This window comes from Callospermophilus lateralis, chromosome 5 (assembly GCF_048772815.1).
Source record: "Callospermophilus lateralis isolate mCalLat2 chromosome 5, mCalLat2.hap1, whole genome shotgun sequence".
Lineage (NCBI taxonomy): Eukaryota > Metazoa > Chordata > Mammalia > Rodentia > Sciuridae > Callospermophilus > Callospermophilus lateralis.
This window is the reverse complement of record NC_135309.1, coordinates 66121986-66266164: the sequence shown is the minus strand read 5'-3', so window position 1 is coordinate 66266164 and position 144179 is coordinate 66121986. Positions and strand designations below refer to the sequence as shown.

Genomic DNA, 144179 nt, shown 5'->3' with positions numbered 1-144179 from the left:
GAATAATAATAACATCTACCTCAAGGGATCAAAATGAGTATAAAATCTACCAGTGAAAGATTTAGCACAATGCCATGATGTATCTTTTAACACTGTGCTGAATTACATTTACTATGTAATAGAATGGGGGATTCTAGAATTCTAAAGTCAAAGGAGGCTTCTATTAACTTGTGATAAAAGGGGCACAATTCCATTAATCTGTCAGCTCACATGGCCTTTCACTTACTCCCTATGACAGAGGCACGTTGCTTGCCTTCTGGGAGCCTCACTTCACTGCTTCTAAATTGGGTTGAAATATCATCATGGACTGTTATACAGAGTTGCTATTGATAGTGAGAGGAGGTAAGAATGGAGCCAAACTTTTAAAATTGTAAAATGTGCTACATTTGTAAAGTGGTTTATTGAAATACTTGCAAAGTATATTGTGATAAAATGTCAATGTTAATTTTTATGTTCAATTTCATTAACACTGTACCTCACTGGTGATCTCAAGATAAAGATCAAAAGAGGGCAGTATGGTCAAAAGCTCTGCTGTGTATGGAAATTCCTTCCAAAAATTAGGAATGGAACCACCATATTGGCCAACTATCCCACCCTTTGCCACCCCTTGATATTTATCCAAAAGAACTAAAATCAACAAACCATAGTGATATATCCACATCAATGTTCAGAGCAGTGCAATTTACAATGCTTAAGTTATGGAACTAGTCCAGATGTTTATACACACACACACACACACACACACACACACACACACAATGGAATTTTACTCCAGTATAAAAAATAATGAAATTATGGCATTACTGATAAATGGATGGAACAAGAGAACACCATGATAAGTCATTCTCAGAATGTCAATGGGCTAATGTTTCCTCTCATATGTGGAATCTAGAAAGAAATATGGGAAGGAGGGGTGGTCCCATGACAATAGAAGGGACATCCACGGAATAGAAAAAGGGAATTGAGAAGAAAGGAGGAGGAACAGGAGAAGGGAACTGTGGAATTAAATTCATGAAATTATACTATGTGACATATAGGAATATACCTCAGTGAATTGCAGCTTCATGTATAAGATACCAGCTAAAAAACATAATTTAATAGAAGGAAAACCAGTAGAGTGGAGGAGAGAAACCAGGGAGTGTGGGGAGGAGAAGTAAAGGGGAATTATGGAGATTGAAATGGAACAACTTATATTGCATCCATATATAAATATGTCAAAATGAATTCCACTATTATATAACAACTATAATGTACTAATAAAACATGTTTCAAAAAAAATTGGTGGTATGTGTGGCTAGGGATATAATTCAGAGGTTCTCAAGCATGTACAAGACCCTGAGTTCAATCCCCAGAAAAAGCAAAATAAATAAATAGGCAAGATTTGTGTAAAATTTAATTGAGATTAAATTTTACATAAAAAGGAAAGGAAGTAAATAAATACGGAACTCTAGCTAGTCAAATGCTCAACATTTGGATTAAATGAAATGATGTCTACAATTTACTTTGAAGTATATAAATACTGACAGAGATTGGAAGATAAGTAGGAATTGAATGAAGTAAATATAGTAAATTATCAATAGTAAAATCTAAGAGGTGAAATTATGTGAAACCACTCAAATTCATTCAACTTTGTTGTATGTTTGAAAGGTTTCATAATGAAATGTTTGGGGAAAGAAAAAAAAAAAACAAAAAACGACTCTGCTGTGAAATAAAGCAGGGAGTCAACTATAAAAGTCCTAGTTTTCGGTCAAGGTTCTAAAGTGGTAAAGAGTTAATGCTCAGTGATTTTTGCATTCTTTTCTGAAGCTCTGAAGCTTTCCTGGGCTGGTTCTCTTAATGTTTTCTTTCTTAACAGTATGATTTCTGAGAACAGGAAATACATGAATTCAATTTATAGTTTTATAAGCCTTAATTTTAGTGCCAAAGAAATGGTCCCACAGACTGTGGTCTGGTGGTACAGGAAACCCAATACTCCAGTGTGTGCCTGTGAATGTGTATGGTAACAAATTTATTTGAAGTTTACTGATTGTTACAACTTAACATCAGGGTCTTTCATTAAATTTAAATACAATTAGATAATTTACCTATATTTTAAAGTAGAATCTATTATGAAACTCCATTTTTAAAAGTAGCCCCAACTTTTCCTTTTTCTATTTGCATATTTCCACAGAAAAATGTCTTGAATACTGTCTAACAATCGGGATTATTTCTCTGGCATGAGAATAAAGTGAGGGGGGTTCCTATATATTTATATTTTCCTAGATCATTTGAAAGTGTTTTCTTTTTGTTTGAGATTTCTTTCTCCATCCTCCTCCTTCCTGCTTTTCCCTCTACAACTTTGAATTTTAAAACAATTAAATTGTACAGCAATTTGGAAAAAATTATACAAAGTGCCTCATTTGGCTTCTCTCTATGCTTAAAACTTATGTAACTACAGTACAAGAACAAAACCAGGGAATTGAAATTGGTACGACACCAGCTACCAATTTTATTCAGATTTCACCAGGTTCCACATGCACCCTTTGGTGGTGATACTCCATCTTAACTTTTTCCTCAGTGATCACCACTACTGGTGGTTAGGGTGGGTAGGGAGCATTTTGGAATTTATGCGGTAGACACCTATCTCCTTTGCAATGCTATACTATTATCCTTATGGCAACAAATTGTCAGGAAGTAGCTTCATCATTCCAAAACTATTGGTAATATGCTTGGGCAACTTGTACCAGCTCAGCAGCCAATTGTTAAGCATTCAGAAATTCTGTCATTGGTAGTTTGAATCAACCCTGGTGGAATAATTACCTCAGAGAAATCTTCAGTGAGCATAAGTCAAGGTTCCCCCTCCCTTCTAAAAGTCTGTTTAGGGGCTGGGGATGTAGCTCAGAGCGCTTGCCTAACATGTGCAAAGCCCTGGGCTCAATCCTCAGTCCTACAAAAGAAGAAAAGCCTGATTAGCAGCATGCTACTGTCTGTTTATCATTTACAGTTTCCTTGGTTAATCCCAGTTCTCAGTATTCCTCTTCTCATCTGGGATTGTCAAATATACTTTCCCTCTTCCCTAGTAAGAAAGTAAGGTTGGTTATTCATGATATTTCTTTTCCTTCAGCTTATAAAAAAAAAAAAAGACAGCTAAATAATCTAATAAAACAGCAAGATTTTTTGTTAATGAATTCTAATACCTTATTAAATAACCTTTTTGGAAGTAACTCACTTCTATTTTGCCAGGGACTTTCTGGAGCACAGATATATATATATATATTTAACCCCACAAGAAGGATGGAGGGTGTGTATATGTGGAGGTGGGGGAAGGTGGGTTAGGAATTTCCACCCTTCTCAATTCCCACCAAACAGCAGCTGTTGGTCTCATCCACACTGACGTGTCTTTTCTTCTCTTGGTTCCATACATTTTCTCTAAAGCTGTAGGGACTGGTCTTTTCTGTTGAGTCAGATAATGGGAACTGAGAAAATAAGCTTGATTTTAAATTTCCAGGAGTCAAAAGCCACAGGGATTCTTTGTAAATCACTGTGTGAATTCTGCAAGCTTCTAGATAGTGAAGAACAAGATCCTTCATCTTTAGTGAGAAACAGCTATGTTTCCTCTTAAATTCTTAGTATATCAATTACAGAGAGAAAAAGATTAGAACAAAAACAATATTTTCCTATTCTGTGTTCTCCCCTTATTTAAAGGTGTTGCTTCTTTAATAGACATGTATCAATTAATCTAGATAGATAGCCCGTTGCAAGCTCTGGGAGAGCACAAGATGTTCTAACCTCTTATGGACCAAGAAACTGGAGGCCAAGTCACACTGGAACCATAATAGTGGAATGAGTAGAAGCTTTTGAGTTTGATCAGAGTTTGAATTTTGACTTGCTCACTTACTAGTTGAATAAACTTGGGTAAGTTACTAAACTTTTATATGTTCCTTTCCTCATTTAGAAAGTTTTTAAGAGCATGAATAAGAATGATTGAAGCTTTTGGAAGATTTTTATGTTATTTTTACAATGCTTTATTTTATTTTATTTTTTTAAAGAGAGAGAGAGAGAGAGAGAGAGAGAGGGAATTTTAATGTTTATTTTTTTTTTAGTTCTCGGCGGACACAACATCTTTGTATGTGGTGCTGAACTGGGGCTGCACACATTCCAGGCGAGTGGGCTACAGCTTGAGCCATATCATCCCCAGCCCCATAATGCTTTATTTTAATTCATTATAATTTCATTTTCACTAATATAACCTCGGATTGTATTATTTCCATTTTGTGAATGAGACAATTGAGTCTCAGAGGCATTCAGTAGGTTGGCCAATGTTATAGGCTAACAGAGGAGAGAGCTTGGATTTAAACAGGCTTCAAAGTCAGTAAACTTAGATCACTCAGAGGATGTGGAACATATGAAAAAATGCATGAAAATATATACAATAAGGGCTATTGTTGTTACATTGATATTTAATACATAATGAAGCATATCTTTCCTCTAGTGATAATTATTTTAATACATTTACATAAGAGAGTATATAGGATTCTACAGTATATTATAGATTAAGTAAATTGATCTTATCGTTGTTTAGTGAAAAGTTCACTAAATGTGGAATCAGATAATCTGACCCAGGTCTTGGTTCTGTTATTTACTTGTTCTGAGGATAGGCAAAATCACTTACACAAGTAGCCTCATTTATACACAGACATGCCTGCCATATAGTAGCTGTTCAGTGAATATTATTAAAACAATGAATGAATGAATGAATGAACGAATGAATGAATGAATATTAACTTCTTTTCCAGGTCCAAAAAATGATTTTCCTTGTGATGTACATAAATGAAAATTCAAACATTTAATGCTCAAATGAAGTCAGTTATATCTCCATCAGAGATGTCCCAGACCAAAGCATTTCTTCTATAGCGCCTCGAGTGGTGCCATCAGTTACTGCAAGTTATTGCGCATCACTTCCCTTCAGTGTCTGGTTCTTGCATTCAACTTGAGATTTGCTGTGCAACTTGTTTGCTTCTCTTCTACTGCCATTTGAACCTAGTCTGAACAGGAAGATTTTGCTATGTTCTTTTGTTTGTTTGTTTTGGGTGGGGGAGGTGTGTGTCTAGGAATCCAGTCCAGGGTCTTGCACGTGCTATGCGTGCACTCTACCACTAAGCTACAGTTTTTAGTCCTGGCTTGGTTCTTTTTCTTTTTTTTTTTTTTACATTTGGATCAAATGGGGTATAATTTTTCATTTTTCCAAGTGTACAGGTTGCAGAATCACATTGGTTATACAGATACATATATACATACAGCAATACTAATGTCTATTTTTATTTAAATAAATCACTGTCCATTTACTTAACATTGTGATACTCTTGGGTTGATTAGGAAGGATCGTGAAGGCAGAGATGTCTAGAGTGAAAAGCATTCTTTCATATGATCCTTTTATGCTTTATGCTTTTACACTGTCCTTTTATACTATAACCTTCTATGCTAATTAATAAGTTGAAAAACATAACTAATAAAAGTGTGATTTATTGAACCCTTTCTATAGACCAGGCACTGATTAAAACTTTTGTACCAATACTACTGCAAATCTTATTTGATTCCCAGAGCAGACTGACAGGGTAAATAATTACATTATCCTACTTTCCACACAAGGAAAGGGCAGTTTAGAATGATTAAGTTACTCATTCAATGATACATATCCTAGAGGCAGAGATAGGAATGGGACCAAGTCAGTCTGACTCCTGTACATGCATTGCCTCTTGTAACATAGTAGAAAGAATAAAGGTCATAAAAAGAGAAGGCCAAATCAGTGGGTCTGTGCTTTACTTCCATGTGTAATTCAAATAAATCAAAGCACCTGGCTTATTTTGAATTGTACTTTTCTACAGCAGCCCCTCTATGATTCGGGAGATGCCAATACCAAGAAGCCAAAATCCTTCGTCAATTGTAGATGACTTATAAAATGCTATTTATGGTTAGGAATGGTGAACTAATGGAAGAAAAGTTTATGTAACCAATGTTTTGTAAGAACAACAAAAAAAATTATTGCTCTTTTTCATTCTTTTGCTTCTTGGGAGGTAAATTTTTAATGGACCCTGTGTTTTTCCTTTAAAAATCACTTTTCAAGAAACAATATGTTTTGGCAAAGATTTTCGAAACATAACACAGTTATTTAAAAAACAATCAAGGCTATCTACATAGTAAGAGAATCTCTAGACACAATAACACGCCTTCCCTGTCCTCTGGGGGAAACTTGTTTCAGAGGTGGGGAATTAGGGAGTGAATCTGATGAACTGCCTTGACCCCTTTTGTCTGAGTCTGAGCCAGTCTGGAATATTTGGAGACTGTAACTGGTCGCCAAGTTTCCCTAGGCCTTTGTGATTGCAAATGAATTTGCTGCCCAAGTGAAAACAACCCAGCTTCTCTGAAATGAGAGGCTGCAAAAACTCAGATGGTGAAAAATCATGCCAGAGAAGTGGACAAGGCAGTGCTTATATTTAGGTTATTGCTTTCATATGGATGTGGGAAGAGAAAAGCAAACCAGGGAACACAAAGTATCTGTAAAATCAGTTTCAGATTTTCTATGAGCACACACTTTGTCCTAGAGTTTTGGACAAATGCTCCCCTCCTGTGGTCAGAGAGTAGAATACAGAGGAATAGAGAATTACTGTCAAGTGGGCAGGGGATATGTTAGTTTGTCTACGTTTTCGGAACGTCTTTTGGTTTATGGGGAAAAAAAATCCTTCAAAAACCAAAACAAAACAAAAGAATGAAAGGAAGAAATAAATGAAAAAATCCACAAAGAACAGTAAAAGGATTTGCCTTTTTATTCCCTTCTGCAATACTGGAGATGGAATTCAGAAACTTGCGCATGCTAGGCAAGTGCTCTATCACTGAGCTACCTCCCCAGCCCCAACAAAATAACTTTCTATAAAATGGCTCAGTTTAGCAATTTTTACCTTCATGGAATCTTCTCTGATTACTCAAACAAGAAGCAAATCCTTCCTCCACAGTTTAATGTATAAAACAACAGAATTAGAATAATTTAGTAAGGCTCTGCTGAGTACAAGGACCTGTCCTAGATGCTGAAGATTAAAAAACCTAAAAAAAGGTGAATTCTCTGCCCTGAAATAATTCAGGTGTAATTAGGGAATTAAGTGGAGAAATACAGAACAAGCAACTTAATACACATGGTGAATGAGATGGGTATACCAAGAAGGCTTTGTGAGAACAAAGTTTATTTTGTCCATCTCTCTTGAAGATGATGGCTAAACTGAATTTTCAAGTGTAAAATTTATCTAGGTTTGAGGGAAAATAGGAGGATATTCTAGGCTGTGTGTGTGTGTGTGTGTGTGTGTGTGTGTGGGTGTGTGTGTGTGTATTGGGGATGGGGGTATTAGGACACAAAGATTGATGCCCTAGAACGCATAAAGACAGAGTTTGACCTTATTTTCTAGTGCTAGGTTAGACAGTGTTGTGTTCAATTTGTCTGAAATGTCTCAGTTCAGTCCTAAAGCCCATGTTTATGTTAAATTCTGAGTTCCCATAGCTTTTGGGAATTCACTATAGGTAGGTGGTGGGAAACTGAGGAGAAATTTTAAATAGGAGGACAACCTGGTATGATTTACACATTAAATCAAGTTGAAAATGTGTAGTTTATATAAAGGAGACAAACCTAGAATCAATTGATATGACTAGGAAGCTGCTGCGAGAGTTCAGGGGAGACACTCTTAGTAGAAATCATGAAGAATAGAGGATGGATTGGAGAACTAAAATCAATAGAATTTGTGAAGGAGTCGATGCAAAGGTGAGGGAAAGGAAAGAGAATTAAGTTCATGATCCCATCCTAATTTCATCTGGTGCTTCTTGCTGAGTTGGGGAACCCAGGAGGAGGAGCAGGTCTAGACTAAAGTTTAATATGGGATCTGTGGTGCCTTATGCTACCCTTAACCACGTTGGATTGGCTTCTCTTTCATTGTCTCGGCCTTACCTGCTTCATTTAGTATAAGTGCACTAAGAACAAGGACCCAGTCACCATCATCTCAACAAACAATGCCTTTTGAAAAAGCATTTTTATGAAATTGTTGAAAGTGTCATTCTCATAAAAATAAGTGACCAGGTATCCAATGTTTATGTAGCTTATTAATTAAATGAACAAGTATCATGGTTGAGCAGGTTTAAGAAGGTTTTAATGAATGGGGAAAGATCTGATAAAAATGAAAGCAATGTTAGAAACAATAGTGATTAATGTGTTTATAGAACAAAAACTCAAAATTTATTTACTTGGGAATTTCCCCTCTATCAAATTGAAAAAAAATGCATCATATATTATTAATTTTTATAAGTTAATCTCTAACTTTATAGAGTTACATCTGAATTCTGAATTTGTTGCATTTCCCTTTTGACATTTTAGAAATCACTCTGAAGATAAATTATACAGTCATCCTATTGCCTTATTTCCAGGTTTTGAATATTTTATTTTCTGAAGTACCTCTAAGAATATCTATTATAAATTTTTATATTGATTTTATATCCTGTAACTGTTCAAAAAGAGATTTGAGGTGTTATAAATCAAAGGCATATCAACAAATTTAGGCAAAATAGTAAGATCCATTTTAAAAGTAAATAAAATGATGTTATGACTGATTTTTAGATTTGTTATGCATTTCTAAACAGGGCAAAATGAGAATATAGCAAATTATCTCATTATAAGGAAAGAAAATAATTTCCAATAGACAGTCAGAAGTCATTGTGAAAGAATATAACTTGTGATGTCCTAGGGCTGAAGCTATGGCTTATTCTGGTCTGTATTTAGAATTTAGGGAGTTTCCTGGCACATAGGTGGTTCTCTGAAGGAGTGAGACAGCATTGCAGTGAACTGATGAGTGACCCTAGTTTTTTTCTAATACAGATAAAAGAGGGGCTGGGACAGTAGCTCAGTGGTAGAGTACTTGCCTAGCATGTGAAGGGCCTCAAGTCCAAGAACAGAAGAAGGAAGAGGAGGAGGAGCAGGAAGGATTACATTAAAAGAGAGAGAGAGAAATTTTAGTATGAATCTCTTTGAGCCCACCCTCAAGTATTAATGTTATGTTTAATAGTTCTTCATATTGGACCTGGAATGTCTCCCAAAGGTCTATGGGTTAAAGGCTTGAGGGCCTGCCCATGGCACTATTGGGAGATGGTAGAAACTTTAAAAGTGGGGCCTAAGGGGGAGGTTTTAGGTCTTTGGAGGTGGCACCCTTATGTCTTTCTTTCTTTTCACATCCTGATAATGAGGTGAATGAGCCTTTTATTCCCCTCACCATAGGTTTGAAAGCCACAGGGCCAACTGACCATGGACTGAAAGCTCCAAAACTGAGGAAACAATAACAACATTTTTTCCCCCATATAAGTTGATTATCTCAGGTATTTGTTATGGTAATAGAAAACAGTAACACATGGATCTACAAAATTATTCTTCATACTTTGCATTATAGATTCTTTATTTGTTTCATTGCTGCAAGTTTTTTGGGGGTAAGTCCATACATAAGAGGCCTTGGAAATGGAATGCTGTGCTAGCCAACTTTTTGTTGCTATGACCACAAAATGTATCCTAAACAATTTAAAAGAGGAATAATTCATTTTTGGTCATGATTTCAGAGGTTTCAGTCTATGGTCAGCTGGCGCCAAAGCAGAAATGTCATAGCAGAAAGGTGTGGCAAAGCAACATTGCTTATCTCATGGCAGCTGGGAGAGAGGAAGAGGGAGAGGGACCTGGAGGGAGAGGGGGGTGGGGAAAAGAGGGAGGGAGAGAGATAGGGGGAGAAAGGGAGAGAGGGAGAGAGGGAGATTCCCCCATTTTCTCTACCCTACTTACCCTGATTACTCTCACCTCCTACAGTTGCCACCACCTCCCAACAAACCATTTAAGTTGTTGATTCATCAAATAGGTTAATCTGCTGATGCGGTTGGTTAGTGATCCCATGATCCAATAATTTGCTAAAAGTCCACCTCTGAACATTGCTGTGGGGAACAAGCCTTTAACACGTGAGTTTTTGGGGAACAGTCTATACAAAATGTAACAGATGATCACAGTTGTTACATACAGTGGTTCTACAAAGTTGAGAAAAAGTACATGGATAGATGAAGGGAAGTAATACCTAGAACAAGGATGGCAAACAGCCAGCATGTGTCTCTCAAACTACACTTGAAACAGGCACACTTATCTAATGATCATGGTTCTTTCCCTGTGTGTGTAAATCTACCTTGGCCTCCTATCACAGTGAGCTTGCAGGCACAATAAATTATTCAAAGTTTTGGAGGAGAGATAAGAAGAAATCTGTTTGCTATCTAGGATGTAGAGTGTATTTCCTGCCGTTACACTAATGTTTCTGATTTGCCTCATCCTGTTTTCCCTTTTCTTTTAAAAATCTTTTATTAGAGTTACATGGATATACACAGTATTTGGGCTCATCCCAACATGCTCATACATGTATAGAAATCTGATCCCCCATCTTCTCTACCCTTTTTCACTCCCATTCCCCACTCGACCTTCTCCTTCTAGCCCAATAAACTTTCTTTTGCTAATCTATTAATTGGTATTTGATTGGTTCTATATAAATGATGTTATCCTATCATTTCTTCTCCCTTTCCTTTATTTTACTTTAGCTTCTGCATATGAGAGAAAACATTCAACTTCTGAGTTTCTGAGTTTGGCTGATTTCACTTAGCATGATATTCTCTATTTCCATCCATTTATCAGCAAATGCCATAATTTCTTTATTTTTCTTTTCTGTTTCTTGTGTGTGTGTGTGTGTGTGTGTGTGTGTGTGTGTCTGAGTAGAACTCCATTGTGTGTGTGTGTGTATGTGTGTGTGTGTATCACAGTTTCTTAATCCATTCATCTATTGATGGGCATCTGGGTTGCTTTCAAGATTTAGCTATTGTAAATTATGCTGCTATAAACATTGATGTGGCTAAATTGCTGTAGTATGCCAATTTTAGTTATTTTGGGAAAATATCTAGGAGTGGGATAGTTGGGTTATATGGTGGCTTGTCCCTAGTTTTTTGAGGAATCTCCAAATTGCTTTCCAGAGTGGTTGTACTAGTCTGCAGTTCCACCAACAATGTACAATGTTCCTTTCTCCCTACAACTTGGTGAGCGTCTACTATTGTTTGTATTCTTGATTTATTGCCATTCTGTCTGGAGTGAGATGAAATCTTTGTGTAGTTTTTCTTTTTAAAAATATATTTAGTTGTCTATGAACCTTAATTTAATTTATTTATTTATATGTGCTGCTGGGAATCCAACCCAGTGCCTCACACATGCCAGGCAAGCACTCCACCACTGAGCCACCACCCCAGCCCTTAGTGTAGTTTTGACTTGTATTTTGCTGATTGCTAGAGATGTTGAACATTTTTTTCATGTATGTATTGGCCCTTTGTGTTCTTCTGCTTAGTTCTTTTGTTCATTTATTGATTGGGTTATTTTTTGTTGTTGTTGCAAAGTTTCATGAGTTATTTGTATTTTCAGGATATTGATCCGCTATTAGAGAAGTAGCTGGCCAAGATTTCCCCCCATTCTGTAAGCTCTCTTCGCACCCTTCACCATTTCCTTAATTGTACAGAAGCTTCTTTGTTTAATATCATCCCACTTATTATTGGTTTTGTTTTTTTGTTCTTTGGGGGTCTTAAGGAAGTCGGTACCAGCACTTACATTCTGGAGAGTTGAGCCTCTGTTTTCTTCTAGCATTTGTAGAGTTTCGGGTCTAATTGTGAAGTCTGATTCATTTCTGTTTGAGATTTGTGCAGGGTGAAAGATAAGGGTCTAATTTAATTTTTCTACAAATAGATATTCAGTTTTCCCAGCACCATTTATTAGAAAGATTATCTTTTCTCCAAGATATATTTTTGGCATCCTTGTGAAATGTTAGGTTTTCCCCCTGTGTCTTCTGTTCTATTCAATTGGTCTTCATGACTATTTTTCACCCTGTTTTTCCAAAATAGTGTTCGTTAGGAAAAATTAAAACAAAAAAGTCACATCAACCACTTACAAACAATACAAGGTCATGTTTTAAAAAAATGCAGCTTGTTTTATTTTTATAGAAACTAAAACACCAGAGTTCATTGATTCCTATATTAAATACATAAATTATAAAATAACCAATTCATAAAACTTTACATACAATAAATTGTTTCCAATCTCTACGGTAATACATACAGTACATGTACATGTCCAGTGTACTTCACAGGACTGTTCTTGAGAAACTGAGGCAAATTATATCTTTCTTTCATTAATAAACAAGCACTGAAGCAGTATATGGAGTCGTGCTAATGAGATGGAAAGAACCCTAATTGATGCAAACGATTGGGGGGAAGCTTTGGGAAATTGGCCCTCTGGCTACAGTAATACAATAGAAATCTGAGGAATTATGTCTTCAGATTAGCTCAATACTTGAGTCCCCAGAGAACTGAATATTAAAGATTAAATCATGCATAAACCCTGCTTGGAATGGGATTTTTAGTTGAGAAAGATATGGGACCTTTGGCTGATAGTAATACTGAATATTGTGCTGGGTGTTTTGTTGCTATTCCAAAAAAAAAAAAAAAAAAAAAAAAGAATTGCTGGTTTATGGGTCTGGATAATTGAAAATTCAGTGAATAGTCTCTGTTATAGTCAATAATAGGAAATAGTAGAAATGAACAGAAGATGGGGGAACAGAAAGAAGAGGCAGGCAAGGACGGATGAACAGACAGTAGTTGCTAAACAGACATGAATTGCCTCTTCCATCCTAGAACAAAAGCACACACCTGGTAAGTGCTCACTCCATCACACTATGTACAGAATATATATGTGCATATATGTACATCACATATTTATAAAATGCTTAGATTTTGATCTGCCTTGTGGGAAGGTGCTATGGTTAATTTGGGGAATAGGCACATTTTGTGAGATGTCTGTTAAAATAAGTGATTGCATTATTAATGGATACTTCAGTTTGTTTTTTATTTGTTGGGAAATCGCATCATTCACTCTTTAGCAAGTTTGTGGAGTCTTCATTATAGGCAAAATGGGACTCAAACTTGTCTGTCTATGATACTCCCGCCCTATAGAACTTTGCCTATAACAAAGCAGGAAAAATAAGCACAGGTGTAAAGACCTCAGTGCAAATAAGCAAGAACAGGAAACCTCACCAAATTGATTTAGGTTAAATATAGTAAATCATAATCCTATTTTTTGCCACATTTCCCCTTTAAGTCTATCTTCAGTAATTCTGATTAAGCATTGAACTTGGACTCTCAACAATACATTTAGAAGGAAAAACTGTCAAACCAAAGACAGCAAAAAATGTGAGTTTCCCAGTTCTGAAATGGAATCATAGAATTTGGCAGTTGAAGAGGCTTTATAAGGTTCAACACCAACTTTCTGTTGGGCTGAATCCTCTTGCCAGTATGCCTGAAATTCAGTCTCAAGACAGAATATTATACAGAAAAAAAATGAGGCAGTTGGACATAAAGGAAGCTTCCTCTCTTAAGAATTGTGACCTAATGTTTTTCCCTCCAGAATACAGAAGTCCACTTAAAGAGGGACTTGGGCCTGTACTGGAAGCACTCATTCAAGACATAAACAGTCTAAAATTTGCTTTGATTACTGATCTTTCAAAAGTTGTATTGAGCTTTCTAAATATGGTAGATGAATTTAAATTATTAAAGTGACAAATTAAACAAATAAAAGCTATTATTAAACTACCAGAACTTTGTTATGAAAATTTCACAAAGGACAATAAGAAATGTAACCCCCAAACAACATAGCCATTTTTATTCTATTTTGTGTGTGTATATTTGTATATATTCTGCACCACTCTGACAGATCAAAAGGATGCAATTAAATGTTTAAAAACTGAAATGTCTGCGCTGTTCATCTATCTTGATGTAAAATCACACAGATGGTCCAATAATTCAAAGATCAACATACAACCAATAACTATTCTTTTTACAGTTTCCATGAAAACCCACATAGGATATATAGACATGCATCATTTAAAAATAATGAGTTTATGAATTACATTGAAGACAGGAACATACGAATTACATGATGGATTTACAGGAAAAGAAATAGGCAGAAAGGAACAAGTTTGCCAGAGGTTTATTTAAAACCAAAGAAAAAAGAAAAAAATTCAAAATAGTTTGAAATAAAAGACAGTAACAAAAATTCCTTGGCAAACTTTATTTCTTCAATTACAAGTGGAGAACCAATCCTCCTTTCTACCCCAGTGGTGACCCTGCCCTCTCCATGTCTGTCCTTCTGAGTTTGGAAGACCCATACTACCTGTGTGAGCAGTTATTTAGAGACTGAAGAAAAATCAAAGTGAAATTAATTCTTCTGCCCCTAAAACCTAAAGTTTGGCAATAAAATTTGGCAATAATTTTATTTGCAAGACATAAGTTAAAATACATATGATTTTCTCAGCTTATTCGATTGACTCCTAACTTGAAAGTTGGGTAGTATTTAAAAAGAAATGAAAAAAGAACAGTTTAGTGACATGTTTTCTAATGTGGCAGTCACCTAGAGTCTGCCTCTTCATTTCTTCCCTCTCATAGAAATTTTTCTGTCCTGAATAACAGTGCTAAATTGAGTCTTTAATTTATCTCAAACTATTTTAAATACTTATGTTTTTTCCTGAGGGTGCAAATATTTGTTTAAGACAAAGTAAATAAATGAACCCTGATTGTTCAGATTCTTATTAACTCATTGGCCAGATATGTCAGGATAGTACAGATATAAAAATTAAATATCAGAATGGGAATTATCTTTTTTTTTCTTTCCTAAAGAAATGGAACCATGGTAGACCTCTCTATTATTAACAAGGCATTCTGTTTACTATTGCTGAACTTCAAATGTAAAGAGGAACCATGCATTTAGACTTGGTCCATTTCTATGGATCCATGAATGACTGCAACATGAATATACAATTTTCCTGATGCTGTTATAATTGTGGAAATAGATAACAGAGAAATGTATCAATAAAAATATTTAGACTTATCTGATAAGTTAATTTTGAATATCATGAGCATGACTTAACAAAAATATCACCACTTAGCTTACAATCTAGAGAAATTTGCTTGGTGTCCCGGGTCTTAAAAAAAAAAAAAAATCTCTTTTTGCATCTGCCCTAAACCCATCTAAAGCTTCCCAGGTGATCATTGTTACTCTCATATCATTGGAAATACGATACAATCCAATTAATAGCAGACAAGCCGACGGGACATATGAGGAAGCCACACAAGTTTTGCAAACATTTCTAATCATTTAGAGAATAGTTATTGGATATAAATTTCAACCCACAAGTTTCTTGGTGGGGAATGCCAAATAAAGAGAAGAAAGGTATGTTTGGTGGAGCAGATGGACTATGGATTTGTTCAGACAGGCTCTGGAGTGTAAGAGCAGAGCAATTGAAGAGAAAGGTTTGAGATACAGGATAGCCATTTGTCCTCTTCCATATTTTCTGAATGAGGTTTGCTAAGGTTAGATGATAGACATCATAGAAGTACCCTCTTTCACATTTACTGCATTGTGAACCCGAGGTTCACATTTAATTTAGAACCTATCTAGTTGATCAAAGAATCCAGTAGGATGACCTGGACATGAAGCTCAGTTGGTAAAGCACTGGACTGGGTATGCAGGAAGCCCGCGGATTCAATCCCCAGCACCACACACACACACACACACACACACACACACACACGGCAAGGAATCTAGTAGGATAGTTCTGCTTGTACATTCCCAGTTGGACATATCATCTGACCTTCCCCACAAATGAAAGTGATAATCAGGCTTATTGGATGATATTGTCAATTCTTTCCAAGCCTACCTTTCATGATTAGATGCCATGTGAGCAAAGTGAAATTTTATTTGATGCAATCATGAGAGCTGGGAGATGCTTATCATTGAAATGACACACTCTTCTGTCCTGTTCAATAGCATGAGATGACTCTTTGCTATAGGTGGCTAGAGATCCTGATTTGGGATCTCTCAATCTTTATTGCTAATAATGTCTCAGGTAGCTTGATGGCAATGCTTCAGTGCTGCAAAACTTAGACTTAACCAAACTGAAGCACTATTTTATTACACAGGGGAATCTTTTTCTCAACAACACAAGTCAAATACAGCAGTTATAATAATTACAAAGCACTTTGTGCTACTTTAAGCACCTCTTGTTCCAGAATTGCAAATAAAATATTTCATGAAAAAGCATTTCAACCCCATTTTGCAGATGAGGAAACTGAGGCACAGAGAGGTTAAGTGACTGGGTCAAAGATATCTGGGTCAGCAGTACATACAAGGACAAAAAGTGGGTCCCCAGTGTTCTAGATTTTCTTGCAGATTCTTCAGTTATTGTTCTGGCTTTAAAAAGGTTAGCACTAAAACTGAAGGATAAAGATGCTGAACTCACATATGGAAAGATATGTGTAGCATTTTGTCAAAAGAGTTTCTGGCTCCCTACACACATTCTTTATGCGTGGGAATTCTAACCCCACAAATAAAACCTTGACATTTTGAAAAATTGAGGTTATCTTGTTATCTATAGTAAATGAGGTGTAAAATTAACTTTTCAGGAACATGTAGTTACTCTCAGAGTTGAGTCTAAGACTCAGTAATGCATAACTTAGGAAAAATACTGGCCTTCTAATTGTCTCTGGTATAAAATGGCCTTATCAGCAACATAATGTTATCTCTATATAGAAAAGTAGAGCCATCTTGTTGCTGCTAGCTGACCAGGAAGAAAAGTCATCACTCTAAATGACAAGAGGTCAAATTGCTCTAGGTATATCAGGAAATTTTAATATTCACATTTTGGTGGCAAACCCAACTGTTGGTAGAAGTTTACTTATCACCTCTATGTGATGTTTTAACCCAAATCATATAGCATATTCATTGCAGGCAATTTTTAAACTGAAAACCAGCAATTATGGAAATAGAAGGATTCAGAGGTGCTCTCTGGCCCATGTTCCCTATGGATGTTGGTGTTCTAAACAGAACTAAGTCAGGGAGCTTGCAATTTAGAGTATCATCTTCATAAAATGAATGAGATCAGTCTGTTGTTGGTGAAGGAGTGCAGATGTGAGAGAAGAATAAAGAAGCATCAAATCCACATTTACAACTCATGTTACATTCACCGGAGTCCTTTGACTTGGTTGCCAGTTTAGGTAGGGTCACTGTGATCCACTTCTCATCTGTCATCTGTCAATGCATTCCACCAGCTTCACCTTTTGCAGAAAATCAAAATGGAGAGTGCTTTTCTTCCCTTCACACTGCAGATGTCTCTGTTCCTGAGTTTAAAACAATCATAAAGACAGAAAAGCAAATCCCTGTAGTAAGAAACCAGACTTTTCAAATGAAACATTTTATTGTAAATAGGTCCTCATAGGTATTCCTCGTGCTTCATTCCCCACCCCCCTTATTTTTTTGTTGTTGTTGGTTTTGTTTTGATTTTTTAAAATTGTGTTTATTTTGAGGACTGGTATTTCCATGGGGTGTGGTGTTACATTAAAATGACCCCCCCTGCACAGCAGGGGTTGAATGTTTCATTGTAACTTTGGTTCCATGCCCAAGACACATCTTTGCTTGATCTGCTGAAACTGATTTCACTGCTGATTTTTTTCTTTACACAATATATGTTTATAGTTCTTTTCTTCTGGTTTGACATATACATGTTTCATTTAATGCAGCATATATTGTAGATTTTCAACAGGGTCATGTAGGAACTGTCAAGTAAGAAACCTTGAATAATGGCTTTAAAGTACAAGTTGCAGTCTTGGCTACAGGGTACTTCTTAACTTTTGATCTCCTTCGAACTGGTGTAAACAATTTTGCCATCTTTGAAGGTTTAGAAGCATTTGCCTTTCTGGGGTCTGTTCCTTGTTTTCGGTTATTCTGTAAAACAAAGGAAAAATTCTTTAATCATTGTTTTTGTTAATGGCTGAATAAGAAAGAAAAAAACCAAAGTCTAGCACAAGTCAAGTTTGTTTTAATTCCCAGCATCCCCACCCATCCCCACCAAAAAAAAAAAAAAAAAAAAAAAAAGTAAATGTGTAAATGTGTTTTTATAAAAATATTTTCTTTACTATCTCTTTGGGCTGATGCCTTTGTGCAAGTTAGATGACATCTCTAAGCTTAGTTACTTTAATTTTAAATGAGAAAATAAAAGTCTTTATTTCAAAGTTTGTTGCAAAATAATGTATGTAATTAATAGTTCTTGTCTCATAGTAAGTGGCCTGAAATATTAGCTATTATCTTTATTGTCTTTTCCTCTGAAGTCTTCTAGGGAGGTATCTTAAAACTCATTAATTTAAGGTTATTTTAGAAGCAGTTCTCTATATGCCCTTCAGCCACTAGCTTTTTCTTTCTTTCTTTTTTTTTTTCAGAGTGGAAAGCAGAGGTTTTATTAAAGGACAGCAGAAAAGACTTCTCCTGGAGGAAGAAGGGGACCCAAGAGATGGAATCCCAAGCCACTGGCTTTTATGTCATGCTTTCTCCCAATAATTATAGCCATTGACAGGTAGTCTCCACCCTAAGGACTATTTGAAAGACTACCTTGGAATTCTGCCACAGGGTTTTCCCGGGTGACCCACAGATGTCTCTGAAAAGGTGCTTTTCTGGAGCTATACCAATCAAGACTTTTGCCCTGTTCCTCCTTAGGTCCATGTGTCTGGGTTTTCCCTTGGATAGAATATCACCTAGTGCTGTCTCCTCCAATAAAAGCAGGAAATGGCAGAGGATGTGCCATCATGTGCTTGACCAAGGACAAGTTATATAAGCCTCAATTTCTTCATCTATAAAATGAAGATACTAATCAATAGAAAGATTTTATTATTGTCCCTGAAATGTTGACCAAGATCCTAAGGGGGGAAAAGAAGGCACTTAGTACCCAAAGGACACTTTCAGGATACCATAGATTCGCGAATTAAAGATTCATAGAACTTCCCGCTGGGAGGACAAGTCAGAAATATTTGGGATTTTTATTTGTAGAGCCACTCTGCTCCCAAGACTGGGTTAGACTGGGATAAAAGAGTTGAAATTACAGAGAAGGAATCGTGGAAAGAAGTGCAGTGGCTAGGGCCAGCCACCCTGAGGGAGGGGGCATAAGGTGTTGAAAGGCATGATGAGACTTGGGCTGGGTGCAAGAAGAGACTTGCTTTCTTTGGTGCAAACAGACTTGTTTCTCTGAGCGAAGACCTGGAGAGAGATGACAGGGCAAAGATGGAGGAAATAGTGTAGTTGTCTTCTAGTCCATTCTTCAACTAAAGACTGCCTCCCAAGCTGGGAGCTGTGGGTTGTACCGCCCATAATATGGGGGCCAAATGGCAGTGGAAGAGGTTGGGTGGCATAGTGGGACTACTGCAGGGCCATGCCTCCTTCTGAAGAACTCACACATCTCCCAGGATGATCAGCCTTTCTTGCCTCTCAGAGGAAAAGCATCAAGACCTGGTTAACATGGTCAGTGAATGGATCCAGGGGCAGGGTGCCTTTCCCTTTCCTTCCCTGGAAAAGGGCAGAACCTTGAAGGTGGGGCCATGCCTTTTAGAGCAAACCAGGAACCTACTCTCCACAAAGGGGACCCAACTCATAACTCAGGTAGGATAAGGGAGAAAATGAGGCCAAACAAAGGCTGAGACTGAATTTTTAAACTGGGCAAGACTTTTGACTGAAAAGGTAGGGAAGCACCTTGGGATTTAATTAAAGAAAGAGAGAGGGAAATAGGAAAGAACCTAAGAAAACAGACTGAGTTCATATTTGCACACTACTGTAGTGACAGCCTTAAACAACTAATTGCAAATATAATAATCTCTTATTCCCTGGTTAAAAAAAAAGAGAACTGATCTAAACATTCATATAAAAGACCCTTTAAGGGATATATGTTTATTTGTGTATTTATATACATAAAAACTATACAACACAAAAAGGCTTTTACTTGCAAATTTTCAATTTATATTTCAATAGAGATTATACCCTATTTTGTGTCAAAGCTTGTAAAGGTAATTTCTTTTTACAATTGAGGTAAATAAAACCTATCATTTGAGCAAACACATGTTGTTTTTAAAAACCAATGAACGTATAAGAATTCTCCCATAATGTTACATTTCTGTAAATTGACATTGACAGGTAGTCTCCACCCTAAGGACTATTTGGAAGACTGTAAAAAGAACTATTAAATTTATAGTAAAGTCAGATTTGAATAAATCTGAACTTCTGAATAGCTGCAGTTATCCAGATCACAATAGGGGTCATAGGGATTCTTTCACCCAGGTTGCTTAATTGTGCTGAGCTGTACTTTCCTTCTCTGTGAAACAGCAATTGCAGCTATCATTTCTGAAACTTTACAACAGGCCATCAGACGTGAAGTCAATGACTACAGCATGTCACTCTGATTTGGGACTCTAGTATGTGTAAGGGCTCTATTGTTCAATCAGCTACACATTGCAAAACCTAAGAGCCATCGTCACATTTTTCACTACTTCAACACTCATATTCAATTTATCATATTGTATAGTGTTTTCAGTAAATGGAAACTGCTTTCATTACCTACATTTAAAGATGAGGAAATTGACCCTAAGGATTGTTAAGTAATTGTTGGGAAAAGCAAATAATAATGTTGAATGGAGCCTAATTGAAGCCAGGGGATGGAGGCAACCCTGATTGTCCATGGAGATGGGAAGGACAAATGGATGGTGGTTGATGTTGGTGTGGGAAATGTGGTCTAGGTAGATGGAACACACATTTTAAAAGGTATGAGATAAGGTGGAGCATGCCTGTAATCTCAGTGGCTTGGGAGGCTGATGCAGGAGGATGGCGAGTTCGAAGTCAGCCTCAGCAATTTAGCGAGGCCCTAAGCAACTCAGCAAGATCCTGCCTGTAAATAAAATATAAAAATGAACTGGGGATGTGGCTCAGTGGTTAAGCGCCCCTGGGTTCAATTTCCAGTGCCAAAAAACAAAAAACAAAACAAAACAAAAAAAAGGCATGAGTCAAGATAGAGTGCTTGGTCTTAAGAACTTGGCCATTATATAGAAAAATACTGATGCTATTACTTGCTAAATTTGGCAGGGTGTGTGCTGGGTTTTGAGCCCAGGGCCTTGCACATACTAATAACTTGCTGCATCACTGAACTATATACCCCACAGCTGCTTTTTTTTATATCAGGAAATTAATGTTTGGGAAGAACTATGATTTGAATGTTCATGCTCTCTTCAAATCCATGTTGAAACTTAATCCCTAAGAGACAGGGCCTTTAGGAGATGGATGCTCTCATGGATAGTAGTAGTGCCTTGTGAACAGGCTGGAGGAAGCTAGCCAGGCACCTTTGGTCCTCCTGTCCCCTCCACCATGTGAGCACAGCTACAAGGGTTCCACCCTGGAAGCACAGAGTAGGCCCTCAGCAGACCCTGAAGTTACCACTGCTTCCATCTTGGACTGCCCAGCCTTCAGAACTGGGAGAAACAAATTTGTATTATTTATTAATTTATTTTGTTATTTTGTTTTGTTATTTATTTTGTTATTGTGGCACAAACAGAGCAAGACAGTAATGTATAATCTATTTTGCAGGGTTTTATGAATATTAAATAAAGTAGTGGATATTAAATTAATTTAAAACTATAAACCAAGATATCTTCTTCTTTTTCATAATATAATTACTACTATTTTTTTAAAAGCATTTAGTGATTATTGACCATGTGCTAGGCACTGTCTAGGTGTTTGTGATACAAGGGTAAAAACATTTATATACAATGAGGGAGAGAGACATTAAAAATTATATATCCATATTTTCAAATTTATATATATACATACACACATACATATATATGTATACACATACATATGTGTGATGAGAATCCATCCAAATTGTATGTAAAATTTGGCCAGAACAGCCATCAAGAGTGACATTTCTGAGCCAAGATCTGAAGAATGAGTGTGCAAGGTTTACTGGGTGAAGTAGGGGAAAATATTTGTGCACTAGACAGTTTGAGCAAATTCTGATGGAGGCAGGAGAGAGTGCAGCTCATCAAGGAAAAATAGAGCAACAGGAAGCCTGAGAAACTGTCTGTAATAAGATCACTGCTGCACATATTAAGTAACCAGCTCTTGATTCTAACACTGGGGCTTTCCCTGGATGAGTGTAAAATTAGATTTGGGTTTGAAAACCTCACTCTCACTGCTGTGTGAGGAGTATCAATAGAGAAGCAGTGAGCCCAGTTAGGCTATTCCAGCTGTGGCAGAGGGGAAGAATGCATCTAGTTATGTATTTTTTGCTTTGTTTATGAATTCATTAAGTCAGTCTCCCAATGATATATAAAAGACAAATTCATGATGCTATTTTGTTATTTCAGTACTACAATATTGATGGCTCTGCTCTCACATGTCACAAATCTGCTTTCAAATTCATTTACCCAGGTATTTACTCAATCATCCATCTTCTGTTCTGTCAACTTCAATTTTATGCACCACCTATTATATATCAGGCATGTTGTAGCTAATGAAATTACAAAAGCAAATATAGCATAAGTCCTTCTCTATGTCTATTGAGTCCAATTTCTGAGACAGACGTGGATATAATTTTAGTATGGCCAGATGAAAGCCAATGGATATATTTACATAAAGAAAGGAATGATTAACTGGCATATGGTGATTCATCTTATAAATTTTACTAATGTAAAAACAATAAGAAACAAAGTTCTTCTATTTTAAACAACAAATACAGTAGAAATTCTATATGATCGTTTGTTTTCCACAGGCCACTTGTAAATTTGGTGCAAGGGGATTGAAAAATATAAATGTTTTTAAAAAGTGACATTTGCATATTTTAAGGTGATTTGTACCATTTAACTGTAGTGCAGCTATTTTTATAATATAGTATTTAAAGTTTTTTTAACATCAGAAGACTAAGATAGTTATAAGTGTTTTTTATGTGTCAAACTAAGAATATTAATCTGATAAATTCAATAATTTGTGGTTGACACTGAAGAAGTGTCATTAGAAATGAACTAGGCCAGGGTGTGTAGCTAAGACGACATTATCGCCTGTTGTCTGGTCAGGTGTTGTCCTATTCACTAATCCATTCCTGTTCATAAGAGTGGGTTCTCTCTCCATTGGTTCACTGCAACCTGGATATGACTAACTCAGGGACAGCTATCTTTCTACTCCTCTCATTTTTATCTTCCTTTTTCTCCCAGTGTAATTGTCCAACATGGAAAAGTTAGTGATTGCTATGTCTTGAGTGTGTCCCCCCAAATCACGCATTGGAAAATCAACAATGAGGTTGCATTACTTCTCAATGCAATAGTGTTGGGATGTGGGGCCTATGAGAGGTGTGAGGCCATGAGGGTGGAGTGAATGGATTAGACATTAGAACTCTGGATTTCTTTTTTTTTTTTTTTTATTTTTCAATAATATGATATCAACGTTTTTTTTTTCTGAGAAAAATATAAGGGCAAAAATTGTGATTGATTATTGGTAAATACAATATGTAGAACTTAACTACATTAGTTTACAAAGAAAGTGTTGTCTTGGGAGATAACCAAGTGTTGGCGTTGGAGAAGAGGAGGGCTAATCTCAGAAATGTTCAATAGAGTTCATAGGACCCCATGGCTTTGAAACTTCAGAGGTGAATTAATGGCCAGAGAGTGGTTACATCAAATGAACTGTATAATATTTGCAATTTTAACTCAATAATTACTTAGAATAACACATTTCATAAACTGTGTTCCTATGTCCCACAATCAAATACAACAAAAATGGTACATACACTTCCCCAGGGTTGGATAATTTAAAAACCTTTATATGAAAATCTAGTGCTTAAGGAAGTTCTATAGTAAAAGTCGACCCAACTTTGTCTAACCCAGCATTTCAAAGATACTTTACTTTTTACAAAACATGGTAATATTATGCCATTGAGCATCAGTGTAGAACTCTGGATTTCTTAGCCTTCCAATTTGGGAACTTTCACTTGAGGACTTGTAGGACTTTCTGACCTTCGACCTTGGACTGAGATTCATACCATTGGCTTTCTTGGTTCTCTGGCCTTCTGACTTGTGTTGAGCCACACAAATGGCTTCTCTAGTTCACCAGCTAGCAGATGACCCATCATGGGAGTTAGCTTCCATAGTTATATAAGTCAACTCCCTTAATAGAGCCCACTTATCCTATTCTATTCTATTCATTTTTTTTTTGTTGTTGTTTCTGGAAGAATATGACTGATACAATGGTACACTAGCTCTTTGGAATAAAAAGAATGCTTGGACAGATGATACCTCTGGAATGACCTGTTTAAGGTAAAAATTTTCATGTAATCCAGACATCTGAGTTATTCAGTTCTCAGGCACTGAGAGCAGTGCAGGTGCCTCCTGGGGAGATTTTAGTAGCTTCCATATCATCACTGAAAACTTAATGGCTTAGATAATTGCTAAAAGAAAAGAAGTATTGGTCACTTCATTTTAAGGAAGGAATAAATTTACACATAAGTTAGTCTTGGGTTTCTGAGCAGAGGATAAATCATTTATTTATTATTTATTTATTTATTTTTATTAATTAAAACCATTTTATGGTTATTTTCAGTATACTTGTATGACCTGCTAACAATGCAAGCACTTTTCTTCTTTACTTCTTCCTATCTCTTTCTTGCCTGCTTTGGAGACATAAGTAGCATTAATCAGTTTAATCAGTTTTCAGTTATAAAGTCATACTACCTTACATTAATTAAATCCAGATTATTTACCAAAAAAGAGGTGATAAAAAGCAATTTTGTATTTGGATTTAGGCAATATTCTATCTGGAAATACTAGAAATTATTATTTCCAATGTTTGTATTTGCAAATTCAATAAATTTGATAGCTAACTTTCTAATGATAATAGCTGAGAGTTGTTGATTTTTTAACTTTGTCAGGCAATGTGATAAGTGTTTTATATGCATAACCTTATTCAGTTCTCTCAACTCATCATCATGCTACAGACAACATAATCACTTTATGGAAGAGGAAACCTAATAATAAATTGCTTACCATCACATAGCTGATCCATGGCAGAACTCAAACATATTGACTTCAAAGCTGTATATTCTACACTACTGACCCATTTTCTTGCATATATTTTGTATAAATCAGATCCATTATCACATTCATTTACTTTATTATAATAATTATATTACTTGTCATCATAACATCATTTAACAGACAGTTACTGAGTTTTAATTATGTGCTATTTTGGAAGAAAACAAATCAAATTTTGCACATTGTTTAAGGAATTACACAGAACAGAAAAGAGATAGAGAGATAAGCACATCAGAATTTCAAAAGCCAACAGCTAAGTAGTATTAAGGAGACAGTAGACAATGGTTCTGACTGCTGACACATGTGAACATAAATACCCTCTCTTTCCTTTGGAAGTTGAAATTAGACTCTGGAGTGAGGTATCTGGATACAAGTTCTAGTTCTGCCAATTGCAGCTCTATGGTCTTGGGAAAGTTACATGCAACTGTAAAATGGGAATAAAAGCAATACTCACCACCTAGGGGGTTTGGTGAGAATTAAATGCATCTAATGCTCAAAACATCTCCTAGCACATGACAGCATAGCCATTATTGATATCAATATTGAAACTTTGTGGTTTTGTAGCTAGTACTTATCCACTCCTATAGAACCTTGCCCCTTTTTCTATTTAGGTATTATCTTTCACTTTAAGACTCAGACTTCTTCTTTGTGTACTGCAAGACTCTCACCCTTTCACCAGACAAAGGACAGTTGTCAGTCTAAAAAGAAAATCTTTTGGAAGAAGGAATAAAGCCAGAGAAGTGGCTATAAGAGGACATGCTTCGCTCTCCTTGTATCAGGCCATGCTATAAAGCTCTCTTCCTTGTTGCTTCACAAGCAGGTAACAGAATTGATACTTATGGAGGGAGAAAGGGCCTGTCTTCATTTTTCAACTTGTTAGAAAAGAATGCTAAATGACCTGGGTTCTAGGAAGGATTTTTATATAGTAATAACTTCTTAGGATAATCAAAGCTGACATGCACCATGGTAAATGGATTTAGAATAGCAGCTAGAATTTCTTCCTTTTTAACCAGGGTATTAAGATTTATGGCTTCCATACCTGGCTAGACAGCAGAGTCACCTGTTACACTGGTTAAATGCAGATCAATCCTTGCTTTCCACTTTTTACCCTCTTTCTCAACTCCATTTTCAGTAACCTGATTCATTGAGTCTGCAGTAGGGCTTTGGAATCTGTTATTTTTAAGCATTGGAAATCACTGGCTAGGATTACTCATGCATGTGTTCATGAGATATGGACTTGGCAATGGCAAGTCCCATTTTTTCTTCCTAAATTGACATTGAAATGTAATTTATTTAAAAACAAGATCTAATGTCACTTAATAGTCTATTTCATTGAGGTCCCATGAAGAGGACTAGAAAAGGGTTAAAAAAATAGTAGCCATGGGTTGGGGTTGTGGCTCAGTGATAAAGTGTTCACCTAGCATGTGTGAGGCCTTGGGTTTGATCCTCAGCACCACATAAAGATAAATAAAGGTATTGTGTCAATCTAACACACACACACACACACACACACACACATATATATATATATAATACATTTGTACATATATACACATAATATATACATATGTACATATATACACATAATATATACATATGTACATATATACACATATACATACATATATATACACACATATATATATATACATATATATATAAGTAGTCATTATTGGATTGTTAAATTCTCAAAATCAGCATTTTTGTTCTTTCTTTCTCTCTTTCCTTTTTTTTTTTTTTTTTTTTTTTTGCAGGAGTTGGGGGTGGTATTGGGGACTAGGGACTGAACCCAGGGGTTCTTCTTAATCATTGAGCCACACTCTCAGCCTTTAAAAAAAAATTGAGACAGGGTGTTGCTAAGTTGCCTAGAGCCTCACTTAGTTTCTGGGGCTGGGTTTGAACTTGCCATCCTCCTGTCTCAGCCTCCTGAGTTGCTGAGATTACTGGTGTGTATCACCATGGCTGGCAGAATCAGCAGTTTCAAGCTGGAAGAAATATTAAAGCCACAGTCTGATTTCTTCACCCTATAGATAGAGAAGCAACTCTTTCCATTTAATGGGAGATTGCTATGAGAACACCATGATCTAAAGGCACTGTGACTTCTCAAAGTAATATAGATAACTGGAAAAAATTCTTAATTCCCACTATAACCCTTAATTCCCACTTCATAACCCTACTATGTCTTTAATGGTCACCAAAATGGATTGGATATGTTTCTCATTTTTTTTGGCTAAACAAACCAAGGGCATTTGTTCTTAAAAAACACAGCAGAATAACTATTTGCAGCACCGTTCTTATCAGATACCACTTAAAATCACATTTTGAGAATTAAATGGAATCTTACCTTTAAGAGGCACCTTGACATCAAGGCCATAGAATAAAGGCAAGAGAGAAGAACAAGAATAGAAACAGAAACTGCAGAAGAAAAAGAAGACGATTATGTAAATCTGAATTTCTGTAGAGCCATTTAGGTAGTACAAAACCTAAGCATTTCCACATTGCTCAGGTCTTCCCATTTCTCATGTGCACAAGTACCTTTTTGTTTCAAAAATTCACACCTTTCATTTGTCTATTGGCAAAGCAATGCCAAAGTTTAATGCTGATTCATATAATTTAGAATTGCATGAGGTCTTCTAGATATTTGGTCTAAGCCTCCAATTTTATAGATGTGTAAAACAAGTATAATAAATCAATAGCTCAATTTCACACAAATTTGTGCCACAGCGAAGGCTAGAACCTAGATATCCCGAGTCCTACAGTATCTTTATCTTCTATGTATGGGAGAATATTTCAAAAACATAAAATATGATCAGAATATACATGTAATGACACATTAAACTATCATTGTCTGGTTGATGGGATAGGTTTAGAATCAAAGTGCAGCAGAGAGAATATTAATATGTAGGGTAAACAGTGGAATACTTCTAAGAGGGAAATGGGCTGTTATTAGTAATTACATTGGGGGAATAGGGAATTCATGGGTATGTGTGGGTGTATACACCTCCTGTTGGTATGAAATATGCTCCTGAATCAATGGGCATGTCAGATAATGAATGTGTGATGTTCCCACTATTGTGCCTCTCGTATAGACCATTTCTTATTGGATTCATGATTGTTAAATAAAGTCTGACTTATCTCTCTTTACTGAGGACTTTCACTAGAAAAGCAAATAATTGGATGAACAAACATAGACTGTGTGGCACTGGAGTACAACCAACTGTAGGCTAATTATAAAAGGTCATAGGTTAGGTGAGTTTTAAAACATTTTGATTTCCTTGGTAATGTACTTATTACTGAGTCCAAAAGTCTTTTGCTCAATTATCCCATACTGGAAATATCCTGTTGGTTCCAGCATATTTGATTAAGGGTCAGATATGGGCTTCTCATAGTGTACATACTATTTGCATATTCCCTTTACTGTTGTTGCATATAAGGTTCTTGATTCACTGTGACTAAATTGTATAATCAAGTTATAAATATGGTGCTCATGGTCATGTATTAGTGACTATTCCATAATTTTGAAAAGCAGAAATTTTATCCATAAAAAATATTCTGGAAAATACACCCACAGCAGGGAAAGCTAGAGATGGAGAGAAACAGCAGGCTTCCCAAAATTACTATGAGAAGGTCTGACATCAGAGCTACTTCTCTGGTCATAAGCAGATGTCTGCACTTAATCTGTGATGAAATTCTTGGTCCCTGCAGTATGGTGGACAGATCATGGCACTTGGAGTCAGTCACACACCCTGACTTCTGGTCTTGATTTCCCATAGACTAGTTACATAACCTTGGGCAAGTTATTAATCTCTTTGATCCATTGTTTTATTATCTACATAAAAAGGGACCAGAACATCTGCTGTGTCTGTCTCGTAGAGTAATTATGAGGATCATATGAGATGACGACTTTGGAAATGCTTTGGACATAATTTTGTAAGGTGTGCTGCTATCACCTGATTTATACTAACTGTGTGCATGGCAATGGGCCTCAAAGAAGGGATTTCATGTACTCTCAGTGGGTGATCAAAAAGTCCAAGGGAAAGAATGGAGAGTATCTCTGACATAACTGCTGTTTAGCCTTTTGGAGAGTGTGTGAGAGTGAGGCCAACTGAATAGAAGGTTCAATATAAATCTCATCTTTCATTCATCTCTCTAATCAGAAACAACTGGGATGTTTTTGAAGTGGCTTAGCTTACCATCTCATGTGCAGTATGTGGCTTTGATAACTACAGTCCTTATTTTCTGTAAGGAAGTTAATGAATGTTTAGGAAGTTCATAAATAAAGTAAAATGAATTGAGAAAAAGGGTTGGGAACATTTTCACATTATGTTCTTACAATGAACAAAATCTTAATTCATTTTTTCTCCAAGTTTCCATGGGATTTATTTAGAGAGGGGCTAGGGTGGTGACATTGATAGATGTAGCTCCCTTCCCACTTTTCTAAACCTCAGCTAAATGGGGACTGAATGGCATCATCAAGTTTTGGGGGCAGAACTGCCTTAACATCAAGTTTCTCCTTGAGCCATACCCAGCAAGTTTATTAATGAACAAAGCATGGCCAAGGGCTGGCCGCTTGAAAGTGTATGAATGGACAATGTTAGATGTGTCTTTGACCCCAGGGAAGGGGAGTAACACTGCCTTCTGTGGGTCTTACTACCAGTCACTGGGAGATTAGAGATGGTTCTTGGTTTACCTCTGCCTTTACAGAACTATACAGACCACTTCTGAATGGGAATTTGAATTTAAAATTTTATGTGTACTTTAGAAGTAGAAATTTCTTTTTAATTATACTTCTAAATCTGACTGATAATTTTCTTAGTATTTCCTAATTTTCTCATGTGACCTTGTTACTTGTTAACCCATGAGAAGTGAGTAGAAATGTTGGCGTTCCTATTTTCTAGGAATGGCTTAGACATAGGAGTGCAGTCATTCACTCAAGGTCAAAAGAGCTCCTGAAGAAGCTCCTGTTTAAGAATCTGGTGCTTGGTGGCCTGACCACTGCAATCCACTCCTTCCCCCTGACCTCACTAAATAAGGATAGCTATAAAAGCAATTTGAGATTAATCAAATCTTGACAATTATCTCAGGAATAGCTGATGGTTTGCTATTTTACTCTTATGTGTCCATGGAACAGGCTGAAAAATAGCCATATGCTTTTTAAATACAGGGTTTTAGGTAGCCACTTCCATTCAGTAAGACTGGGATGCTAGAGAAAACCTTGTTTCTGTCCTTTTTGTATTTCTCAGGGGGACTTTCCTGGTATTTTGGGGAGGACAGGTCTTTACTATGCAAGACTGTTAAACTCACATCATCCTTCCTGAGCCTCAGCCTTTCTCCCAACACACAACAATTTCCAAGTGACCTCTTTCAGAATCCCTATGTTTTGCTCCCCCCAAACATTGATTGACTTGGAAGAAACATTTTCTTTTTCAGATCTCAGAAAAAGTGATAAGAGGCATAGTTATCATGTGTCAGCCTAAGATTCTGAACTCATGGTTGAAGTAAAACTGTAGCACAAGGATGAAAGGGCTTTTAATGAATAATAATGGGAAAGATTTTTTTAAGGTGCTAAAAATATTTTCAAAAGAAAGAGTGGAGTAACAAAATTCAGAAGAAAGTTTTGGAAAGGAAATGAAAACAAGAAACAAAAACAGAAAACACAGAAAAGAATAAGAACCAACACACAATGCGAAAATGTCAAGGGTGGGTGACTGGTGCCCCAGCCTCTGCTGGAACCCTGGGCCTAAATGCAGGTGAGTCCTACATTTTCTGTACCTGCACCTACCTATGCCAGGTCCACAGTAACTGAGAAGAGAGAGAGAGGACATGGGCAGCAAAATCAATACTACTCTCTCATTAAATAAATAAAGTATAAAACAGATATTGAACTTGACGCATACCTTTTCTTCTAAGTCCTTTATCTGTCTTTTCTGAATGTCTGTTTTATCTTCTAAGTCACGGATTCTCTGAAGAAAGGAAAAAAAATTAAAAGGAAAACATTGGTAGGTGTTAAGTCATACAGAAAAATTGTTCACCAAACAAACCATTCTATCAAAACATTTACATTTGTATTGTAGCTAGAAACATCACATAGAGTTTTTTGTGTACGTACAAAGTTGTTTCCGCCAGGCTTATGGTGAAAAACTGTCATTGGTTATATTAAAAATATTTCCCAACTGTTATGGTTTGGGTCTCCGTTGCTTACCAGAGGCCAGTGCACCAAAGGTGTGGTCCTCAGCCTGTGGCAGTGTTGGGAGGTGGTGCAACATCTATTTAGGAGGTGCGGACTAGTGTAAGGAAAGTCACTGGGGGCATGTCCTCCAAGGCAGTTGCCACTGGGGGTGTGCCCTTACAGGAGATTTTGGGACTCCAGCTCCTTTCTTTTTGTTTGTTTTCAGGCTGCCAGGAAGTGAGCAGATTTGTTCCACCACAGACTCCCCACTGTGATGCACAGATTCACAATGTGTCCAAAAGAAACCAGAGCCAATCACTGAACTGAAACCTCTAAAACATGAGCCAAAATAAACCTTTTCCTTTAAGTTGATTTTCTCAAGTATTTTGTCACAGTGACTGGAAGCTGACTAACACACCAGACCTTTACATTTGGCCTATTCTTGCAGATCCCTTCCCAGGAGAGAGGAATAGATCCAACCCAGCTGACTTTGGGCTTGGCCATGAGAATTGTTTTGACTAGGGCATTGTGAGTTGGTGTGATATTCAGGAATACCACATCCTTGCAGAGCAAGCAATATGTTCTAGAACTAGTGAACATGAAAAAAAAAAGGTGTGTTATAAAACATTTGTATTGAGATTTTTGGAAGTTTGTTAGCACAGTGAAAATGGCAAAAGCTCTTTTGTCCAAATATAAATAATCCCATTGCTTTTTTTTTTTTTTTTTTTTTTTTGTTAAACCTTTCTTTTCAACCTTATTTTAACTGCTTCAGGGTGGAATTTCTTTATAAAACAGGTTTGGTCAATATTCAACAAACATGGATTATGCTTCAAAATAAGTTCTCAGAAAGGTAGTGATAAACTGAGAGATAAATAAATCATAACAAAAATATTACAAGGAACCATAAAGACAAAAAACCTCTGGGACTCTTTGAACTTACCTGTTAACTAGGTAATAAAATCCCTCTAATCTTAATAGCACAGATTAAATATCAACATTACATGCACAACTATTTACAAGTAAAAATGTCTTCACGATTACACCTGGCAACCTGACATGTTCATGCACACGAGTGTACTGTGCAGGCTTATTACTGCATCCTCTGTCTGGAACAACTGGGAAACAAGAGAACTAAAGCCTAAGAAGACGACAGTGGTAGCCAAATGCAGTGACAATATATGAAGAGAGGTTTTTATAATGCAATGTGGGGAGAAAAAAGGGAAGCTAAGGCAAAGGGTACTTGAACTTGGAAATTAGATCTCTATAAAACAGTAGCTCTCAAGTGGGGCTGATTATTTCCCCTACCATGGAGGGACAGTTGACAGTGTCTGGACAGTTTTTTAAAAAGCTAGTATGCTTATTTTAACATGTATAATTCAGTGTTTCATGACTTTATGCACCATCACCACTATCTAACTGTCTGGACATTTTTTATTGTCATAATTGAAGGTGTGTACAACTAGCATCTTGTAGGTAGAGGCCAGGAAGGCTCTAAATAACCTACTAATGTGATACACAGGACAGCCCTACGCCCTCCCCAGTAAGAATTATCTGGTCCAAAATGTCAGTAGTGCTGAGACTGAGAAGCCGTGCTCTACAAGAAAGGCCCTGAGATTTGTGCAGGAGGGGCCGGTGTGTTTGGCTTAGAGTTGAGACCATCAATGGGGGGTCTTGAAATGATGTGGGCAATGAATGCTAGAGAAGGAGATGGGACTGGAATGTTGCTGGTTTGTGCATATGTGTGATGTGTGTGCTGGTGTGCGTCTCATGATGCTGCCTATGCTCCAAAGCCATGCAGTAAAAGAGGACATTTGTTACACATTTCCACCTTGAGTGTGCAAGTAATTCCTTGGCATGTGTCCTGGGTGGGGAGGCAAGTATGATACCGAGAAAATCATGAATATGTGAGATTACTGAAGTACTGGTTCAGCCATCAACTCTGTGCTTGCTGGATACATCTTGCCATGTTTAAGACTGTGCTGGACTTAATGGAGAAGATAGGCAACCATTAGACCCTGATCTCAAAGAGTTATTAGATCCAGATGGTAAGACAAAATTTAAAACACAGGAATTAGCAAAATTATGTAGAAAAGTAAATAGTGGCAAAAATGATGTATGACTCCATCACCAATCTCCAGTTCCTGATACAGTGCTTGGCATGGGGGAGCTTCCTGCATAGTGGTCAAGTGAAACTACTGAGCTACTTTGTCTGACCAAGGCTTCATTTATTTTTGTTCTCATCTCCTTGCCATCTGACCCAACAGGAAACCTTTTTGGACCCAAACAGATCCCTTTTCTACCTTCTTCTTTTACCTCTGCTGCTACCAAGTACACCACCACCTGGTCACTGCTGTCCCCCTCAGGATGGTGTGAGAGCGCACTACCAGCCCTTCCTGCCTGTCTCTCATCCATCAACGGCAGCCACGTGAACTCTGAAAATGTGAAAATGACCAATCAGTCCCCTGAGTTTAAGAAACTAAAGAAAGGGCATAAGAAAAAGTTAGCTGCCTTGTGCTCAGAATAAAATCCAGACGCTGGCAAGGCCCTACAGGATCTGGCCTTTTCTTATCTCTCAAACTTGACCTATAAACCGTCCCCTGACTGTGTGTGTGCTCCGGCCACACTGGCCTTTTCTCAGTTCCTTGAATATTATGAAATGATTCCCACCCCAGAGACCTGGCCCTTGTTGTTCTTATCTCCTGAGACATTTTGTCAACATCTTGGGGTGACAGTTTCCCTGGGTTTTAGATATCTTCTGAGGGGCTTGCTCTGACAGGTGGTCTCAAGCAGCCCATCCTGCTCCCACGCTCTTGTGCACATTCATGTGTACCATACAATCTTCTTCATAGTACTTATCACCACTCTTAGAAATTGCCTTGGTCACTGCTCATTTGTGTGTGGCTTGGTCCCTTTCCAACTGTAAGACAGATGAGAGTATTGACCCTGATGTCTTTGTTCATCATCATATTCCCAGCACCTGCTGCCCTTCAGGTGTATAGCAGGGTAGTTTTATTTGTTTATTTGTTTTGTTTTGTTTATTTGTTTGTTTTTTGTAATGGGGGTAGAACCAAGGGACACTCTGTCACTGAGTTACTTCCCCAGTCCTTTTTATTTTTTATTTAGAGACAGTGTCTGCTAACATGCCCAGACTGGCTTCGAACTTGTGATTCTCTTGCCTCAGCCTCCTGAGTCAATGGAATTACAGGTGTGCCCAGCAATGAAATGTAGATTTTCTTCTGCAATGTGTGGTCCATTTTGTTCATTAGGAATAGGACCCTGAAGGAGGTGGATGATTAAGTGAAACTGGAAAAATGGTAATGACTCGCTAAATGCAGTGACAACAGAAGGATATTATGAGGTCAACAATCATGCAAAGGCTTACAGGTGGAAAATCAAGGTCCAAACGGTACTAGAAAGTATTGCATGAGTAGTGGAAAATATGCCCTGGAAATAGTCTTAAGTCAGGTTTTGGAGAGAAGGGCAGCTGGTTGATAAGGGCCCTGAAGAGATCTGCACAAGACTTGATCATTGGAAAATTGAGACCATGGGGACTTTAGGGTAAGAACGAACCATGAGGAAAGGTAACAAGAACCTGTGGTGGAGCTGGCTGTGGTGGTGCATGCCTGTGACATGGCATGGGGTGGGGTCGGGGAGCCAAGGAGGAGGATTACAAGTTCAAACTCAGCCTCAGCAACTTAGCAAAGGCCTAAGAAACTTAGTAAGACCCTGTCACAAAATAAAAAATAAAAAGGGCTGGGAAGGTGGCTCAGTGGTTAAGAGCCTCTGGGTTCAATCCCTGAGCCAAAAAAGAACCTGTGGTGTTATGCACAGTAGACTGAAAAGAAGACAGCAGGAAGCCTTCCCATAACAAGGTCCCCATGGCACCTGCAGATGCTTTTAAAAATGCCACTTATTAAGTAATGTCATAACTGTCTCCTAAATTTTGTAAAGGCAGGATCTATGGTGAATTCTCTATTATGCACAGTATCTGGCACTAGGAAATACATTTAAATGTTTGAATCAATGCATTGATAATAGAACCGGGTTACTTCAGAAAACATTTGGAACATCTGAAAGCTGTAGCAGTAATTGAAGGTCCTGAACATGCCTATAATAACAGGTGTGAACAAAATGGCCAGCCTCAAAAACATTTGGTGGGGAATGCCAGCTGGATGCAGGGGTTCTTTAATTGTTGGGGGCAAAGGACAGAATGTTTCCAGCAGAGGTGATTTGAGATAAAGTCATTCTGCTGACCAGCAGAGGCATATGGAGAGAAAAGAGGGAACGTCATAAGAACAAGGATGCATATTTGAATTTACTCTGAAACATTTAAGCAGATATGTCTAACAAATGGTTAGTGATATGCTCCACATTTAGACTGTATTACATAATTATATATGACTAATCCTGACCAATATTTTCTGAAGTAACTCCCAGAAATAAGCTACTATTTAAAAGGAAAGAAAAATAAGAAATAACTGGAAAAGGCATGTCCTAATGAACAATTGTTGGGGAGATGGAAAATGTCAATGGAACTCTCTGAAGCTAAGAAATATATTGTCCTATTAGCTTGGACTGGGTCAATTAAATAAATGTTATTCTTTTAGGAGTGAAGTACCTCAGCTAACTGGTTGAGGAGACACTCAAGTGGGAAAATTGTTTTTATTTTTTTAAATCGTAAATTTAGATATCAATTAGTTCATTCAAAAATAAACATTTCTGTGATTCTAAAACATAATTCTCAATTTGCTGAAATCAATTAAATGTCATTTTTGCCTAAGGAATTTGTGCATAGGACACTTTTATCCCTTGATAGAAAAAAAAAAAATGAATGCATGGAATAACGCAAAGGGTGCCACAGAGTCGCATTATTAAAGGCTTTAGAATTTCCATGGGTCAAAATCCAGGCCTTTGTGATGGGCTCTGACAGTAAGTCAATAGAACCACACATGTGTTTGTCTCTGGGACAAAGTACTTCAGACTTCCTTGCTAACTTGGGTAAATAGCTTCTAAAGACCTGCAAAGATCCTGGCTGCTTCTGAAGACTGCCAATTTCAAGTTCCGACCAACTGTTCTTATTGGTGCCATATTATAATCTCAATTCTTTTTTCACTTACCTCCATCACTGATAGCCACATGATTTCAGTTCCTATATATAACTATCTGGCTTTTAGACCAGTTTGTTGTTACAATACTGAATACTACAGCCTGGCATTTTCAATTCTGGAATTCTTATTGAATCTGCTTTTTTGGCCAGGTCCTTATCCCTCATATGTCAAGATAAAACATGAATGAAGAATTGGAGTTAAGAATTTTAGTTGGAAATTAGTCCAGGATGCCTATTTTTGAGTATTGATTGATTGATTGATTGGTCTGGGGATTGAACCCAGGGGCACTTTACCACTAAGTTACATCTTCAGTCCTTTTTGAATTTTTTTTTTTTTTTTTTTTTTACTTTGAGGTAGGATCTTGCTAAATTTCCAAGGCTGGCCTTGAACTTGTGATCCTCCAGCTTCTGCCTCCCACACTGCTGGGATTACAGGTGTGTACCACCACACCAGGTCCTATTTTAAGTCTTGCTGGTTCAGATGAATATGAGCCACAGATGATTTAAACTACATAGTGCAGTACTGAACAATGGCTACACACACCGGTCTTGGGATCAGGCAGACCTGGGTTGTAATCCTAGCTCTGTTACTTACTTTCTGTTTGATCTTGGGCAAATTGCTATCTGTGTGATTTTTGTCTCCAAATTGGGATAATAAGAATACTTACCTTGTGGGCTATTGTGAAGATGAAATAAAATGGTTTAAGTAAATCCTTTAGTTTAGTTCCTGACATACATCAAATGGCAGTTAGTATAGATAGCTTCCAGGTTTTGTTGTTGCTGCTGTTTGTTCTGGGAATAAAGAGAAGCCCTGTTCTTTTTCACCCTGTTCAGATTATTTTTTTAGGCTCAGTTATGGACTAGGATAAGTAATAGGAGAAAAGCAGTATTTCTGCCCTGGAGAGACAGTGTTCTTTCTGCTCCAAGAGATTCAAAGGATATTTCATGACAAAGTAATTCTAAAAACGATAGCAGTATGCAGTGCTTCTGAAATACCAATTTTCTGAAGATAGAAATATTACAAACTGCCATCCTGTATTGAGTGATGGTAGAAAATAATATTTATTTTAGTGTCTAAAAATCTCCTGAGCTTCTCTGTACTTATACTCAACACCATGTGCTTCATACTAAGTCCCACTTGCTTAGTACTGGCCTACATGGATGTAGGGACTCGGTCCTCACCTGGTGGGCTTGTTGTAAGAGTTCCATTCTCTCCTGGAGAATCTGACAGTCATACTCTCTGCTCTTCCTCAGCATTTGCCGCCGTAACTTTTCTACTGCCGTCCTCAGCTCCTCTTGCTGTTTTTCACTTAATAATTCACCGAACTTGATAACAGTTTCTTGCTGCAGAGCATTGTACAAAGTAGCTTCTAGTTCCTGGATTCTCTGGCAAATAGAATTAGAAAGGTCTAACTTTGGAATGGAGCATTTATGTGTGGGGTGGGAATGTACAGGTGTGGGTGGATATGCACATGGAGGAGTGCCTGAGTCTCCCTGGATCCTGGTGATAGAAGACTTTTCAAAGTTTCCCCAGCCCAACTACCCTTCTGGATATTCCTCCTATGAGGGAAGACCACCTGTGAACTGCTCTAGTGGCAGAGATTCATTCATTCTCTGTCTTGGGATCCTGACCATTTCATATACTTTTCATTTTTAGAAAGCCCTTTGTTAAAATAGCCATACCTCCCTCTATTCTCAAGTATAGCTGATAATAGGTTTATTCTCTCATTTAAAAGCCCTTCGGAAATTTGAAAGCATCTATCATTGTGGCCATTCTTTTAGAATTAAGTGATCTAAGTTGGAACAAAATACTTGAAATTGAAGATATGTTTCATCCACAAAATGCTACCTTTCTTCCACACAACAGTTCTCTGTACTTGAAGATGGCTTGATGGTCTCCATTTTTTTTTCCTTGAAATAAAAATTGGGGAATATGACTCAAATATGGCTTAGATTCTTGGAATTCGTCTGTTTGTAATACACTGAGATTTATGGTAGCTCTAGTGCTAACATTTCTCTGTGAATCTTTGCTTTGAGAGATAAAAAGATTCTACTGTCTCTTACAACTCAGGGTTTGTACTTGTATTTTTATACTTTTCAGATACAGTTGCCAAAAGTCTATAATTGTATCTCCTGTGATTTTTGACAGGAGTAACTGAGCATGTCCTGATGGGGATATTTCCTAGCTCTTAGCCTTGACTAAGCATATCTGTCTTTGAAAAGTTAAATATGGTTTTCTAAATGAGGACTCAATACTTTTGGGAATCACACACATACTCAGCTCAATTTTAGTGTGTATAGGTAAAAAGAGACAAAGGTGAAAGAGTAGGAAGGAAGGGGGGAAAATCACTTGCTTCTTTGTTCTCTAAGTAGTAACCAATTGTCATTCTCTTCTTTTCCTTTCAAACAATGCCAGAGTCTCTTATTCATTTTGGAGACGGAAGACTAATTCATCTTTGTTATAATAAGGGGCTAAGTGTATCATTCTTCCCCCAAAGTGACTCAGTCTGCTTCCAGGAAAGCATTATAAAAACCTCTGTTAGCAGCTTCTTGAAATATTCCTCTGGTTTGTTCTTTTTCTTTTGATTTATTACTATGAATTAATGGGGGCAGGGCACGAGGAGAAAGGAAATATGAGTTGGAGTCCAATATTAGCAATCCTGCAATATGAATTGATGGAGAAGAAATCAAACATGAGTCTCTATCAGCATATCTGTGGGGGAGGAGAAGGCAGAGTCCACTTACCGACATAGCCTTATTGCTGTGCCTGGATTAGGGTAGCTAAGACCAGAGCTAAGACCACAGCATCTAAAGCCAGACCTATACAGTACCCACTGACTGGCCTAGGAAAGTTTTGCTTTACTCTCAAGACTTTCCTTATATGTAACATACCACAGCATCTAAAGCCAGACCTATACAATACCCACTGACTGGCCTAGGAAAGTTTTGCTTTACTCTCAAGACTTTCCTTATATGTAACATAGCAATAGTGATATCCATGTCTTACAATGTAATTATAAGAAATAAATTAATTAAAAATATGTATAACAAACATTAAAAACATTATTACTCTACCACTAGATTAGACTCCCAAATGCCTAGGTTGCTTAAATAAAATTTCTTTTTCATCTAAACTGCCATCCAATGTGTCTCAATGTTATTTAACAGCCTAAATTTAATTTTTTAAAAATAAAGTATACTTAGAATTAACATTTTAAGAACACTATAAAAGAAAAGAGTGAGGATGTTCTTGTTCTAAAATTAGAACCAGAAACCAGTAAGTATATGGCCTGTACATTGTGGTGTGCTCAAATACACAGCATGACCAATTAAGCAGGATCCCTGACTCCATAGCGTACAATTGTAAATTCTCTGGATGGCTCCATTGCTTGGTGTACTTACCATATATGCTTGGTCTAGAGCTTGTTTTCTGTAGTCTAGTTCTTCTTCCAGATAGCCTTTTATTTTGCAGAATTGTTCCTATAACCAGGGCCACGTTGATAAAGAAAAGAGTCAGCTTAGTTAAATAGAAAGTGGTATATAAATCACACTGATTAATGTTTTCACAAATTCCAATGAAACAACAAATCACTAGTATTTGTAGAATCAGAGACTTTTGTTAGGCAAAGAGTTTAATGTTCACAGTCTCACACAGGGAATATGAAAATCAATAGACTGAGGTATAAAAGACATAATGAAAAATCCACATGGAATGCTCCAAGATTTTTATTGGAGCATTCCATAAAGCACATAAGCACAGATTTTGACAAGCTATGTGTTAAATAATAAGTCCATTTGTGTAAATATGGTCGGGTCTGCATCCAGATTCAACCAAATGCAGAGTGAAACTACTCGAAAAATTGTACATCTGTACACGTAGAGACTGTTTCTCTTATTATTTCCTATAAAAATACAGTATAAAAACTAATATGCAGCATTTACATTATATTAGGTATAACAGAAAATCTAGACATGAGGTCAAGGATATAAGATGATTTGTGCCAGCTATATGCAAATACTGTGCCATTTTATATAAGCGACTTGTCCATCTGTGAATTTTGTATCAGCAGGGGGTCCTGGAACCAAAGTCCTATGAACACAAAGGGACAACTCTATATGGTGATAGTATATGTTCTTAAGAATATTGTGAAATTTGTATGATAAACAAATTTAACTTACTGAAATTTGTCTTGTGTACAATTAGCAAACTCAGACACAAATAACATTGTGGTGGGGTGGGCAGTTGTGCCTATGTTGCCCCTTGATGAGCAGGTGTCTGCCCTTGCCTCAGACCTGCTGTGGGCTGGAGACAGCACTGATGCTTCCTCCCTTGCTCCCAGTTCCAGTGGGCTTCTCATATCCTGGACATTGTGCCATTAGGATTTAAAACTGCATCTTTGTGTACAGCATAGTCACAAGTGAAAGTCAATTATTTATTTGTGTGCTTAATTGAAGAGATAAGGACCTTTTCCTGTCTTGGGGAAGCCTCAGTGGTGCAGGACTTTGAGACAACATGAAGCAATTTCGCTGTTGACTTTCTTGATCACCCCTGGGTTCCACTGCCTACAGCCGGCTGGTACAGGCTGACTGCTTCATTAGTAACTGTGCATTTCAAGAGCTTTCAAGGGTAATTTTGAACATAGACATTTCTTGTTATATGTTTTGACTATAGAGTCTATTCCTTTTGGTAACTTTACATAGAGCATAAGTAAATTATTTATATGCTATAAAAATACAAGTTGTTTTTATTCTCTGATAGGAATACACTATATGTTTTTTTAATGATAACGAGAATATTTATGAATTCTGTCATAAAATTTTATTAACCTACATTGCTGTAGGTTAATAATAACCAATCCTGATACTTGGGAATTTCATTTTTAAAATCATGCTGTACTACACATAAAATTTACCATTTTAACCATCTTTAAATGTTCAGTTCAGTGTTGAGAAGCATATTCATATTGTTATGCAACTAATGTGCAAACATTTTTCATCTTGCAAAACTGAAACTAGTCTCATTAAATACCTTTCTATTTTTTCTTCCTCTCAATCTTTGGTAACAACAATCTCTCTCTCTCTCTCTCTCTCTCTCTCTCTCTCTCTCTCTCTCTCTCTTTACAAATCAAATAGTGATTTTGTTATTTTTACTTATTTTTTAATTGGTGCACGATGACTAGACATAATAGTAGGATTCATGGTCACATATTTGTACATGCACCTAAAATAATTTGAATTTCATTCTTTCTATGTGTTTGACTACTCTAGTTACTCACATGAGTGGGATTATACAGTACTTGTCTTTTTGTGACTAGTTGATTTCATTGAACACAGTGTCATCAAAGTTCATCTACACTGTAGCTTATGTTAGAGTTTCTTCCCTTTTAAGGATGACTTATACTAGAAATATGACATATTTTGTTATCCAGTAACCCATCAATGGACATTTTGATAACTTCCACCTTTTGACTATTGTTAATAATGTCACCATGACTATGAGTGCACAAATCTCCCAGACCCTACTTTTAATTCATGTGTGTGTGTGTGTGTCCAGAAGTGATATTGCTGGATTGTATGATAATTCTGTTTTGAATTTTTTGGGGTAATCACCATACTGTTTTCCAGAGGGGCTGCACCTTTCCAAATGGTGTATAAGGAATCTGATTTCTCCATATTTTTTTGCCAACACTTGTTTATTTCTATTTTTTTTAATAATAATCATCCAAACAGATGTGAGGTGGCTTGGGAATTTAAGTCACCAGACTTTCAGTCACCATTTCTATAATTTTTACTTGATAATTCTATGCAGCAAAGAAATTAGCCTAAAGAAGAAAACACCTTATTCAATTTTCTGCAGCTTTAGTTTTGTAAATATCACCAAAATACTTAAACTGCTCTTTTTGGAGAATATAACTTGAAATTGTTGAATACTTCTCAAATTTTATTCCATAGTTTGTATACAAACAGGGAAATTACAAACTTCCAACAGTGCTGGATCAAACCAGAGGCAACTTTCATTTTCCATTTGCCTTATAAATGTTTGCTAATTTTCATGGTACTTTGTCTTTGCACTCACCATGTCACTTTCCAATTCCATCATTTTCTGGTGTAGGGCAGCCTCTGCTCCTTCAATCTGCTGGATCCACTAGAGATTAACAAGACAAAACATCTTACATGACTGAGTGATCTGGCATGCACCTTGCAGGCTGTTAATGGGCTCCTCATTCCTCAGTCTCCCCACTTTAGATCTTAGCAGGCTGAGAACTCTAGTGAAAACTTAATGCATTTTCTTTTCTCTTGGTTCAGATACAAGGCTAGAGTCTTCCATGCGTGTTTAATTCAACAGATGCCTTCACTGACATATATCTCTCGTCAGGCACTATGCTAAGTGCTAGGGCTGCAATGGTGAACAAGACCAACCAGGTTTTTGCTCCCACTGAAGGACACCTTGGGAGGCTCTCCTGGAAGTGGCAATTGCACTGAGGTCTAAAGTAAGAGTGAAAGATACCTGGGGGAAATTTGCAAAGGAAATCCCCAGCAGAAAGGACACTATATCCAGGTTGGAGGAAGGATAATAAGTAATAGTGATTTTTTAGTAGGAAAAACTGATTAGAGCAAAGTGATAAAGAATTATTTTTAAGTGGAGGCATTTCTAGTAAATCACATATAAAGGGCTTATCTTCCTAGTGTTCAGAACATATAATCCTGTTATATGGTATTGATGTTAGCATTGAAAAACACCTTGAATGATTTTAAACTATGACTAACACAGTGTGAGTGTACCACGTATATGGTTTATTATAATGGGTCTCTATCAAGTTAACCAACAGCAGGTGTGTTAGAAAGGCAACTGGGCTTAATGGTTAAGTGTGTGGACTCTGCAGGGAGACTACCCTAGCTTTCTAGTTTTTCATGTCTGTGTGGTGTTAAAAGCTAACCTCACCTCTCTGTTTCAAGTTTCTTATCTCTATAGTGGGTTAATAGTAATGTGAAGATTAAAGAAAGAAAATCCACGTGAAGCACTATTCATCAAGTACTGCATTTACTCGTGTTCTTCTCCACCAGGTACATTATGTGGTACACAGAGCACTTCAGCATAGGAGAGCCTTAGTGTTTACATCAGACACCATGTTCAGCTACCCTTATGTGGTGTTTCTTTCCCTTTAGGCTGGAAAGATACTCTCCATGTTCTGTTCTTTGTACATACATGTGTCTTCTTCTTGAAAAAATTTCAAAGCCACAGTTTATTTTGTACTGTTGAGTTTTACTAAAATATTTCTTTTTGCTTATGGTTCATTTGTCATAGAGGAGCAAGTTCTTTTTTTTAAATCAGGTTTTTGAGAGTACTGTGAATCTTTAATTATGAGCTTTAGCATAGTTCCTTTTGTTGGGTCCTGCCCTTTACAATCTGTGCAATCCAGGACAAGTTACTGAATACCCTCAGTCTTGGTTTCCTCATTCATAAAGTTAAAATAGAGACATCTGTAGACTGGTTGTGAGAAACAATGAGATAACATATGTACAGTGTTTACTGCAGTACCTGGTCTGCGTTCTCTCATGTAAACTCATTATTATTATATTTTAATTTTAAAGATAGAACTTCCATATAGTACAATGCTATTCAAATTCATGGTTTCAGAAAACTCAAGGCTGACATTCAGAAATACTTGGGAGTAGAATCTTACCCGTGAGTCCCCCAAAGTAGGAAGTGACTGTGATCTGTGAAATGCAAAGATCTGCTCCAAAAAGCAGTTGCATCGAGTATGAGCACTTTAGGGCAGATTATGTCTTATTCATCTGGTTCCTCAGTTTCTAACCCAGTGCTCAGCTCATACCATCACTCTGTGTTTGTTCAACTGAACCCCACAGACACCTGACTTGCAAAGGAGGTAAGTGGAGGCATGCACCAATTCACCATAGTGCTAATAACTCAGCTCCCATGTGCTCGGCACAGTCTACTGCCTGCTTTTAATATGATGCCTGATGGGGAGTTTGATCAACATTAAGATTATGGAGTTTGGGCCTTGACTCTGACTCTCATCAACTTCTAGCTGTGTGACCTTGTGCAGTCACACAGAAGAAGACCTACCTTCTCTGTGCTTCAGATTCTCTTTGTAAAATTGAGATGATAATAATGCTTAGAGTCAACAGTTAATGCTCAGAAGAGACACAGTGCAAGTTTTCATTGTGTTTGAATGTGCTTTGCACCACACTCACACAGGGAATCAATGGATTTACATTGTTGAATCTAAATAAATATGAAGCATACAAGGTCATTTTTCTTTTCATCTCTCTAGTCTATACCTTTCATAGAATTACCCCCCCAAGGTAGTTTTCAAGGCAGTTTTTCTTGCACTAAAGAATTGCAGTCCATCACAACTCAACTTCATGAGACTCTCTACCATTACTAAATAAATATTTAGAACTGGCAGGATGATTATGTTTTCTCCCTTTGGGTCACAGGAACTGTATCCTGTGAGCATTCACAAATTCATGTGTTTACTTCTTCAGTGAACACTTACTGATCACCTATTCACCTGCTGTTCTGGTTGGAAAGCTTGGAGGGGAAAGGGGAGGGAGAAAGGACACCATCTTTGACCTCACAGGGCTTAGAGTCCAGTGGCAGATGGATGGGGAAGGATAGCAAAAGGAAGAAGCAAATGGGGAGGTGCAATGCAATGGTTAAAAATCCCAGGAGTAAAGCACAGGCCAGTGTGAAAACACTGAGAACATGGTGAGAGCAAAGCCCTGCCTGTGGAAGCCTTCTGCTTAGGATTTAGCCAGGAAGGCACATGCCTGTAATCCCAGGCTGGAGCAGCAGGATGGTAAGTTCAAGGCCAGCCTGGACATCTTAGTGAGAACATATCTCAAATTCTAAAAAAGGGCTGGGGATGTATCTCAGTGGTAGAGTGCCTGTCTAGCATGTGCCAGACCCTGGGTTCAATTCCTAGCATCCCATATACATACAAAAATTTAGCCAGACATAGAGAAAATGGGAAGATGGGAGCATCTTCTAGGTAAGAAGAATGGGGTAAAGGAACTAGGAATAGAGTCAGAGATGGAGGAAGAAAGGGAGCAAGTGAAGAAGAGGTGCTGGAAATGTAAGCAGTAAGTCAAATCCCAGGGGGTCCCCTTGTCAAATTTTGGATTCTGGACCTGGATTTTGGGTTAGGGACAATGTGCTGCTACTAATCTGCTGGGGAAAGGAGAGGGAAGTCATTGGGTTAGTAAGTAAACTGTGAGGGAAGCAGATTTTAAAAGAGCAAAGCACAGCTTTCACATCATTTCACATGTAAGCACTCCAACATGCACTTCTTTCAGATAAAGCCTTAAAAAGACAAAAAAAAAAAAAAAAAAAAAAAAAAAAAAAAAAAAAAAAAAGAAATCACAAGGCCATTTTCATATTTTGCAGAATTAACATTAATTTCTCTCATTATCTGATACCTGGTCCATATTAAAATTTCTCCAGTGGTCAGTGAAATGTCTTTTTTTTTTTTTTTTTTTTTTTTGCTCAGCCACTGAGCCATATTCCCAGCCGTTTTTATATTTTATTTTGAGACATGGTCTCACTAAATTGCTGAGGCTGGCTTTGAACACAATTGTGCTCCTCCTTCCTCAGCCTCCCAAGATGCTGGGATTACAGGCATGTGCCAATCTGCTTAGCCAAAATGAATGTCTTTAAAAACAAAAACAAAAACAACAACAACAAAAAAACAACCCCACAACACTTGGTTTCCCTACATCAGGATTAATAAAGGAGCATTTTAATATTTCTTAAGTATCCTTTTTATTTTGTAAAAAACTTCTTTCTTGTTCTTCCCTTCCCCCACCTACCTTTTCCCTTTTGTGTCACTATTTGGAGTAACATATTTTAAAAAAAAAATTATAACTTTATTTGTTTACTTTTTTTATGTGGTGCTGAAGATTGAACCCAGTGCCTTACCTGTGCTATGCAAGTGCTCTACCAATCAGCTATATAGTCCCAGCCCCCGGAGTAACATATTTTGGCCTGTAGAATTCCCTTATTTCAGATTGGAGAAAGCTGTCTATATGTGCTTGGTTTCATTTAATCTCCAACAGATTTTTCTGCATCTCAGAACTTAAAAAGCATCTCAGTGAATGTATACAGTACAACTCTAATTTTACCCAAAGGTGTGCATGTGACTCTCAAGTATACACTTGTACTGAGGTGCACTGAACACAACCAGTTATCTGGCTTCTCCAATTCTTTCTTTCCTTGCCACTTACCATGGTTGGACACAAGGGGGCAAGAGCACACCAGTGTTGCTTTTCTCCTGACAGTCCCTACACAGGGCTTTCTGAATGGGACTGCAGTGAACCCTCTCCAAGCTACAGAATCAATGGAGAACAATATGTGTGTGTACACCCAAGGAAGAATGTGACAAGAATGGTGCTCCAGGTTATCTCCTCTCAACAAAATCCTTCTTTACTGGCTTCCCAGCTTGGTTAGGATGGATTGAACAATGTAGCCCAGAAGTTCCCCTTTTTAAGAACTATATACATTTTTAAAAATATTATCATTTTTTTAGCTGTAGATGGACACAATACCTTTATTTATTTATTTTTATGTGGTAATGAGAATTGAACCCAGTGCCTTACACATGCTAGTCCAGTGCTCCACCACTGAGCCACCATCCTAGCCCCAAGAATGATATACTTTTTAGGGACTTCAAGGTTAAAATTATCCTAAATCAGTGTGTATACTTAAAATATATATATATATATATATATATATATATATATATATATATATATATACACACACACACACACACACACACACACATACACACACACTCATATTTTATATTCTCATTCAATCTGAGTTGGGTCACATTTATTACATATTCATTAATGCAAAGTCCTGTGCAAAGGGAATGTCCTCCATATTCTACCCTATTCTTTAGATGTTAAACCAGACATGGAGATGATGCGATATGTTAATAGGACTTATTACCTACCTTCTCTGCTAGGGACAGCACAGTACTGGCCTGAATGATGGCCACTTGTTCTTCATTTCTTAAATTCTGTGAAAAAATAAAAGAGAAAGGCAATAAGCTGAATATATTTACACTACAGAAAATAACTGATGCCATAGATGCTACTCTTTATGTATGCACAAAAGCTTAACAAATTCCTATTGCTTAGTAATAATTCCCAGTAGTTAATCCAAAACCTGAAAGAGACATATCAAGTGTGATTTCTTTTTCTTCTTCTTCTTTTTTTTTTTTTTTACATTTCCCTAATTCTGATTTGATTTTGTGTCACTGCAAGGATACTTCATTAATAGCTATTTTATGAGAAAAACAGAAACCAAATAAAATAAAGAACACTCTTCATAGCTGTTTTGATGTGAATCCGTAGATTTTGTTTTCTCCTTTGATAATTTTTCAGAATAAACAGTGACTGCTTGAACTTGCATACATCATTCAGCTAGTCTCACAATGAATGATCCCCCACTGAATTAATATGCCTCGACCCTGTCTAGAAGGAGTTTTTAGAAAGAAAAAGGATTATAGCTTTCTGCTTCGTTTTTATGGAGCTGCCAGCAACCCTAGTATTTAGCAGCATTTGCAAATGCCTGACTGATTAATTTTATACTGGATGCCTCTGAGCAACAGTCAGATGGTAATTAGCTTTAATGACTGCAGATGTGGTCAGCATTCAGATCTGAAACCTGCGCATGAAAAGCACTCTACCAGGTCCCATTTCTGCTACTACCTCCTACAGATCCTAACATCCCCTTTGGCAAAGTTGTTTAATAAATTGTAGAATCTCCCAAGGGAGCGACATCTGTAAGTGAAAATGGTGTCTCACTTGTAATTATTTCACGTACATGATATACTGGTATTTCTTATCTCTTGTTTAGGCACATTCATATCTTTATCATACTTAATCAATTCATTACTTACCCCATTATCGCCCAAGATATCAAGCTGCTTTATGAGATCAGGGATGTTCACATCCTGCAAAATCAAGAAGATGCATTGAAGTCAAAGAGATGCATGTGGCTTCCCAATCTACCAGTGCCAGTCACCAATTCAGTGAAGTCGTTTTAGGGCCATTATGTCTGTGGGCTGTCTTCCATGAGGCATACCTTGTTTTGAGTTTCCACTTTTGCTTCTTAACAGCCGTGTGAACTTGGGAAGTCTACTTAACAGTTCATTCGCAGCTGTCTCAGGTGCAGAACAGAGATAATAAATATCTATCTCATAGGCTGGTGTACAGAATGAGGCTGTGTGAGAGTCTAGCATGAAGTAAGGACTTGGGGTATTAACTTTTTTTCTTATAATTGCCAATTTTTTTTCCAATTATGATATGTTTCAGGCATCAAAAAAGGTAATATAAAGAATCAATTTTGTTCTAATTAAAGGAATCCTGGTTTGGTTAATTTTGACTGTCATTGTAGAAAACTACAAAGCAATTCCTTTTTTTTTATATGGTTATATTAATTTCATCCTTTGGGGAATAGCTCATGGAAGACTCTGGTTCTTGTATTTGTTTGGAGCAGCTAAACTCTGAAACATTTCTCTTGGATATAAGTTACATCCACTAGGTTGTTTAGAATTAGGATTTCTAATCCAATGGAATTAAATTATGATTTATCCAAGAAAAAAATCTGAGGAAAAAAACCCCTGCTTTCATTTAATTAAAATTAAATTAAAATTTGCTTTGATTTACAAATTTTCATGTAACCTAGGAAGAAGGCCAGAAGTTTAAACACTATGAAGTGGTTGAAGTGATGGAAGCCAAGGATGCACAATTTTATTGACTAATTTATATCCCACTTTTTTTTAACCTCATTATACTACTTCCTCCTCCTACTCATGTTCAAACAACAGCACAGCAGAGCCCTGCCATCACAAAAGGCAAAGTATATCTCTATGTGATAGGAAGAGAGAAGGCAACTGAAGCAGGCATGTTTGGTAGCTCAGAGTAGGAGCAGACCGGCCATGCAGGAGGTAAAAGAGAGACCAGGACTAGCAAGAGGCATAACAGCTGCAGCTTGGGAAGAGAAACTCACAGTGCAATTTCATTACAAGGAAGGACAATACATTTTCTGGGAAATGCAGATACTTCAATTTCACCTTATTCCATTAACACTAAGGGTAGATTTTATTTTATTAAATAAGTGACATGTTATAAAACTGAAGCACTTCCAAAGTGGAAATCCTCTCTAAATTAAATATATCAAGCAAACTAGATGATTTCAAAGATGTCTTCTAATTCCAAAATCCCATAATAATGAATTCCACAGCACCTAGAAAGTCACAACAAAGGGACTCATCAGATACATTTTTATCTGCAGACTTGCAATATGCTTCTCTCTCTTTTTTTCTCTCTCTCTCATTTTTAAAATTTTTAATTTTGCAATCCCGGGAATGGAACCCATAACCTTGCACATGCTGAGCAAGTGCTACCACAGAGCTACATTTCAGTCTTGATATATGCTACGTGAAGTATTGACTTACTTTCACATTTCCCCTAATTAATTAAGGCTAATTATCTTAATAAATAAGATATTAGAACAGAACTGCTCTGTTCTAAATAATTATGACTGCCTGTGTCCTTACTGTTCACGTATGTGTGACACATTTATATTCTTATTGATTTTTCCAACAGATGTGACTATTTGCAATTCCTACATGGTTTGTATTCAGTGATTGAAAAACAAAACAATCATGAACAATTTCCCCTTTTCCAATTCTCAGTTTTTCTAATTTCTAAAAACAAAAAATTTCATGTGTGCCTACCTTGACACCTTCTTTCATACAGTAGATCTGTAGAGCGCTCACACCATCTGAGAATGGGTGGATTTGTAGATTAAATGGAGGGGATCGCCTCTCTCTCTCCTTGAAATACAGCAAAGAATATGTGAGCATTTTTAAAATAAGGAGCAACTGATTAAACACTAAACCAGTTGTCTCTTTATGCAATTTCAGCAGTGTATCAATATGTCTATTGCCCTCCCCGCCCCAAAAAAATCAAACTCCAGGAGTTCATGCTTAAATTTAATAGAAAAAAAACTGACCAGTCAGCTAAGTGATATGGGAGAAAAATGGATAGATAGTGACATTCATTATTGCAAATATTTTGATTAGAGAAATGCAGAAAGTGAAGTTCCTGTTTCAACTGTATAAATATTTAGAACTTCCAGATATCAAAGAGTGGCCTTGCAAGGAAGTTTATGGTAGCAAATAGCCTTTTCAATCCACTCAATAATTTTGAGTGAGATCTGTAGGTGTAAAAGATGCCTAACTCTTCTTTCCTGAAGGATAACAACTACTTTTTATCCAGGTCTAATTTGAAATAGCCTCAAGAAGAAATCACTGGTAAAATAACAGAAAAACAATACAGTAATTTTCCTTGCAATTTTACATATTAACATATTCAACTTGTCCATAAGCCAAATTTTGCATGATACAATAAAAACTGATTTGATTTATGTTGTATTTTAAAAAAACCCAAAGTCAAACATCTGAATTTCCCCCACTTAATCAAGTATTTCCTAAAACATGTTACCTTGCTTCTTGTTATACTTTTGCATAAATGTTTTATAGACTAATAAGTTTATTTAGCAATTCAAATTTAACTAAAGTATTTTCTCTAACATATTTTGAAATATAATTCTTGAAGTGACATTTTGGAGTCAAGATTCAATGAAAGATGGACATTATTGAAAAGCAATGAAGTCATAATGAGGTTTAAATTTATTATTTAAATTATTTAAAAATCATCAGACTTCTGTATAAAGGCATAGGTGTTTGAAAAGCACCTGTTTTTGAATGTGAGCACACAGTTCTGATTTGCCTCAAGGTTTTACCACTCACAGCTTGGGGGACTTGGGGGACTTAATTTTAGTTGCCTTGGTGATAAGATCTGGCAAGTGATTGTGAGGACCATGTGAGAGTATGAATTTGAAATGCTTCTTTCAGCCCCTATCCAAGGTGCTCAGTGGGTTTTATCACCATCATCACCATCATCATCATCTCCTTACTTCTAGTTCTAGGTTTCGAAACTCCAGCAGCTCATTCTGGTCTCTGGCGTCCTGTAGTTCCTGTTGTAGCCGGTGATTTTCTGCCTCTTGTTTTTCTATCTAATAAAGTAAATCCTGAAGTTAGGTGAGCATTGCAAAAAGCAACTACAACTTTGCAAAGCAAGCATGGCTAGTGTTAACTCCCTCGGTGAATCAATCATCTAGACCATGAAAAAATTCCCAAAAAGATGTGAATAAAATAGTTTTTGGCTTTCCTTTTAGTTATCCTCCAGCTAAGATGTCTGAGTCATAGAGAAAAATGCTGGAAGAAATCTCTGTTTCTGGGGATAAAGTCTAAGGCTCCTTTGAATAGTACTCATATGCTACTCATATGCTCTTGTGGGACAGACATGGTGGAGCAGAACAAAGTCAAGGATTTCTATAAGGGGTATTGACACCTCTCAGTTCTGGAGATGCCACTTGTCAGGGAAGTATATTTTATTGTAAATGGACAATTTATAATTGTATAGATTTATAGGATAAAAGTGATGCTATAATTTGTGAATAGATGTGGCATAATTAAGTCAAGCCAGTTAATTCATCCATAACCTAAAATACTTGACATTTTTGTGGTGATAATATTTGACATTTATGCTCTTAAGGGTTTTGAAATGTAAAGTAATTTTTTTAAAACAACATTTATCTTATACAAAACTTCACTAAATTCCAATTACCTACAGAATAAGGGCAAACTCCTAATTATAAAATTCAAAAACTTTAGTAATCTGCTCACCATCTAACTTTAAATCCAGTTTTATAATGGTACCAGTATCATTCCTAAAAATCCTCTAGGTACTCATGTGACCAACCGCATACACACTAGAATCTGGCAACCTCAATCTACCCTGATGAAGTGATTCTTCCAGAACTCTGTCTTTTCTTTCTGAAAAACACTTCCCTATCTCCTTTTCTACAGAAAAAAACCCCTACATTTCTTGGGCAACAAGCTCTAAGGTCCATAAGAACTTTCATGGGGTGGGTGGAGTCTACCCATTTGGAAGTGACACCTCTTCTTTCTGTTTTCCTATAGGACTTTCTTACAGGACATTTACACAACATGATGAAGCATAGAATTAAGTTAGCTGTGTACAAATGTGCCTCCTCCTGAAGATAGGCTTCTTGTCTGAGTCATCTATGGATATAAGGGATCAGAAAATCTTTATGAACGACAATAGACTTTGGGCTTCCTTTGACACTAGCTGTGTGGGTGGGCATTATACACAGTAAGTATTTAAAACCTTAGATTTAGAAATACAAACCCAGAGTCCATTTCTTTTTATTACAGAATGAATCTTACTCACCCAAACATATACTTTTAAAGTAAAATATTTACTTTTAAATTTATTCTTAGAAGCCAGAGCTCAAAATTTCTCCTTTTGGACCAAATTAAAAAAAAAAAAAAACAACAACACTAAAGGAAATCAGATATAAGACATACTGGGAATCATTTTTTCATTATAAAAATGAAATAACACTTATTATTAGACATCTCTGAAATTAATAGGAAAGGAAAGGTGGTGAAATTATGGGATATGAATTAATGTAATCAACTCAAGTTTTTTCTTCTTCTCTTCTTGCAGTGCTGGGGATGTAAACCAGGCTTTCATGAATACCAGACAAGTGCTCCAGCACTGAGCTATATCCCAGCCCTTAACTCAAGTTTTTTTTTTTTTTTTTTTTTTTTTTTTTTAACTCTAGATCTCAGTGGTTCAATGAACTTTCAGATGTCTCTAGAAATTGACTCAGATTGTAAAGGAGATTCTACATTCTGAAATCTTGAATTGGGTCAATAATGGGATATTTGCTGGTCCTGGTAGTTAGTGAAACAATTAGATCAGCTGTCCACAGAGTTGAGTTCATGGGCTGGCACTAAGGACAACGAGGTTTCTTATAGGAACACTCCACCTTCCCAAGAGCACCAGTTCTTGATTTTGGATACCTACACACCCTCTATATCTCAGCTCTGTCTTACATCATGCAGGAAATAAGACCTTGCAGGGCTAGGGGCTGGGGGAGAGGAGACGTGCATCTGTTTCTTCCTTCCCATGCTGACCAGGGTATTGTGCTTAGTTTTTATGACTTGTCAAAGGCAGAAAATGCTGATAGGAAACAATCTACAAAATGATTTTTACATAATTCTGGACTAATCCAGTGAATTATTTTCATTACTCAAATAAGCTTTCAAATTCTGTTTCTATCAAGGATAATATAAGTTTTTTTAAAAAAAATTTTTATCCTTGATTAAATTTGTAGAAGGTAAATAGTAAAAAGAAAGTTGTCTTTGAACTTAAATCATTCTCTGTTAATGTAAAATTGCCTCAAATCAAAAGCCAATGTTTGGGCAGCCAAAATTAATTACATATACTGGCTTGAAATCATACTTTTGTATCTCACTTTGTTGACCAATTTTCCTGGACGTGCTGTTTTGCTTTGGATGCATGTTAAAAAAAAAAAAAAAAAAATTCTTAAGAAAAGAAAAAAGAGCCACTCATGATGGCACATGCCTATAATCCCAGGGGCCCAGGAGGCAGGAGAATCTCAAGTTTGCAGCCAGCCTCAGTGATTTAGTGAGGCTCTAAGCAAAAAAAATAAAAAATTAAAAAAAAAAACAGGGCTGGAGAAGTGGCTCAGTGGTTGAGCACTTCTGGGTTCAATTTGAGAAAAGAAAAGAAACAAGAAACAAGAAAAAAAAACAGTCAAGCTTAATGAAAAAGATTAAAAGTGAGAACACAAATCTGCTGAGTTGCCTCATAGTCTTAAGAGTCATATGCTCATTTCCTTGCACGAAACAATATTTATAGTGGGAGCTGCGTTTTTTTTTTTTTTTTTTTTTTTTTGGGTAGGTGGACAACCACATAGGATGTGTATGTGTGTGTACATATATATATCTATGTACAGTATGTGTACAATATATATATATATATATATATATACATGGTTAACAGATCAGCGAGTTGTAGGGATCACACCCTTCAAGTCTGTAGGACGCGCAGCGTGGAGCCATGCACACGTGCCACTTAACTGATGGTGATGGTGGTGACAGGGATGCAGTTGAGCACGCAGCAGAGGATAGAGCAGCGCCGGAAAAGCCTCCCCTTCCCTGGCCCCTGTGCCACTCCTGAGAGCACCCCCTGCTGCTCCTGGATCTCTTGTCATTTTCTCCTCTGCCCCACTAGGGTGTTGCGCCCAACATACCTTTTCTAAAAGCTCCTGGTTTCTCTTAATGAAAAGTTGTTTATCTTCTACCCAGTGTGAATCCTGTTTGACAAAGAATATCGCGCAGTCAGCATTTCAGAGTGGCACGAAAGAGCACGTGTCCGCAAACCACTTGGCCAGAGCTGTCTTCTCTCTACCTGGTGCTTTTGCCTACCAACAGCTGATATGTGACACCCACCCCTGCCAGCTCCTTCTTCAAAGACATCGGGGCCAAAGTTGCCAGGAAGATTTCACCCCCTTTCCCTCTCACTGGCTACCTCTACCTTTTTCAGTCTGAATAATCCAGGACCAGCCTTCTGGGGACTCAGAAGTGACCACACAGGCAAAAAGTGAAAAGGGTCAGAATGCACACAGGCTAGATACATATGAATGGAAACATTAAAATGCAGAACCATAGATGTAGCATAGAGGCAAAGAATGCAGCTGAGGGTCCGGTGGGTCTTAGTCTTAGCAGCTTGTGAAAACTCTAGGCTATTTGTATGGGGTTCCTCTTCCTCTGGCCTCTTCTCTCTCACCCCACCTCTTTCCCAGTTGTGGCTGGTTTCACACTCTGGCCAGCAAAACACCAGGGACAGAAATACAGAGTGAACATTCTGACACAATTTGAGAAAGGTCACTGTGGAGAGCCAAGGTGTGTTCTTGGTTTGGCCCATGCGTGGGGTGAGCTGGAGGAGGGTCAGATTGAATTCCGCATCTGCAGAGGAGGTAGCAACCGCATACCTACCTGCCCTTTCTGAGCCAGCGTTGCTTCCAGATCTTCGATTTTGGCTTTATACCTCAGCACCTCTGCTTGGAGCTGCTCTTGAGCCTGGTGAAAATGAAAATTCCAGAACTCAACAAGCAAAATGGCCAGTACCCCCACCAAAGAGACCCCCTACTATATTTGTAATATATAAGCTTCTCCAAGGACACCCCCCAACACCATAATTAAGGTTCTCTTCTCATCAGAAAGATTTTTACACAGGATATCAGTAATAACTTCTGCAGAGGACATTGTGCTTTGTAGGGTTAGGGTTAGGGTTAGGGTTGCAGGAAAAAAAAATTATAAAACCTGTCTAGCCTAAAAATATGGGACAAAGAGTAACTGTTATATACCCACCTACTAACATGTCACCACCCCACTGAGTATAAATCTAAAAGAATTTCCAGACTCAGGGTCCAGAGATTTTTAGGTGATAGATACTCTGGACTGCTGCAGCTAGATAATTCTGCTTCCTAAAAATTGCTCAGGTATCTAGCCTCTTCTGTCCTACATCAATGTGACATTTTTCTTTCTCTCCTGTTCCTTCATGAGTTACTCAGCAAACAACAAAGATGAGAGAGAAAAAAAGAACTCTGGCCAGGTGTGGTAGCACACACCTGTAACCCCAGCAGCTTGGGTGGCTGAGAAGGGAGTTCAAAGCCTGCCTCAGCAACTTATTGAGGCCCTAAGCAACTCAGTAAGATCCTGTCTCTCAATAAAACGTAAAAAAGGAATGGGCATGTGGCTTTTTTTGTCCTCTAGGACAAAAGTAGGAAACATCTTTCTAAACTGCCTCCATGATTTAAATTCTGCTTAAAACCCTCTGTGGCTGCCTTTATCATCAGGTTAGTGTCCAAGCCCTTTAGCATGGCAATCAAAAAAAGCCCATGTTTTCCTACTCCTCCTCAGCGTGGAGTCTACCCCTTACCTTGGTGACATTCTTGTTTCCTAACTTGCCACTTCTGCATTTGAAAGAGTTCTGTTTCTGGAAAGCCTTGGCCCATTTTGCATGTCCACATCTACCCATTCTTAGAAAGAAAACTTTGTACCTAAATCTAAATCCAAATCCTAATATTTTAACTACCCTTTCCTGTGTCAGTAACAATGCTCAGTAAATACTGATAGTGAAAAACACAAATGTTACAGTTTTGAGGCTAATGCATGATGGCATACAGGTATACCCCTTTCTAATGAAGGATTGCCTGTCTGTTCCAAGCCAAAGTTTCATTAAAAAAAAAAAAATGCTTACTCCCTTATGTATTCAAATGTGTATATGTACGTGTATGCTACCATTTAACATACATAATTGTAATAGCCATCTTTTCTTCTAAACAACTGACAGCAGTTGCTACAGTACTCTCCAGTATATTGGCCAGGCGTGGTAGCGCACACCTGTAACCCCAGCAGCTTGGGTGGCTGAGGAGGGAGTTCAAAGCCCACCTCAGCAACTTAGTGAGGCCCTAAGCAAATCAGTAAGATCCTGTCTCTAAATAAAATGTAAAAAAAGGAATGGGCATGTGGCTCCTTGGTTAAATGCCCCTGAGTACAATACCTGGCACCAAAAAAAAAAAAAAAAAAAAAAAAATCAGTATATTGTAGTCCCTTCAAATACAAAATCACTGGATACAAATGCTCCCTCTTTCCTTGTGAAATCAGTCTATGAGGTAGGAATACTGTGATGACTATAACTTTGAAGTCAGAAGGCTAGGTTCATGTCTTTGTGACCTAAGGTAAATAATTTAGCTTAAACTAGGTACATTTAACTTCTACTAAGTGATTTTTTTCATAGAGTTGTTTAGGATTACATAGATGCATGTAGAGTGCTCCACACAGTGTCTGTAACACAGTCAGCACTCAATAAATGTTAAATATCAGTAGTATGTTTTAATTTTTTTTCCCTTTTTTCCTTACCCCACCCCTCCCTTCCTGTCTGTCTTTCTTCCTTCCTTCAAGATAGGCTTGTACGAGGTACTTATGATATAAGAGAAAGAATATTTGACCCAGGAAGATATGAGGTGGAGAGCTGGGGTTATGGCTCAGAGGCAGAGCACTTGACTAGCATGTGTAAGGCACTGGGTTTGATTCTCAGCACTGCATGTAAGTAAATAAATAAATAAAGGTCCATTGACAACTAAAAGAGAGAGAGAGAGAGAGAGAGAGAGAGAGAGAGAGAGAGATAGATATGAGTGATATCCCAGCTTTGCCATTTACCAGCTGTGTGAACTTGGGCAATTAAGTTAACCTTTCTGAGTCTTAGACTCCCTTTTAATAAAATAACTGCCTCAGGGAGCTGTCACTGGAATTAAGTGAGATAGTGTCTGTGAAAACTCTCGGTGAGCTGTCCAATGTAATATTATGTAATTATTTACTAAGAAAAGAAACTAGCTAGTCAAAAAGATAAAAGTTATTTTTTTTTTCTTTGCAAGAAATTAAAACCAATATTGTCTAGCTTTGAAAATCAAAGTTTTCAGATGGCAAGAATGAGAACTACATACTCAACAAAATCATCAATCTAGGTTGTTTTTAATGTCTTTAGATCCAAGGTGTATTGACAAAAAAATTAAAACAGTTCAAAAGCCTTGGAGGAGAGAAGGGTGCTACTGACTGACATTTTCCTGTTGCTGAGATCCATGCTGCAACCTCTCCAACCTAATTCAGAGCGCTCTGGGCAGTGGAGCACCAACCTTGGCTTCTCGCTCAGCATCGATGATGCCTCCCGTCTGCTCCTGTAGCAGGGCATATGCTCTTTGGAGGGCCTGGTATTCTTTTGTCAATTGTCGAAATCGTAGCTCAGATTCTTCAGCTGCTAAACTCTTGAGGTTAAAATACAAACAAAAAACAAAAAGGCCCAAAGTAATTGTGTTAATTCAGGTTCTGTGTTCCAGGTAAGCAATAACTAACATTCACCCACTGTTTTTAGGGAAGGAAAGTTGTTTGATTTAACATTCTGTTTGATTTCATTTTTAATTCTCAAGTGTCTATGTGGATACAAGTACTGTAATACTCTCAAGACAGACATTGCAGAAATGTGTAAGAAATGAATTTTAAAAAGAAGCATTTACTCACTTGTTCATTTCTGATTATTACCCATTTATGATAGGATATCAGACAATTTAGATCCAAATGCAAATAAGTACATGGATTTTGGATCTAAATCAAAGGAAGATGATATTCAAAATTTTACTTTTTTTCAATAATTCATATCCACGACTTCTTTTACAGATAAATTATATATATATAAAAAAACTGTTTATAGCTCAAGGTCCTAAACTTCAGGACTTACACAATCACTAGGGAGTTTTGTGAAAATTGAAGACTGAGGGATATTTACCCCCAGATCCCAAGTCAAGGGATGTGTGTTTGGGTCCTGTATTCTTCACTGTAATGAAACCACCTAGATTGGTCTGTTGAGGGTGGATCAGAGAGCCTTAGACTCTATATAGAAAACCCCTGAGCTTGTTCGTGGGCTCACAACTTCCCTAGATGAAGGATGTTGGAGAGTAACTTTTATTTTGAAAGAAGTCTTCAACTTATAGAGTTTCTAGAAGTTTCACATGACACAGATGATGTTACTTATCAAGAAGGAATAAGGCAAACTGTGGTCTCAGACTTGGTCACTGTTATGAGATCACTCTGTGTGGGTCATAAAGGAGATGAAAAGTGATTTTTTTTTTCTTTCCCTTAAAGGAAAGATTTGGTGACAACATCACACAAGACTAGAGAAACAGAAGAGCTTACCTCATCGAGGTCATCGTCGGGAGTAGCTGGTGTTCGGTCTGTTCTGAAGGAGGCCATGGAAGATGTCTCTGAATCCATAGAGTCCTCATCATAGCCAATGAATGGGTCCAAAACAGGCCTCTAAGCAGAGGGAAAGCATGTGTTGACTGACACAACTACACATGGGAAAGCAACATGTCAAAACTCCATGCCGACATACATGTAGATGAGCACGGGAGACACCCTGAAATGTTTCTTTGATGAGAGAAAAATATTAGGCAGAAGCACAACAGTAGCAATGAATATTTCTCTCATGTTATATCATTTCTGACTTATTCAAAGAGGATTCACTAATATTATAGCCTCTTTCACATTACATTTTTTATCTTGAAGAGTTAATGTAATATACTCTTTCTAGTATTTAAAATGTGTTCACAGGACTTTGAAAATCCAGGCATCTAAATGCTGACATTATGCAATACTATAATGCCTTCTCTGACCTAATTTTATAGGTAAGAACATACAAAAAACATTTTTTCTTAGGGTCAATAAAATATTCTTTAAAAAGTTAGGCTTTTATGAAGAGGATCATGAGACCTTAAGTCTTGCCATCTAATTCCATATCCAAATCAAATGAGGCACTTAGTAAAAACAGACACTGAAACCAAACAAACTAAATCACAAGACTTCTGTGGGCACTAAGAGGCCATCCTGATACTGGTGGATTGAGAGTGTCATTATCAATAAAATTTATAGTTCAAGTGAATAAAGAAAATATACTGATAGAATGAGCAGAAAACTCTGATATTATCCAGAGGAAGACATCAAAGCATATCTACCTGTTGCGTGTTCTTGGATTGTAACTTTTCAACTTGTTAAACAAGCCTTTCTACATTGAACTTAGTGGCTTCTCTATTCAGAGAAAGTCCTATTAAAGCAAACACGATTATTTTCAGACTCTGAGAAATGTCAAGAGAAGAGATTTCTTTTAGCAAATAAAGCTCCTGGTTTGCTGAGTTCAGGAACATCTGATTTATCACATTTTTTGCAGGAAGATTCCTTGGTAAGCTCACCTCTCTGGCTATTTGTGGCAAATGCCTGATAACCTAGTTTCTCATTACCTTAATTGGCTTGGAACTTCTTCTATGCTTTCTCCTACGGATGAGCTTTTCTCTGTCCTGTAAAACAGATAACGGGTTTTGAGTGCTAGTTGGTATATATATTCATACAGGTTTCTTTTTCATTTTCTTTTTTCCCCCTTTTTTGCAAAAAACAGATTAGTTTTTCCCTTGAGGCCTTACATATTTTTCTTCAAAATAAGATTTTTATTTGGAAAATTTTGGCAACTTTTGGTTTTGAGGCCTCACCATCAGGAAGTGTACTGTGTTCCTAATCAGAATCCTTTGTTTTATTTATACTTAAAAATCAAGCAGTTTTGAAAATCATTACTTATATATCCACAAAGCACAGTTCTTCTATTTTCCCAGACCCCAGATTACTTTAGATTTGTGTTTAGAAAGTAGCATTTCACAATAAAATGAACCTTTATTCTTTTATTTTCTTCATTTGTAAAGTATAGAAAGCTATCTTTTGGCTATTTTGTGGAAACTTGTTTGGATCCTAGTTCACTGGATTTATTCAGTGTTTCTGTTTTGTTTTATTTTTATTTATTTATTTTTAGGGGGAATTATAGTATCTTTTTTTTTAATTTGTTCTTGCTATGAATGGAGATACTGAGGGAATTTGAGGATTACTTATTAAGCACTCTGTGTATTTACTGCACAAGTTTAAAGCAGATGTTCTGATCAACATGCCTAAATAGCCTAGAATTCTATATGAAACTTATAGCTTAATCCAGGATTTTTAAAGTGAGGTAAATTCCTGAACTTGTGAAAATGTGATATTTATGAGTTATTACATTGTGGAAATGAAGTGAGGAACCCAGAGCTTCATATCACATTTGAAAAGTAATGTGTTTTAAGCAAATGGTATTTAGGCTTTTTGATTTTTTGCCTTTACAAGTTAAAACATTTTGATCTTGACACCTCACTGTAGTTGACACTTTTTTTTTTTTTTTTTGGTAATGGGGATTGAATCCGGGGTTGCTTAACTAACCACTCAGCCACATTTCCAGGCTTTTTTTTTTTTTTTTTTTTAATGTTTTATTTTGAGACAGGGTCTCCCTAAGTCCTTAGGCCTTGCTAAGTTGCTGAGGTTGGTCTCAAACTTGCCATCCTCCTGCCTTAGCCTCCTGAGTCACTGGGATTACAGGCATCATCACTGCACCTAGCTGTAGTTGAGACTTTTGAAATGTATTTGCATTAAAATACTTAGATAACCCTCCTAATTAGTGTATGCATTACAGCATATAGTCAACATAGAAATTGTTTCAAAGATAAACAATAAATAATTTACAACCAAAGTCATAAGTTTCCCTCTCTTAATGACAGTGAACTATCTTGCTCAACCACTTGGCAGACTATTGCCTAACCCCTGTCTCTGGTTTCTCAAGTGTGGGGCTTGGTTGGTCCTGAAGTACAAGGAATCAAGGATATCATTCTCAGAATAAAGGCAGAGAGGCAAAGAAGAGAACACAAAGGTTTCCAAAGTCTCAGCCCTTGTTGCAGGTAACACAAACCTCAGCCAGATGTCATCAGTAGCAGTAATTGTTCTACCTATACAGCAGGGACTGAAGCATAGTCAGAAAATTTGGACTGGAATTCCAGTTCTGTCATGTAATTATGTTGTTGTTTATTCAGAAAATAATTACTAAATGGCATCTGTGTTAGACACTGATTCAGTGTTGAGTAGCAAGAGATATATGGTCCTGTACTATAAGCAAAATATTTAGTCTCAGGATTCTAATACTGGAAGACAATTGAAAGACACACACACACCCTGCAAACTTACATAACAATTCACTTCAAGGTTCTTTTAAAGTGCTTTGCAGCTATTATTTATGCTACCAAATTAGTTAACAAAGGATTATAAATGAAAAGGTCTAAAGCAGTTTAACGATATAAAATATCTCTGGAATAGAGTCTCCTAAACATAATTATATACTGAACATGTAAACTTGGGCCTCTGGGGTTAATCCAAAATTATTAAGTGCTTCCACTGTATGTTGATTTGTTGGCTATTTGTTATGGTTTAGATATGAGATATCCCTCAAAATGTCATGTATAAGACAATGCAAGAAAGTTTAGAGGTGAAATGATTAGGTTATGAGAACTTTAATATAATCAGTGCATCACTCCACTTATGTGGATTAACTGGGTGGTAAGTATAAATAGTTGGGGAGTGGCTGAATGAAGTGGGTCACTGGGCGCATGTCTTTGGGGTTTATATTTTGTCCCTGATGAGTGGAGCTCTCTCTGCTTCCTGATTGCCAAGACCTGAGCTGCTTTCCTCCTCCACGCCCCTCTGCCATGATGTTCTGCCTCACCTTGGGTCAAGAGCAATGGAGTCTGTGGACTGAGACCTCTGAATCTGTGAGCCAAATAAACTTTTTCTCCTCTAATTGTTCTTATCAGTTTTTTTTTTTTTTTTCTTTTCCATCACAGTGATAAAAGCTGACTAACACACTACTTGGCCTTGGGATCAAGTGTAGAGTTTACAGATTGATCCAGAACCTACCCTTGTGAGCTCATCAATAATGTTCTGCTGTTCAATAACCTGAAGTTTTAGAAACTCTGTCTCTTGTTCTTCGTTAGCTTGGTCGAGGTCATTCAGAGATTTTAATTTCTTCAAAGGTGGGTGTGATATTATTTTTTCTCTCTGGATTTGAAAAGAAGAAAGTACAGGTGGAAACTTTAAAAAATGCCAAAGTTCAGTCATTACTATAAAACACTGGCAGAAAGTTTATGAGGCTCCAGCTAAACATTTTCTAGTTAGAATGTGTGTTTCTACACACACCAACTAAAACTGTTATGTGTGTTTTATCTGTGATACTATGTTGAAGTCATTGGGGGAATTTCTGGAGACCTCTATAGCTGTGTTGGAAATCTGTTAAGGAGTGCATTAGCATATCACCTGTCCATACCTAATGCCAGTGACGGTTTCTATTTTCCAACTACTATGCCAGTTCTTAAAGGTGTCCCTCTATACAGGTCTGTAAAGGGTACATTGGAAGAAGGTTTCTACGGCTGAGGAAACACATTGAAGCTTTGGTTTTGGAGAGTGTGCAGACTCCTGGAAGCACTCCTCCAGTTCTGTAAATTTAGAAACCCCATAAAATTCCGAGGCAGCAGGCTTCCCTTGCTTTCCTCCTTAAAGCTTCCTTGCTTACATAAGGAAAAACCCAAATAGCAAGATACTTCAAAAATAAGCGGAAAGAAAACAGTAAGTCAGGTTATTACAAAGAAGGAAGGAATATAGGGAAGGAAACTTGAGTTCTGCCGAGCCTGCAGTACACACCATTTCTGAATTTTCCTTGGTGACGGCTTTTAGTTTCTCCTCCATGCGTTGCAAAGACACCATCAGCTCATCATTTCTCTTGGCGAGGCACTTGTTCCTTTCCAGGAGAGGTTTACATTGCTTTTCCGTTTCCCGCACACGTTTTAACTAGGAAGGAACATCAGAATTTGTCTCAGTTTGGAGAGGGGAGTCAATTGATGGGAGAGAAAGTACCTTCAGAGTGAGTCCCTTTGTCTGCTTCACTGACATTCCAATCCTCCATTTAACAGATCTGCTTCTTTGTTTCCAGATTCCTCTACGGCTTTTCATCACTTTCTTCAAAATCCTGTATCTCTATTACCCTAAAGGAGGTGCTGCAGAGATATTGCTTTTGGAAACACTCTCTTTAGCTGCTCCTGCCTGTTTACCCCATTATGCTCAACCCCCTTCCCTGGAACTAGGATGGCCTCTCATTGTCTCACAGTGACAAAGCAGCTCATCCAGATCACAGGGTCACCAAGTAATACAACCATGTCCTGAATCCAAGTCTGCTCATTTCCAAAAGTTCATCCATTTCCTCAGAGATTTTGCTGAGGTCTCTTGATTCGTACTAAAGCTATTTATTTTTAAAGAAGAGATTTATTGAACAAAAACTGTATTGATGTTTGTGTTAAGAATACAATTTTCACCAAGTCTTGGCAAAGTATGATTTTATTGTTATCCATGAATAACCAAAGGTGACTCTCATTTTCCCAGTTCTAAGGCAGAGGATTTTCTACCTCAGCACCTTTGACACTGTTGGAGAAAGGTTTTTGTTGTAGAAGTTGCATTTCTTGCTCTCTGCCCATTAGATATCAGTAACACCCTGCCATTTGTGATAACCAAAATGTTTCTAAATGCTGCTCAATTTAGAATTTAGAACCTCTGTAATTTAGAACCATTGACCTAAACTTTTGAATGTTGTCTTGAGGTAAATGTAAATGGTCCCCCTTTTACTCTCAAAACTCTCCTGTTTGGATGATGTATTTTATGACCAATCTACTTATATATTATGAGTTTTCATGTTAAGTTTCCCATGATCAATATATTCTTTTTATAGTAGTGATTCTGAACAAGAAAAGGTATTAGGGAAGGAGTGACCAACACAAGGAAAGGGAAGGGTTATCGGAAACATCTAAGAAGATTTTTTAAAGTTACTCCTGCTATTGAGAGTCTGTTGTTTTGGGAGGTCCTGAGGTAGGGGACTTGGCTATCTATGAATATTTGAAAATGTTGCCTTGGAGATTCTTAAATAGCACCTTTCCTACTTCATTCTAATCTCCATTTGAAAACTCTCATTTTATACTGAAGTTCAGATTTGTATTGATTTTCATAAATAACCTGACATAATTCTCAGTTCTTGAGCTTCAGTGTCTGAATCATTAATATTAAATATGGAAAACACATACGGACAAATAAATTCTTCTACTAGGTTCATTATTTTGATCTTTATCTCTTTTCTGGAGGCCAATGACATGAGTTTTAAATATCTAAGTTTACTTACTTTTACTATTCACAGAAAACATAGATAAGCACAAAGAGAGGGAAATCTCTATAATTCTAACAAAACATAGATCAATAATCAGTTCCATGGTGCCCCCACAAAATGTTCCTTTTAAAAAAATATATCTTAAATGCAACAACAAAAGATTAAAAGTAAAGTATATGTATGTGTTTGTGTGTATATTTATGTATATATACTTATAGATTCATGCAAACCACTAAAAGAAAAAATGTGATTCAGTTAAATTAACAATAGATTTTAAGTCAAGTCCTAGAGAAAAGAAAGTATTTCATAATGATAAAAGGGTAGTATGCCAAAAACATGCAATGAATTCTAATTTATATGCATCTAGTAATATAACTTCGAATATATGTAAAGCAAATTGACAGAATGAAGCAGATACACAGATAAAACTTTGGGGAAAGCAGGCAGGCAAAAATATCAGTAAGGCTACCAAAAATTTTAAATAGACTTAACAAACTTTAATCAAACTATAACTAATAATTATAGAGTATATCTTCTTTGCATGTGAACATGAAACATTTCTAAAATTGACCATATGCTCAGACCACAAAGCCAATCTCTACAAATTCCAAAAGAAGCCTTCCAAGGGAGAAATCTATAATCAAAGGATAACTAAAAAATCTCCAAATTTTTGGAAATTAAGCCATATACTTCTAAGTAGCCATGGAGCAAAGAAGAAATCACACGTGATTAGAAAAGATTTTGAGTAAAATAGCAGTGCATGATGACACTTTAACACTTGGGAGATGAGGCTAAAAATCAGACTTGGAAGAACAATTATAGCCTAAAATGCATGTATTTTTAAAAAATGAAAGGCTGAAAATAACTCCTCTATATGAACAACTCCATTAAAAATGTAAATAATAAGCCACAGAGCAGGATATTTTAAATGCAATATCCCACAAATGATGTTTTCTCATCATTTCAGCCTTAATATTAATAAGAAAATTAGAGGCAGTACAACAGAAACTGAGCAAAAGACTAAGGGCAAAACCTGAAGGGTTTTGGGAGATGTTTGCAAGGTTACCCAACCTCATTGATAATGATAAAAGTAAAAATTAAAATAAAAATACAGATATACCTCATGGGCACCGAAATGCTAAAATTAACAATTATCTTTGCATTTTTGCACATACGTGGAGAAACTGAAACCCCTGTACATTGTTGATGGAGATGTATACAGTTAAAAAAAAACTTTAGGAAACTGCAATTACCACTGAGGCTGCCTATATGCTACTCTAGGATACTCTAGTAGTAATGGACACATTTTTTACCATGTAGTAGCACCATTCTTAACAGCTTAAAAGTATTGTGGAACAAGGCAAAAATAGCCCTTAACCATAGAATGAATAAGTACCTTATGATATTTTAATTGAATAGTATAATGTAAAGAAAGTGTCCTTCATAGCGGATGAATATCACACACACAAAAAAGCTGAGCAAAAGAAGTCAGACACAAAAGAGTAAAAATTGTATGATTCCTTTTACAAAAAAAAAAAAAAAAAATGGTGATGTCTATGGGAATAGAAGGCAAAAACGGTGGTCATCTTTAGAAGGATGGCGAATGGGAGGGATCCCAAGAGAGGATTTGAGAGCTGGTAATCTACTCATTCATCTGGGTGGTGGTTAGGTGGATTGGGTGTGCCACTATGCAAGTATTTATTGAACTGTACCTTTGTTATATGCTCACTTTTTTATTATGTTACATTGCTAAAACATAATACCTATTTCCAAGATATAGGGCTTAACCCAGTACACTCACCAATTCATTTCGTTCATCTCCAAGCAAAGTGTTCCTATCTTCTAATTTTCTTATAGTGGCATTTAACTCCGCTATTCTCTTTTGATTTCTTCGCAAATCCTATACATGAAAATTAAAATGGGCATTTCATCTTTAATACTTTTCACAAAGTTTTGGAATGCATTTATTAAAGTAATAGGCTGACTTCTCCTTATCTACTTTATGAAATGACACCAAAATTTCTCTTGTTCAGAGAAGAGTAAATATTTACCCTTTCTAACTCCCAGTATTCACCACTTGGGTGGAAATGGCAAATGAATTCTACATGGCAGACACTCAGGGGTCCAGAATCAAGGCAGGGGCTATGGCAGAGTTTTGGATCAATGAATCGGAGCTCTGTGCTGTGAGACCAAGGTCATGTGGTGATTACATGAGGTTCAAGGAGCATCCCTCATGTCATGGCTGCACATTGCTTTCTACTACGAATTAGACAGCCATCCTGCTCTTACACTTCGCCACAGAGAGGACAGATTAGGAGGTAGGTATGGGCTTTGTAAATTCCTTCATACTCCTGGAGAAAAAGATCAGACTGAAGAAAGGTACCTTTCCTTTTGGTATAAAAGGCAGTAGTTTATAGGGTAGTCTACACTAAAATATTTTGCCCAGTGTAACTGGCTTTCCCATGGGCAGAATTGCTATGAATCACTTTACATAGCAGTCATGACTTAGTTCTCTACTAGAGTCCATAGGCTGTCATTATCATTATCATATGCTGGCAATTCTAATATCATTTAAGAGTGCTGTTGACAGAACAGTTTCACAACCATTATACCCCTAGATTTACAATATCCTAGGGGATTCAGCAGGACAGGTAAACTTCATGGAAGCATAACTTGTTCAAGGTCTTATGGCTTATGTGTGCAGATTAATAGCAAATTTGTATTGGATGTTAACTGCATGCCAGATGCTGTGCTCAACATTTCATACACCATTTCTTCTGATCATTTGAACTGCCTTGTGGGATACCAGTATAGCCTCTACTTTACCAATGAGGAGATTCTGTACAGTGAAGTGGTTTGCTTAAAGTTATTCTGTTAATGTCAGATCCTGAATTTGAACCAAGGAGTCTGATTCTAGGGCTCATTCTCTGACAATTATGCTACAGTGTAGGTAAGTGTCAGTGATACAACTAAAACATACATCTGCTACATCCTAGATCGGTATGCTTTCTACCACCTACTAGGCTATATATATATCCTGAAAACCAATTCATTAATTATTCATTACTTTGTTCTAAGTAGTACTTTGGAACTCATCTCTATTCCTAAATAATACATTTTCATCATTTTAGCAGCTAAATAATTTGAAAGGTAATAGCCAACTACATATAAGCTGACTTCTCTTGCCGTACTTCCAAAAATAATTTCTTATATAAAATGATGAAAATCCAGGTAAATAAATGGCAAGTTCAATCATACTAGAAGCTTTCACACAATGATTATAAATGGTTTAGTCTTTTTACAGATATGCGTTTTGACCTTTGTAGATTATAACTGTCTTTACCAATTTCTAACCCAACTGTTCACACAAGGGAAAATTACCAGTCTTGGCAAGAGGCAAAATATTTTCATTTAATTTATGATTCTTATAATCGACTTAAGTTTGCACAGGCATTGTTTGGCTAGAAGCAGTCTATGAAGAGGTCTATAATTCTCATGTGATCTGCTAATGCAGTGCAGACCACTTTGTTGTCTATGAATTTAGAAAACCTTGTTCCCAAGATATTAGCTGGTATTATAGTAGGAGATCAATTGATTTCTGGGCAGTAAACAGGAAAAGAGCTTAAGTGAAAGGTAAAACTTGGGGGCTAAATAAAAGATGACTCCTGAGTTCCCAACCCCAACTTGAGTGGACTTACAGGACTGCTGCAGTGTTCGGAGCCGTCTCCTGCCCTTCCTGGGATTTCCCGTTTGGGACTGCTCATGTTGCACTCAGCCTCCTTAACCAGAAAGAGCTGTTCATCCAACGCTTCCTTCTGCAGTTGGAGTTTCTGTACATAGCCTGTCTGGGTCTCCAGTTCCTTTTCCAGGGAAAAGATGATCCTGTCCTTGGCTTTGATTTCATCCATCTGAATGAAATGAGACCCAGGACATTTTAACAGTGCTGTAAAGAAATGCATTTTTCAATGGTAGGAATTTAACTTATTTCTTCTGATTGATTCAGGGGGAAAAATGAATATGACAAATGTATTGAACACATGAATATGATGGGGCAACAATGTGTAATAAAGGGTCGTCCTAGTTTAATTAGGTGGCAATTGGAGCAGTTTTTCCTTTCTAGAATATTCTATACAGATGTTCTCATTCAATGTATTGTTTGAAATGGTCTGGGTTGGTTAGATATGGAAAGGAAAGGCTAACTTGAGAATGGGGTCATTAGTGTTAATAAAGACGAATACTGAATATTCTACTACAATGTTTCCCAGGCAATTTTTATGTTGCCTTCTCTTCAGGGGAATGCACATTTGAGTTCAATCCAAGTAGCAAATATCAGCTGTTCATTTGTAACTGCAGACTTCTCAGTGGCCTAATGATCTTTCAAGACTAAGATGTTTGCATTTGGCTGGCCACTTTGAAGGAGGGTCCTCTCAGTGGTTCATGTTATATGGTTCTTTTCAATTCCCATCCATATTTCAGAGCAGGCTGTACTTGGCAAACATTTTGCCATTATTGTCAGAAAATCATGGTTGGGACTAGAACTGGAATGGAAAGTACCTGGTAATAGTCACTATTTCTCCTCCTGCATCTGTGGGACATATTTATTGATCTCAATACTCATTTGTGCTAGGCTTGGGTATGGCCTCAGAAGTATTTCAATAACAATTGACCAGACTTCCATTGGACTGAAATCTTTTTGCTGTCTCTGGATGAGCGCTAATGAAGTAAATGTTGGCAAACAATTTTTGAAGAGACAGTAGCTATTGGTGAAAACTTTCTCTCTGTTTTATTACATTATATGTAAATATTTGAAATATAACTGGGAAAAGATTTAAACATCATTCTGTTTTTCTCTTCCTAAAATGTCATCTAATATTTAACAAATCACTTTCTTTGTATGCTCTTTAGACCAGAGGAAAAAAAAGAAAAGCATTTGGGATAGAAATTGTTAAACATAGTGAAGTATTTTCCGCACAGAAATGCCAGTAAACTATTGCTTCTAAGTCACACATTTTAGGTCTATTTTGGGAGGGTAGGGGGGCTAAGGTATGTAGGATCTACAATATCATCTGATAACATGGTAAGTAATCAGGTAATGCTCTGATAAAGAGAGAAAATATTAGTTTTTATTGTCTTGCACTGGACTCTCGGCCCCAGTATTATTTTTAACTCACGCAGTCATTCGTCAATGTCACCACGGGTAACGTTCTTCATGGTTAAAACACAGCTGCAGATGGGTATCTTCTGAATTCCGACACACTCTGCCTAACCCAGCTTGCTGGGGGAATCATCCCATCAGTGCCCAAATAGTCACCACCATCATCGAAGCTGAGATTTACTGATCTTTTACCATATTTGAAGCACAATAGTCAAAACGTTATAATCCTATCCAGTGGGTTTTGTTATTACCCCTTTACAGATGATGGACTGAGAACCTGAAAGGTGAAATCTTGGTGATAGGCAGCTGGCTAGGAAGTAGGGAAGCCTGGTTTTCAATTCAGTTTTCTGATTCTAGAGCCCATTCTGTCAGGCCCTAGACTATACTGGCCCCAGGATTGGCCAAATTCTCAAAGTGGTTCTCCGTAGCTGGCACTGAGGAGGCTCTCCATTACTGTGGTGGTGGGAATGGACTCTGATCTCCAAATACCGAAAATAAAACCAAGCTCTAGCTCAGATATAAAGGGATATGCACCAAATTCTTAGATAAGTTTTTCTAGACAGAACAGCTTCCATTTATGTCCCTTCCAGTTCCACAAATGGAGCTGGGGTGTGGGTAGGGATAGGTAAGAAGAAGGAAGAAATGAAGATGAATGCATGTGTATTATTAAAGGTTTCCTTTGGTATTTTGTTTGCACTCAGTTTTTGGACCACTCTTCAGGTGGTCTAAATTTTACATTGTTATTAAGGGGGATTTCATGTCTACTTCAGCAGTACCTTACTAAGGAAGCCATGGAAGAAATTTATGGCCAGACACAGGGGCACACACCTGTAATCCCAGCTACTTGGGTGGATGAGATAAGAGGATCTCAAATTCAAGGCCAGCCCAGGCAACTAAGCAAGACCCCATCTCAAAAATAAAAAATAAGAAAGGGCTGTGGATGTAGCTGTGGATGTAAGAATCTATCATCACACTGATTCTTAGTATCACCATAAATTAAATAAATAAACAGATAAATAAATAATCACAGATAAACAAACACGTGCACTTGTACATTTTACATTGAAACCCATTAACAAAAATATTTACTGCAGAGCTTTCTTTTTCATTGACCTATCTGCCAACTCCAGCTTTCACAGTTTTGATTCTTTATTCATCAGCCATTGTCACTTGCAAAACCAAAGACAGGGCAGGGACCAATATTTCTGCACTGTGTTTGGTTTTTATTATCAAACCATGGCATAGAATGAATTGCAGATATAAAGATTCAGAAGATGTGGCAACAGGAATATTTTACAGTCACACTATAGTACATTACAAAGAAAATTACACATTTAGCTATTTAAAAATGTTCTATGGTAACCACTATTACCTTAAAATTTAAATACTAGGTATAGCCAAAGAACATAATTAGAATTCTTAGAAAACAATTGCTTAGAATTGGCAGACACAGGAAGGAAAGTATAGTTTTTTTTTTTTATTCTAAGAAAATACTATTTTTAGAGAAGCATAAAGTACATTCTAATAGGTGATAGTTAATTTAATAAGATTAACTAAGATACAACTAATACTAAACATCTAAGTGTAGATAAACATAAATGTTGTTTCTAAAATAACTAAAATGGCCAATGTAGGGCATTTTAGCTTTTAGATGATGGTTACATTTGCATTTTTTAATTAGTTAATTTATTTATTTTTAGTATGGTGAAAGATCTATGTGCTTTTGGGTTGTACAAGTTAAAAGGAAAGATCCAAACTGCAGGGGCTGAGGTAAATCTTGAATATTGCAAATAGCCAACCAGCTACTTAGGAATACCATCCAATTAAGAAATTATAATGACTCTTATTTTGAATGACCCCTGTTTATTTTGAGAAAAGATCAATTTTCAAAATGATTAAAGATTTTATAGCTCTGTCTCTTGTTTTCAGACATGGTTCATGGGAAAAAAAGATTGGTGAATCACTTAGGATGTTCAAGTGGCTACCATTTGCAGACACCTTGAAAAATCACAGAACCATCTCCTGTGCCCTGTAAAAATCCCAATGAGATTTTATAAATGCAAAGTCCATAAAAGCATGTAAACATTGGAAGAGTTCCTAATTTAGAATATTTTTACAGATGTCAATCAAAGAAAACCAGGGTCATGGAACAGATACTCTCTAAAAATGTGGGACTAGGAAGAGCCAATTAATAAGAGAAGGGTGATTCCAAATTCTCTTACATTTTATAATTTCTTTTAGGCCTGGGCACATCCATCTGTTTATCTCGCTACCTGAATACCTGTTGACCTATTTTGCATTTTGAATGGAGCACTGGACAATAATTAGGCATTGTATACCATCCACTGACCAGGAAACACCTGAAAAAGCAAGTCCCACAGAGCTCTGAGCCTAGAAAGAGAAGGTTTCTGCATCGCATGGTCTGATGGGATTACTAACCAGCCTCCGAATATCCCGCTCTGACTCCCACTTGATCTTGGAGATGGCTTCTTGGTGGGACTGATGCTCACTCCTGAGGTCCCCAGCCTTGATTTTATCCGCTTGGATCATATTGCTCAGAGCCTCGTCCACCTGCTTCTTGGCCGTTTTCAGGTCCGCAATTTCCTGTAAGAGCTTAAGGCGCTCTGCATCAAACAGTTTCCGGGCCTCCTCCCGGGCCTCAATGGTGAGCGCTGTCCTTACTTTGTCACTGCTGCCATCCCGGAGAGCACACAGAGCCGACTTGAGCCTCTGGATCTCTCCATCCCGCACCTTCACTGTCCTTGACATTTCTTGCTCGTGTTGCTTGATGAGATTCTCCCTCACGGCCTGCAGCTCCTTCATCTTCTCCTCGTGGAGCTTGGCTTTGAGTTCTGTTACCAGGACTGTGTGCTTGCGCTGCTCCAGCTCACGAATCCTCTTTGCTTCTTGGGTCTTCTCTCTTTCAAGCTTTGATACCTAAAGGCAGAGAGGCAAAAGGATGAAAAGAAATAAGCCTCAAAGAAAAGGTGTGCTCCCAGGCAGGATTTATAGTTTATGCCGCTGTGATCACTTAATTCCTCATCTCTTTTCATATTCCAGGCCACCCTGTGCTTAGAGGGGAGGGAATCAGGAGCCTTAGAGCTAGGAATGCAGTGTGTAAAAGGAGGAAATACCCAAGACGGTTAATGGGACTTTGTTCAGACAAATATTTGAAGTTCTGCAGCCCGCACTATCCAACATGTCACCTGCAGACAAGAAGGAAGGTATCATCCAGAACCTGGCAGGAAACACAGAATCCTGGGCTCCATCCTAGACCTATGAATTAGAATGTGCAATTTAATAAATTCTCAGGCAATTGGAATATACATTAAAATTAGGAAGTATTGCTCTAATGGGTTTCCCCTGAAAGGAGAAGAGTTTAATACAGAGCAGCTGGAGACCTTTTTAGACTCTACAACCCTCACTGGATCCAAACTGGCATCTCCAGTTAGCTCATAGATTGATATTGTGATTAGGCTAATACATTGGTGACTAAGATGATATTATAAAATGTTCTCTTTCTTCCTTTTTGGGTAGAACAGAATATGCTACTGCTAACAGAGAAGGTGAAAAATAGTTGATAATGGCCTTAACCTTACCTGTCTTAGTACAGCAACCTAGCTCCTTTCCTAAGCTCTGTGCACATGCACATATGGAAACACAAGCCAACCAACAAACTAACAAAATGAAAATACTGCAGTTTGTAGAGTCCTCTCTCTGTCTCACCATTCAGGCACATTACATCCACTTGTGGAGAAGGATGTCTCTTTACATCCTTCTCCACAATTAGCAGAATCCCTGTCCTGTGCTGTCCCCAAACCAACAGACCAAGTAGCTTGAAATATTCCTTCTAACCATCTTACCTCCTAAGAATTCTGGCTAAGATGATATTCTGTGTTTTGTTACATTTCCAGTAACAATGGAGGACTCCTAGTAGATGAGCAATGGCACTCGCTACCTTAATTTGGCTGAGTAAGTCTCTGATTGAGGACATCAGGATGGGGCTTGGCATTAGTAGCTTGAAAAAGCCTCTCAGTGACCCTGTTTTGTGTCCTCCTTCCCTGACTTCATCTCTGCTGCCTGCCTCTGTCTTCTCCATCTCTATCACCACACGCACACACCCACCCACCCACACACACTTAGAATAACTTGGAAGAGAAGAAAATCCCAGGAGTATTACTTAGCTGAGTGATATTGAGTCTCTGTCATTTGTCAAACTGTAAGATCTCACAAAACAGTTGGAAGCCTTTCTGACTATAATATATATATTTTTTTAAGATTCAAAGTCTATTTAAATCATGGTAATTATTAAGTATCTGAGATTTTACTTACCTCAATAGCTTACCTACCTTTACCTATTAGAGTATATTCTAGGTCCATATAGCATTTTATGAATATTTCATTTTTATTTTTTTTATCCTGCAATAAATATTTTTATTTATTTATTTTTTTATGATTTTTTAAAATTTTTATTGTTGGTTGTTCAAAACATTACATAGTTCTTCATATATCATATTTCACACTTTGATTCAAGTGGGTTAGGCACAGTGATTATCCTCAGGATGATTATTGTAAAAGAGCTTGGAACCCAAGGGGACTTGGTGAAATAAGTAGTCAGGCATCTTTAACTCACCTTCATCCTACTCTGCTCCAGCTCAGGTCTAAGGCCCTTTCCTAGATGCCTGTTCTCTTGAATGCTCTACAGCTGGTTGTCCAGGGTGGTGGCCATTAGATGCACTGAGCACTTGGAATGCTGCAAGTTTGAGTTGAGATTTGCTCTGATATACTCAGGATTTTGAAGACTTATGGTAAGGTAAGGAATGTGAAATTTCTTGTTAATCATTTTTATAGTAATTATAAGTTAAAAATGCAATATTTTGAATAGAGTGAATGGAAGAACATATCTTCCAGACGAGGATGGGCCAAATAATAGCCATGGTCCAATACATCCTGCTTCTTGCTTTTATGAATAAAGTTTTATTGGAACACAGCATGTCCATTCATTTACATATTGCCTAAGGCTGCTTTTATTGTACAGTTTAGTTGAGCAGTTTTACAGATACTCTATGTCTAAACTTTAAAATATTTACTACATTTCCCCTTACAGGAAAATTTTGCTAATTCCTATTCTAAAAAATGCATCTTTATAGAGAAAGGGTCTTATTTTTAATAGATATAGAAACTCAGTTTTTCTTCCATATAAGACATTGGAAAGACACTTTATCTCAAATGATGAAAACTTAGTTCTTTCCAATTTCAGGAGGATGTACTTATGTTAGGCGTTTGGCACAGTGTCACAACCACAAGAGCTATCAGGTAATAAGTTACAATGGGAAGTTCTAACAATTCTTCCTAGAACAATGAAAAACTGTAGTAAAAATGGAAAAAGGATAAGAAATTCTGGATCTACATTTCTCTTTTATCATCTGCTATCTCTAAGAAACTTACTTGGAAAATTCCTGAAATGGTTGTTTCTAGGGTTAAATTTGAAAACACATGGGAAAAAAACTTGTCCTGTAAAGTACTATGACATATAAGGTAATATTATCATTAGCTATGATAGAAGACACCCCATATAAATTTATTTATAATTTAATTATAAATAAATATAATTAATTAATTATTATTAATTCTCTTCAGGTATATAAGACAGTGTCTTCCTGTGATTTTGTCATTTCTTTCAAATTATAAACATTAACCTTTTATTTGTGTAGATAGGAGGTGAGATGAACAAAAAGACAAATGTGAAAATACAGATGCAGGGAAAATACATTCCAACCTGAAGTCAAAACCAAATATAAAAAAAGCACTGCCCTTCTGGCCCATCAATTAAACTAACCCATAAAATCAAAGTTCAAAGGAATACAGTAACATTTAACATTTTTTTATGTCCACTTATTTTAGTTGTCAGGGAACCGGCCTTTGTCCAAGCTGCTTCACCTGTCAGCCTCAGTTTCTCATTTGTAAATTAATATTAGTGGTATCATTCTCAGGTGGTTGTGGTGGGGACTCAGTTAAACAATATATCAAAAATCCTTTGGAAAGCCTGAAGCATATAGGAGATGCATGGCCATTAATATATGGTAGATACTATAGTGCTGATTTTGATAAATACTGTTGTATATAATAATATACTATCATACAATGTTATATTAATACTACCAACAAAAACATAAGGACCTATATTATCATGATAAGACTGACATTACTATATAATGTTAGGAAGACCATAACTGTTTTCCAAACAGAAAGAGAAGTTCAAGGTGAAACTGGGTTTCCTCTGTACTGAGTTTGCTTGCACTGGTCGTATGGACTCTTAGCTTGGAAGACATCTGGAAGAGGTGTAAGCACAGTAGTGGGGTGGAGGGTGGGCCAGGGCAAAGTTGGAGGGAGCTGTGAACAGGTCATTGAAGGATGATTTTTCACATCCCTTCCACCCTGGAGTCCTATGGGGAAAAATGATCATTAGGAAACATTAATCCTACAAGGGAAAGGTTAAACTATGACAGAAGGAAAAGAATTCATGGCTACCTTACACAGGCCGCACGTTGTATTTTTATCTTCTGTCCTCATTCTAGTCTGGCCTTTGAAAAACGCCGTTGTAAATTCTGCTGAGGTAAAGATGGTGATAATGTGAACTTTAATGTGATCATAGAACTAGGATTAACAGCTGGATCCCAGTCAAAGGGAAGGGAAGGGCCAAGAGGTTATCAAAGCAGAACAAGCTTACAGAGGCTTCCACTTGGGTTATCTGCATTGGATGTTCCTGGAATGCTGAACTCTCAGTAAGCTGGTGAGGATTTGCTTTCTTTTTCTTTTTTTCCTCATTCCTTTTATTTTTTTAAACTTATTGGTGCATTATATTTATACATAACTGTGGTATTCATTGTTTATGTAACATAATTAATACGTACATATAAAACTCACTTTGATCAATCTCATCCCCTAGTGCCTTGTCTTTTCTTTCCCTCCTCCCTCTCCTGATCCAGTTGGTTCTACTCTATTGATCTCCCTTCTATTATTATTAGTACTATTATTATTATTATTTTGTTAGTGATTGTAATTATATATGTGTGTGTGTGTGTGTGTGTGTATATATATATATATATATATAAAATTTATTAGTATATTCATATATGGACATAGACTACTTTGGTAGATTTCATTTCCCAGTATTTTCCCATGCCCGTTCCTCCTTCCCTCTCCATCTGCTTCCTCCACTCTATTGGTCTCCCTTCTATTTTCATAAGATCCCCCTTTCCCCCAGCCCTAACTTTCACATAAGAGAAAACATTTGACTCTTGGTGTTCTGAGTTGAGCTTATTTTACACAGCATGATAATTTCCAGTTTCATTTGTTTACCAGCAAATGACATGAAATCATTCTTTGTGGCTGATAAAACTTCATTGTGTGTATACACCACATTTTCCTTATCTATTCATCTCTTGATGGGCACCTAGGCTGGTTCCATAACTTGGCTATATGAACTGTGTTGCTATAAACATTGGTACGCACGCATCACTATAGTGTGCTGGTTTTAGTTCCTTTGGATGAATACCAAGGAGTGGGATAGCTGGGTCTTATGATGATTCCATTCCTAGTCTTTTGAGGACTCTCTGTGCTGTTTTCCAAAGTGGTTGGGCTAATTTGTAGTCATACTAACAATGTGTAAGTGTACCTTTTCCCCATATCCTCACTGGTGGGAATTTTCACGTGTGCCTTGTAACTTTCCATCAGGAGATATGGAGGAGGGAAAAGCTACCACTACAGAAAGTTTGCTTATAAGAAGCTTTACAACTTGAGGAAGTTCAAAGGGTCAATAATTTTTTTAAATTTCTTGCTTTGAGTTATCTTGAAAACAGTGGTAAATGTGCAGATTGAAATAAATACCCAACCCCTAATTTGAGCCTTGAACCTTAAGGGTCTGAGCACTTGAGGAAAGAGAAAGCTTTCCATGAGTGCCTTTGGGACAATGGCACACAGTGGAGTTAGATGCTCAGCATTCCCCGGATCTCTTTTGCTTACAGAGGGAATTCCCATTTTAGCTTCTCATTTGCTGTGTCACTGGGAGTGAATGAGTTAAACAATTTGAAACTGGTTTTCTTCCTCAGTGAAATCAGAATATTCATCATGCCCTGCCATTGTCCCAGGCTTGCTCTGAGGAGGGGAAAGCTCTTTGCAGTCTGAAGGGCTATTCAGGTGCAGACTACTCATTCCTGTCTGGAGCCAATTCCTCCCAGACCCTGCCACCTGGCCTGCTGTTCTGCTGCCTCTACCCTTGAATCCTTTTCTCTGCTTCTGCCCCTTCATCCCCCCTGTCACGTGATCACACTGCTCACTACAGTTATATTGTCTTAGAAGGAGAGAACAAGCCACGGGGAGTCTAGTGAATGGACTACTTATCTCACTGCCATCCCTGATGTGTTCACGCACACTGAACAGCAGACCCAGCCTTATGGTACACAGAGAAAAGAGAGAGGAAAATATTACAGTTTACTGGCTCAGGGAAAAGATGGACCTTGGTGGAAATCCTTTCCCCACCCAAGCCTAAGGCTTCCCACATTATAACAGTGTTTATGTGACAGAGTTGTCTGGAAACCATTTAGGAAGGCTCAAGTGAGTTTACTCAGCAAGTAGTTTGGAGCACCTCCTACCTGCCAGGCAGTTTCTTTGTCTGTAAATTTCGGATAGCAACAATGCCCATTTCAAGGCAGGTAATGAGGGTCAAATGAGATAGATGCATGAACACCTTTAATACACTTGACACAAACTGCATCACACACACACACACACACACACACACACACACACACACATCCTATGAAGCAGATGCCACCATTGTCTCATATGACTGAAGAGGAAAACACGGAGGGTTCTATGATCTACTCAGAGTCACTGAGGTGCTCAGGATAAGAGCTGGGGTCATGGCAGGCTGGAGTGGGTGTGTTAGGTGTGTGATGGATAGAAACATTCAATACATTGTAGCTATTTACATTATCAGTATTTATGACTCTGTTCTGTGCATGATAGATGTTTTGTAAATGTCAAAGTGATTATATATCTTGCTGGAAAGATGAGTAATGGCCCATCACCCCAAAGCTTTCCACTCTTTAACTACTCTATTCCCAATAGTTGCAGTATCATTTTATCATCAGCACCTCAGAGCCAAACCAAGGGTATAAATTTACGTCTGGCTATTGTTCATGTTCCTTCTGCTGCAGCCTGGTTCTTTGAAAACACAATCATATTTATTTATAATAAAATTGCTTTATGACTTGTTTGCCCTCTAGATTCCCTGTGCTCTTTGGAGAAGGCTGCTGATGGGTGGTGACACTTTGTGCTGGGTTGTAATTAGCTGCTTCAGACAGGGTGAAAGGTAGGGGCAGCCAGGAGAGGGAAAGATAAGGCTGTGTTTTTATTCGAGATTCCACTGCTAGTGTCCTGTCAGTGTCTGCAGAGGAAGGGGAGATGACACCTGTGCCCATTCCCAGAGGGACAGGCAACCTCATTCAAGCTCGAATGTATAGGAAAATGGTAACGGTGGTTTCCTTGGGGCCTCTGTTTCTGGGGAATCTATAGAGCTTTTCTGACAAGCAGGGACAATTTATGGTTACCAGTCTTCATACCAATGAGCCTCTTCCTAGGAAGATCGTTTGTCATCCTGTTGTTGCTATAATTAAAGGAGTCTATCTCCCTTCAAATATTATACTGCCCCAGGGAAAACCAAGGACAGGTTCACAGGCAGTGAGACCTGGGAGGGGTCTTAAAGTGGAGTGCTTGTTGGCACTGGGAAGCCCCTCCATCTGAATCGCCTGGGCTGCTTCCCAGGGGTACAAGTCCTGGTCCCCACTCTGTCTCCTTTATTATTAGAATTCTTAGCCTGGAGGCTCAGGAAATCTCAATTCTTAACAAGTTCCCAAGATTGGTCTATTGCACAGTGATGCTTAGAAGACATAGATATCCAGTCACAGAATCAGTCATCTGAATTACAGACAGAGACATTGAGACACTTAAATTTTCCTCCAGAGGGAAAGATAACACTTAGGACTTCTGACTCTCAAACTAATGTTTTTTTTTTTTTTAATCACAATTCCTTTTGCTTTGTGGAAACCAAGTAATTTCTTTTGTAAACTTTATTTTAGCGTTTATTTATCCAAGGCCAAGGCTTAGCTGAAACAGGAGGCAGTGGGTTTTGCTGATCCAAGGCCCATTTATTATTATTGTTGAAACAAGGAGGAATAGAATTTGGGGGAAATAACAAATTAACATTTAATAGTGATGTCACGGAATAAGAATCATAGAAAATGGAATCAGAACACTCATTGCCTTGTGACCTAGTGCTGCTGATCTAGAATGCTTTCTTACTACACAGTTATCTGAATGAGACTTCTTGACACCGATATGGTTGTCTCCAGATGACAGGGATCAAAAATGTCTTAGCACATAATGGATACTTCAAAATGCTTTCTTGGCCACAACTGCTCTATATTGACTCTGCCCTGGTGAGATATGTGCTAGCTTATCCATTTTAGTGATAAGATTCAGAGAAGTAACAAGATTTTCCTAAATTTGGTTAGCAACTGACTAAAGTTCAGAGAACATTATAAAGAACACTAATATTAATAAGTTTTTGAGCGTTTGCAGTTCTCTGGGCACTTGTGAACGATTTTCTGACTTAATTCTCACAGGTACTTTTATGTACCTGATTTATACCTCCTCACAGCCCCAGGAGATAGTGGCAGCACTTTACTGATGAAGAAACTGAGTTGTAAAGAAGAAATCACCTTTTATTCAATAAACAGACGTTGATTTTTAAGTTCTGGATATTATCTAGGCTCTAGAGACACCAAGTAAGCCAAGTCTCTCCTTTCAGAGAGATGACACTTGAGTGGGGAAAGATGAGCACTAAGGAAGTAAATACATAAATAAATATATAAATTAGCATGAAACGAGAATGAAAAGAATAGTCCACAGGGAGTCCTCGGCACTGGGGAAATGATCTGGGTGGTCAGATGAGTGAAGCTTGAACAGCCATAGAGGGAGGTGAGGAAAGGAGCAAATTTCCGACCAGGGGAAGAACAAGGGCAAAGACCCTGAATGTGCTTGGCGTATCTCTCTTGGTCCAGCAAAGAGACTAGAGCAGCAGGATCAAGAGAAGGTAGGTAGTGTGGGATGAATCAAAGAGGGGGCTGGAGGTCATATCCGGTAATGGTAAGGGAAATCCTTCGACTGAGAGAGGGTTAGTAAGCCATTGGAATATACTGGGCAGCAGAGTGAAATAAAAGGATGTATCATCCAAGGACTGCTCTGAATGCTGTGGAAGGAATACTCAACGGAGAGCAAGGGTGGAACTCCTCCAGGGTTGTACAATAAAGCGTTAGGAAACGGTGGCGGCCGTCCTTGTCTCAGTATGTCTGTCTTGTTTCCTGCACCAGCTTCCTGAGGAGGTAGAGCTGCATCTAGTGAGCATGCTCATCTCACTCTCTGTCCCTCCACCACAAACCAGAGAACCACCATGCATACAGAGGTTGTTGCCCTCTGGCAAGGGACATACTGGGGTGGGCCAGCAGACAGAGCTGTGCTTGCTGCAGGTGAATGTGGCCAGGACTTTCCCAAGGCCACGGCCACAGGAAGCCCTCACTCACCTTAGACTTCTCTTGATGCAGCTCTATCTGAATGTCTGTGAGCTTGGTCCTGAGGTCTTCATTGGCAGCTTGAAGGGCGACAATGAGTGCCTCGGGCTTCTCGCCCTTATTTCGCCCTTTCTTGGACATTGTTCCTTTCTAAGTGGAGTCTGTTGGTTTGTAATCCTTTCAAGCAGGTGCTGCCATGTTACTGATTCTTAGCCTGGGGTGCGTGGTTTCAGCATCTACTGCATGGCGCTCCTTGGTAAGGTGTCCACATCTGCCCTGGAAGCCCTGAGAAGAGGCAGAGACAGCAGTGACTGTTTGGCAAAGACCTGGGCTTGGAGCCAGGAGGTACACTCTCTGCCTGAGTGGCCTGCAGCTGCCTCCTCCTGAGGCTCTCCTGTCTCTGGCATCTCCTCCACACTTTGCACTGAATTTACAGTGGTTTCTCCAAAAGCCTAGTCTGATCATGTCAACGCCCTGCTCCTCTAGCTGTAAGCTTATGACTTGCCCATCTTAGAGCGCTCTTCCTGAATCTGCCCACTCTCTTCCATCCTTATCCCTTCCAGGTCAGTCACTGATACTCTGGCCATTAAGGAACATGGGTCTTAAGGGAAGTCACCTAGGTGGCTGTCTCCAAACACTCAGAAGTCGAATTTTAAGAAAATCCAATGTATGCAGACTGAAGATTATATAATGGCTAAATGACAGGACGTGGGGATTAAGTATTAATGGATTAGTGGGTTAAATGAATTACTCAGACATTCAGTTAATATTGTTAAGAGTTTCTTCCATATGCTTTGCTAGGTGCTGTATGTTGAAATAAACTAAAATAAGAGTTCCAAGGCAGAAGAACAATCTCTCCATCATCACCACTATCATCTCTCTGATTAGAGTTTTAAAGAAATACACACCAATTGTTTCAGAAGTATAGACAAGCACTTTTCCTTCTGCCTGGGGTGAATAAGAAAAGCTCCTGAGGAAGGCACTATTGGCCTGATACTTAAGGAGTGGTGCAGCATCAACAGATGAAGAAACAGATAAGGCATCCTGGGCTGAGAAAATGGCCAATGCTGAGACACAGCAGAGACGAGCCACAGTGATTATTGTGTGGAAAAGATGGGGTCTTGTTAATTACAGTCTGGATATGGATATGGCTGGTGGGCACTAACAGGAAAGAGATTTGGTGTGGTGTTCTGATGGCAGAGTGGGGAGAGAATGGAGGCAGGGAGATCAGCCAGAATGCTATTGAATTTATCTAGGTGATGGGTGATGAAGGCCTAATCAAAATGCCTGGTTTACAAATCCTTAAATACTTCATAAAAACAAGGGGGAGTCAGAAAATTATGAGGATTGAATGGTTAATGTCAATGGGAAAAACATGATAAGATACTGGAGAAAGGTTCAAAAATCAGTGTTTTGTACATTGAGGTGCTTCAGTGCACACCTAAGTGTGTGTGTGTGGGGGGTGTCCTGCTGATCATCCATGTGTTCCAGCAGCTGCTATGCTCTCAAGGGTCTTGTATTTATCTTTGAGGGCTGTGCTGGGATCCTGGGCTGTGTGCCATCCCTCATGAGCACTGGAGCTGTGCCCTTTGGAGTGTGTCCGGGAGACATAGGGAGAGTCAGGGAGGGTGAGCCTGTCTACAGCAGTCCTTAAACTGTCCATCATGTTCAATCCTGGGCTAGATACCAGAGTTGGCCTTCATGCTTTTGCAAATCTTGCCTGATCATTAAACTGGAGGACTGGAAGACTTCTAAAAAGCAACCTTTCCTTGCAGTTAGTAGTAAAATGAATTAAGCAAGCATTATTGAACACTACTAGGCATAAAGATAAGTATGATTATACTTAAAACTAAGTAGGTACTGGTTTTAAGTATAATCAGGGCTAATTGGTTTCTTTTCCTTTGGTTGATCTTTAAATGTTGGAGTTCCCCAGGCTTCTCCAGAGCATATCTCTTGGCCTCTCCTGTGACTCCCAGTTTTATATCATTAGCTCTAAGCATTCTTCAAACCCCACACTTGTATGTAGATTCCACTGTTTATTTACCAAATTCACTTGAGTATCTGATTGGCATCTGAAATCTAACATAAATAATGCACTATCTTTATAACTAGTCTCCTACAACCACATTCTCCCAAGTTTCCTCGTATCATTAAATGGGACTGTCACATGTCCTGTTGTTCCTGACACAAGCTTGGAAGTCATTATTTTCTTCTACTTTATTCCTTATTTTTCTTAACCAGTCTTCTGGGATGTTCTTTCTGCTTTACCTTTCAAATAATTCTCTTTAGCCAACTTCTCTCAAACCCCTAAAGTGCTGTTGGGACACAAGAAAAAGGAGCTCGGGGAAAAAAAAACAAAACAAAACAAAACAAAACAAAACAAAACAAAACAAAACAAAAAACCTTCCTATTTTTTCACATGGCTCTCCTGAATGAAGAGTGGGAATTTTTAAATGGAAAATATTGAGCAGCAGAGGAAAGAACTTGATCAAAAACCTGGAGCCACAGATTTGCCTGATGTATTCAGAAAAGGCTGTGAACTGTGAGAAGATAGGTTGAGGTCAGATTTCAAAGTTTCTTGCATGATAACCAGGGAGTTTGGATTTGATTAGGAAGAAGTGAGGAATATTTGACTATTAAGTGGCAATATTTGACTATTAAGTGTAATAATAAAAATAAGAGCTGATGGTGACTGACTTGAGTATCTGATTGGCATCTCAAATCTAACATAAATAATGGACTACCTTTACTACTAGTCTCCTAAAACCTCATTCTCCCAAGTTTACTCTGGGAGTAATCAGTCCATCATTTGGACTAGGCACTGAATATTCTAATCTCATTTAATTCTCACAAAAATTCAGGGACAAATCATTCACAGAAAGATTAGGTCATTTGCTTAAGCCGATCAAGTGTTGGCAGCAAAGCTCAGGTGTGAATCCAGGCTGTCTGAGACTGGGACCCAAACTCCTATCCTCTGGTTCGCACTCCTTTATATTGTGTTTTAGAAATGTTAACTATGTGGTTATGAAAGATGAGTTACTAAAGAGGGAGAGATGGGAGGGAGGAAATCAGACTGCTTCAACAGTCCATGTGAGAGGTGACATGGGCTGGAAGGGATGAAAAAGAGTGGCAACTTTAAAAGAAGGAGACATTGATGGAATTATGTTCTCTTTTTAAACATTGTTACTGGTTTGAACATTCTCTCCTGTTACACATAATAAGTGCAAACTCTCAGGAACTGCTTGTAGCCAAAATGTGCAAAGCAACAGGTACAATAGATACATTTTGCATTTTCATTTATAATGCTTTCCAAAGAATTATAATACTATGCACCAGATTTCATGTATTTTTAATCTGGGAAGTAGGAATGTAATCTCATAAAAGCTGAAGAAAAAGAATGGGTAAAAGAATTAGATAAATGTTCAGGGGAGAAAAAAGCAACATGGGAAATTAGAATCAGCTTATGGATATCTTAAGGTGGGAAACTACACAACTATGGTCCTATGTACCACTCTGGTGGCATAGAACTTTCTAACATCTTCTCTAGTGGTGATGGGTGCCTGGCAATTTCATTCTCTAAATTCACTATTAAAGGTGTAGCTTTTTATGAGACAAAAGTCACTCACTCCCCATGAACTCTACACTTTTAAAGTGCATAATTCAGTTGTTTTTAGAATATATTAACAAGGTTGTACAAACATCATCACATTCAATTTTAGAACATTTTCACCATTTCTAAAAGAAAACCTGTATTGATTAGTAGTCATTTTGAGATTCTCTCCCAAACTCTCTTAGCTTTCCCTGTAAACTGCTAATCTACTTTTCGTATGGATTTGCCCATTCTGAATATTTTGTATAAACAGAATCATACAACATATATTATTTTCTGCATGTACAACTGACTATAGTCACCATCCAGTTAATCCATTCAACTGGATTAAGGTTCTGATTAGGTTAAGGCTCTTATAATCTATAAGATCATTTGACCTCTTACTTTAGTGTAATTTTTTCAAGGTTCATCCATGTTGTAGCATATATTGATACCTCATTTCTTTTTATAGGATTTTTTTTGGGGGGGGAATGACTGGGGATTGAACCCAGGAGTGCTTTACCACTGACTGAGCTACATATCCAGCTCTTTTTATTTTTTGGTTTTAAGGCACAATCTCACTAAGTTGTTAAGGGCCTTGCTAAGGTGAAGCTGGCCTGGAACTTTCCATCCTCCTGATCAGCTTCCCAAGGTGCTAGGATTACAGGTGGGCACCACCACATCTGGCACTTCATTTATTTTTACTGTTGAATAATATTCCCTTGTGTGGGCAAACTGTATGTTATATATCCACTCATCACCTGATGGACACTTGTGCTGCTTTTGCATAAGTGCCTTAAGGTCAGCTTTTGAGAGAAGCTGGTAACCATGAAGAGAGATCCCACCCTTCAGGTGTGTGCTTAAGAGCACAAAGGAGAACACCTGAAGTGTCCCAGCACACAGATGGGTGTTTGTAGACCATTCAGAAATTCTTTGTCATTGAGGATGTCTGACCGCAGATTATGTGGAGGAGGGATAGAAGCCTTGTTCAACTAAGGACCAGTCCTCACAGGAGCTTTATAACATAAAACACTTGAAGGAATTTTAGGTGAACCCTCCCTACATTTCCTTCTCATAGCTACAGGGTCAGGCAGCGGAAGCCTCTGACAATATTATGAGGTATCAAATAGAATTTTACTCTATCCTTGTGGCCCTACTCCATTATATCAGGCACCTCCTACAGTCAGAGTGACTGAGTTCTCTATTATGAGGTCTCTGATGAAGATATTAGAGACGATGGAAAGACTCCCAGGATTATTTGCATTTTAAATGGAGGATTGCTGCTCAAGAGCAAGACTTAATGCAGGAATAGATTGTTAATGGAAGAATAACAGACATCACTCACTCATTTAACAGACATTTACTAAGGAGGAAATATCATGTAGTGTTTTAGAGTAGAGCTACCCAAATTTTTGGTCTGATTGCATCGAAATATATGGGAGAGCTTTAGTGATCTGGGGATTTTTCTATAGTTGCTGCCAGGGGATTCTGGTTCACAGGCCTCTTTGAGGGCGTCTGGTACAGTATACGCTATGGAGTTTAACTGTCACCTATGTGGTTTGGATTAAACCATTTAATTCTCAAGACCTCAACATTTCTCACCTTTAAAATGGGGTGAGAGGCACAGGGATCTACAGTACTTATCACATTCGACTGTTGGACAATTTAACAAAAGAAGGCAAGTTGTGCTCTTATTGGGCTCACAACCCAGGAAGACGGACAATCTGATTGTTTTCCATTTCTACCATGGACCTAGGTGGAAGATATGAAGTAGCTTATAAGCACTGTCCTCAAGGTACTTCAATTGGGTATGAATGTTAGGGATGTGCAAAAATCGTGATCCTTGAGGGTCTACACTTATGGGAGGCTTCTTATATTAAAAAAGCCCTTCTGTTCTTGGTTCTTTACAGACTTATTTAGATGTTGGCAAAAATAAATAAATAACCTCTTGACTGAGAAAAACAGAGAAGAGAGTGAACTCAACATGAGCAAACGACACCCCTGTTCTTTCTCACCAAGGTGGCTCCTCTATGACTTTTGGAGACCCCAAGCATGGCGCCACGCTTGAAATCATCTTGAGCTTACCTACTCCCAGGTCCTTTCATATCTTTTAGTGTTCAGGTAAATTCAGAATTATTCCTTTAAATAAAATTTCCAGGTTTAAAAGTTTCTGTTTTAGCTTTTTCATTATTGTGATCAAGAGACCTATGGAGAACAAAGTCGAGGAGGAAATGTTTATTTGGGGCTCATGGTTTTAGAGGTCTCAGTCCACGGACAGCTGACTCTTAGCTCTGGGCTCAACATGAAGCAGAAGGGTGTGGAGGAGGAAAGCAGGCACTGGCCATCAGGAAGCAGAGAAAGAGCTCTGCTCACCAGGTACATGCCCACAGTGACCCACCTCCTCCAGCCATGCACACCCTATCTGACTATAGTCACCACCCAGTTATCCATTCAACTGGATTAAGGTTCTGATTAGGTTAAGGCTCTTATAATCTATTCATTTGACCTCTTTGCATTGCTTCATGAATGAGCTGTTGAGCGTCACCTCATATCTAAACCATAACTGTTCCCATTTAGCCATCTTTTTGTCATGACAAAAATCTGTGTTGTACAATATGTTGTTTTGAAACTTGCATACATTACGGAATGGGTAAATCAAACAAATTAATGTATGCATTACCTCACATACTTATTTTATCGAAGTAAGAACAATGAAAATCTACTCTTTTATCAATTTTATAGTTATATAATATATTGTTATTAACTGTATACACTATGTTATATAATAGATCTCCAGAACTTATTTCTCCTTACTGAAATTTTCTACTTTTTTTTTTTTTTTAATTATCATCTCTCTATACCCAACCCCCTGCCTTAGCCCCTGATAACCCCGGTTCTGTTCTCTGCTTTTATGAACTTGACTTTTTAGATTTCCTAAATAAGTGAGATTATGCAATATTTGTCATTTTGTGCCAGGTTTGTTTCATTTAACACAATGCTGTCTGGGTTCATCCATGTTGTTGCACATGATTTCCTTGTTTTTAAAGACTGAGTGAGTGGTATTCTATTTTATATGTACAGCACATTTTCTTTTTCTGTTTAATCTATGAATTGGGTTGATTCCATATCTGGGCTACTGTCATACCAGCATTATTCTTTTTATAGTGACATACTTTAAGACCCAAATGAAAAAATTGGGAACACATAATTGAATCAATGCATAAGTATTTAAAACATGAAAAATCTATGCATTGATCTCAGGTTATAATCCTGGCTGACTAGTCTGTTCAGAAAAATAAAAATATCCTAGAAACCTAATATTTTGGTGTCTAATTATATATTTTTTAAATACAAAATGCTTCACAAATTTTCAGGTCATCTTTGCACAGGGTCCACAGTAATCTTCTTGGTATTGTTCCAATTTCAGTGTATGTGCTGCCTAAGTGAGAACTAACTACATTTCTACTGATTCTTCCATCCTAAAATACTACACAATTCTTTGACAGAAATGTGGCCACATATTTGATCAAAAAAAGATAGGCACTATTTACTGAGCTTGACTTTTTGTAGATGTTAAGAAGCGCAGGTATCAATCCAATCCTTCACTGACCTCCAGTCTATAAAGAAGAAACAAGTAGCTGCAAAGAGAAAACAAATTCTAGAAAGCTATTAAGGATAAAAGCTGTGGAACAGCACCACGTGGCTGGAGAAGGCATGAAGACTTCATAAGGGACCTGGCATGGGAGCTGGCCCAGAGTGGACTTCTCCCTTACTCTGTGCCATGCCTGGTGCTAAGCACTAATACTAGAGCTACTCCATTCAACTCTTCCTAATTTTTACTCATTATTTTTTAGATTTAGATAGAGGAATTGAGAATTAAAAGATTTAATTAACTTGGAAAATACTGCAATCATGAAATGTCAGAGCTGCAGCTCAAATACACATCTGTCAGTCTCCAGATCTTCTTAGTTACAATGCATTTTAAAGGGCAGAATTCAGATTCCGTTGCCAGTAGACTACAGCTATGGCTCAGAATGGAAAGGTCAGCTGGGGACCTAAGAACATAGAATGGTAGAAAATGGTGGTCAAGAGCCTGAAATTTGAAATCGGAAAAAATAGCTTTGAATTAAATTGCTAGCAGTATATTCTAGAGAAGTTACTTAAACTTCTACAGGTACTCTTATTGTGCAATTGGGGAAGGGAATGTCCTTACTGAGCTTTTTCTAAGAATAAATGGGTTAAAGTATAAGAAATGACTAGTAAATTATTATCATTATTATCATACTTACAGTTTTTTCAGGACATAATTATCCACTAAACACCAGCTTAATACAAAGGATAGAAGCAATAAATTTATCACCTCTTTGTGTTAAAAAGACAGGGCAGAGAGGGCACAGAGACCCCTGAAAAGACGAAAGAAATTAATGCTTATGCTTCTGGGGAAATACAACCTGCAATGACAGGATCACTATTCTCAGGGGCCTTGGCTTTGTAGCCAGTCTTGCCTCCAGCTATGTGCTGAATAAAGTCATTACTAATCTCAGGGTTTCCAATAAGGCTGTTGCCACCAAGTTATGATTCTCGAAAGCAACGGTCATAAAATAGCTGGAATGTATGCAGCTAAATGCTTCAGTAGTTTTTCATAATTAATATTTGGAAATGTCCAATCTAAACAAGCCTTGTTAGTTTGTCTAAGTCTACATTCTTTTCCAAAGATGGCACTTTTGAGTGAGATGCTGTTGTTTAAAATGTATGAATTAGACTTGCACACTCAGTTCCTGGTAGCCTGCAGAGACATGCTAACACTCCTGAAACCCTTCTCTATGCAGGAAGAATGTCTCACTGGGCATTTGTGAGATTTGACACTGAAATTTAATGTAAAGGAGAGAGGCTGCTATTTAAAAGTGAGTCTAACCCTGCAGCTCTAATTTCCCTGTATAAAGGAAATGTGGTGGCATGGCTATGGGGTCAAAAGGCTTTTACTCCATTACATATCTGTTAAAAGAAAATGAATCTGAAATACTGACATTCAGCATGGTAGTGATTGTGCATCTTCAGAATTGTAAAATGCCAGGCTTGTGTATCTCTTTATGTTCATCTCTTTCCTATTTTTTCCACCAAACCACCCTTTTTATCTCTAACAATAAAAGCAATTATTACTATTAAAATTTATTTCATGTTAATGCATTAAGTTTTTTACACAAAAGAGTGCAACATATATGTACAACAAAAAGTGGTTACTCCTGATGAATTGCTTTATAGATCTCAGGTTTAAAATTTCATATTAGAAACATTATTCATAGCATATAGAGCTGGAGAGAGCTCTTAGCATAAATATAAGAGACATTGAACCTCCTGCAGGGGAGTGTCAGGATGGCTTGGCAGAAGTGATGTCTAGGTTGAGATCTAAATGAGGTGGCATTCATCCAGAACTGAGCTACTATGCAAACCGTCGACTGCCCTGGTGGTTCTCTGACTTCCCTGTTCTGTTCTCAACTTCTTGGTGAAATCCTGACTACTCATCTTTTAAAGTCAGATCAAATATCACTTCATATTACTTTCCTTTACACCTCTTTGCCATTCCCTGGGTGTTATGGTTTAGATTAAAGGTGTCCCCCAAAAGCTTAATGCAAAAGTTTTCAGGTGAAATGATTGGGTTATGAAAGCCTTAACTTAATCAGTGAATTGATTCACTGATAGGGATTCACTGCTAGGGTGGTAACTATAGGCAGATAGGGTGTAGCTAGAAGTGTCTCATTGGGGGTGTGTCTTTGGGGTATATATTATGTCTGTAGTGGGGCAACTCTCTCTTTGCTTCTGGGTTGCCACATCCTGAGCTGCTTTCCTCGTTCACACCTTTCTACCATGATTTTCTGCCTCATCTCAGGGCCTGAGGACTGAAGTCAGCTCTCTGTGGACTGAGACCTCTGAAAGCATGAGCCCCCAAATAAACTTTTCCTCCTTGAAAATTGTTCCTGTCAGGTCTTTTAGTCACAGTGGCAAGCAAGCTGACCAAGGCACTGGGTAGAATGAATTTTTACCTAATATGGATTTTCGTTTTCTCTTTGAAGATGGTTTCTATAGCATTCATCACTCATTCATTAATTCATTCACTTGTTAATTTATAAATAGTTGCAAAATGCCTGGTGGAGGACATGTCTGTGCTAAGCAAGAAAGGCAGGATCCCTTCCCTTCCCAGAGGGAGAATCAGACAATTAAAACAGTGTGATAATTGCATCAATGATAGGAGTTGGGAATCAGCAAAAATTCCATGATAGACAAAAAATAGATCTGTAAGATGAGAGGGAATCGTCTAGAAAATGGTCAAGGAGGAATAGGAAGGAATATGAAGGTCTAGAAGTAAGAAAGAATAAGAAAAATAGTGGAAGAAAAATATTGGTAAGAGTGGGAGCTGGGGCTGTGGTTCAGTGGTAGAGTGCTTGCCTCGTATGTATGAGGCACTGGGTTCGATTCTCAGCACCACATATAAATAAATGAATAAAATAAAGGTCCATCAACAACTAAAAATCTGTATTAAAAATTTTTGGTAATAGTTTCCAAAGTGAGTAGTAAAGCAACAAGAGATGAGCTTGGAGACATGAGCGTGGCCAGTGGAGGGGGACAGGATAGACAGTGCTAAGGGATTTGGGCTTCATCCATCATTGCTATGGGTTGTCATCAAGGATTTCCTTGAGACTTGAGAAAAGTTTGACTTTTGTGATGATCCTCTGGCAATAGAGGACAGCACAGATTAAAGGGGTAGACTGGACGAAGAAAGAACAGTTAGGAGGAGGGGGCCACAACCCTGTATATTACTAATCTTCAGGTGACTGAGACCCATTTAAGAGTAAAACTGTGTCTTACTCATCTTTGTTCTCATAGTACCACCAAGTTCAGTTTAATTAACATTGACCCTGAGCAATGGAAAACACTGACACTGAGAAACTTGTTTCACAGTTTCTACAAAGATCATTATGATAAGATTTATTATGGTAAATTACTTTATGAGATCCCTGGAATAACTGTTTTGAGTTCAGGCAAAAGTTAAAGCTTGATGTAAGAGTGAATTAAACCATAAAATTAAAAAAAAAAATGTTAAGCCATATGTCAACATTTTTTAAATCACTGCTGCTGTCCCGGCACTGAAGAAATCATCTTGCTTCGTGTTCTTTTGTCTGGATTTAGAAGGCTTCTACAATGATTAGTTTAGCAAAGTTGATTCTCTAAGTGCCATAAATTTTTATGTCAATGTCTTTGTCTTTTCTCTCTGGATTCAAAGTATTCTACAGCTGTTGTGGAGTGACAGGTATCGACTTTACTGGACATAAGGGAGAAACCCCAAACACAATAGGAGAAAAATATGTATTCAAAGCTAGACAGAGCCAGGAAGATCCACCAGAGCCCCGTCAGAGCAGGCACCACAGTATGTGTGCACTATTGTTAAAAAGTGGTATGTAGGTTAAAGAAACACACTGAAAGTATTGGAGGGAGGGGTTTTCATAGAATTATATTTATAGCTGACAGCAAGATTTCCTATTTTAGGTGTAAGTGAAACATATGTAACCTATTCTGTAGTTTCCTTGGTAACTGCTTTCAAAGGCCTTGAATTAAAAAAAAAAAAAAAAAAAAAAAAAAAAAACCTACCAAACCTTTGCAAAGAGACAAACATGAGCAGAGATTTCTATATATAGAGGAGGAATAATATGTATCTCTTGTTTTTAAAAAGACAGGATAAATTCAATTTACAAAAATAAATTCAATTTACAAAAATTTACACTGATTAATATCACTTAGGTAAAAGTACATAAACTTTTAAAATAAAATAGTTTCGGATATATTAGATAGTTTTTTATTATAAAGGATTATATTTAATGATCTGCACTCTGACTAGCTATCAATATTTCTACTGTGCTATATTATGGCATAATATAATAACAAGTTATAGAGTGACAAAGATTAGTTTTTAAAAATGTTAAAAGGAATCTGTTTTGAGTTTTGTCCCAGAGATGAATGCTTAGGGGGAAAATATATATATATGTATATATATATGAATTTTTGGGAGGGTCCAATTGATGGATTCTTGGAATTAAAATTGTGAGGTCACCTAATGGAAAGTACTTAATGTAACACCATAAGCCATATTCCATAGGAAAAACATTTTAAAATCTGATTAACAATGATCTCTTAAACCATAATTATGTGCAAAGCATAATGTTAGAGCTGAAGATGATACAATATATATCTACCAAATGAGACTGCATAAATGCAAAAGACGTGGGCACACACACACAGAGTGAAGACCAAAGGAATAGATTGCATCTTAGGACCAGGATTATGTCCACTTGCCTCCTGTCTCATTTTTGAATCTCAGTGCTTAGTACAGTGCTGGCATAAAGCAGATTCTGAATAATTATTTCTGAACAAATAGGGTTAAAACTGAAACATGAAAGAAAAATAGGATCAAGGGAAGTCAGAAAGTCACTGCAAGGTAGTATTGATACAAGTTCAATTAATCAATCAATAGTTAAAAGAATATTGCTACTACTGCATCAGATGTGGAAGGTTCAGTTCTGAAAAACCAACAGATGTAGTGTTAGGAAAATGAGGTGATAAATGATGCCTATCTTGACTGCCTAGATACTGAATTTGCATTTTATTTAATAATGACCAAGATTTGATCAGCATTCTTAAGAGGCATGTTTCAGTTTACTTTTAAGTAGACTAGAACCCAAAGAAACCAGAGAGGTAGGTCCAAAGGAGAATCCACTGCTGACGCACATGTAAAAACAGTAAAATGTGGGCTAGATGCAGGGTAGAGGGCTTTTCACTTTCCTAAGATGAAAGAACTCTAATCCATCTCACCATCACCATTTTCTTCATGATTCAACAACTTCTTTTTATGGGGTACTTATTTTGTGCTAAGCCTTGTGCAATGCAGCAATTTATATGGATCTTCCAATTTTGGACTTAATAAAAATTATGTATGACTGCACAATCTTAATAAAAAGATTATGCAGTCATATATACAGTTATTATTCCCAATTATGGATGGAAAAATTAAATTAATAGGAGGCAAGTCTGTGACTCAAAGTCAGAGTGAGGTCAATGGTATAATCAAGATGTTTATGGACCTGAAGCTTATTTTTTTTTAATTAATGTTTTTAATTTGTTTTAATTAGTAATACATTATAGTAGAACACATTTATGCACTTTGATATATCATACATAGATGAAATATAATTTTCTTATTTTTTCTGAGTGTACATGTTGCAGAAACATATTGGTCATGAATGTTCTCAAGTCAAATAATGTGCTAATAGTTAGGAAGTAGTGAGGTAATAAAGAAATGGCCAGATTGATACACAACTGTTGTGCATGGGACATTGGAAGAATGTTGAGATGTCAGTAAATCCATTGAGATTAAAGGAGTCATCCATGTGCTTAGAAATAACATGAACTAATATTTTTGCACTCTAAATATTACAGTAAGGAAAAAGATCAAAGTAGAAATACAGACTATATAAAACTATGTAGATGTAAAAAGCAAGTCAGTATACAACACAGGCAACCTTAGTCCAGAGCCTATAAACTCAGCCATACCAGAAATACTCCAGTGTGTTTTTATAGAAATCACATTTGAGGAAGAGCAGCCCTCTCTTTTTACTGTTGATTGATTGATTGACCTATGAAAACTTTATTCCACACCTTATTTGAAATCAATTTTCAAGCATTTTATCGAAACAGACTACAACATAATATGATTTCGAACATTTATAAGGAAGTAGTCCATGTGTTTACTTATATAAAGACTCGTTCAGAGAGCAGTAAGTCCCCACCCCCCCGCCCCCCCAGTGGTGGATGATGAAAGATCTTAATTTAAACTGAGGTTTTTTTCTTCTCCACCCAAAAGATTTCTATAATAATTGTGATATTGCTTCTGTAATCTGAACAAAATAATGTTTCTGTATAGAACAAAACAAAACAAAACACGGAAGTGTTCAGTGAGGAAAGTAGGGTAAAGAGAAAATAAAAAGGCAGATGACGAGCTGAAGCCAGAAAAGTGGGGATCAAGGGAAACACAGAGAGCTTGGTGCTCAGTCTGGGGTGCCAAGGCTCTGAAGCTGCCTCTGCTCTCTTCTGAGGGAATAAGCCATAAGTCACAGCAGGTCACAGAACAATTGTTTCCCTGCAAACCTGACTTAATAGGGATAGACTGGGCCAAAACAGACTTCTGAGTGGACAACAGCCCCTTCTCCTGAGCTGCCTAGTCCTGATGTCAACTTGAATGGGTCTGTTTTTGGAAATCACAGAAGTTCTGTTTGCTATCAGCCTTTCTTTCTTAAGGATGCCTTCCCTGCCCACCAGCCTCCGTCCGGGCACATCTTTCAGAACTCAAGGATACAAAATCATTCCAGGAAATAAAAGCCCTTTCCTATGATACTTTCTTTTTTCAGTATTGCCATTTGATTTGGCTCTGGAGACAGGGATTTCCCTGGGCCTGGTCACCACTTTATCCCTAGTGTTTAGCACAGTACCTCACAGCAGGTACTCAAAAAGGAAATATTTGTTGGAAAAATACATAAGAGGAGCCAAAATGAAATTGTCATTGGCAATAATAAACTCCTTCAACCCCCAAAATCTTAACATTATTTCCCTAAACATGACTATTATAGGAAAGGTTGTAAGTCACCATTGTGTTAATCATAGTGTTATTTTGCCCCACATTGAACTTTGCAGTACACCAATAATAAGTGGGGAGAACTTAGAAAATTAAGCAATGCACAATGCATGTTCAAAAGTTAGACATTAATATCCAAGAAAACATGTTTTCTTGGTATTTTCTTTGATTTATTACCTTCTAGCACTGAAACTAGGAACTATAATTTCTCATTTCAAGTTTTAAACTCATTCTATGGACATCTTTATTAGTGAAAACAAAATCTCAAAGGCTCAAAATTGCTTCCTCCACATCCTAGAATCTCAGAAGATTCTATAGCTGGTATTTCCTTCTTGTATAGTAAGCAATATTTGAAATTCCAAAGCTCTGGGGTCCTGGCCTATAATATCCTAGCAAATAGCATTTGTGGCAATAATTACTACACTTCACCTGCTTATTCACGTCGTACTGTGACAGATGAATACTAGTCCCCTTGCTAATCGTCGTCATGATAATTACTATTGACCGCTTACTACTGCTGGTCACTGTGCTATTTACATGCATTATCTTTTTAATGGTTCAAGCTGGGTGTTAAAAGTCTTCTAGTTCTGCCCTGAGTGTATGATTTATGAAGCCTCTCTACAACTCTTCCCTACGGGGAGAGACCAACATGTAAATAATGAACTGCAGGCCAAAGATGTAATAAGAGCCATACCAGACAGCAGACCAGGCACTGCCTGCACTCAGGGGAGACCCAGTTCCCTGGGGAGGTCTGCAAGTACTCCTGGCAGAAGGGATGGCCATGGTGAGTCTTGAAAGATGAGAGAGAATCTGCCATGTGGTCCAGGGAATAAGGAAGAATCGGGTAAATATTTTATGAGAAGATTTGGTAAGAATTATGGTTGTATTGAGGTTACTGATTACCTTGGATTTGGGGAAGATGTATTTGACTGTAGAGCTTGTTCTCTTTATCACTGTGGTGCCTTCCTTGTTGACTGGTGTTAAAAGTCACATGGATTAATGCAGGTAAAGTTTAACATGGTATGTGTCAAAAGTGCTCTGTATTAAAATCAGTTTCTTCAACCAATGGATATTAAACACTTCATGGCTGCTGAGCACTGTTGGTTTGGTATTTTTGAGGGGGGAAAGGGGGTTGTACTAAGGATTGAACCAAGGGTCACTTTATCACTGATCCACATCCCCTACCCTTTTTTTTAAAAAATGTTGTTTTGTTTTGAGACAGGATCTTGTTAAGTTGCTTAGAGTCTCACTAAGTTGAGGCTGGTTTTGAACTTGCAATCTTCAGCCTCTTGAGTCTCTGGAATGATAGGCATATACCACTATGCCCAGCGAAGCACTATTTTGACATGGAAGGTATAGCAATGAACAAATAAAATATAACATTGTTGGCTCATGTTTGTAGGGAGAGACACACAAAGAGCATAATGCATACATATGATAAAATGTTATGGAAAAAAATTAATGTAGGACAGAGGGTGATAGGAATTGTGCAAGCCGGGTTGTGATTTCAGACCTAAGTAAATGCTATTTGGATATCTTTGAGGGCTGGAAGAGTGTGTCATGTGTGTGCCTAGAGGAAAGTTTTCCAGATGAGGGAGGAGAAGTTACCAAAGCTCCAGTGTGGCTTAGGCATCCAAGTTCCAGGAATTGCTGGGATGCTGATGGGAGTGGGGTTCAGGGAATGAGAGCTGGGAAAGCAGCCAAGCTGAGGGCAGACACCCACCAGAGGGCAGCAGTGTGCACCCTGCTGTGCTATTAAGACCCTTTTACATTGACTTGGGCTTTTATCCAGAGTGGGTGGGAGCAACTGAAGGGTTCAAGGGAATCGAGGTTTTCACCTTTCACTCTGACAGCTCTGGTAAAAGCAGAAGAATTAGCATAAGGGTGAAGGCTAGGAGATTGGTTTGGAGGCCACTGCAAAACTCCAGCTTAGAGATGGTACTATAGTGGACCAGAGTGGGAGCAGAGGAGATGGGGAGAGAGCAGCAGATGGAAGCCGATGGCAACCCTCTTTCAATTGCTATTTCATCAGAATCACAGGAGCTGAGATGTAGAGCCACAACAATCTGACTGAAGTATTAAACAGTGTGCTATACTGTTTGTCTCTGAAACCCTGAGCTCCTGCTCTAGGCAAGGTGCTATGTCTGGCATTGCAGCTAAGAGTGGAGGGTGATGGTCCCTGTGCCCAGATGAATGCCCTCTTATTAATAGGACAATAGGGGTACATCATAACTATGTGGAAGCAGAATACAGCCACAGAGCATTTGTACATTTTATCTTTTGTAGGTACACAGTTTTAGGTGCTGGAGAATTTTAACTAGAATATACAAAAATTCCTGCCCTGTGGATTTTACATCCTAGGAAAGTGAAATAAAAATGAGCAAGGTAAATGTAAAAGTTTTATAGCATTTTAAAAGGTAACAATGAAGAACTTGATACCAGTTTTCTAAAGTGGTATGTCAGGGACTGTACAGTAGTCTAAAAGTATAAAAGTAGATCTACATAAACCAATCTTCCTAGATGGATGTCAAAACATTATTTACTCAAGAGAAAAAGGATGAATGAAGCACAAAGTACAATGTCATTCTTATAAAAAAGAAAACTAGTTATATGTATGCACAAGTACATAGATAGATAAACATATACTCCTGAGTGTACATGTTTGTATATAAGTGCACAAAGACATTTTGGACCAACATATGGGGTAAAGATCTCCACTTCATTATGGGATCAAAAAGTCTTTCTCAATCCTTTACACCTGAAAGTCTCCTGGGAATGTGCGGCAGTCCCTCCACTCTCCCGTGAATCTGCAGCTCATTCCCGGCAGCTTCCTGGCCACTGTAAGATACACCTGTGTTACACTCCAGCTGATTAAACCCCACCTTGACCACAACTCTGACAAATTACATATTTGGGCCTGTTTCTGGAGATGCTGAAACCTTCGGAGTGGAAAGGATCTGTCCTAGGTCCAGCTTCTCTCCTGAATCCAGGGCAGTTGTGGGTTGGGTGTCTGAAGCTCTGGGCTGGCTCTTCATTTTCTCACTTGCCTTGGTCTTCTCGCCTGCTAGCTTCAGCCTCTCCAAATTAATCTGATCGACCACTCCTGGCAGTGCACTAGCAGATAAGGTTCACATTTAAAAGCTTTCTCATCCCCAAGATATGTAAGTTTTACTCTTAAAAGGAGTTTGGAAGACACAAGCATTACATGAAACTGTATCCAAGAAGGTACTGTTACCATAAAGCACCGTGCTTGTGGCCAGTTATTAAAAGGATTCTTATTAAGGCTCCCGCCTTCTCCACTGTGCACAGATTGAATGTTATTGTTATTATTAACCTTCTCACCTCCTCCATGAGATACAGATTGGGAAAAGCTATTAGTAATTCCTCTCTCCTCTACCCAGCTTCTGCTGTCACCATGAAGTCATTTGGATGAACTGTGTGAGGTTTAAAAGGTCAAGTTTTTCTATCTTCCCTATTTCAAGTGGCATTCTTTCTTCTCATTACAAGTTGATGAAGTACTGGAACATGCTTTATCTCACTGAATGTCCACAGTGTCACCCAGGGACACACACGACTCTCCTCGCACTTGAGATGAGAAAACTGAGGCTCGGAATCTTGCAGTCACCTACTCATGTCCTCACAAAGCTGAGATTTAATCCAAGTCACCTTCAAGCTCCACTCCACAACCCAGGCCTTAGCTTTAAGCTCAGCTGTGCTTCATAAGCTCGCTCTCCCTCAGCAGCCTAGAACCAGGGATTTTCTTTTCCCTCTTGTTACGTGTGGACACAGGAGGGGGCAGGTTGATCAGTGGGCAGCAGAGTTGGGGTGAAGATGGCCAGGTTTGTGATGCCCACGCCTCCTGGGAAGGGAGTCTGTGCATGGGAACCTCTGGCCAGCAGCTGTGGGTGCACACCTTGAGGCCCTTTGCTCCTGTGATTCCTTGTGTACACGTTTGTCTGTCTTCCTAAGTCTTCAAATAGGATGCTTCTCCATGCCTTAGGGCTATTGCAGAGGCCTTTCTTCCTTAGATTTGAATATCACGGCTCAAATGCAATTGACTCCAGGAAGAAGTTGTCTCACGTGGGTTGAGTTGTGCCCCTCAGAAACACAAGTCCTAACTCCTAGTACCTAGGAAGGTCACCTTATTTGAAAAGAGGGTCTTCTGTATGTAATCAAGTTAAGATGAATTCATTAAGATGGGCCCTAATCCAAGGATTAATGTCCATTGAAGAAGCAGGAAATTAAGACACAAACACACAGACTCCTACAGTGGAGAATGCCACAAAAAGATGAAGGCGGAGGCTGAAGGCAGTGATGTGTCTACAAGTCAAGGTCTAGATGCTCCCCCTGACACCTGATTTCTGCCTCCACCACTGTGACAGAACGCATTTCTGTTGTGTAAGCCTCACTGTTTGTGGTAATGTGTTATGGAAGCCCTAGGAAACGAACACAGAAGTCTTCCCAGGTTTTCCAGATCAAGCCAGGTTATTATAGACTGTGGTCTACTGATTTTTGGATCCATATTCATTTCTCCACTAACCAGAAGCCCTGCAAAAGCAGGGATAGTGCTGTGAGTGGGACTAGCCTACAAGCAGGGCAGCAGCCAATACATAATTTTAAACAAAAGAGAGCAAGTGCATGTGTGGGTTGGTGAACGACATAAAGAGAACAGGGCCCTTGCAGTCTTGGCCTGGGGACATGGGGAAAGGGTCCATCCGAAAGCAAAGCAAAGCTTTGCTCTCTGAACGCCCACTTCCCCATAGCTCCCTGCTTTTTTGCTTTTGTTGAGTTAGATTTAGAACATGTATCTTTTTAAAAGTCTGTGGGCGATGACAACATTGACAAAACAGTTCATGGTACGAGGGAAACCGTCAGCACTGACACTGATGGTGGAGAAGAGAAGGCAAGACTGTGAAGTAGGAAAACAATTCATTCCTTTCTGTAAGTTAGAGGGGTCGGACGCACCTTGTCATTTCACTGTATTATCAAATAGCACAATAGTAATTATTTGTGCCATCACTTCTGTATATAATATAAATTATGCACAATTTTTGCTTAATGGAAACAGTATAAGTTAGCTATTTATAAAAATAATCACATATTCACATTTTTTAAAAAAATTACTGAAAAGAAGATATTGTTTGGGCTTAAGGACACTGCTCTGGAGTCAGAACACAGATTTAGGGACCAGCTGTAACCAATTGCTAATTGTACAGCCATGGGTATATATTAACTCCTCTCTGCCCAGCTTTTAACTTCTGCCTTTGGAGGAGTTGTTTGGAACTACTAAGTTCACACATGCAAATACATACAGAAGTAACTAGCATAGAGAAAAGCACAATATATTCTAGCCATTATGATTACTATTGGAATCTGATGTTTGATGAGACCATGGCAAGTAGTCATTGAGATAACCTCACTTATCTAGGACATAACTACAAATTACAGATCATTTTCCTCTTTCATCTTTAGGAATTAAAAAGCAATGAATAAAACAGAGGAGTGACACATGGGGTTAGGGATGGGAAAGACATTTTTTGCAAACATTTCTTACAGTAAAAAATGCTGAAATCTTAATTAGACCTTTTGTTTTGGCAACAGAGTAAGGGGCATGAAATTAAATGTTAAAAAAATGGAATTAAAATTCCTTATTTTCATTTCCTTAAAGACATCAATTTATTTTTATGACAGTTTTTAATTGCAATGTTTTGAACTTCAATTTCAGTCCTGTCAAGTCAAAATTTTAGCAACTGTGAAAAACTCAGCTTAACTGAATGATTTTTATACTCAGAGTTATAATCCATTTGAAGATTGAATTTCTAATCAAACAAGTCAGATTTCAGAAAAAACAAATCCATTAAGCATTATCTTCAAAGTTTCCTATTTTCAGAAAAAAGACCTTGCACCTGGCACAGCAGCACATGCCTGTAATCTGAGTGGCTTGGAAGGCTGAAGCAGGAGGATCACAAGTTCAAAGACAGCCTCAATAACTTAGAGAGGCCCTAAGCAAGTTAGTGAGACCCTGTCTCAAAATAAAAAATAAAAACAGGGCTGAGGATGTGGCTCAGTGGTTAAGTGCCCCTGGGTTTAATTACTCAGTTTCAAAAACAAACAAACAAAGACCTCATTCTAATAGCACAAACAAAGAATTTTATGGTTAATTAATAATATTTAAATTGAATACAATAGCCAAACTAAAACTTGTCTCTTCTCCTGATGTCCAACATGGTTATTCTTGTTTGGTCTTAGGTTTATGTGGAATTGTCTTCTGCAAGTCACTTTTAGCTACAATAGAAAAATAACAATGTTTTCAAATTTTCTTTAATGTTCTATTTTTGCTAAAGAGGATTAAAGTTCATTTTCCTGGGCAATTCATTCCAGCAGCTTGTTCCCATTAGTGTCTCCCATTTTATTTGGGGGTTAATTGTGGAGTCACAGTCATATCAAGAACAAATAAAAGAGAATCAGGACTCCTCAATGGGCAGCCTACACCACAAACAGTCATTATTCCAGGTCGGGATTTCCTAGGAGCTGGGAAGGCTCTGCAGGAAAATGACCCTTGCCAACAAAATTCCCACAGATCCTTTCATTGTCTGGTGAAATTGATAGACTCTGCCTGTCAAAGCTGCTGCTTGCCATTCTTCCTTCCTGCCTCCCTCCTCCCTCTCTCCTTGTGGCAGGCAATTTCCATCTGCACCCTGGACAGTCTGGTGCATAATTTGGCCTCTCACATGTGCCTTCGTGTTACTTCTTCTGAATCTGCCTATTTCTCAAACTTTGCTCATTTCCGAGTATCGTTGAGTCACTCTTCCTTGCTGTTGAAGAGTCACAGTACATCTTTGAAAAATATATAGTAAAAACAGACACAAGTATCAAATGAAGAAAATAAAACTCAGGGAATTAAACTGTTTTGTCAAGCATAAACATTAAATTTCATGACTCTTGTTCTTCTGTCCCAAATACTCACATATGGGTTCAGAATTAACCAATTGTGAGAAATTTTGTGTGCTTGCAGTCCCCACTGAAGGATGAATAACTTTAAGCACAGAATAATAAAAGTACATGCAAGCAAGCAATTTGATTTTACAGAACCATCATTAGAGGACTGGAAGGATTCTCTCCCCCTTGTTCTTATGTTTTAGCTAGGGATGAATATTAATGATTAAGTCTAAGAAATGATGAGTATTAATGCCCAGGATTCTTACAGAATGATTCTTGTACTAAATTTGGCAGTTTATAGATAGCTGCCAACAATCCAACTCAATTAAGTGCTTTTTAACACAAGCTAAAAGAAAGAAAAGCCTATTTAGTAGTTGAGAGGGGAAAAAAAAACCAGTAAAATGGCATCAAATTGCCTGGCTTCCATCCACACCCACCCATAGAAGACTCTCAAGGATGTAGGCTTTCTTTTCTTAGACTTGAGATAGGGCAAATTTATGAAGGACATTGGACTAATGGTTCCCACATTTCCTGTCTAGAGAGACAGTTGAATAGGCTTCCCTCTTCAGGCATTATTTAATGGGAACGGCAATGCTCCAGCTGCAACATCCCTTCCTTCCTAGCTTCTGATCAGAAATGAGTCTCGCTTCTCTGTTTTCCTTCCTTATTATCACAGAAGTGGAGGTGTGTATGTGTGTATGTATGGGCATACATGTGCATGTGCATGTGTATGTGTGTGTGTGAGAGAGAGTTCTCATGGACTTCTCCTGGTAATTGGTATTCACTCATTGTACATTGGTTTTAGAAGTCAAGGTCTACATGTCCACATACCTGCTTTACTTAAACAGACACAGGCTAAATATGAATTGAAACATTTTTCTAACGAGCTTATGCAAAATAATACTTCTATTATTTTAAAGCTGTTAACAGATCTACTAAGATGTGAATACAGTATTATGATATTTGTTTCCATTTTAAAAGAAAAACAAAGGTTTAACAATAAATCTATGGTGATCTTCCCAATACAGGGGGTGCTGACAGCCTTAGTTTTCCTATCTCAGCAAAGATAAGGAAACAAACAGAATACCAGAACAGATCCCTAGGGCATTTGGACAAAATTTAGTGAGCATTAACTGAATGCCCGCCATGTTTAAGATGTTGCTCAACAGAGTTTGAGGCATACTAGGACTGACATGTTGTATAGCTTCAGGGGATGTCATTCATGGATGCTCCCTAAAGTTGCACAGAAGTGGTAGTACAAAAGTAAATATAATATGGGCTTTGGTTTGTGCTCTGTGACCCACAGAATGATACTACCTTCTTAGCATTGAAAACTCTTCACAATCTGGCTTGAATCTCACTTATCACAGTCTGTGTTATCTAAGGCTATTGAGGATGTATTCATTACCTAGCTTTTCCTAAAATTGGCCTATATTCTTGTATCCCTCCTTTATAATCTACTAAAACATATAAATGCACATCTACCTATTACATATGGTAGGAAAAGCGTCAAGGCAACACTGTGTTTGAGCAGCAGGGCAAGGGAAATTTTAAGGAAAATGTAACAAGCAAGACAGTTTAGGCCATGTAAATTCCTTATTTAATGAGTGACACTGATGGTTTGAATAGATGCATGACAGGAGCAGAGTAGGGGGCTAGTAAGTCAAGCTGGGTTATAGTCAGAAAACTACTGTGATTGTTACATGGGATGTACTCAGGCTCTAGCCTGAGGTGGAAATAAAAAAGACAAATGCTGAGAGATTTCCAGGGCAATAGAAGATAATTGACAGACATCCTCAGAAGTTACTACACTTGTGGAAACACAATGAGGGAGTCTTAAACATGAGTAAGATCATAGAAAAGGAGGTAGATAGAAAGGCAACTGAGGTGGGGCTAGGGCTGGATGACTGGAGAAATAGTGAGGAACTGAGAAGAGTTTCTTTTCTAGATAGAGTGACCTAATTTTCTTGAACATATTACCCACTTTTTAAAAAAATCACAAACTTTCTGGCATCATAACAATAGGAAAAGCCAATAACAGAATAAAACCAGGATTCCAGAAATATAAACCAACACTGCAAGTAGCTGTCTCCTAGTATCTTCTAAGTGGGATGACTGTTGGGCACTGGGGAAGGAAACAAACCCTAGTGTTTCTTTCAAATGTAGGGCTAACTTTTCACGAGAGGCCTGCATAAAATTGGGTTCCTAAAGAAAACGGAAATCACCCTGCTGTACTGGAACACCAAATGGAACACCATTCCTAACCTGCTGATGTGAGAAGGGATAAAACTATCTCCTGACATGGGGCCACAAGTCTTCCTCATAGTGGTGCATGACATGTAGAAACCTGGAGGCTATGGTGATAATTTTGTTTTTAGGGAAATGTGTGGTCAAAATATGATAAGGACCTGATGCCATGAAAGAAAAAGTCTCAAATGAAAGAAATGAAACAAAGAAAGGGAATGGGATTCTGGATAACAGGAAAATAGCTTCCTGGAAATAGACTGAAGGTTAGAGCCAAAGACAGAGGAGTAAATTAATTCACTCTGTGGCCAGAGCCTGGTTTGTGGTTGGATGGTAGAGGCAGAATGTTTTAAGATGAAGAGAATGCTGATTCCTTTTCGTCAGCCTCAGAGTGATTGCAAGATGAAAGGCAGTGTCTATTTGGAAGGTAAGGAAGGAGTCTTCTTGTGAGCAAAATTTAGGTTTCTATGATACTGCTGTGGTGTGAAGGGGTGTATCCCTGTTTCCCCCCACACAATTCATACATTGAAGCCTCACATTGAGGTGATGGTAATAAGAGGTGGGAGTTGGTCAAGCCAGGAGTGCTACAGTCTCATGGATGCTTTCAGTGACATGCCATCAGCAAGAGAGCTTATTTGACCCTTTAGCCATTTGAAGATGTAGAAAGAAGGTACCATCTGGGAGGAAGAGGCTCTCACTAGACACCAAATCTGTTGATTCTTTGACCTTGGACTTATCAGCCTCTAGAACTGTGAGCAATTAATTCTGTGTTTCTAGATTACCCAGTTCAAGGCATTTGTTTAGCATTACCGACCATTCATTTTTCTTGTCCATCATCTCTATATTCTTCTAATAACAGGACCTCCATTGGGGAACCACCCCTTACCCATTCTTAGCATGATTTCAATAGAGTCGAGTGCCTTTCCACTCCTACCGCTCTCCTACTTTCCTGGTAAAAAGTTGGGCTGGGGCTGGGCCTCAGTGGTAGAGCACTCACTTAGCATGCATGGGGCATTGGGTTCGATCCTCAGCACCACATTTTAAAAACAAAAAGTAAGGATATTGTGTTCACCTACAACTAAAAAAAAATACATATTAAAAAAAAAAGTTGACACATAATAATCCAGAACAACTTTTTCTAGGATGGACACAGTTTTTTTTTTCTAGTGAAACTCCATTCCAGGAGTTTAGTGGGAGTATTTAAATTTTGGAGTTGATGGGCTGTTGCTCGGGATCTGCTAGTGGTTACCTTGACCACACAAAGGAAGAACTAACACAGAGAGAACAGCAGAAGCCAAGAGGGAGGGAATCTGAGAGGAAACAAGATAAAAACAATGAACTGAACATGCTTGAGTACAGCTCTGTCTCTATACTCAAGAGATACTCAAGATTTTCCATTTACAAGAGATAACAAATCATCTTTCCTGCAACATCCATTTTTAGTATTTCTGTGGCCTGCAAAAGGAAGACTCCTCACAAGTACACTTGGGAAAGTGTGAAATGGATGGAATCTGCAACAGGAGTTTCCACAAGGGGAAGAAAACCAGTCCTAGAATTTCCAAGCAGTGGGAGCCTCAGCAATAAAGATATCCAGGGGAATGCTATGATTTGCTTCCAGTCCCAGAGTGAGTTAACGGGGTGTCTAGTGCTACACTCCAGTTCGCCTGTCTTTTTTTCTCCGTGAGGTAACATTGCACCTTTCCTTCCCTCTACATCTTTCACTCCTGGAGGTTTTGTTGTAAAGAAAAAAAAAGGAGTCACTAACATCACAGTAAGCGAGGAAGGGCAAAGACAACCAGGGAGGAAAAATCCACCCACCCAGAGGACTAAATCACCCAGCAATAATCAGTCAGCTTCTGCAAGGATTCCTTGGCTCAGTCCATACTCAGTGGAGAGGTCTGGCAGAGGATTTACTTCCTTGACTTCTAAATATCTTTGCCTATCAATCACCTTTATATTTGATATTGTTGATTATTCTGACTTTGCAAAAAGGCTGTGGGGTGGAGGGAGGAAGCTTCTCCAAAGGAGCAGCACTTCACATGATGGGTGTGAAGCCCAGTGGAGCTGCATTTATTCACATTTCTAAAGGACACAGCACTTATGGGATAGAGCCAGGGAGAGAAAATAGCACTAACAACATAGCAGGGTGTGAATGACAAAGTGCAGGAAAACATCTGCACCAAATCAGGCAGGATGATTTTATCTCATCATCTGCCATGCCCAGGATGCATGTGAAATCTCCTGGGAATATGCTCATTGGTGCTGCAAGAGAGAATATTCTTTGATTTTAATGATAATTGTCCTCTGATTTCTTGGTTCCTTGGAATGCTTTTTGCATCAATTAAGCCCGTTACGAATGTGCGGGAAAACTTGGATTGATGGAGCTGAGTTTGAACTGAAAAATTCTTATAAAGTCACTTGGTTTCTGCACTTGAAGCAGTTGGTTACTGGAGCTGGGGAAAAAATTCAGAACAGACTTAACTCAGAGACAGGAATGGCAATTTGTTAAGGAAATAATACGTTTGAGGTCCTCTGTGAACCTTAGTAAAATCTGTTGTACTTCGGGATTTCCCTATCAGATCTGCAAAGTGAGGAAAGTGGGCTAAGTGTGAATCAAGGTCAATTCCAGAATGAAGTGTTCTGACCTATCCTCAGGATACAATGTGTGGCTACAGGGTTGGTCCTTCAGTTTGACAGAGAGAGTTGGAAGAGCAGATGCTCAACTTTATGTGTACTTAAGGACTTGCAATTTGAAACTATAATGCGTATTTTTACAGAGTAAAAAGTGTGTTTTAAAGGCACTGTTTTGCTGCAGATGTGAGGAAACATGCCTGTATTGCAATGGATGTGTAAACCAGCACAAGCTTCTGTAGAACAATCTGACGATATACTTGACAATTGAACAAGCAGCTACATGTTGATTTAGACATTATGCTAATAGGTGTACTTGTGCACAGGTGAAATGATGTTTGTATAAGACTAACCATTATAGTAAATTTTCCAGTAGCAAAACACTAGAAACAGCCTAAGTATCCATATCTATAATGGAATATCATGTGACTATGAAAAAATAAAATTGAGATTTGTTAGGAGGATCTTAAAGTATGTTAAGGACTCTCACAAAAATAAATGACCTTAGTTAAATTTCTAGAGGGCTCAAGAGGGTTGCTTCCCTTTTCTACCTTCCCTGAGATGTGCCTATCAGGAATGGGTGTGAGGCCAGCTACTATGCTCAGTCCACATTGTCAAGAAGGGAATGGGGACTCTGGTTGAGATATTCCATTAGTAGTTTCTTCCTCCACCTTATCCCTCTTCTGTCAGTTGTTCTCTTCCCCGGGATGTCTGTATATTAACATACAGACATAAACTCTTTTTCTCAATACTTTCATAGCCACCTAGTATAATTTTCTTTATAAGAAAGTAAATGGTGCTGCATGCAGTGGTGCATACTTGTAATTCCAGTAGTTCAGGAGCCTGAGGCAAGAGGTTTGAAAGTGCAAGGCCAGCTTCAGCAATTTAGCAAGGCCCTAAGCACTAATCTTAGTGAGACCCTATATCAAAAAAAAAAAAAAAAAAAAAAAAAAGTAAAAGAAAAGAAAAAAGAAAAATAGAAAAGGAAAAAGAAAAGAAAAATAAAAAAGAAAGAAAAGAGAAAGAAAGGCTGGGGACGTGGCTCAGTGGTTAAGTGCCCCTGGGTTTAATCCCTGATACCAAAAATATAAAAAGAAAGAAAAAAAAAAGCAAACAACAGCAATAATAGTATAGTACCTAGTACCTACCATGTGCCATGCACCATGACTAGAATTTTATGTTGATTCTGCCATTTATTCTAAAAGTGAGAATCTACCTAAATATTGCCTCCATCTGTCAGATGGCAAAACTCAGACTCTAGAGAAGTTGACTGATTTATGTGGAGAAGGCGAGTCAGTAAGGGGTTGAGATTTATGTCTCTTTCTTTTCGCTGTCAGAGCTTATGTGTTCAGCTGTGTGTTGAGCTCCCAGACCTTCTTTGAGGGTGTGTGAAACACATTTTTCTATACAGGCATCTAGAGAGACACTGTGATTTAATATAGATAAATTAATTAACCCTACGTGCCAGGAACTGTGTGAAGTCCCCAGCAAGAACAGCCAAACTGTCGACTCCCAGAAAGGAACATGTGCTCTTCATGATGCCAGGGTCCCTTGTCAGATGTACAACCAGTATTAATCAATGCAGAGTTCCTGAATTTAGGCATTATTAGGAAATTATGCCATCATCATAATTTCCCTCTATCTACATGCCAACTTAATATTATTCAATTAGTTTTTCTTTTAAATCAACCCATTCTCCCCCTTTAAAGTTCATTATTTTAGCCTCAACTTAGGCAAACGTTATAAAACCATAGTTGTGGTATGCTAGTAATATTTTTCTAATATATGCAACAATAATTATAGAACTCCAGGAAAAGAAATCTACTCATGGTACTATCTAACACTACACTGTAAGAAATACTGGATTAATATCTGACTGTCTCAGAGCAACAGGACCTATTCCCAAACTACTTGAGATCCTCTTACTCAACTTATATGCTGCTACTGCTCAGAGAAATGCAATGTGTGGCCACCAGTTTCCCAAACATTGGCATACTCTCCCTGGTGACATATCCAGGTCCAAAATTGAGCATTTTCCATCATGTACTGCTCTTCCAAAATGTTTGACTGACTGTAACTGTAATGTATAATAGTAGGTTTTGCTAATCAACTTGTGATGAATCAATGACTGCTCTGTAAATCAGGTCAGAAATAATAAGTGAAGAGTCTTAGCAGAAAAGGGAGTCTTGATCTGGCTTCCACAGGATGGAACTTTGACTGTTTAATATCAACTATATCAATTGGTTTGAGGAAAGTTAGAAAAATAGCTTAAACTAGGGTAATTTTTCAGCATTTTTTCCAAAGATCATAAGTCAGAGAAGAGGGTGATTTACATTTATATTAAGTATTTGTCTGTTCTCTAAAAGAGTTCTTTAGGAGATATTCTTGGAAGTGTGCAATTATTGAGTCAAAGAATAAGAAAATATTTTACAAATTTAAATACAAGAGGTGTAAAAACAGGACCTAACATTCAAATGACAAGGAAGGATAATATCAACTTGAAAACAATAAGGCAAGATGAGGGTGGTGGCTCATGCCTGTAATCCTAGCTACTCACGGGGCTGAAGCAGGAAGATTGCAAGTTTGAGGCCAGCCTCAGCAAGTTAGTGAGACAAGTGAGAACTTATCCCAAAATAAGAAATGAAAAGAGCTGGTAACATAGCTCAGTGGTATAGCATTTGCCTAGTATGTGCAAGGCCCTGGATTTGAGCCCAGTGCAGCAAAAAATATGAAGGAAAAAAAAAAAAGAAAACAATAAAGCAAGCAAAACTGTAAAGTCAAAATAAAATAAAATAAAATGTGAACCAAAAAAAAAAAAAAAAAAAAAAAAAAAGATTCATGTTTCCCCCAGCTTTAGGTTTCAGATATTAATTCTCAAGCCTTAAAGAATATCAATCTTACCAGAGGAGTTTGGTAAAAACACAGACATTATTCTCCACCCAGGTAAATTCTGATTTAGGATCTGGAAGGTGAGGACTGGGAATCTTTGGTTTTAGCAAGCAACCAGTGATGCTCAAGACATCACATTTCAAGATCCTGACTTAATTAACTGCTAGTCACGTAGGAGGAGAAACAGGTTGATCATGATTACCAACCCTTATGCTTTAATTAGGATTAGTTTAATAATCAAGCTACAGAATAAATAGTTCTTGAGATGGACACCATTACCCTAAGTACATGTATGAAGACACTAATGTTGTTAATATACTTTATATACAACCAGAGATATGAAAAATTGTGCTCTATATATGTAACATGAATTATAATGCATTCTGCTGTCATATATAACAAATGAGAATAAAAAATTTAAAAAAAATAATTTTTAAAATTTCTTATTTTTCCTTCCTAGTTTTCACTTATTACTTTTATTCTAACCTGAACTTTCCCCACCATATTTCAATGTTCCTGAAATTGAGTTGCTTCTTAAAGTTGGATTTTTTCCTAAAAAGATATTAGCCCAACCCAGGCACAGTGGCGCATTCCTGTAATCCCAGCAGCTCAGGAGGCTGAGGATCGCAAGTTCAAAGCCAGCCTCAGCAAAAGTGAGGCGCTAAGCAACTCAGTGAGACCCTGTCTTTAATAAATAAAATATAAAATAGGGCTGGAGATGCAGCTCTGTGGTTGAGTGCTCCTGAGTTCAATTCCTGGTACCACCACCAACAACAAAAAGATATTAGCCCCAATCAATGTTACAAAATGCAAAAAATTGTGTCTTTCTCAAGAAAGCACCACATTTGCTGGCAATCTCCAAGGTCACAATACGGGGCATCTGTAGTGCTGGGGGTTCCTGGCTCAATCCATGAAATTGGCTGTGCAGCTGGGGTTGCTTGCGGGGTGAGCCCAGGCTGCTGCCATATGAGCAGGAGGGTCTTATTCACCTGGAGTGGTGAAACAGCCATCACCACCTCAACAGCTCAGTTTGTTTTCTTGTGAAAATCACCCCCAAGAGTTAGCCAGTGGTTAGAGCTGGTGATGGGTGCATAGGGGTCTAGGAGTGATGTTTAATCTAAAATGGGGGGGGGTGGGACTGGACTTGTAGCTCAGCGGTAGAGTTCTTGCCTAGCACATGCGAGGCCCTGGGTTCAATCCTCAGCACCACATAAAAATAAATAAATAAAATAAAGATATTGTGTTCTATCTACAACTATGAAATAAATACTAAAAAAAATAAAAAATAAAAGAGAAGAGCATTCTGAATTAATCAACGCATTAAACTGGCAGTCGTAAAATCTTCTCAGTGAATGACATACAGCTTGGATTTATGGAGCTGGCCAGCGCTTAAGTGATATTTTGTAATTGTATTGTGAAAACTTAAATTACATTGAGGAAGTTAAGAAGATCTTAGGATCTACTAGGAATGTTAAGGCTCTGCATTATGAAACCCTCATATATATGTGCATGAATCTGTAAATACACATACACCACTAAAAGCATTTATGTGCACATCTATACTTAGTTATATATATACACATGTACAAATGCACACATGTAAACAGTCCTATACATAATCACATGATGCTATAAAAACATTTCTCTATAAGATATATAGGCTGTATATATACTGATGTATATAGTAATGTTTCAAGATTTTTTAAAATACAGTAAGTCCTTGATATATTAATGATTTTCTCAGAACTCAATGTGAAGAAAATAGGAGATGCTCATATTATTTCAGTTTTTCCTCTTTTAATCTGTTTGTACTTTTTTAAAAAAACCCCATCATATACTACATAGCATTTTATTTATCAATGTGCATACTCATTGATTGATTGGGTTAGAAATTGTTTAAAGGCAATCATGCTCTACTTGTGTTTGCATCCTTTGATGTCTAAGAGAGTTCTTTGCATTTAGTAGAAGCTTAATAAAATCTAGAAATGTTGAGTCAATAATGGAGTTAGAAAACACAAGCACTATTGTGAGCCTAAAAGGCAATGAACTTACTTCTTGAACTTGGGAAAAATCATAATTTCCTTGGCAATCAGTGTATTCATCTGCACAATTGCAGGGTGAGTTTAATTATTTTTTAAGGGATCTTGGAGTTTTTTATTTTGCCTATTTTTAAAAATATTTTTACTTATACATAGATGCAATATATTTATTTATTCATTTTTATTTTGTGGTGCTGAGAATCGAACCCAGTGCCTCACATATGCGAGGCAAGTGCTCTGCCATTCAGCCACAACCCCAGCCCTGTTTTGCATATTTTAAAAAATGTTTTAAATGTTATAACTGCTTTTTACATTATAGAGATACATATATTTTGCCACAACATACAGTTTTAACATTTCTTCCATCATATTAGCTCAGAAAAGAAAAGAAAGAAGGAAGGAAATAAAAATCAAGAAAAATATCTAAAGTCAAAAGTTTTGAAGTTTATATACAGCAAAGTGTCCGGGAGAACAAAGAATTTAAAAAGCACAGGCTTAAAAAATCAAAAATCCCGGAATCTAGTCTGGGCTTTGTCACTTACTAGCTGGTGACCTTCAGAACAAGTCAATTAACTTTTGTGGCTCCATTTCCTGGTTTGTAAAATGAAGATTATAACACTTACTCTATCTCTGTTTCAGGGTTGTTGTGAGATCCATTAAAATAATATATGTAGAAGCAGTTTATATAATGCTGTCCAAATGAAGGTTGTAGTTTTATCACTCATATCAATGTTTTAATGATATTCAACTATATATTATTACAGCACCATGAATTCAAAATTCACCAAGGCTCTGCTGAAAAGAAGCATAAAATAAAATGATAGATGTGACGGGAAAAGGCTCTGAAAACTTAATTGCATTATGCAAATGTAGAGTAATATTATTTTATATCTTGATGCAGATTTCTGAATCAGTTATAAAGATGCATTCCAAGCAATAAAGTGTCTAGGTGACAAGCAAATGCTTCTGAATAGAGAGGAATAAAAGTCATTGTGCTATTTCTTATTTAAGCCAAAAGTCTATATTCTTAAATCTTTCTGAATGTTGTTCATAAATGTTGAAAAAATAATACTTAAAATAACAACTAACAATAATATAGATATAAATGAATCTATCTTAAAACAAATACCTTTTCTTTCTTTTATTTTCATGGAAACTTTGAGAAAATGAGCTTTATGACAAAAATGAAATAACTATTAAGGCCAAGAAGTAGAAGCTTGTGCCTGTTACAAGAAGAAATGCCAGTCAAACCCAGAGCCTGCAGTTTCCTAGAGTCACATCCAGATAGTTGCCAACCTTCAAAAATGATAATAACTCTCTGTTTATTTGGTCATTTATTGGCTCATTCTACAAGGAACACAGAGGCAGGATGGTATATTGGTTAGAGTGCATACCTCTTAAGGAAGAGGGATACTTTTGGGACTTGGAGGTGACCTCATTTTTAAGCCTCAGTTTCCTCATTGATAAAAATGAAATAGTATTATCACTGATGTCTTGGGTTTTTGAGAAGATTAAATGAACTGGTATAAATCATAGTCTGTAATACATAGAAAATTTTGAATAAATTATAGATTTTTTATGATCTTGATAAAGATGTTTTTCAGTCATGTAAATTTAAAAAAGTAAAATTTGAGCTTCATTAGAACCTCCGGTCAGTTATTCTGAGTTATGAATTAATCAATCTTGCTTTATTCATAACTTACAACCTGAAAATTTATGCCATATTGCACCTTGAACTCTGTTTTCTGATCTGAATCTCCCACATCCTAACCTTTTGCTCTGTCTTCTGTCTTCAGGTTCTTACCTAATATCAGACCAGACTGCTTCTCCTGCCCTGGCTGGTCCTTTTTGACTACAACCCACATTCACCTGAAGAAGTCATGTCTTCCAGCAAAGCCAGGAAATGTCTGTCTGAGCCCAACCAATCCAGGTTCCCTTGCGCTGCCTGGGCCAGGGGAAGGGATTCAGCCAATTGTATTTGTAATGAAGTAACTTATGCTTTCTAGGACTTTTTCCACCTCCATTAAATGACAGGATGGATTAGACAGTGACTTTTTGTCTGCTGTTTTGCAAATTTTTGTTTCTATTTTTCAAAATTTATTTTGGTACGAAAATGATCCTACTTTGCACAGATCGCCTTCTAACGTAATATAAAATCTAAAACAATAGGAACAAATACACCAGGGAACAAAGACTCCAGTCCTTCCACTGACAGTTCTTTCACAGGGCTGCATCCCATCTCTTTGTAAGGCTTTTTCACATTGCAAAATTGCTTTGCCAATGTCAGTTAGTGGAGGCAGGAGGAGACATTTTAAAGCAAGGAATTGGGTGTTTCACTCGGTTGCTCCCTCATCCATCTTGATTTAGACAACATAACCACATAGCACTGAGCACATACCTCTTCCACTCTGATGGAAATAATGGTCACGCCTATGAACATTTAAAAGCAGAAACGAATGGGGGCTCATTTCCCTTCAAAGGCATTCACTTCCCATTCTCCTTCTCAAAAGCCTGAGCAGTAGCACTGTCCATAATGCTGAGGACTGAGATCTATTCTCTTTGTTACCTTGAATTCATAAATCAGAGTAACTCTAGGTAGGCAGGGCTCCTTTAAGGAACTTGGCTGCTATTTAGAAGTGTGTGTATGGGAAAGGGGAGTGAGAGGGAAAGGCACTGTCAAAACTGGAAATATCCAAAAAATAATTCTGAATATTAATGATACATTGTATAAAACTAACTTGGTACATTTTACATTTCATTTTGTCAGCTAAGAAAGATAGAATGTAGCTGGCTCAGATTTTGCTTACATGGGATAATTTTAATAAACAAGCCTGGTTTGGTGAGGTGCATGGTGGTATTCCCAGTGGCTTGGGAGGCTAAGCAGGAGGATTGCAAGTTCAAGGCCAGCATCAGTAATTTAGCCATGCCCTAAGCAACTAACTAAGTGAGACCCTGTCTCAAACAATAAGGCGGACTGGTGATGTGACTCAGTGATTAAGCACCCCTAGGTTCAATCTGGGCTTCAAAATAAATAAGTTTATTAAACAACACAATATTAAGAAAGACACATAAGCTAAACTTAAGCATTCCACTACTACTGAGTATTATTCTTGGGGCTTTGCATGCATCAATTTATTTAAAACAGTCCAAAGAAACAGCTGACAGCTGACCCCCCACACACACACACACTTTGTTTTACTTACAAGGAAAGTAGGAAGAAATGGTAAAAAATGTGAATACAATGGTGATTCTATTTAATTAATGGCAGACTGGGTGATTCTGGCCTTTCCCCAACCAATGAAGATAATCTAAAAGACTAGGGGGAAAAAAAACCAAAAAACCTCCAATTTCAAAAAGCAATAAAGAGCAAACAAAATTATAAAAAATTACCAGACTGAGATCTAGGTGGGAAATATGAGCCCACACCCAAGAACACAGAGCCCTCCAGGGGATTTTGCTACAGTGGTATTTGCTGATCCAGGAGAGATGGCTAAGAGACTGATGTGAGCTTTGGACAGACTAATGGAATGAGAGGGGAAATCTAGGTGAACTATCCTTGTTTTAGGCTGGGGCCTCTGAGTGTCGTAGCCTAAAGGCAAAGGTAAAATAAAGGTAAATGGGAACTTTTAAAGACTGCTTGACTGAAAGTGATGTGGGTGACCTGGAAAAATTCAAACCCTGATTTAGATTAAAGTACTTTCAGATTGTTATTTCCCACAAACCTAGGAAAGACAAGAGGAAATTGGCTGGGGGGGACCTCAAACTATTTCTATTATTATCAAGATACCAACCTCTCAGCACACAAAGGTAACCAAACACAAGAGGAGACAAGATTTGCAGAAACAAGAGACAACAGGCACCCACAGACTTCAGAAACTGTGCTCTGTACAAAAGTCCTGGAAGACACTATGCTCCCTTAATTCAAGGAGATAAAAGCCAACACTGAACATTTTTTTTTTTTAAGGCAACCTGAAAATACTAAAAGTGATACAGGAGATGGGGAAAGAACAAAATAGAAATCACAAAACCGAAAAAGAGCAACCGAATTTAATAAATAGATGCAAGAGTTTCTTGGAAGCTTAGAAGAGAAAGAGGATCAAGGAATGAAAGGTCAAAAGCAGGGAGAGATAGGAAGATGGAAAATGGTGTAAGAGATGAAAGAGGGTAAAAGGCATGGAGGATACAGCATGCAAGCCTGTGGTATCTTCAAAGGAGACATGAAAGGATCCCAGAGAAGGAATGGGGTAGAGGCAATGTTGGAGGAGATAATGGCTATTTTTTTTCTATAATTGATGCAATATGCTAATTGAGAAGAGTCAAGAAATCCAGTGAATATCAGCAAGAATCAAAGGCAAAGAGGAAATGAAATCTTATATGCTATCAGAGGAAAAGAGATGGCTAACCTACACACAGTAACAGTTAAACTGACAGCTGCCTTCTCAACAGCAGTGGGAGCGGCAGAGGAGAGTGGGATAATATTTTCAATATGCTGAAAGACAGTAACTGCCAATTAGAGTCGTGTATTCACTGAAAGCCTCCTTCAACAATATGGAGAAAACAAAGACTTTCTAGATGCATACTAAAGAAACACATGAAGGGTGTTCTTCCGGCAGAAGGAAGATGATATAGGGGGGAATGAGGATTAGGAAAAGGGACAAATATCTGGGCATATGTAAATGAATATTTATTATTTGAAAATATTAATATTATGTATATGTAATTATAATTCACAAAACTAATAACATCTAATGCTATAATTCAAGAAGGGTAAATAGGGTTAGAAGGCCTAGGAAAATGTGTATGTTAATTTCAGACTTTGATACAACAAAAATATAATTAAAGCTAAAACAATAGTCTACAATTTCTAAATTAATAGAAGAAAGAAATTGATTATAATTTCCCTACAATCCAAAAGAAGTCAAGAAAGAGGTGAAAAAAAGATAGAATTGCTTGGGCAAACAGAAAACATATAATGAGGTAGCAGATGTAAGTTCAAATATAAGTCATTACATTAAATGTGGATGAATTAAAATATGCCAATTAAAAGATAAAAATAAGCACTGTGGGGAAAAAGCCAAGCAAGCAGAAATGTCAAAGTCATATGCTCTTTAAAGAGTTTAAATGGCTGGGCACAGTGGTACACTCCTGCAATCCCAGAAGCTCCGGAGGCGGAGGCAGGAGGATTGCAAGTTCAAAGCCAACCTCAACAGTTTAGCGAGGCGCTAAGCAACTCAGTGAGCCCGTCTCTAATAAAACACAAAACAGGGCTAGGGATGTGGCTCAGTGGTCGAGTGCCCCTGAGTTCAATCCATATGTGTGTGTGTGTGTGTGTGTGTGTGTGTGTGTGTTCGTGTGTGTGTGTGCTACTTCAGCATATACAACATAAAAATAAAATTTAAAGAGAACTGTAATGGCTACATTAATGACAGAAAAATAGATTTTACTAGATATAAATGGAGAAACTTCATAATGATGAAATTCAATTTCCCCTAGGAGGATAATTTGTAAGCCATCTCTTAATATATTTATTAATATACATTCAATATAGACATAAAACGAAGGTCAACCAAGTTATAAAGAGAAATGGACAAATCCATAATCATAGCAGAAGTTTTTTTAAAAACATATCTGAATCAAAGATATTCCCTCAAGACATCTAATAATATTATTATGCTTAAATCCTATTTCTCACACAAGGAAGTGTGGGAGGAAAGGGGGAGAACCTTCTTAATTTTTCCCAGGACTAGGACCTCTTTGGAAACAGTCACCTAGAGATGAAAGTATTTCAAAAAAACTATGGAACACCAGCCTTCCTTTCAATGGCCATCATTCCTATTTATCCTGGGCTTTCATAAATCATTTACAACAGAAGTATTTGATGGTGTGACATTTTAAAGCAGGTGACTTCCTAAAGGGTCCCATATATCTATGACATTTAGAAAATCAACTGGCTGCTGTTTGTAACTTCTACCCAATTTTACTGCAAATGATGGATCTTAGTATTTTGCATCTGGTTGCAATTGTCACCCCCATGGTTTTATAAATACCTGTGCAATCATTTAAGGACACTGTTGTAACTTGCTATCACAGGTTTCAGGTTTGTCTCGTTGCTCTTTTTAGTTATTTCTCTCCTCTGTTCTCCTCTCTCCTTCTCTCCCTCCTCTCTCTCTATCATTTCCCTCCCTGCATTTTCTCTCCTTTCATATATTTTTTAATTGATTCTATGCATACATCTGAGGTTCCTTATGTAAGAAGCAGTTTTTTCCTGAAAATTTCTCTCAATGGTTGTCCAAACATCTACATTCTTTTGGATTTGCATCATGAGTTTCATAAGAATGTTATGTGATAAATTAATTACATTTTGAATTTTGAAAAATTTTAACCATGTGTCAATATACAATTTTAGAATGAAACTAATAAATTTTGCATTTCACTAGGGTTTGCCTTTCTAAACTACTTTTACTTTCTATCCTGTCATTCTAATTTTAATATCATACTAGAGAGAAAAAGCACCACACATCCTGTATAACCCCACACAAAATCCAGAAACGTGTGCATTTTACAAATATATTGATTTACTTGGCATTTTATATCTTAGCATCTTATAAACATTTTCTAAATTAGTATATAATACTGTAATTTTTAACCCCACTTTCTAGCTTACATAAAATTTTAAGAAAAATATAAGTTTCATTTCTTGTACTTAAGCTATGAAAATATATTTCATCTTTAGAGAATAAAATAAAATTCGATTCCACAAATTGGCAGCTGTCCACCCTATATTAATTAGAAGCTTTTCAAATTAATATAGATCATGTAAAATAACTCTTATAAAAATAGGAAACATTTGTATAATTTAAAAATATTCAAAAAAGATCTAACACAGTGACTTTTTACATTCTAGGTGATATGATCTATTACAATTTTCTTTGGGTTACAAATATTAATTTGGGCAATACTGTATGGTGCTGTTTGGTCAGTTTTCAAAGAATTTCTTTTCTCTCCATGCCACCTGTCTAATCATAAGCAATTTTTGAAATTAAGTAATCATTGGTCAAATAGTTGATACTTCTTAATATTCACAAGATAATTCTCTCTTACTCTCTGTACCTTTGACATGGTTATTTTTAGCAATTGCTGCTCTGACTAATGTCTCATTCATTATGCAGTCTTTATAAATCACCACTAGAGATTACAGAAAAGAACACCACTTGGCTTAAAAAACACACATTCTGTCTTATCCCCCAGCTGCCTCTTTACAGTACCCAGGAAAAGCAACCTAAACACATCAGCTCTTTAAAAAATTAGAATGAGTGATCTAAGTCCCAAAAGGAAAGGTGTAGAACATACTTGGAAGACACTGTGGTACAAGGACCTAATATTTTCTCACAACCTGTGCAAAACACATTTACATCTTGAAAGGGCTTCAATCAAATGCAATTCACCACCCAGAAGATGCTATTCATGATAAAGAACAACTCACTTATGCAGACATGTAAGGTCTTCATGTCAGACATACTGCAAGGGGATAGGATTCCAAGAAGTAAGACATTAATTAAACAAATGATCTTTTAATCACAAATTACTTTTTGAATTCTTAATATTTGTTGAGCACTGAGCTAGGTCTAAAGATACAGGTTCGGAGCTCCAACTCTACTTTTCATTATAGAGTACTTCAATGCATGGCCACTCCCTTGCACCATTCACCATGTCATGTGCTCACAGATATAGGAGGGAATGAAGAGTAGGAAAAGGGACAAATATCTGGGCCTATGTAAATTGATATTTATTATTTGAAAATATAAATATTACTTATGATATGTATATGTAATTATAATTCACAAAACTAATAATATTATTTCTTATTTCTGTCATCTTCCTGCCATTTGTTTACCACACCTGTAGCTTCATATAATGAGGCAAGTTATGTTCAGCACTATCTTCTTAGGTTTTTCTTTTAATTTTTAATCATAATAACAATAAAAAGAAGAATACCTAGGGTGTTGTATATATAGTGTGCCCAGCACTGGGCTATGTGCCTTATAGGCATTGCCCCTTAAGTCCATAAAAAACAAACAAACAAACAAACAAAAAAAAACACAAAACTTTACAAGATAAGAACTACCAACATTTTAATATAATGAGAAGAAATTCAGGTTCAGAGCCATTTGCTAAATCCCTCAAGTAAACCAGGCTAAGGGGAGGCTCAGCTCAAACTCAGCCAGGTTTCTTAATGGAACAGTAACACAGAAGAAAAGAGGGCTCTCTCTTCGTGCTCCAGTCTGCCCGGGGTTGGGAAGGGGGAGCTGATTCTCAGAACTGGATCAGAAGAGTGGTAAGTTCTCTTTTTCCATTAAAACCAGTGTCCTGATAAATAAGGAAGGAAGGAATGGAGAGAGCGTTGGAGGGAGGAAGGGGAAGAGGAAGGGAGGGGAGGGGAGGGGAAGAAAAAGGAAGAAGGGAGGAAGATGGAATTTCTCACATAGTACATTCAGATGTCCTTGACTTAAGTGTTGGACAATATTAATTTTAGTCATAGATCCATGGCTTTAGTTGAGACATTCACCTCTTCTATGTTTGATTTTTCAGTTATAAAGTCACAATTCAAATCTTGCCTAGATTGCATCCTCAGTTCTTTAGGGTACCCTAAAGGATGTCTGAGACAGCAGTCGGGAAACCAAAAGAAGATGCTCTGGTAGAATAAAAACAAAACCAAACCTGGGCTGGGAAGGAATACAGAAAAATCACCAAGCTTTGTGTCCCTCAAGTATTATAATTTCAAAGGTTAGCAGGGTTGGATGTCGTACAACAAAAACTTTGTTCTGTGAAATATTTATTCCCTGAAAAACTTCTGAACAAAGTAGAGGATACAGAAGGTTTAAAGAAAATGCAGCAGAGAGTTGTGAATAAGAAAGCAGACGTTTAAAGTAAGCTTTAAAGTGCCTGGTTTAAAGTGAGCTTGGCTATGTCATCTACAAGACCATGGAAATAATTTAAATTTTCTAAGCCTCACTTTGCTATCTATAAATTAGTAATAACAATTGTCTGAAAAGGTGGTTGCAAAAGCTAAATAAAATTACCATAGATAAAGTGCTTGCCATTATGCCTTGCACTTAGAACATGCTCAATAAATGGTCCCTGGAAACTGATATGCTAGGTGATTCCCTACTAAGAAATTTGTTTTTGTTTTGATGCTGGGGATTGAAACCAGGACCTCATGCATACTAGGTAAGCACTCTACCACTGGGATATATCCACCGTCCTGTTCTTTTAACTATACCCCAAACCTGAGCGATTTTTAGGCTCCTTTAGAAGGACGATGATGAATACAAGCCAATTAGAAGTGCCTGGAAGTGACAAAGAGTTTTTTGCTTGAAGGTCTATCTAAGCACTTGTAAAATACAGTTTTAACACAGAACTTTGGAAGTCAGTTTAGCAAGCACTCCTGAACTTCTATATCTGCCTGAGTTACTCATTCTCCATCACCCTCAGGTGATGTCTGATCACTATGGACTGACTTCAGTAAGAATCCTAGCAGGTCAAGTTAGCAGAGACCTCTACCCTTTACACCTGATGTTTTCTCTCAGTAATTTTCCATCTACTGGCCCCTTGCTGCTCCTTGGTTGTAAGTTCCCTCTTGCCCGCTACATTCAGAGTTGAGCCCACTCTTTCTCCCTTCTATAAGACACCAATGCAGTATTCCTGATATCTAGTTATAATCCTGAATAAAGTCTTCCTTACTATGCATTATCAAGTATCATGAATATTTTTTTTTCTTTAGCAGAATAACAGAGGTAATGTTGGTAGACTGAAAGAAAATGAATGGTCTCAGAGGCAACATTTTGCGGAAACAAGAATCTTGGTTGATTCCATTTTGAATGGATTAGGAAGGATGGGTCAATGAAGCCACTAAGATCCAGGCTTCCTTAAAAGGCACTGCTTAAAATTTTAGAAAAAGAAAATTTTAAAGACAAAAGAAATCCTTTGGGGGTTGTGAAGTAATTTAAACTTAATTAAATGATGGCCATATTCCAGTTCACTGTGGACAAACCTGCTTCACACCTGCTATCCTGGCATAACTATTAACAGTGCTCTAAGTGTCCAGATCTGGACAACAAATTACACAGAGTCTTTCTACTTCTGAAGTCTTCAGAATAAAGGAAGAATATTTGGAGAGATTCTGGATGAGGCTTTTATAGTTGTTCTGAAAACAGTACTTCCTGAAATAACATGCAGTTACATTCATGATCTCTTAAATCCATGATCATATTTATCCAGGAAAAAGGACTTCAGGTTCAGAGTCCCAGAAAACACAACCATTCTCTCTTCCTCTTGTCTCGATTATTTTTCTCCAAGATAATAGCAACAATACTTTTGAAAAATAGGTCACCTAGATTTCAAAACTATTTTATTTCGAGCCATCTGGGGCTGAGGATGGTTTGGAAATTAGCTGTTCTTGGTATCATAGCAGAAACCTGACATAACACATTTATTCTGCACATTTCCCAGTGTTGTAACATTGTTCTTGGTATTTGATATTCAGAAGATGTATTGAGAATTTGAGTCTCAGAGAAACAAACTACTCAGCATTTCAATTGGGATCAGTGTGTCCTGCATACAAAACATAACTACAGAAAATCTTAGAACATGATGGAGTACATGGGTTTTAAAAACTGAATATTGCTGAGCAGATGTAAGTTAAATTCTATTCTGTACAAGTGACCTGTTCCTTTGACCTTGAGTTTTCTTTTAAGAAATGTGGTTAATAAGGACTCCAAATGTACACATCTAAATTCCTTTCATTTTGTGTTTCCAGTCCATGTTTTTTCTAAATTATTTTCAGCACATTTAGTTGACTCAATATAAAGCTTTAATTAAATGGCATCTAAGAAAACAGATCATGTGATTCTGTATATTTCCCATTATAACCCCAAATAACTATAAAAAAGATCAGTGGCTTCATTTGCAATTGTTTCCAGTTTTGCACCCTTCCTCCAAGTGGATGGAGTAATTCTTTTCTCTCTCTCTCTCTCTTTTTAATTAGAGCTTTATAGTTATACTTAGTAGTTGGGTTCATCCTGAGAAACTCATACAGGCATGGAAATTGATTTCAGTTCATGATCTCTCCTTTTCCCTCCCCTGTTTCTCTCTAGTCTTCCCTCCCCCACTCCATTCTCTAGACTTCTTTTCGCTCATTTATTAATTTATATCTAATTGGTTCTTTATGTGAGCCTATCTTACCCTCCCCCTTTCCTTTATTTTACTCTAGCTTCTTCATGTGAGAAAAAAACATTCAACTTTGAGTTCCTGGGCTTGACTTATTTCATTTAGCATGATGTTCTCCAGTTTGGATGGAGCAATTCTTTTTCTTTTTCTTTTGTACTAGGGGTTGAATTCAGAGGTGTTCAACCACTGAGCCACATCCCTGGTCCTATTTTGTATTTTATTTTTTTTTTTAAGACAGGGTCTCACTGAGTTGCTTAATGCCTCACTTTTGCTGAGGCTGGCTTTGAACTCATGATCCTCCTGTCTCAGCTTCCTGAGTCACTGAGATTACAGGTGTGCGACACTGTGCCCAGCTAGATGGAATAATTCTTAATGTTGTCTTTCAGCAGGTATTTGTATGGCCACTGGAGTTCAGTCCAGAGTTGCTGATTATCAACAAAGAAAACAGCCATGTCTCCATCTGTTTTAGTCAGCTTATTTCACTGCTGTGACTTAAAGACTGGACCAGAACAACTGTAGAGAAGGAAAAGTTTATTTGGGGGCTCATGGTTTCAGAGATCTCAATCCATAGTCGGTAGACTCCATTCCTCAGGGCTTAAGGTGAGGCTGAACATCATGGCAGAAGAGTATGGGAGAGAGAAACAGCTCACATGCTAAATATCTTAAAATTCCTCCCACCAATTTCAAAAAACTTCTGAACCACATAATCAGGTTGGTCACAGCAACAACCCCACTTCTCGGTACCAATTTCTGTTTCAGTCAGTTTTTTTGCTGCTGAGACTAAAAGGCCTGACCAGAACAATCATAGAGGAGGAAAGGTTTGTCTGAGGGCTAAGGATTTCAGAGATCTTAATCCATAGAAGGCCAGCTTCATTCTTCGAGGCTGGAGGTGAGGCTGAACATCATGGCCAAAGAGTGTGGCAGAGGGAAGCAGATCACATGATGATCAGGAATCAGAGAGAGGTTTCCACTGGCCAGATACAAATATATACCCCAAAGCCACACCCCAATTCCCACCTCCTCTAGTCACACCCTACCACTTCAGTTTTACCACTCAGTTAATCCCTATAAGGGGATTAATTCACGAACTGAGTTAAGGCTCTCACAACCCAATCATTTCTCCTTTGGATCTTCTTGCATTGTCTCACACATGAGCTTTTGAGGGACACCTCACCTCCAAACCATAACACCATCACTTGTAATAAAGTTAGAATTTATATAGGGCTTTCCTTTCCTTTCTTCTCCTGTCCTTTCTCCTCCCCTCTCCTTCTTCTCCCTCTTCTACATTCCTCCCTTCCTCCCCTCTCTCTCTCTCTTTCTTTCTTTTCCCTGGAGTACTAGGGATTGAACCCAGGACTTCACACATACTAGATTTATATATAGCTATTTCTTCCTGACTGCCTCAATGTGGATGTAGGAGACAACACAGGACTTATCGTGTTTTTTAAGATAATAATAAGGAGAGATAGCACTAACATTAGTAGTGATAATAACAATTGTGTGTTGAGCATTTACTAGGTACTGAGGGCCTTACCTGCATGACGCTGTTGGTCTTTATGAAACCCCATTGAGGTAAATGCTATCCCTCTTGTTGTTTAAGAAAGGAGACGAAGGCTAGAGACTTGCCCAATGTCACAGAGCTTGTAATTTTTCATGAGATCAGGAGTAAAACCCAGCTCATGCTGTGATATTTCTCTTTTATTTCACGGTGTTCTGACATATCTGACACCATCATGCCACTTGATTTTACTATGTTATATCAGAATTCCTGTTTTCCTTTTGCTTTTAAGAATATGTCTAAAATTAGGATCTTTATGATGCTTTAATGTTTTTAAATTGTTAAGAAATTAGCTGTGAAAAAGTACTTGTAATTAAATCATGGTTTAGGTGAGGATTTTTAAAAATCTACTAAAACTTCAAGGCTCTTAGAGAGAGAGATAGTATTATTTCATTCCCATTGATAAACACAATAGTGATAGACAGTTGTCATGTCATACTTATTAAATAAATGTAGATAAAAATGGGAAAAAAATACTTGTGATAATACACTCGCTTTAGATTTGAGAGCAGCATAGAGATAGGAAAACTGAACCCAGCAACATCACAGGCTGTGTTCACCAAGGCGAGGGGTGATAGCTTTATCTTTATAAGGTTCGTGCTGTGCCTGCCCTAGTTCATTCTTGCCTCTCCTAATCCCTACCATTGAGTGTTGGTATTTTTGATTCTGCTCTCCTGTCTCTTGGTTTCCCTATTTATTCTTGACTAACTTTCATCTTTCCATTCACCACTGCTGCTTCAGCATCTTTTTATGAGAGGCTATTGACAAAACCAACCACTTTCCAAGAAGAACAACAGATATTGATTTGAAGTAAGATTTACAAACTACATGCAGATCATAGCAAACTGCTAATAAACAGCCTTACATTTCTCATGGGTGAGAAGAGTTTGATTTATCCTCTGTGTTGGGGGCAGGGAATGAGGATCCTTGCAGATGTCTTGTAAAAAAGAAATACTGGGCCGAAAAAGCAAAGCAAACACCTCCTTCCAGTAGTTTTGCAAGATGAAATGCAGAGACATTCTTTTCAGGGTATTCCTTTGGATCAGTACATGATGGGTCAGAACCCTGAAGATGGTGTCTTCCGAGATTCTTGCTGTTCAGGCATCTCCACTTCAATGTGTCTCTGTCCTGCCAGACCTCTGTTGAAGTGCTGGCTCAACAATGGGATCAATAATGTGACCTTGACTAGATTACCAAAGCTATCTTACTTCCCATATTTGAACAAAGTGGATACATTAAACTCTAATCAGACAAAATACAGTGTTGTGAGCCAGCCCCGGGCAGCGTGTGTGAGCTATGAGCATTTGAGTTTATGGGAGGACTGGCCTGGTGTTGGGTGCTCTTTGGGCTGTGCAATACATGTGGGCACTTTCCTCTCACTCTGTCTTTGATCCCACACAGCATCAGAGACGGAGGTGGCCTCCCAAGATGTCAGTCAATCTGCTGACCACAAGATATCATGAAGCTAGACTCAACCACCTGAAACCTGACACTTGCCTTATTTGGAAAGAACATTCTATTGAACCTCCCTTTGCATGCCCCCCCACCCTATAAAAATAAAGAATCCAGGAGCAAGCTATCTCTTTCCAAAGGACCCCTAAGGTTGAGAGCCATTCCAGATTTTGAAAAGATATTTCGGTATGCTTGCATGCTCTCTTTGCTGTTTTCTCAGTTATTGATGTAGCCAGATTCTATGAACCCAGCATAGGTCACCAAACAGGCTAGTTGGTGATAATACAGAATATGAAAGTGATTTTCAAATGGTAAAGTATACTTTGAATATTGCTTAGTATTATTTCAAGTATCATCTTGCAAAACCTTCCACCAATTGAATGATCCATTATCTGTTAGTTAACAATATTCTTTTCTAGGCCTAGCACTTACTGATTTTCAGTGAGCTACTTTCTAGTAAACATTCGTATTAGTAACTCGGTGAAACTCCATTTGTAGAAATAATGAATTCAGCACGGAGGAGTCAAATGAGCACTGAACTGGAAGTTGGGACTTGGACAGTTCTGTTCTGACTTGAGTTTACTCTGGGCAACTCAGGGCCTCTAACTTGAGGCAATGACTGTAAACTAGTCCTCTTAACCACCTCTTAGTTTAGGACTTGACTTTAAGTTGCTTTTCAAGAGATGGGATTTTCTAATTCATTTAATTAAATTAATTTAATTTCCTGATTAAATAAAATTAAAATTTTATTTCAAACATTGCCAAAAACATTCTAGGAAGATTAATCCATTGGATTTAAAGAACATTAGCTGCTAAGAATTTTTCTTAGAGGTGACTTAATCAAAACCTTGGGTTTTAAAGATTTTTGAGGTTGAGTATTTATATGTTCTTTTTTTCCACAAATTTTATGTGTTTCCTGTATTGTTATTACTAGAGATATTCAGTAACTGGGAGCAATTTAGGTTCAAACCTTATAACCCATCAGCTAAGTATTACTATTTCCAGTTGACTTCCCAAATTAGGGAAGAAGACAGAGATTTTCTAGAAGATACCCTGAGTTTAATAGGGTAAGATCTGAGATGTCCATAATTGCTGTTCACCTTAAGTGCTGTTCACCTCTCTTACCACAGGGATAAACATGCTTCATCCTTCAGGTAAAATATTTTTGACTACCTCATGTTAGGCCCAGGAGTCTTTATTAAAGAACCCAGATTTGAACCCTAATCCAGGATATGTATAGAAATATTCATTATAAAAATAAAGATCATGAATGTTGAATGTTGAATTCTGAAACTTAAATATTGCTTCATCTGGTTGAATGAAAATACTTCCCACTTTTATGTCAAAATATTCCCTAAAAAAATTAGGTAATAAAGCTGAGGCACATGATTACTGTGAATTTTGTCTTGGTTTCCTGTTCTAGCTTTTCTGCATTGCCGCAGTCTGGCTGGGCACAAAATCCCGAGCCACTCACAGCTTTGTAGATTCAAACAACAATTCTTTATTCCTGAACTCACACCGGCACTCTACAAACATGTTCTGGGGAAATCCACGTTCTGGGGGAAAATCCCAAATACTCTCTGAATCCCTGGAGAACTCAACGGGAACTACAGGAGCGGGCACGCCTGAGGCAGCAAGATACACCCTATTACCAGCAGGGTACACCTTAAACCTGGAACCGCCCTAAACCCAAGGAGAGCCCTAAACCCTGATCCGCCCTAAACCCGGATCCACCCTGGTCCTTGAGCAAGGTCACCTTACATGCAATGTCACTGCAAAATGTCCAAGGCAAGTCCATTTCCACGAGTCCTTCCTCTAAGCAACATGGGGTACGCTGGCAAGGAAATTGTCATACCTACTTGGCTATTGGCTCTCAGCACTGCATGTGACTCTGTTCTTGCTGTATTATAAAGCAGGACTTTGCTGGATGCAGTGGTGTATGCCTATAATCCCAGCATCTCAGGAAGCCAAGATAGGAATATCTTAAGTTTGAAGACAGCCTCAGCGACTTGACAAACCCAAAGTAACTTAGGAAGTTGGGAGTTGAACAGTTCTGTTCTGACTCGAGTTCACTCTGGGCAACTCAGGGCCTCTAACTTGAGACTTTGTCTCAAAATAAAAAAATGAAAAAGGCTGGGGATGTGGCTCAGTGGGAGAGCATCCCTGGGTTCTATTCCCACTATCAAATTAGAAAGAAAGACTTTAAATATCTTTTTAGGCCAATATATTCAAGTACCTTTTTTCTGTAGACAGGAATAAATGAAGATGAAAGCATTCACTAATAAATAGTGATGAGGGCTGGGGTTTTTGCTCAGTGGCAGAGTGCTTGCCTTGTATATGTAAGGCACTGGGTTCAATCCTCAGCACCATATAAAATAAATAAACAAAATAAAGATATTTTTAAAAATAAAAAATAAATAAATAGTGATGAGATTTTAACTTCCCTCAACAAAATGGTGATGATTTAAACTCAGATTTGAAGTCCTCAGAGATTGTTACACTGAGCAGGATTTTCCAACAACTTTTCCTACTTTCATAATCTTTAGGACATGTGGCCCAGAATGCAATTGCACTGTGATGGACCTCTAGGTTTAGCTATTTATAATAACATATGAGGATTGATTCCAACAGAAGGTGACTGATTTTGAGCTTCTTCTCATGAAACATGTTTCCTCTACTGGAAAGTAATATTCTCATTAATGGTATCCAGGATTATTCTTTTTTACTGATTTTTATATTAACTTCATTATTGCTTTTTTATATCCAAATAATCAACTTACTATTATCATTTTGGGAAATGAGGAAGGTATAATTAACTTATTCAACAAATGCTTCTACAGCTTGCTTATTTGTTGAATACTGTTAGATTCTGTACTGTATTCTCCAGGTTGTTCTCCTGGCATTTTGCCTTTTTGGTTCAGATTTAAAAAACCAAAATCAAAGCAAAACAAAACTGTTTATCAATTTTTTATGGTGAATACATTCAAATTTCTCTTTTATAATTATTTTTGGATTTATGATGTCTTATTTTAATTAGATTTATCCTACTGTGTCATAGAAAATTAAGACTTATTCTTCCTATCAAACAGTAACATTGGACTCATCAATCAACCTCTCTGCCTGCCCTTTTCCCTATTATTCTCTGTCACTAGTAACCACAATTTTTAATTAAGTTGGATGATTTTAAATGGCCAGGTTAACACAAGTGTCTTATTTGTGCATATATATGGATTTTTTTTCAAAATGTTATCATGGGTTTAAAGCTTTGCAGAAAAATTCAAGAAACTCAATATATGGAAATTCAATGCATAGGTCAGGCAGACAACTTACTTAGCACACCTCAGAATTTCCCTCTTAGAACATTGGATTTACAATGGTATGTAAATGTTGGTAAATATGAAGATTTGATGATTAAAAGCTTGGGCTTTGGAGTGAGAAAAGCTTAGGATCGAATACTGTTCTGCCACTTACCTGCTAAATGAACTTGAACTGATTACTTTTCTAAGTTTTAATCTTTACATTGAAGACAAAGTATGATAAGAGTTGCAGTTATCTCACATGATGGGTATTAAGATTCCAGCAGGTCATAATATGGTCATGAGTGTCAGGTGCTGATGTTAATGTTCTAAGCCCTGAGTATAACAAAGACTGCAAACCAAAGACAGAAACCAAACCAAAATGGACATTTTGAACACCAGTGTTTCATGACCCTTGGACATTTCATCTGAGGATCTTCAATTGGGACATAGAATACAAATGCTTGAGCATGAAAAGGGGACTCGTCTGGGTGGTTTGGGGAAAGAGGCTCTGGAAGATGGTATGTCGCATCTGCTCCTTAATTCTCCCCAAGGGGAAGGGCTTCCTCTCTAGAAACCCAGACAGGGGCTTTCACAAGCTCTCTGTGAGAGCTTGATGGGTCTCCTAGAACCTTGAGGCAATGGACTTGAACTTGGAGGCAATTTCACCAAGAAGTGTGGAGGGCAGCCGAAAGGCTGGTGAGCTGCTTTACAGACACAGTGGAGTGGGTGTGTTCTGCATCTGCAGGGTGACTGCATTTTCGCTTGTCTCTCTCACAGGTCAAAAGAATATGTGAGCTACTCATACTCATACCACATGAGATGGAGTGGCCCAGGGCTGTTATTGCTTGTGTCCCCAAGTAGCAACTGGAAGGAGTGCTGGACTTTCCATGGTCTATGTGGCGTGTGCTTAGACAATGACAAAAGGCAGAGGGGTGGCCAGCCATGAGCAATACTGCCTGGCTCCTGAGAGTAACAGCTGTGGGAGCCCATGGAAAAGGCTTTGAGGGACTCACACAAATACCCACAGGGACAAAATCAGTTGTGAGATTACTTCTCTTGTGGACAAAAATATCAACCAATCATCATCATCATCATCATCATCGTCATTGTCATCATCATTATCCACAGAAGAAAAGAGCATGAAGCTCTCTGGATGCAGCACAAGATCCAGCAATACCTTCTCTGTCCCAGTTACCCTTTCCCTTTCCATGGCTCCCACTTCAGAGAGGGGGATGGAAAGTGAGAGGAGACTGGAGAATGAGAAAAAAGACAAGGGGATCCCTTGCACAACAAATCAATTCAGACTTGTGCTCATCTCTTAGACTAGACAGTCTACTTTCTAAAACGAGACTATCATTAAAAGAGATTGCATTAAAAGAGATTGTTTTAAAGAAAGCAATGGAAAGATAAAAATAAAGTGTTTTAATTCTTGTTCCACAAGGTATATTTTTTTAAAGTATGACTGATAACAAACATAATAAACAGCTCTCTCTTGGGAGAAACTGAAAAATCTTATTTTCTGGACACCAGACCCTTACCCCTATAATTGTATGGTGTCTTATTACCATGACTACAATCTATCTTGAAGAGAAACCTCACATATAGGATTGGTGAGAAGGGACATTGTCTCTAAAATGAGCTGTGGGTTTCTTTTATGTGGGGAGGCATCCTAATGTGATCACAAATTGCTAGAGCTGGAAGGTCCAGTGAGAGCATTTTTTGTCACCCTTGACAGTATTTTGGAACCTAACTCCTAATTTCCATCTAGCCCTGACTTCTTAGGATGAAGTTAATCAGTATGGGGAACCCTCTCCCTTCAGGTTGAGAAGTATATTATAGCTGGGCATGGTGGTGTATGCCTGTAATCCCAGCAGGTTAGGAGGCTACGATAGGAAGAAAGTTTCAAGGCAGCCTCAGCAATGTGGCAAGACCCTAAGCAACTTAGTGAGATCCTGCCTAAAATAAATAAATAAATAAATAAATAAATAAATAAAGGCTGGGAATGTATTTTCATGGTTAAGCATCCCTGGGGACCAAAAAAGAAGTATATTACAGAAATGTGTGTGTGTGTGTGTATACACACACACACACACATATACATGTACATATATACATATATACATATATATATATATATATATATATATATATATATATATATATTCTGCTGCAAAAACTATGATTAATTAAAATATCAACTTGCTCAACTAATTTAGGTATTAGGGTATTACTTCATGATAAAAATCTTTTACCTTACATAAATACTAAAATAATTTTGGTAATTCTCCAAATATAAAATTAAAATATTTTCACAGAATATATTTACCAGAATTCTAATAGCTGCATTTAAAAAGACTTATACTTTTTTTAAAAAATGTAACTTTTCTAGCCTCAGAATATGATACAAAATGCTATTTCTTAGAGAAGAGAATTATATGTAGCATTTAATATGTCCCTTTGATTTGCATTATTTTTTTCTAAAATGAATGCATAAGTTGTATAATAAGTATATGCTTTTTCCTAGAAGCAAATAATTTTGCTTACATCCTTGATTAGTTTATCATAATAAGAAATCTTTGTTTTATTCCAGAGCCTTTAGTAACATATTCATTACTCAGTGAAAGAAAATAATCGCACAGAAAACTGGTAGAGACGGGTAATATTCATTCCAGATATTTAACTAGAGAAAAACATCATTTCTTCAGTGAGGCACAAGGAAGTGTTTTCTTTCTAGCTTTAGGGAAAACCTGAAAGCTATAATTAAGTACTGAATTAACACTCCTAGTTTAGAATCGATGGTCAGTACAATCAATACCAGAGCCTGAATAAACTCTGGGTGCACGCATCAGCAAACGGCTGAAAAGCAGAATCGCTCAAGTTGAACTTCATCTGCTACCCCACATCACCTGACCTTAACCATGAAGGTGACAATAGTATTAGTGTTGGCTAGAGAATGAAAGATGCAGCTGGAAATCTCATTAAACACACACGCAGGCACGCTGCATCAAAGGACAACAGCTGTGTCGCTGTAAAACCACACTGCTAAAAACGGTACAGCTACGTGGGGCTGACGGTGTCATTTGGTGGTAAAGCACTTGGGTAGCATATGATATGGTATGAACTGGGTTCATCCCCAACACAGAAATAGAAAGAAAGAGATAGACAGACAATTTGAATCTACCTTATCTGTGACATTCTTTCTTTGTTGTCCACAACCACTGAGGTTACAGATATATTTATTCTACTGTATTTTATATTTTAGTGAGTTTGGGAAGGTTATAACATGCTCCTTAAGATAACCAGAGACCTCATGAGCTGTCGAGCTGTCACAAAAACGCTGATGCTTATTTATTCAATGCAATTAGGATACAGTACAGCCTGCTCTGGACTCCCAGGATCATGCCATCTAATATTTCAACCCATTCTTGAGCCCTTCTGTGGCAAGGAACAATTTCCTTCCTTCCTTCATTAATATGCAAGAAATTTATTGAGCACTGACTATGTTTCAGGTCTAGGAGACAACTGATGAAGTATGGCACCTGGAGTTTGCAAACATGTGAAGGGAGACAGAAAATAACTAAAAATATGCATGCAGTGAGGCAGATGATAATGCTACTTAGAAAGTAAAGCAATGTGAGGAATAGAGAGACAGGGGCTAATTCAAGCAGCTGGTCAAGAAAGCAGAATGCAGGGCACTCTCATTGTGGACATAATTCTGCATTTGTTAAGTTAGTTGGCCCTTAAAGAAATGATGACCCGGATCCCTTCCCCAAGTGTTTCTTTTTCAACTTACTGTTTATCATCCCTGCACTATTTTGGTGTTAGAAAAAATTAAGTATTGAGGAATGGCTTACAAAACAGGTCTAGCACAATGCCTGGCACACAGCAGGTATTTTTCAAGACTTCTTATACCACTGTAAACCAAAAACAGCACTGAATTTTGATTCACTCTCAATAATTTTACACAGTATTTTTCAACCTTCAATATTTGGGTTTCTTACAATGAAAAACCTTTCAAATCATAATCATAATCAGTTATGAGGACTTACTACAATAAATAACTGAATTGCTGTATCAGTTCTTTAGAGCATCATCTTATGAATCTGCACATGACACTGAGGAAAGTACTTCTTGATCCTTTTGATTTTTTTTTTTTTTACTTATTCATTTACTTATTTGGTGAGAAACGTGCATATCGAGATTACCTGCTATTCATCACACAACTTGCAGAAGGTAACATAGTTCTGGAGCCAAGAAAGCTGAGCTGAGGCAAACCAGTGTTCTTCATCACTTTCAAGCACATTGTCTAAACAAATCTAACATTAGCCATTTAATTTGAAGTAACTTTTTAGAACTTGAAGGCTGTTGAACCAGACAAAGATGCAGATATCACTAATGGTATTTGACTACTAGTACTAAAGTGGGTGGGTGTGGAGAAATCTTTTATTTTAGTTAGAATTTGTGTATCTCTCACAATAAAATGCAGGCGTTAGTAGGGCAAGGTGGCTCACACCTATAATTTCAAAGGCTCAGGAGGCTGACAGGAGGACAGTGAGTTCAAATCCAGCCTCAGCAAAAGCGAGGTGCTAAACAACTCAGTGAGACCCTGTCTCTAAACAAAATACAAATTAGGGCTGGGGATGTGGATCAGTGGTCGAGTGCCCCTGGTTTCAATTCCCAGTACCTATCCCAACCCCTGCAAATATGCAGGCATTACAACTTGATCTCAAAGGAAACTTACAGCATAGATATAAAATCTGTTTTAAAAACTTCTTTTGTGCACTAATGGGTTGAGGTTTAGAATTAACAATTTTATCCCTATTCTCTCCATTGTCCCAGAAAATAATTCAGTGAGGCTACCTGTTTGGACAGTGCAATACTACTCTGGGCTTTATTAGGGAATGCACCATGCCACCTACTATTCTAATGGATGTAGAAAATCTGCTTATGGATATTTTTCTTCTCCCCTCTTGGTTTTTGTCCAGGGTATTATATTCAAGTTGGCTCTCATTTCCTGGTGAATTCTCTGAAGCTACCAGAAAGGCCCTTGAAGCCCTTAACCTTTTAACAGAGTTCCTTTCCAAAAGGTTCAGACTTGAAAAACAGAATTGAAAATTATGCTCCACTGTGGAGGCTGGCATTTTTCCAAGTTTCATCAGAAGCTTGAAAGCGATATTCTTCCCTTGCTCACTCTTTTTTTTTTTTTTTTTTAAGAGAGAGTGAGAGAGGAGAGAGAGAGAGAGAATTTTTTAATATTTATTTTTTAGTTATCGGCAGACACAACATCTTTGTCTGTACGCGGTGCTGAGAATCGAACCCAGGCCACACGCATGCCAGGCGAGCGTGCCACCACTTGAGCCACATCCCCAGCCCCCCTTGCTCACTCTTTTTTAAAAAATTTTTATCCTTCCTGGGTCCTTCCTTTTTTTTATTCCCCTACGTCATTGTCCCTCTTTCTCCGTTTCTCAAATGAACTGCTTCATTTTTTTTTTTTTTAGTTGTAGATAGACACAATGTCTTTGCTATATTTATTTATTTAATGTGGTACTGAGGATTGATCCTAGTATCTCATGCATGCAAGGCAAGTGCGCAACCACTAAGCTACAACCCCAGCCCCTCATTTTTATTTTTTTACGAGAAAAAGACAAACAAATGAATCAACACAGAATTGGCCTGTTTCCAAAGGGTACCTGGAGAGGACCTAGGGTGGCCAATGAAATTTTCCCCAACTCTGCTTGCCAAAGGAAAAAGTCTTCTCCCCACTGTCATATCATGTTTTGTGGTAATGGCTACCTATAAGGCTAGGTTCCAACTTGACCCTTCATATGCCATTGTGAAAACATGTTCGGATTCTTGAACGTTCACTGGACTTTAATGTTAACAAATGCATTGCTCAATATTTAAAGACCAAGTGAGGATTAGGCCACTTCTACTTTGGCCACTTCCAGTTATATTACAAGTGAATACAAACTCAAAGCAGCCAGTGGGGAGGGAGAGGAGAGCGGCAAGGGAAGAAGAAGGGTGGGTGGACACAATGGATGCACAATATACGTATGTATGTATGGAAGTATCACATTGAATCCCATTAATTTGTACAAGCAATATGCATTAATAATTACAGTTAAAATGAAAAAGAAAAATTTCGAAACAATTCTCCTAAAGTTGTTCCGTATTTTAATCCTATTACCAATTAATTCTGTTTTAAGCAAAAGTTGCAAAGCAATATAAGGGTTCCTCCCAAGAAGAATTCCAATATATACCATACAAAATTAATCTTAGTTACTATAGGCTATAATAATGTTTTGCAATGTAAAGATTTTAAATGGCTGCTGCATGTCTTTCAATCTCACACAGCATCTCTGTGACTGTACAGATCATTGTGTGGACATAGCACCATCAGTTAGATATGAGACCATCTTTGGAAATGAGATCTGCCCTTAGTCCCTATTCTAGGTGTTGCAAGCTGTACTGAGTGCGTCTTGAATACCAGATCCTTTGGGAAAACACAGACACACAAACCTTAGGGGATGAGAGTTAGATTATACTAACAAACACTTATCAGTGCCCTGAGGACAGCACACTGGTAAAGTAGTAATCAGTGCAGGGGAAGGAAGATGGAGCTGTCTTAAAATGATCTGGACAACTTGAGACCTGTTCTTTGAGATCCCCCAAGTTTTGGCTTATGCTGGACTCTGCTTGATTAACCACCCCTTGCTTTATGAATGGAGAATGCCAGAAGCAGCCAAGTCTTTGTCATCTCTGTGTCAACATGATTATGACCTGTGTTCAGATGCCATTTGCTGTGGCCAAGTTATACCCATAGAGTCTATGCAGGAGGACATGGACACTTGTTCCCTAACCATCCCCCAGCCTCAGAGAGTCAAGTTTGATTTTTATGGCATTTTGTACTGTTCTCATTTGTTGTTAGTGATTATATTTCTCACATATGCTATTGAGTCTACAAGTAACAGAGTCTCTTCCAATCTGTAATTTTTTATTTACTAGAAGTTTAAATTACCAACTTTTGTTGGCTGTGTCTTTTAGGAAAAGACATAGTCTTGGGGAGATGTTATTATCAACACTGGATACAGGGCCTCAATTTTAGTGCATGAATTTAATGAATTTATTTTCGTATATTTGCTTATTCAGAGACTCTCTGAGCCTCAGATTCTTCACTCATAACACTTTATCTAGAATTTGGATGAAGATTAATATATTCATATGGTATATAGAAATACACCTCATGTTTTAGAGGAATACACTATTATATATGAAATTATACTTAACTAATATCAACTAATACTTAAAATTACTATTATTTTTGATTATAGGTCGTGTTGAAGATAGAGAACATTTTTAGAGAGTTGAATTCTGGGGAGATGATATCAAATTTTGAGGATATAGGATCTGGGAAACTCTAAAGGTAAATATATGATTAGAAATAACAGGATTTTTGCATGTATTAGACCCAGTCAGAGGAAACAGGAATACTTCTTGAGGACTCTATTGATAAACTAAGTGACCCTGGTGTAGCAAGGTTTGATCAGAATTTAAAAACTCTTCATGGCACTTTATTCAGACATGACGGTTAAAGGTATTTCCTCAGCCAATCCTCTCCTAGAGAAAACCTGGGGATGTAAATTATAAAAGGAAAAAGCATAAATAGAATTTACACAAAGAACTCCAAAATGCCAAAATGACAATTTATTGGAATCAACTGTTCTTCTGCAACTTTAGGTTTTCTTATGCTTTATAAACTAGTTTGCAAATATAAATATATAAATATTATCTAAATATAATAAATGTGATAAATATATAAAATAATAGGTATACAAAATAAAAGATGTAATCTATAAATCTTTGTACACACACATATATAAATACACAATTCATTATGGAGCCTGAACCATGTAAAATGCTCGAGAAGAATTAACTAGTTCCATTATTGCAGAGTAAAAGGTGTACTCACCAAAATATTAATTAATTATATAAGTCTGTGTTTTCCTCATGTTTTACACATACATCTTCATTCATTCATTAAGATAAAAGCACATTTTTCTAAAAATGGTTATTACTTAGAAAGTTTCATATATATTATATTAAAGCATTGATTAAGATCATATATTTAACTTTATAATTTGTATATTATATTAATGACCTAGGAATCCAATTGTTTGCTTTAGCATAGTTTGTTAATGATTCCTACATGTTTGAACAGTTAAGCCATTTATTTTACTAAGAAAAACATGAAATTAAGGTGGGCATGATGGTACCTGCTTGCAATTCCACCTACTTGGGATGCTGAAGTAGGAGGACTGAAAGTTCAAGGCCATCCTGGCAACTTAGCAAGATATTGTCTCAAAATAAAATAAAATTTTTAAAATGCTGGGGATGTACCTCAGTGATAAAGCACTTGCCTAGCATGCAAAAGGCCCTAGGTTCAATCCCCATATAAAACAACAACACCACACACACACACACACACACACACACACACACACACACAAATCCACCCCCAAAAGTGAAGTCACCAAAGGAGCCAGTGCCCCATAAAGTTTATGCTTTAACTCAAAAGACTGATTTTTTTCTCCTAATGCTCTTCAGGAGGACCAGCACTACAGACAGAAAATACTACCCAGAGTCCAGTGCTTACTGATGATCACACAGCACTGATTCACAGGCTGTGAAAGAGACTCCACGAAGCATTAACGCCCCCTATTGCCCACATGTTGGAGTGCCTGTATTTTTTGCCCAGTAGTCCTTAGACACTCTTTTATTTTTTTTTTAATTTTTTTCACTAATTAACTTCTCTTTATTTAATTTCTTTATGTCTACTTTTCTTTTTATTTATTTATTTATTTTTAGTTTTATTGATTTTGTTTTTTTAATACACAGCAGTGGAATGCATTACAGTTCTTATTACACATATAGAGTACAATTTTTCATCTTTGTATATTGAGTATGTTCATGCCAATTCATACCTTTATACATGTACTTAAAAAATTGTAATCTTCATAATACAGTTACAATGTTAAACACATTTCACATATATTCATATAGTCAATATATAACTTTATCAAAATGCTCATTTAAAAATAAATCTTGCCAGGTGTGGTGGCACCTGCCTGTATTCCTATCTGCTCTGGAGCCTGAGGCAGGAGGATCATAAATTCAAAGTCAGCCTCAACAACTCAGCGAGATCCTGTTTCCAAGTAAAATATTAAAAGGGCTGGGGATACACTCTTTTAAACACAAGGTTCTTTTGTATTTTGAGAGTGCCGCGGTACAAACCAGAGAATGCTCACCAGCACAGAGGCATTCTGCTAAGCACAGGCAGACAATGGAACACAGGGAAATGAACTCTTCTCCATTTCTCAGTTGGGGACAAAGCCTAGAAATCATTACAGATGTAAACATTCCTGCAGAAAAAAAGAAGGGGGGGTGCTTTTAAAACATCATTTCTAAAGGACCAGAGTTTCTGATGGGAGGATAAATTAAACCAGTGAAGGAAAACAAATTACAACATAGGAAAAGCTGGCCTGAAAACGTGAGGCTTCTAGCAATTACATTTGGTAATTATCAAAGATGTAAGTCAACACAGAGGCTGAATTTCTGTTCTGATACAGTCTCATGGCTCCTAGGTCAGCCTTAGGACCTCATCATATGCCTTGTGAATGAATTCAGCAGCCTTTTATTAGGTTCCCCTTGATCCACATTGTCCTAGACTCAGTGTCTTTAATACTCTAAATCCGTGACTTCCTCTCACCAGATTTCTTACACTTTTTTGAAACCATCCCCAAACTTAACTCCAGGCTATCTTTTTAAGAGCTATTGCCATGGACTACCTCCCTCATGCCATGTTACAACCAAACTGAACTTTTTTCCCTATATGTCCTGTGCCTTTCTGCCTATGTATCTTTATAAAACCATTTACACCATCTGGAATGTTGAAGTACAAAAATTCTCTGGGTTTGCTTAACTATTTTCTCATTTATTTATGCTTATTATAAATAAATGTGTTCATATTATTTAAATGGCATTTCATGTACTACTTCCTCTGAAAAGCCACTTTCCTTTACTTATTATTTATGACAATAATTGGGAACATTTACTGAATGCTGACACTTCTCTGAGCCCTCTGCTGAGGGTTTCACAGACTTACCTAGCGAATGAGAAGAGGATTACATAGTGTTAAAGAGCACAGAACACCAGGGTTCACATCCTGGCTCTCCCGTTCACTTGGTGTATGAACTTGGGAATTTATACTTCATAGTCCTCAGATATGAAATGGGGATAATGATAAGACTGATACTACTTAATAAGGTTATTATGAGGATTATATGAAATAATACCTATAAATCCCTCAGAATAGTTCTTGGCACATTGCAATTACAATATAAATATCTGATGCCATTACCATTATACTTCATAGTATGCTACAAGTTGATGTCATTACTGTTCCCATTTAAGAGAGGAAGAAATGGAGGCTTAGAAAGGTTGAAAACATGTCCAAAGCTATACAACTAATATGTGATATCTGAAACACATACAAATAAATCTCTTCGATCTAAACCTGTGATCTTATTTTCTGCAATATGAGCAGACTGGTTGTCTTTACTTTTGACATAATGATTTCCTGAGAGTTAAACAACAACAATATGTAGTAGTATTTATTGAGTTATTACTATATGCCTGTATTTATTGAGTTTTCACAGTCATCAGTGCTATTCATATATTATCTCATTTAATTCTCACAGCCAACTTAGTGAATAGGGACCACCTTTACCCTCACTTAACAGAGGAAGAAGCTGTGCTTTAGGGAAAATCATTCAGTCCCACAGCTTACATGTGACAGAGCCAGGACTCAAACATAGACTCTTCCCTGAATGGAGATCCTGCTCAGCTGATTATTCCTTACTCGTCTACTCTTCTAGGTCTCTCAGTGGTTGCTTTGTCACTTGGTGCTTTGTTACTTGTGCATGTACCAGCCACACCTGCCAGCCTGTCAATCATCTGAAGAGTAGGACCCTGCCATTCACACTGCTGTATACAGAATGTCTTCTAAGCATTACATACCTAAACAATCCTGGACTAAATTAAACTTCATAGTGGGATTTGGACTACGAATAATCGAATGGTGCATAAGAAGCATTTGGCATACGTTTGGACACTTAAAAGAGAACACACTTGAGCTTAGTTCCTCCGTGGATGATTAATAAACAAGAAATGACTTTCTCATTTAACCTTGAGCATGATACTAACTTTTTTGTTTGTTCTATTTATCTACTCTAAACCTCAATTTTTTCATCTGAAAAGAGAAAATAAGATTGCTGACGTGATGAAAAGAGAATATTCATGAAAACCACTTTAAATTGTGAGTAACACATGGCAAGTACTCAATAAAGGTTTGATAGATAAAAACTTATTATTTCCAGGTCAAACAATTAAAAAATAAATTCTTATCATTTAAGCAATTGCTCTTATCTAGATTTAACATCTTCCTCCGGGTAGGTAAAAAATATTGTGAAATGAACTTAAGTGAATATGAGAGACAGAAAATAAATAACTCACTTGGGAAAGGCACCCCAAAAGGGCCAAACATGTGAGCAATGGCAGGAAGGGAGGCCACTGGTGGTAAACAGCTTCATTCTCATCCTCAGGGATGGGGATGTCCCCTGTGGACCTGTGTGTTGTTAAGACACCTGAGAAAGGCCCCATGGGAGGGGTTTCCTTTGTTCTACAGTCTCACTGACAAAGTCAATTTCACAGGGAGCGTTCATTTATCTAGAAATTCTAACCTCCAATTTGGTAAAAACTATAAAATTATTAAAAGTGATGGAATGCATGACAGCCAATCAATCAATCAATCAATCAATCAATATAAGAGTGGGTTGGGGATATAGCTCAGTTGGTAGAGTGCTTGCCTTGCATGTACAAGGCCCTGGGTTCAATCCCCAGCACCACGCCAGGGTTGGGGGGAGAATAAGCACAGATTATCAAAGAGGATGCTATTCATGTTGCCAGAAAATACAAATGGACATCCTCACTCAAAACCCCTCCCACACAAAACCCAGCCCCCTCCTTCCACTATAAAGCCTTTATTAAGTACTATTGCAATATTTGAATGCTCCCAACTTCTCATTGTTATGGACTGGATTTGTCCCCCTCAAATTCATATGTGGAAGTTTCAACTGTATTTGAGACAGGGCCTTTGAGAAGGTCATTAAGGTTAAACGAGGACATGTGGAGGCCCTGATCTGATAGAACTGGTATGTTGATAAGGAGAAGAAGCCACACCAGAAATCTTTCACCTAGTGCACAGAGGAGAGGTCCTGCAGCAATTAGTGAGAAGGCGGCCATCTGCAAGCCAGGAAGCGAGCCCTCACCAGAAACCAAGCCCACCACCCTTCTGGCTTCAAGAACTGTGAGAAAATAAATTTCTGTTGTTTAAGCCACCCAGTCGGTAGTATTCTATTACGACATTCTCAGCAAAAGATACTTTCATTTTATTAAATTATTTCCCATCTTCCTATAAAAATAATAGTTTTATTTTTCCAGTGAGGAGTTAAAAGAATTTCTGTGTCCCTTTCAAGTCAAAAGGTTTGTTTGGGGGACATAGTTTTTAATCTTTCATACTTCAAACAAAAAGAAAAATTAAGGGCTGAGGATATGACTCAGCCTAGCATCCCTAGCACCACATTTAAAAGAAAAGAAAGAAAAGGAGAGAAAGAGAAAGATTGATAACATCTCCAAGCAAAGCCCTTGCTTTGTAAAGTCTCAGTTTAGCAATCTCTTCCTTAAGTACCTCCTTCCAGACATCATGCATGGGCAGAGGGCCACAGGGAGACAAAGACCAGCCACACAGCCACGGGCACACTTAGCAATGACACAGGCTCTTTGTTAGATGGATTTTTATTCCTTTGCTTTCTGAAATTTAAATTCTTTCTCGTTGAAAGGATTTTACAATTCCATCTTCTGAGGCCAGTGGTACTTGACAATTTTCGGTTAGGGAGGACAGAATAAAGCTATGGTCTGCCCTGAGGGATGAGGTTCTGCAAGCCTTTTAGGACTGCAGGCTTGAACCAGTCCTCCGGTTTACATTGATTGAGAGTATTTATTCTTCCTTTGAAAAAGTGCTTTTAAAATGAATATGTATTAATTGTACAAATTAATGGGCTTTGCTGTAACATTTCCGTCTATGCCTGTATGGGGCATTGATTATGTCTACTTTCCTTTTTACCCTCTCTACCCTCCTCATCCCTTCCTGGACCCTCATAACCCCCTCTGTTACTTTCCCAATATGCAATTTTTGAGGCCTGTTTTATTCCTGGTACTGGACTCAGCTCTGAGGACAGAACAGTAGCCTAAGTTTTGGCCCCCTGCTTATAACTAGCATGTAAATAAAGAGCATCCTACAAAATTAATCATAAGAAGTTTCCAGATGGTGGTAAGCATGGGAAAGAACCTACAATAGAGTCATGGATAATGCTGTCATTTGGAGGGAGTCTTGAAATGAAGTCAGGAAGTCTTCTCAGGGATGAATGTAAGGAGGGGTCAGTCATGTGAAGAGTGAGGACAGTGCAGGGCAACTAGCATAAAAGCCCTGGGAAGGGCATTTGCTTGTTGCCTTTGAAAATCAGGATGGAGAATGCAGTGGCTGAGGCAGAAAGAGGCTCTAGACTAAGAGGGCCAGGCTGGCCATCATGGAGAAAGCTGGAGATGTATTCTTCCTGCTTTGAGAAACCATTTTTCAGGGGTTTAAGATAAGTGAGTGACATGAACTTATTTCACTTTTACAAAATCACCCTCACTAGTCTGTCTGCAGCCTGTTTTTGTAAATAAAGGCTGACTGGGACACT

The 144179-nt window shown here is 37.6% G+C and overlaps 1 protein-coding gene and 1 non-coding gene across 3 annotated transcripts; both read right to left on the bottom strand.

The window, feature by feature from the left end:
* Positions 1-27420: 27420 nt before the first annotated feature.
* Positions 27421-81917, bottom strand: Jakmip2 (janus kinase and microtubule interacting protein 2). Of its 2 annotated transcripts, XM_076855943.2 has the most exons (20): positions 81789-81917; positions 72583-73080; positions 68687-68896; positions 66790-66888; positions 63482-63628; positions 62702-62842; positions 60187-60243; positions 59087-59206; positions 58033-58161; positions 55331-55414; positions 54586-54648; positions 51352-51450; positions 50108-50206; positions 48266-48319; positions 47315-47380; positions 42409-42477; positions 39735-39812; positions 37515-37718; positions 30954-31019; positions 27421-27471 (listed from the first exon to the last, which is right to left on the bottom strand). In XM_076855943.2, the coding sequence occupies exons 1-20, from the start codon at positions 81915-81917 to the stop codon at positions 27421-27423; spliced, it is 2463 nt and encodes an 820-aa protein (XP_076712058.2). The 2 variants fall into 2 exon arrangements, with proteins under 2 accessions (XP_076712058.2, XP_076712059.2); XM_076855944.2 differs by lacking the exon at positions 54586-54648.
* Positions 81918-88709: 6792 nt separating this feature from the next.
* Positions 88710-88816, bottom strand: LOC143400537 (U6 spliceosomal RNA). The gene has a single exon (XR_013091460.2). It is a non-coding gene; the product is annotated as a U6 spliceosomal RNA (small nuclear RNA).
* Between the last annotated feature and the right edge of the window lie 55363 nt (positions 88817-144179).

Coding starts and splice junctions, on each gene's coding strand:
- Jakmip2 (XM_076855943.2), bottom strand. CDS start 81,917: ATGTCCAAGAAAGGGCGAAATAAGGGCGAGAAGCCCGAGGCACTCATT. Junction 73,081..81,788: donor TGCATCAAGAGAAGTCTAAG/GTGAGTGAGGGC, acceptor CTCTGCCTTTAG/GTATCAAAGCTTGAAAGAGA. Junction 37,719..39,734: donor CTCTAGACCAAGCATATATG/GTAAGTACACCA, acceptor TCTATTTGCCAG/AGAATCCAGGAACTAGAAGC.